This window comes from Odocoileus virginianus, chromosome 22 (genome assembly GCF_023699985.2).
Source record: "Odocoileus virginianus isolate 20LAN1187 ecotype Illinois chromosome 22, Ovbor_1.2, whole genome shotgun sequence".
NCBI lineage: Eukaryota > Metazoa > Chordata > Mammalia > Artiodactyla > Cervidae > Odocoileus > Odocoileus virginianus.
This window is the reverse complement of record NC_069695.1, coordinates 16,469,407-16,613,585: the sequence shown is the minus strand read 5'-3', so window position 1 is coordinate 16,613,585 and position 144,179 is coordinate 16,469,407. Positions and strand designations below refer to the sequence as shown.

General features: G+C 45.3%; 2 protein-coding genes across 2 annotated transcripts; both read left to right on the top strand.

Moving 5' to 3' along the window:
• Nucleotides 1-43,227: 43,227 nt before the first annotated feature.
• On the top strand, nucleotides 43,228-125,165 carry RAB31 (RAB31, member RAS oncogene family). The gene is made up of 7 exons (XM_070452646.1): nucleotides 43,228-43,410; nucleotides 75,223-75,302; nucleotides 79,897-79,978; nucleotides 94,411-94,482; nucleotides 95,387-95,493; nucleotides 114,462-114,571; nucleotides 121,542-125,165. Exons 1-7 carry the CDS (start codon nucleotides 43,372-43,374, stop codon nucleotides 121,637-121,639), a joined length of 588 nt encoding a protein of 195 aa, XP_070308747.1. The 5' UTR covers nucleotides 43,228-43,371; the 3' UTR covers nucleotides 121,640-125,165.
• A 1,528-nt stretch (nucleotides 125,166-126,693) lies between these two features.
• Nucleotides 126,694-130,509, top strand: TXNDC2 (thioredoxin domain containing 2). Its single transcript, XM_020880545.2, has 2 exons — nucleotides 126,694-128,214; nucleotides 128,521-130,509. The coding sequence occupies exons 1-2, from the start codon at nucleotides 128,142-128,144 to the stop codon at nucleotides 130,482-130,484; spliced, it is 2,037 nt and encodes a 678-aa protein (XP_020736204.2). The 5' UTR covers nucleotides 126,694-128,141; the 3' UTR covers nucleotides 130,485-130,509.
• The last annotated feature ends 13,670 nt before the right edge of the window (nucleotides 130,510-144,179 follow it).

Below are 144,179 nucleotides of genomic sequence, written 5' to 3'. Positions count from 1 at the left end.
GCTGGTCCAGGAATCGAACTCATCTCCTGTGCTGCAGGCTGGAAGCCCAATAAAAACTGTACAGATGACCAAGGTACTCTTCAGTTAAATTTGTCCAAACAAACCAGTGATTGGACTTTCCTGGTGGTCCAGCGATTAAGAATCTGCCTTCCAATGTAGGGGACATGGGTTCAATCCCTGGTCCAGGAACATCCTAGGTACCTCGAGGCAACAAAGTGAATGTACCACAGCTACTGAGTCTACACGCCCTAGAGCCCCGTGCTCTACAAAAAGAGGAGCTACCTGCAACAAGGAGTAGCCCCTGCTCACTGAAACTAGAGAGAACGCAAATAGAGCGACGAAGACCCAAAACAGCCAAAAACAAGTACATAAATATATACTTTATATATATATATATATATAAATGGTGATTGAACGTCTCACGTCCCACACCATCTATTTCCACCTCAGCCTTTCCAGGTTTCCAGAAAGGGCATCCGGTGATTTTGTGTGAACTCCTGATCTTAAAAAATGGCCTCTTGGGTGACAGTACCTGGCCTACACCTGTCATCTATTGCTATCTCAGCACCATCCCGCTCTCCTTATAGCACCAGGGCCCCAGTGAAGCTGCACTAGGGCACAACCTCAGAATCCAACAGTCCTGCGCCTTGCTGGTTGCAGGAGACCCTCTGGCAGAGAAGAGAATCCTGAAGCTGGAGCAGAACCAGCTTCTATTTTTCCAGCTTGTTTCACAGATGAGGAAAACAAGGCCTTAGGATGCTAGGTGACTTCAGAAAGACGTATAGAAAGTGGTGTTGGGGTTCAGAACCAGAAGTAGATCTTGAGGGGTAAACAGAGCCTACCTCAGTTTCTTCCCAAATCACCACTCATCACATCTGTAATTCTTTTAGAGGAATACTTGCTTTAGATTCACAGACATACAGAACAGATCTGTGGTTGCCAAGGGGCAGGTGAGGGGTGGGGAGGGATGGATTGGGAGGTTGGGATTAGCTGATGCAAGCTCTTACATATAGGATGGGTAAACAACAAGGTCCTACTATATAGCACAGGGAACTGTATTCAATATGATAAACCACAGTGGAAAAGAATATATTTTTAAAAAAGATGTATATATACATATAACTGAATCACTGTATATACATAAAAGGAGAAATTAACACAACATGGCAAATCAACTGTACTTCAATTTAAGAAAAGAGAACACTTGTTTTTAACAAGAAGGTCAATGTCACTTACAAGTTATGAGACTAGAGCCCCATGATAGTAGAAGAATGAAAGTCCTTTGTTCCAAAAGAGATAAGATGTGGAAACACACTGAAGAAAAGTAACAGTGAAGACAACAGTTAAGCCTGAATTCAGAATAAGCTCCTTTTACACGCTCAGGCCAAGCCTAGGGAGGTGGCACCTTCTCTTAGGAGTTGTCCCAGATGTGAGAGTGGGTCCAAAAGGGGTGTAGCCCTCCCCCCAAGGCAGTGGAAGCATGAGGCCGACAGCACCCAGCCCTGGCAGTCCAGCCTGCTGGCCCACAGGAGCGGGGACACAGGCTGCTCGCGTCCTGCCCACGCCCTTGCTTGTACTGTCTATACTCTCTGATTCATTCACTCATCCATTGGTTCTCAGTAGGGGTGCCTACGCTGAGAGCCAGTGCAGCAGGGATATGAGAGAAAGAAAAGGTGAAGAATTTCCCGGAGCCCAGCGTCCAGGAATGTCGTTCACAGAATTAAACTTTCATACTCCTGAGCTCTGCCACACCCCACAGAGGTAACACGGCCTCGGAAATGCCACAGCTGGAGGTGTCTAAGCACTCAGAAGGTCCTCCCATGGGAAAAGTGCAGAAACAGGTCAGCGCTTGGCCAGGAGCCCGAGAGAGGCCAGGGGCACAGCCTGGTCAGAGGTAGGCACCGTGGTCAGGCCTTCAGAGCAAAGCGAGCATCCGTCATGCTGCCTGGGGCCAGCTCCTTTACCTCGAAAACAATTGTCATTGCTCAATGGACCACATGCAGTCAGTTCATGTCTGTCTTTCTAGTGAGTGGATTCTCCTACTTCTCAGGTGAGCAATCAATGCGTACATATTGATGCCTGGGAGGAATGTGGAGGGTGCCTGTTTGTGTGCTAAGTCGCTTCAGTCGTGTCCGACTCTATGTGACCCTATGGCTGTAGCCCACCAGATTCCTCTGTCCACGGATTCTCCAGGCAAGAATACTGGAGTGAGTGGCCTTGCCCTCCCCTAAGGGATCTTCCAGGCCCAGGAATTGAACTTGTGTCTCTTACATCTCCTGCATTAGCAGGTGTGTTCTTTACCACTATCACCACCTGGGAAACCCCCAGTGGAGGGTGATTCCTTATTTAATAATTCCATTTGTAAATAAACCCAGATCTTAACAAAAGGAAAACAGTGATATACTTTCTCTGTGTCGCTATTGAAGGGACAGTTGATATTACAACTCTTCTCTCTACCTTGTGTATTTTTAACTGTGAGGCATCCTCTTCATTGGGGGCTGGCAGTTTAATTCAACAGTCTTCTGTCAGTTGGTTCCCCATAATCAGACATCTGAGTAAGTCTGTAAAGAGAAATGTCTCCTGTATGGAGGATATTGAAATGATTTCTTTGTCTTAAGTGTATAGAAGTGATATTTAGTCAAACAGTGAATCGTTTTGTGTGTTAAATAATGCAAAATGAATTCTGACAAATGCATGTCAGATTAAAAAAAGATGTAGGTGATTTAATTCAATTTTGCATCATTTAACTTTGCTATTCTAATTCATCGCCACATAGAATGAGCTTTCATGAGAGGGGCTGATTTATCACCATTGCTTTTCTTCCTATTTTCTTTCCTTTTTTATAATACTCCTGAAATAGGACTGGAGAGTTATTTTTTAAAATGGCTCTTTGTGCTTGCCAGATCAATAGCAAAATCATTTAGAATTTTGAATAAAGTACATTTGAGGGTCCTTAAAAACCTCACCATGGAGACCAGAGAGTGAACGGTTACCATGGAGATGTGTGTGAGTCCATAGTGCCACAGAGTTATGATCGCCCACAGCCAGACATGACTGTGAATCAGAAATCGCATGTAAAGCATTTTCAGTTCCTCACTGCAAGCCTGGTGACAAATGAAATGAATATGAAGCAGACTTTAGTACCCTAGAAGTGTGCTCACCCCTGAGATAGGAAGAGGGAATCTTGGCACTCCGACTTCACCCAAATTCCTGACTCAGTTTGGAGAGGAGGCTGAGCAATCATGTCTTAAACAAGCTTCTCCGGAGATTTTGAGAACCAGCCCAGCATGAGAATCTCACAAACCAGAGTTTCTGGGCAGTTAGTCATCAGGTATGGGTTGGCTGTGGTTAAACAGAGTTTTTGCTGATCTTTCAGGGATTTACTTTGATGTTAAAAGTTAATTGCAACAAATTAAAATTTGTAAAAACCTAGTTCTTTCTTAAGTATTGACATCCAATTCACATATGTTACTGTCTTTACTAATTTGACACATTTTAGCCATCATTTTCAGAGGAGCTTTTACAATTTAAATTCCCTTTGTTATGATTGTAGTATACTTGATTTTTAAAAATATACCTAAAACTTTAATGCAACAAAACTGTCTCAAGTTCTTAAATAGCTAATTAAAATGTTAAACTAAACAGATAATCTCTTCAGTATTCTAATAGTGTAAAAGCACAGTGAGATTTCAGTCAAATTATCACAAAGAAAAGTTATATATTTGAAATCTGAATCACTATGCTAACTTCTCTGACTCTAATAACCCAATTATTAAACACTTCGAAAATGTATGAAATGCAAATCCTCAGATTCTGTAACACAAAAATACATTTATTAGACTCTCTGGGTTTAATCTTCTTAAACATTTTTAGACTTAATGAAGGGCAGGGAAACCCACTCCAGTATTCTTGCCTGGAGAATTCCAGGGACAGAGAAGCCTGGTGGGCTAGAGTCTATAGGGTCCAGAGAGTCGGACATGACTGAGCCAATAACACTTTCACTTTCTAAATCTTCTCAGGGAGAACATTTCCTCCTTGCTTATGAAGGAGAGGCTCTGGAAGGGACGTTGACGGAAAGGTTGTGCTAAATGTGAGTTTTCACCACTACGTACGTGCTGGGGTTCGGGGTTTTCACCTGGAGCTCTCAGACGGCAGGTGTGACAATCACCACTGCTGGAGATGGTGACACGCTGTGGGTCACCACCTACTAGTGTGGCTGCATGTCTCAGCCACTGACCTGGGCATCAGAGAGTAGGATGGGGGATTGTGACACGGTCTGTAACGTGGTCTTCCTGCTGAATCCTGCCTGGGGACTGAGATGGGGGAAGTATGAAAAGGGGAGGAAGGGAACTGGACACTAGAGGTCTCACCCAGTCAGTGGATCTTCTAGGGGCAGATAATCCATGGGGTTTCCCTGTAGGGAGAATGGCAGATAGTTTCCAAATAACAGGGGTCTGAGAAGTAGGTCCCCACCTGGATTTGGTGGAAGAGGCTCATAGTCTACATGTCCACCTAGTAGTAATCTGTACTAGTTAGTACAAAGACTAGGCTGCTGTAACAAAGAGCCCTCTATTGGCTGGTTCACTGAACAGCCCTGTGGAAAATGCGCCAGACTGACGGGGAAGCTGTGCTCCTCACAGTGGTTCTGTGATCTAGGTACCTACATGCTGTTGCTTCATTGTCCCCCAGGGCTTCCTAACCTGGGGTTCTCAGACCCCCAGAGAGTCCATGGATAGAGTTCAGAGGCTCCATAAACTTGGCTTGGGAAAAAAATCGCATCTTTATATTAACATTTCCTTCAATTATGAACATAGGAAACAAACCTTGGTACTATTAGCCATACTACTTGTGAATTCATCTCCTATATGAATAATAGATATTTTATATAGGTTTCAGTTGTCTTGATAATTTATATTCATCATTACCTTGAAATTATGGACATGAATTTGAGCAAACTCCAGGAGATGGTGAGGGACAGGGGAACCCGGACTGCGGCGGTCCACGGGGCTGCAGAGGTGGACACGACCTATCGAATGAACCACAGCAACAACACCAGTAATGGTTAAAACTGCTGCTACTTATTATTAGAGAGCTCACTAAAGCGTATATATCACTATATCACAGATTAGTCTTTAAAACATAGACAACATTTTAAGCATATTTCAAAGCAATTTATTTATATTTCAATAATTTTATTTTCTACTTACATGTGAAATCTGCTTTTTCACTGAGTTACAACATATACACAGTGTCTTAAATACACACAAGCGTGAAGCGTCTGGCTAGCTGAAATTATACATTTTAATGGTACCAAAATGTAGAACTTCATCACCAAAGAACATTTCCCTTTGGTTTTTCCCAGTTTTCTTTTGGTGATGCTCTTGCAAAAGTAACTATTATTCAGACTACTGTTACCACTAATTAGTGTTATTTGTTCTTGACATTTAAATGAAATCATATAGTATGTGCACTTTTTTTTAAAGGACAATTGTTTAGAACAGTTTTAGGTTTACAAGAAAACTGAGAGAAAGGCACAGAGAACCACAGACCCTGTTCCCACATGCATAGCTTCCACCTTTATCAGCACCACTCTCCAGAATGCTCCTTCTTTTTTAAACCAACACGGGGGTTTTCCAGGTGGCTCAGCAGTAAAGATTCTACCTCCCAGTGCAGGAGACATAAGAGACATGGGTTCAATCCCTGGATCAGGAAGATTCCCTGGAGTAGGAAATGGCAATCCATTCCAGTATTTTTGTCTGGAGAATTCTATGGACAGAGGAGCCCAGTGGGCTTCAGTCCGTGGGTTGGCAAATAGTCAGACATGATTGAGTACGCACACATGCAGGAACCTACATGGACATGTCATAATCACCCTAAGTGCATAGTTTACCTTAGTGTTCACTCTTGGTGTCGTACATTCTGTGAATTTGGACAAATGTATAAGGATATATCTACCATTATGGTATTGACTGCCCTAAGAATCCTCTGTGCTCTGCGTTTTTCCCTCTCCCTCTGTCATCTGAACATTTTTTTATTAAGATATAACTGACATATCATATTAGCTTCAGGTGTACAAGGTAATGATTTGATATTTATTTGTGTTGTGAAATAGTCACCGCGATACATATGATTAACATCTGGACACGTTCGTGTTGGCTTCCTTCACACAGCATAATGTCTGTGGGGTTCATCCATGATTTTGTCTATGTCAGCAATCCACTCCCTTTCCTGCTATGTAGTGTTTCATTTTATGAATAGAAACAATTTCTCTGTTCTCCTGTTAGACATATGAGTTTTTTCTTGTTTTTGACTGTTAGACATAGAGCTATATCTAAATGTTTTTTAGACTATTGGACATAAAGCTATGTCTAATAGTCAAAAACATTCTTATATATATCTTTGCCAACATATGGACTCGTTTCTCTTGGGTGGGATTGCTGGGTTGCAAGGTGATCACATGTGTGGTTCTTGTAGATTCTACTGAACTATTTTTCAAACTGGTTGAATGAGATTATGCTTTCATTAGGAAGCAATGTTTAAGTGTTCTAGTTGCTCCACATTCTCACAGATATTAGGGATTATCAGTGTTTCAAACTTCAGTCACTCTGCCTGCCTGATAAGTCACGTCTGTTATGTGCTGCTGTTTACAACCCCATGGACTGTTGCCCACCAGGCTTTTCTGTCCATGGGATTCTCCAGGTAAGAATACTGGAGTGGGTTGCCATTCCCTTCTCCAGGGGATCTTCCTAACCCAAGGATCGAACGTGGGTCTCCTGAATTGCAGACAGATTCTTTACTGTCTGAGCCGCCAGGGAAGCCCATTCAGTCAATGTTTTAAGGTGTATTTTATTTCATGCACTTAAACCTGTCTTTCTGAGAAGGGATCCACAGGTACAATCAGACTCTCAGATGGTTTCACGGCATGAAGGGTTTCAAATGCGTGGTGAAAGCTAGGCGATTTGATTTTCTAACTCGAGGGAAGGGCAAGAAGCAGAAGTTCAGGATAAGCAACTTCCTTTCGACAACGAGGAGGAAGTTGCTCATGGCTTTGTCGCTTAGTCACTTGGTCACTCCCAGCCTCAGCAGTGTCTGGGAAAAATAGTCTCTGGTGGAGCAGCCCAATGCTGGGGCTAAGCTCTACTAATATGGAAGACGGGTGTGTGGCAAAGGTAGCAATGTGTGCTCAGTCATGTCCATCTCTAAGACCTCCTGGACTGTAGCCCACCAGGCTTCTCTGTCCAAGGAATTCTCCAGGCAAGAATACTGGAGTGGGTTGCCATTTCCTTCTCCAGGGGATCTTCCTGATCCAGGGATTGAACCTGAGTCTCCTGCACTGGCAGGCGGATTCTTTACCACTGAGCCAAATGTGGAAGAAGAGATGATTAATTATTGGCAGTCTCCCCCAGGATTGACAGTCCTGGTGATTTTTCTGTGGAGTGGACTTTCAGCGTAAATGGACCGGCACCCGGGGTGGGGACACCTAGCTGCCCTATCCTACTTTTCAGGTACATATTAGGGTTTGGGGCACTGGTTTCAGGCCCTCATGTTGAGCTTGCCCCCAGGCAAACAGGTAGGGGGATGAGGTCCATGAGGCCCTCCAGTGGTGGATGTATAAGACACGCTATTTCAGATGTGTCAGTGAGTAAGAGCATGATCCAAGGGGGACTGAAGCAACTTTCTTTGGAGAGAACGCTGAGGGTGTTGGTGTGATGGTGGCTTGAATCATGCCTTCCTCAAGTATAGGACCTACCTGACACTTCACTCTTCAATAGGATTGCCAAAAATATGCTGAGACTTTCCCAGGAAGCTGTCACAGTGTTTCAACCAAGGTCTCTTGGGTCATCCCTGAGTGTGGCTTTTACCCACTATCTGACTGATTACAGCAGCCACTGAAGGACATCTGTGGGCCTTGGGGTTGGCTGCCCTGTTTATTCACTCTACACAGGACAGCAGTTACGGAGGAGAACAGAGAATGAGGCGGGAACAAGTGCCAACGTGTCCATTGAGGAGATGCACAGACAGCATCCAAATGAGGTGGCTGGATGGCTCAGGAGTTAGGGAAGGGTACTCCGGCCTGGCTCCTCCCAGTGCCAAAGTGGTGGATGGGCCTCTGCCACGTCACTTGAGGTCAGAGCAGAACCAACCGTCTTTCTACATAGTGAACTCACACACGTCAGCACTGGTTGACATGGAGATTTGAGTCCATATGGAAACCAAAGAGGACAATGATAGGATGAATTCTTACAGTGATATGTGTGTGTGTGTTGTGTATGTATAGTGTGTGTACCAGGAAACAAGCAAAGAAAAGCAAAAAGTCAAACTATCCGGGATGTGGAGAGCCATGCCAAATCCCTTGCACCCCTTCCCTATCTCATCTTGGGCTCGTGTGTGTGTGTGTGTGTGTGTGTGTGTGAGTCACTCAGTCATGTCCACACTTTGTGACCCCATGGACTGTAGCCCGCCAGGCTTCTCTGTCCATGGAATTCTCCAGATGAGAATACTGGAGTATTGGGTTGCCATTCCCTCCTCCAGGGTATCTTCCCGACCCAGGGATTGAACCTGGGTCTCCTGAATTGCAGGCAGATTATTTACCAAATGAGCCAACAAAGAATATCTTCCCCCTATTTGGCTGGCAGCAGACTCAGGTAGAGATGAGAATAGTTTTGATTTACAACTCCAGGAGGGGACTGGGAAAATTTATAAGATGCCAGAGAAGGTTTGGGATCTGCTAACATCTGGTGTGGGTAGACAGTGCTACTAAGAAATGGAGGAGGGAGGAATTTTGAGAGAAGGAAAGGAATTAAAAAGATGAATGGCATTGAGGGAGGAAAAAGTGTTGCTTGGGAAACAGAGTGTGTTTACCTGATGAACATCTATTAGAGGAGTCTGGACAGAGAGCCTGGGTTTCCAGCAAGACGCAAAGGGACACATTAACGAGGACAGGCCTCCAAATGCTGCACTGTGGGGGTTTGCATGTGGCTGGAGTCGTGTATGATGTGTGTGAAGGCATTGGACGTCCATCCGCCCACTGCCCCAGCCTGGGAACACCGGCGATGTGGTCTGTAGGCCGCACAGGTGTGCACGGTTTTTAAGCGTGCTTTGTGGAGAGCCATACTCTCTGACTATTACAGCTCCTCAATGAGTTACAGGGGTGTTTAGATGGCACCTAAGCTTTGAACCTGTGAATTCCATCCAGACCTGTCCAGAAATTCTACTTTGGGGAAAGTTATAAATAGCATTCTCATGAACTCTTATGAAAAAACACACAAGTGAAAACATACCCACAGGCTAAGGCTGAGCAGACAGACCTGAATAAAAAGTTCTTAGTTGGCACGAAATACACTGGGATCTTTTGAACCAAAGCTCACGCCTGCTTGGCAGAACATGAATGCTGAGTGTGCACCAAATAGGCATATTATCCACACTTGGCAGCAGACAAACCAAGTGTGCTTCCTGGACAACACAGTTCTGATCTTATCACTCTTCTTTCCTCATTTATAATATCTGGTTTAATGAAGAAGGGTAATAGGGAATATTTTCTTGGTAATTTGACAATAAACATAGACATCTGTATTGAATATAAAGTTCCATTTGTTGGAACTCTGCTTAACGTTATGTGCCAGCCTGGATGGGAGGGAGATTTGCGGGAGAATGGATACATGTATATGTATGGCTGAGTCCCTTCACTTTTCACCTGAAACTATCACAACACTGTTAATTGGCCATACCACAATACAAAATGTTTTTGGTGTTAAAAAAAATTAAATTTAATTTAAAAATGGCCCCCAAGTATAAAAAAATAAAATAAAATTCCATTTTGTGTTTGGCGGTGGAGTGACTAGTTCGTTAACGTGTGGGTGAAGTTTCTTGTGGGTGAAGCTCAGGGTTGAGGACCAACCTTTTTCTTAAATGTAGTCATGCTCTGCGCTGTGCTGAGCAGGGGCAGAAGGGGGAGGCTTGCCAAAACTCTTCATGGACTAGGCTTGAAAACTCAGGCATAGGGAGGAAATTGTTGATAGCATCGGAAATCCTTCTCAAGGGTTTTTTCATCAGCAGGCTCCTTTCAGCTGCAGAATATGGTGAGACACAGCCTCCATTTAAAATATAACAGAGGGGAGTGTGGGGTTTTTAACCATGAGCCGCCTGTTCTCCTTGCTCAGCCTTGCAATAAACCTTTCTCTGCTGAAATATATATATATACACATACATATATGTATGTATATGTGTATGTGTATAATATATATATGCATAGGACCTCCCAGGTGGCGCTAGTGGAAAAGAATCTGATTGTCAATGCAAGAGATGCAAGAGATGCAGTTTTGATCCCTGGGTTGGGAAAATCCCCCGAAGTAGGAAATGGCAACCCACTCTAGTACTCTTGCATGGAAAATTCCATGGACAGAGGAGCCTGGTGGGCTACATTCCAAGGAGTTGCAAAGAGTCGGACATGACTAAGCATCGGAGCACATACATGTATATGTGTGTCTGTGTGTGTAAATCAGAGGCTTGAGACTTCCCTGGTGGTCCACTGGCTAAGACTGCAAGCTAGCAATGCAGGGGCCAAGGTTCGACCTCTGGTCAGGGAACTAGATCCCACGTACCACACCTAAGAGTTCACCTGCATGCTGCAACAAAGATTGAAGATTCTGCATGTGGCAGCTAAAACCTGGTGAAGCCAAGTAAATAAATATTACAAAAAAATAAAGTTGGGACTTAAAGGGAAAGGCATTTTTCCTGCCTCCCTGATGGGTTGTGTCTCAAAATAAATAATAGTTGATGGAGAAGGATCAGAGTTAATGATCGTAGGGGAAAGCCAGAATAGAAAGTCATTATGCATCTCTTCTAATAAAGCAATAATAGATGTAGGCAAAGAAGAATGGCCTCTGAAGCCAGCAGGTGCACAGCAGATGGGGACCATTCTGCTGGATGGTCCGGCTGGCCACACCTGAACCACTGATCAATCTTGATGTGACAAAAAGTGAGACAACCAGACCTGAGTGCTCTTCTTCTTGAGACACAGTAGGAAATGCACAGCCCCACCTTTCATGTATTATTGCTCCCAACCAAACTGAACCTGAATATCAACAAACTTTTGGATCTAAGAACCCATTTATAGGAAATATTGGACTATAAAGAAAGCTGAGCTGGGAAGAATTGATGCTTTTGAACTGTGGCGTTGGATAAGACTCTTGAGAGTTCCTTTGACTGCAAGGAGATCCAACCAGTCCACCCTAAAGGAAATCAGTCCTGAATATTCATTGGAAGGACTGATGCTAAAGCTGAAACTCCAATACTTTGGCCACCTGATGGGAAGAGCTGACTCATTTGAAAAGATCCTGATGCTGGTAAAGATTGCAGACAGGAGGAGAAGGGGACGACAGAGGATGAGATGGTTGGATGGCATCACCGACTCAATGGACATGGGTTTGGGTAAGCTCTGGGAGTTGGTGATGGACAGGGAGGCCTGGTGTGCTGCGGTTCATGGGGTTGCAAAGAGTTAGACACGACTGAGCGACTGAATGGAACTGAACTGACTAATACATCAACTTGGCTAAACAGAACTATGTTTTCCAGAATTCTCTTCATAAGAGATTTCTGCTTGGGGTCAGCATGAGAGAACTTTGTGAGAGTTTCTGAAGCAGCTGTGCTCACCCTGAAAGCCAGTGTAGGCTGTCGGAGCTCCAGGACATCTTGTGGGTCTGCCAGTCATCTGTTGGGGTGGGTAGCTTCTCAGTGCTGAGTCCTCCTCTCCTGGAGGATCCTGTTTTTCGGCTTCTCCAAATTCTGGGCCAGATGTGAGAAGAGAGTAGGGGGAAGATGGCTCCCATCTCAAATGCATCTTTCCTTCTGTCTGTGGCCCTATGACTTCAGGCTTAATAAAGGTGCAGAATCAGGAGCCAGATGAGACTGGTTGGCCAGATTCCCAGCTGTGCAAGTTCAGAGCTTTGTATAGAGTCTTTCACTCTATGTCATTTCTAGGGGTTCTGGTTCTTCCACTGATTTATGACTGGTACATATATGTACACACATCATATATATGTATATATACATGACTCTCTCTCTCTCTCTCTATATATATATATATATATATATATATATATATACACACACACACAGACATGCATATGTGTATTTATGCATATAGATAACAATATAGTTTAATCTTTCTTTGTGACTGTTTCTGTACCAAATATTATGTATCGGGTAAAACATCTCTGCTCTATGACTTGAAATACCACTTGTTTCTTACACGAAATTTTCACGTTTATTTGAGTCTGGTCTGGACATCATGATATTCCAGCCCACTGAGGTCTCTATTCACGTGTCAGTTCTACACAGTTTTAATTGCTGTAGGTTTATTTATACACACACACACACACACACACACACATATTCTGTTTCTTTATTATTATATTTATTTATTTTAAATTTTTATTTTTTTTGGCTATGCTTTGGGTGTGTGGAATCCTAGTTAGCTGACCAGAGATTGAACCCAGGCCCCGTGCAGTGGAATTGCAGGATCTTAAACAGTGGACCATCAGGGAAGTCCCTGCTGTAGGTTTCTAATATTTTTTAATATCTAACATGTCCCCTCTTCTTATATTATTTTTTAAAATTTCACATTTCTCCTAGTCATTATTGCTTATCCTTCCTATGAAATTTAGAATCAGTTAACTTTTAAATAATCCTGCTAATATTTTAATTGGTTATATCAGTTTTGATTATTTTTGTTTTCTTAGAAAATTATTCCACACACATTAAAATTGTTTTTCACAGAAACCTCCCGTGTTAACTGTGGTTAGAGTCCCTTATTCTTTCCTAATGAAATGATGTTGAATCATTGCTTCTTTTTTTGTGTACATCTGTCCACAAATTCTTTCTTTCAAAGTTTTGGATCTGTCTATCAAATGTATCATCTTACATTTTAATTTGTTCCTTTTTGCTTTTGACTTTATGATTTTTTCCCTTTGCCTTCCTTAGAGAAAAAGAAATTAGAAGGAAAAGTGATTGTGTATGAAAAATATCTGTTTTTAGTATAAAGGGGAAGTGTTTCTTCCATTCCTTCACTGAATAACATTTAATGCTTGCTATGTTCCAAGTTAGATACTAGACAAGAAGAAAACAAAAGTACCCTTTTTCTAGGGAATAGAAATCACTTCAGCATATAAATACTATCAGATTCACAGGAAAGCTTTTCTGGAAATTCTAAACCTGAACCGGCAGGCCCTGCCTCTTCTCTGGCTCTGTTTATCATCACCTGGATGGCTTCCCCAGGCAGGTCCTCTCTATCTCTAATGGAATGACAGAGTACTTAGAAATGAAGTTACTAATTTACATACATTGGCCTGAAAGGCCTGGGTCATTGCTCCTGCTCTCTCAGTGGCTTCTTCAGATTTGCACCACCTCTGAAGCCATGCCCTTATGCGCTAAGAGGCCTTACAGTCAAAAGGCCATTAGTTTTCTAGCAACCAAGATAAGGCGAGCGGACACTAACAATAGGAACATCTCAGCCAAATGGCACACTCTTGCCTCTATGTACACCCTGTTTTGGCATATACTTCCTCAAACAATTCAACCATTTCTCTTATGTGTAGCAAATGGGTATCAACCAGAAATAAAACTCCCTACCCGAGAAGTTCTTAAGGCAGTAAAAGATGTTCCTTTCATCTCTCAGTTTCCATAGTGCAGGAGGCATCTTTTCACAGCTCCACGTGAGCACGGTGGACGTACAAGGGCCTGTTCGTTTAGAGTCACCACCAACAAAGGTTAGAGGTTAGAAACCACCTAGAGGTTGGTCCAAGCCCTTTGCAAACGCAGAGCCAGTGGACCGTCTGAGGACATGGTGAGCTCAGGGAAGAGGGTGGTCCAGTCCCAGGTCCCTTGGCCTCTGCTCTTCCTATAGTCTCTCATTTCCTCCTCTGAAAGGAGACACTTTCAGACACTGTTATGTGAGTACTAAGGGTTAACACACACAAAACGCTTAGTACAGTAACTGGTGTAGCACAGTTAGTAAGTGTAGGCTCAAATTTTGAAAAGATAACAGACACCTGCATACCTGGAATCTTCAGCATTCCAAAGGTCATGGTGTCCCCAGGTTCCTAGGATTAGATGGGAAAGAAAATAGAGCAGTCTTGGATTACAGAATTTTAGGTACTTTTTATTTCAAAGAACAATAAATATATCATTTGCTCTTTTCCCTTTTTAAAATTTATTTTTAATTAGAGGATAATTGTTTTACAATATTGTGTTGATTTCTGCCATATATCAGCATGAATCAGTCATAGGGATGCATATGTCCCCTCCTTCATGAACCTCCTTCCCACCTCCCACCCCATCTCATCTCTCTAGGTAGTCACAGAACACTGGATTTGAGCTCTTTATGTCATACAGTAAATTTCCACTATCTAATTTTACATATGGTAGTTTATATGTTTCAGACTTCTGAAACCAGTGGGTGGCTGCAGCATTTCCACCTAAGCAATGTTTACAGGTAGCAGTTGGCTGAAATCAGAGAGTATCTCATAGTTAATCCACAGTTGTTACTTAGCTATCATATCTCTTAGCACATCATGAAAATGGCATAGGTTTAATTTTTACAGTATTTTATAGTAATTATATTTCAATATAATATTGAGAAAAGGTTCAATTTTTCCATGCAAAAAATATCATGCTGTGGATTCGCCACTGGGGAGATGCTGTGAAGATGACAGGGCACTGTGAGCCCACCTCAGCTCCTGTCTGTTTCCTCCACTGACCTTAGTTCCCAGACCAGGGACTGAACTCAGGCCTTCAGCAGTAATGAGACAGAGCAGGACCATATGGTCCTTGCCCCACCACCACCCCCCATGTCCTCTGCCTGCCTTTTGCCTGTGGAAAACTTCAGTCAAAGAATAAGTTTAATCGGAGAAGTGAGAAATGCTGAAACAAAGGAAAACAGCCTAAGGAGACTAATCATCATGTAGTCGTTAAGCATAGTCAAGGGCCTTCAGTCCTTTCTCAGGGGCTAGAGACAATATTCTGAGCCGTATCCTGTGAGCTGCCTTATAGATACCAAAGCACCAGGTGGAGATGTTAAATACATGATGACCAGAATGTACTCAGGACTTGAGCTGCCACGATTCTGAGAATTGGCCACAAAGAAATGGGAATAAGTGCACCCCGGAACTGGAGATTAACTGTACCTAATACAACCAAGATAATGCTAGTTAGACCAGTGATGACCAATCTGAAGATGACTGTTAGAGATGACTGCTGTTTCTGCATGTAACCACCCCTATTTTGTCTATAAAAACTCTCACCCCCTGTTTGTCAGGGGCGAGTCGGCCTTGGGACAGATGTCCGCCATCCTCCCCCGCCAGTTGCCCGCATCTGAAATAAAGCAAACTTTCCTTTCCACCAACCTGACCTGTTTACTGGCTTTTGAGTGGCAAGCAGCTGGACTTGCCCACACATACCTTTCGGTAACAGTAAGAGTGCCAAATTCTAACCACTGGACTGCCAGGGGATCCCTTGTGCTTTCTCTTAAAACAATTCGATGCAGCAAACTTATTCTAAACCAAAGCTTTAAGTAAATTACTCCCTGGTCCATTATTTTTTCTTCTCACAACATTTGGTCAATGAGAGAATTTCAGTGTCAAAGTGATAGATTTTTTACCTGAGGGACCTACAGTGACCTTTCAGTATCCATCTGGCAGAAAGCACCTGAAAGCCCCCGATTGGACCACGGATCAGTGGCATTTCTTCTTTAATGGTAACAGATAAGGCCAAGGTGTAATGAAAATACTTGGGGAAAATGGGTTCCATCTGAAAACAGGACTGTTGGATGCCAGAAAAGGAGGGAGCTCCTCTCCTGATGCGATGGGAAGTGGAAGACTGGCCTGGGGGGACTGGAAGTCACTTTCAGCTCCCAATTTCTGCTCTTTGAACTGCCTACCCAGCATGGCTCAGTGTGCTGCTGCTTGAAAAGCCTCTTTTTCCACTTGAATGGAACTCCGAAAGAGATTTCAATGGATGCATAGCCTGATCGGACATGGCCTGTGCCTCTATGTTTGCATTGGATGAATAACTCAACTCAGTAGTTCATATCTGGGTGGGAGGGGTTGGAGTGGGCAGCAGACTTGGCATATACACCCCCAAATAGGAAATCGTCTGCTGTGTCTCCCAGGAATTCTGCGCACATAATACTTCTGTGCTGTCCACACTGCTTCGATTCAGACACGCTGATCACCAAATGTGTGAAGTGTTCTTCCCATACCAAGAAACTCCCTGGCACCCCTGAAACTCCAATACTTTGGGCCGCTGATGTGAAGAACCGACTTATTGGAAAAGACCCTGATACTGGGAAAGATTAAAGTCAGGAGGAGAAGGGGACACGAGAGGATGAGATGGTTGGATGGCATCACTGACTCAATGGACACGAGTTTGAGCAAACTCCAGGAGATGGTGAAGGACAGGGAAGCCTGGCGTGCTGCAGTCCATGGGGTCTCAAAGAGTCGGACACGACTGAGCTACTGAACAACAACAGCAATAAACTGATGTCCCACAGTTTACTCAACTCTGATGCTTATTCACCAGTAGAGAGCACTAGATTCCGGAGGTGAAGGGTTCACAAGGCTGCCTCCAGGTCTGATGACAATCTCAAGTCCAGGAGGTTGCCTGTGCTTCCAACCGACTGGCTACAAATCAGAGGTTCCACCTCCCTTCCTCAGGTTTGGTTTTCTCCTTAGGAAGCTCTCCCTTGCCTGGTGCTCGGTCCCATGAGCTTCCCACCCTGTTCTCCATAAGCCAGGGAGCCCACCAGGTGTTGCCCGTGTTCCCTGCTCTGCACCGCATCCTGGAAGCTCTCGGTTTCCATGGGATGGGGCAATCATAGAGCTCACCTCACTGCTTTCTCATCTCTCAGGGGCTCACTGTTCTTTGTTGCCTATATCCAGGGTCTTAAAATATTTTTTAAAAACCAGTTTCATTTTCTGTGGAGGTGGTGTTTCAGGCAGGTACATAAATCTGGTCTGTTACTTTATCTTGGCCAGGAGCAGAAATCTACAACTCCCTTGTTAATTTTTATATTCCTTTCTGAATCCAGCAAGTGAAACCCTATTAGATCTACATGCTACTAAGAAAATAAAAAAGCATACAGAGTAAGGTTCTTTTATGTATAGACAAGAAAAGCATCTGGACACACACGTTTTTAAAGACATTAAAAAGTAAATGCAATGACTTCACTGATGGTCCAGTGGCTAAAACTCCACGCTCCTAATGCAACAGCCCTGTGTTCGATCCCTGATAAGGGAACTAGATCTCATATACTGCAAGTAAAGATCCCACATATTGCAACTAAGACCTGGCACAGCCAAAGAAAGTTTTTTTAAAAATTCCTATGAAAAAATATTAAATGCAAATAGCTTATCTGGATAAATTCTAACCTCTAGTATTAGGTTGTTCTTTGTGGAAATATCTCCAAAGCCAACGACAGAAAAAGGATATAGTGATCACTTAGAACATTCAAGAAAAACATGCAAAACTGCCTCAGATTTCCTCTTCATTTGTGGTGTGGTCTTTCTCTCTGGTTCTCCTTCCTTTCCTCTGTCTAAAATTGCAGTATCTGAAACTGGCTTTGGAGTAAAAAGGAAGACTCATTGAATTGTTTATGTTAGTAACTGAAAATTTGGTTTTACTTTAAAAGGAACTCTTTACATAAAATAATAATATGAAAAAATAACATAATCAGTATTTCAAAATGTTTCTATTTCAAAACCCAAACAAACGCCTTTGAAAACTCTACTTTTCTAGTTCTGTTTTTTACCAGACATGGAAAACATTGAAACCAAACCAATCCCTCAGAAATGTATTCCTAACCACAACTCCATGTAGGCAGACAAACAGAATTGATGTCAGTTCCTGGAAAAGTCAGACTCGGGAGCCACATTAACTATTTCACCTCCTCTGCTCCTCATTCCTGGTCTGCTCCTATTCAGAGAGAGTGACGGCCAGACGAACGTATTCCTTCTCTTCCTGCCTCTGTTCTGGTTGTGCTTCTGGGTTCTGGAACATCTGCCCTGGATTTCTAGGATGCCTTTTGCTGGTCCCTGGTTCCTTTGTAAGAAACCACCACACTCTCTTCCAAAGTGTGCATGCTCCCTAAGTAGATTTAGTAGCGTCTGACTGTTTGAGACCCCATGGGCTGTAACCTTCCAGGCTTCTCCGTGCATGGAATTCTCCAGGCAAGAATACTGGAGTGGGTTGCTGTTCCCTTCTCCAGGGGATCTTCCTGACCCAGAAATCAAACTGACATCTCTTCTGTCTCCTGCACTGACAGGCAGGTTCTTTATCACTAGCACCACCTGGGAAGCCCCTTCCAAAGTGTACCATTTTGCATTCCCACCAGCAGTGAAGGAGGGATCCTGTTGTCCTACATCCTCATCAGCATTTGTTTTGATTTTGCTTTGAATTTTAGCTGTTCTGATAGATGTGCAGTGATACCTTGTTTTAATTTGCAATTTCCCAGTAATATACAACATTGAGAATCTTTTCATATGTCTGTTTGTCATCTGTGTATCTTATTTGGTGAGGTGTCTGTTCAGGTCTTTTACTCATTTTTAAATTGGGTTGTTCTTTTTTTTTTTTTTTTACTCTTGAGTGTTAAGAATTCTTTGTACATTCCACACTTGCTTTTGTTCAACATCATGTACTAGTACCAACTGAGTGATTGAAGAAGTGAAAGCAAAATGGCAGATAATTCAAGCTGTGGCTAAAGATTAGTTATTGAAATAAAAAGTTTAAGAGTGAGTTGAGAAGAGAATATTAGGACCAAGACTGTGAGGATTTCTCTCATTTAAATGCTGGATAGAAGAAACTCTCCAAATGGATGTTTGGAACATAATGCAACTCGACCTCATTAACCATTAGAAATGCAGATTATAACCACGATGAAATAGTACGACATACCCGCCAGAATGGTTGCAATTCTTGGAAAGGATGGAATTACCAAGTCTGAACATCTGGAATGCTCATACTCTGAGGGAACTGTAAATTCATACAAACAACCTGGAAAACCAGTGGCATCAATTAAAGCTGAATGTAGGGGGGTGGGAGGAGGTTCAAGAGGGAGGGAATATATGTACACTTACAACTGATTCATGTTGTTGTACATTGGAAACTAACACAACATTGTAAAGCAATTATACTCCAATTAAAAGTAAATTAAAATTGTATTTAAGTATTTAAAATATATGATTAAAAATAACAAACATTTAATACTGGGTAGAAAAAAAGCTGAATGTATTTACGTTTTATCACCTAGGAATTCCATGATTAGTTATATAGCCAACTGACTGATATATAGAATTTCATGATTCTATTTATAAAACATTCAAAACCAGGCAAAATGAATTTCTTGCATTAAAAGCCAGGATAGTCATTATTTCTAGAGAAAAGTACTAACTTGCAGGGGGACGGTCAAGGTGAGGATGAGTCTAAGCTGCTGGCATTTCCTGATCTGGGAGTTGGTTTTGTGAGTGTGTTCAGTTCATGATGATTCATCAAGTTATTCACTTTATGGTTTGTGAGCTTGTGTTTACACATTAATTAAAAATGTATTTAAAAAGAAAAATTTGGAATCCTCCAAAAGGAAGTCACAATGCTTTTTTCCATCCCCTCAGTGTCTGAAAAACTGTGAATCTATGAGCCATTATAAGAGCAAAGGAATTTGTTTGTAAAAACTTGTCAACCGTTTTTAGTCTTGATGCTTCAACTTAGAACCTAATACTATTGTCAGGAAGAGACTTACTGGATTGTCATGGAATGATAAAAATATTTGGGAAGTTGTCTAGGATATTTTGGAGAAGGAAATGACACCCACTCCAGTATCCTTGCCTGCAGAATTCCATGGACAAAGGAGCCTGGCGGGTTATATATAGTCCATGGGGTCACAAAGAGTCAGACACGACTGAATGACTATCACTAGGATATTTAATGGGTCAGGAGAGAAAACACGTGGGCCTCCAAATTGCGTTCTGCTATCGGTTCTTATCAACATAAACTTCTTTAGCCAAGACAGTTGTAACACATAAATGAAATGATTTATTGCCGGGATGCTTGCTCTTGGTGTTTGTAAATCCACTGTTGATGAATAGCAGGGTCACGAGGAGCTCTCAGCTGAGCTTTAGGAAATTGCTGAGAAATGCTGCGACAGTTTCCACCTCTAAAATGGGTTGAGCATGGGAGATTGTCCACAGGGCTGGGTGGATTCTCAGCTCTCCTGCTTCCTGGAGAGAGGTGATTGTTAGTGCCTTGAATTGAGGTGACTGGGGTGAAACAGTCAAATTCTAGCAAAACAAAAGTATGCCAGAATTCTGACCAGAAGAAATGGTTTGTGCTCTCATCCTGACACTGGCTATGTGACTGTGGGTCCTCTCTGCACCCTGGGGTCCTCATCTATAACCCAGGAGTGATTCTCCAGCTCCCTGGGTGGGATGATGGCCTCACAGATGTGAAAGCATTTAGCATGTGGTGTTCAATAAACATTCTCCTTGTTCCTTTCGTAACTGAGAAATGAGGGGGGAAAACACGTGTTGTACAGACATAGAGAAGAGACTTGCGGTCGCCAAGAGGGAGGGGATGTGGGAGTAAAGGACGGGGAGTTGGGGATAGCAGATGCAAACTAGTATATATAGAATGAATAAATACCAAGGTTCTACTGTATAGTATGGGGAACTATAGTCAATATCCTGTGGTTAAACCGTAATGGAAAGAATATTTAAAAAAAGAATATCCATATGTGTATAGCTGTGAAAAGAGAAGCAAAAAGCAATGGAGAAAAGGAAAGATATACCCATCTGAATGCAGAGTTCCAAAGCATAGCAAGGAGAGAAAAGAAAGCCTTCCTCAGAGATCAATGCAAAGAAATAGAGGAAAACAATAGAATGGGAAAGACTAGAGATCTCTTCAAAAAAGTAGAGATACCAAGGGAACATTTTAGGCAAAGATGGGCACAATAAAAGACAGAAATGGTATGGACCTAACAGAAGCAGAAGATATTAAGATGAGGTGGCAAGAATACACAGAACTATACAAAAAAGATCTTAGTGACCCAGATAATCATAATGGTGTGATCACTCACCTAGAGCCAGACATCCTGGAGTGTGAAGTCAAGTAGGCCTTAGGAAGCATCACTACAAACAAAGCTAGTGGAGGTGATGGAATTCCAGTTGAGCTATTTCAAATCCTAAAAGATGATTCTATGAAAGGGCTGCACTCAATATGCCAGCAAATTTGGAAAACTCAGCATTGGCCACAGGACTGGAAAAGGTCAGTTTTCATTCTAACTCCAAAAAAAGGCAATGCCAAAGGATGTTCAAACTACTGCACAATTGCACTCATCTCACATGCTACCAAAGTAATGCTCAAAATTATCCAAGCCATGCTTCAACAGTACACGAACCATGAACTTCCAGATGTTCAAGCTGGATTTCGAAAAAGCAGAGGAACCAGAGATCAAATTGCCACCATCTGTTGGATCATTGAAAAAGCAAGAGAGCTCCAGAAAAACATCTACTTCTGCTTTATTGACTATGGCAAAATCTTTGATTGTGTGGATCACAACAAATTGTGAAAAATTCTTCAAGAGATTGGAATACCAGACCACCTGGCCTGCCTCCTGAGAAATATGTATGCAGGTCAGGAAGCAACAGTTAGAACTGGACATGGAAAAACAGACTGGTTCCAAATCAGGAAAGGAGTACGCCAAGGCTGTATGTTGTCACCGTGTTTATTTAACTTATATGCAGAGTACATCATGCGAAATGCTGGACTGGATGAAGCACAAGCTGGAATCAAGATTTCTGGGTGATATATCAATAACCTCAGATACGCAGATGACACTACCCTTATGGCAGAAAGTGAAGAAGAACTGAAGAGCCTCTTGATGAAAGTAAATGAGGAGAGTGAAAATGTTGGCTTAAAACTCAACTTCAGAAAACTAATATCATGGCATCTGGTCCCATCACTTCATGGCCAATAGATGGGGAAACAGTGGAAACAGTGGCTGACTTTATTTTTGGGGACTCCAAAATCAGTGCAGATGGTGACTGAAGCCATGAAATTAAAAGGCGCTTGCTCCTTGAAAGAAAAGCTATGACCAACCTAGTCAGCATATTAAAAAGCAGACTCATTACTTTGCCAACAAAGGCCCATCTAGTCAAAGCTATGGTTTTTCTGGTAGTCATGTATGGATGTGAGAATTGGAGTATAAAGAAAGCTGAGCACCGAAGAATTGATGCTTTTGAACTGTGGTGTTGCAGGAGACTCTTGAGAGTCCCTTGGACAGCAAGGAGATCCCGTCAGTTCATCCTAAAGGAAATCAGTCCTGAATGTTCATTGGAAGGACTGATGTTGAAGCTGAAACTCTGCAATACTTTGGCCACTTGATGCAAAGAACTGACTCACTGGAAAAGACCCTGATGCTGGGAAAGATTGAAGGCAGGAGGAGAAGGGGACAACAGAGGATGAGATGGTTAGATGGCATCACCGACTCAATGGACATGAGTTTGAGTAAACTTGGGGAGTTGGTGATGGACAGGGAGGCCTGGTGTGCTGCAGTCCATAATGTTTCAAGGAGTCAGATACAACTGAGTGACTTAACTGAACCGATATGTATATAACTGAGTCACTTTGCTCTACAACAGAGATTGGCACAACTTTGTAAGTCAACTATACTTCACTAAAAAAAACACACATGTTGTAATCTATATATTTTTCAGTAACATACACTTTTTGTTAGTAGAGTTGTTGAATATATAACTTATCCAACGGCGTAATCTCCTGAAAAGGGCTTCATCCTCAGAAGACCTTGGTTAAGTCCGTCTTGCCATTTGTTAAATATATTACTTCCAGGGTTTCCCAGGTGGCGCTAGTGGTAAAGAACCCACCTGCCAGTGCAAGAGATGCAGGAGACACAGGTTCAATCCCTGGTAAGTTTGATCCCTGGGTCGGGAAGATCACCTGGAGAACGGAACAGCAACCCACTCCAGTATTCTTGCCTGGTGAATTCTGTGGACAGTGGAGCCTGTTGGGCTGTTTTGCAGTCCTTTGGGTTGCAAAAGAGTCAGATCAACTGAGCATCTGAGCACACAAGTTACTTATGGTATGTGTTAAATTTAGTTTTTTTCCCTTATAAAACAGCAAAATGTAACTAGTTTCCCTACAGGCTATTGTGAGGGTGAAGAGTGATGTGCAGACTAGTCAGGGGTATTTGTTTGCAAGTGAAGCCCCCTCCCCTCATCTCAACCACAACAGGGGGTGTACTGGCTCTTGCTGCCAAATTCAGGCCAAGGCAGAGGTGACCTGGTCATGCTGTAACTGCTACTGTGGACCCATGTTGGCACTTCTATTTTTCTGCAACAGACACCAATAAAGAGGTCCATGCTAGGCTCTCCAGGCTTAAAACCAACATCAATGCTGGGACATCCCTGGTGGTCCAGTGACTGAGACTCCACTCTCCCAGGGCAGAGAGCCCAGGTTCCTTTCCTGGTCAGGGAGCTAGAGCCCAGGTATTGCAGCTAAGAGTTCTCAGGCCACAGTTAAGACCTGGCACAGCCAAATAGCTATTAATGACTGAAAAATTAAATATTAAAAAAATAATAAATGCTGTCTCCTTTGAGAGTTTCCTAGCCACCTGCCCATGCTCCCTCACGGTAAAGTCTGTGACCCTTGGCCATTTCCCTTTCTTCCCTGTGGATGTTGGTGGGGTCATCACAGCTCTTCCCCTCCTCTCTGAAATGGGGAGAATTGAAGCAATCTTGAGCTTTCTTGGACTGACTTGGGCATGTCAATTCTTTGTCTCTTAAGGGTGAGTTTTTTTCCAGCAGACACATTGCTGGCAGACTAAAATAAGGGGTGCCTTTAAGGGGGGTCTTGGTGTTGGGGATTGACTTTAACCCCAGTGCACTTCAGTCATGCTCTCCTCCTTATGCATATAAATGCAAATCAACCTGTTCATTTTTCTTTATGTATATGAGAAATAGTATCATATATTTGTATTTTGCATATTTATGTTTTATATTGTTTATAAATATATAGTGAATAGTTTTTCTACAGGCTCACTGAAATCCTTATTAACTGTTACTATTCCTTGAAGTATAGCACAGTATTTAAAAGCATATGCTTTGATCTAGGAAAAAAATGTGACTTTCAATCATGGTTTCATCACTGACTGCTGGTCTTGAATATTTTAGGTTAACCTCTGTTTCAGGCTTGGTTTCCCTACAAAATTATCTCATATGTGGCATAACCAGTGACTCAGAGGTTAAAGCATCTGCCTGCAATGTGGGAGGCCTGGGTTCGACCCCTGGGTTGGGAAGATCCCCTGGAGAAGGAAATGGCAACCCATTCCAGTATTCTTGCCTGGAGAATCCCATGGACAGAGGAGCCTGGTGGGCTACAGTCTACAGGGTCGCAAAGAGTCAGACACGACTGAGCGACTTCACTTTCACTATGCTGAGACATCTGGTCCATATATGCTTGCCTATTATTTTTATTATTTATTTGTATGTTCAGTCAGGCCAGGACCGTAGTCTTCTAAAGAAATGGATGCCTCAGATTCCTATAAGAAACTAACAATATATAAAAGAATAAAGCAAAATGTATCACTCAACTCAGATTGTCACAGCAAAGTACAAGAGGTGGGGGACTTAAACAACAGAAATTAATTTTCTCTCAGTTCTGGAAGTTAGGATCGGATTGGGGTTCAGCCAACTCCGATTTTGGTGAGGGCTCCCTTCCCGGCTTGCAGATGTTGCCTTCTCGCTGCCTTTCTTCCGTATGTTTACAGAGAGAGTGACTCTATGTAAGGACACTAATCGTAACAGATCAGCGCCCGATCCTATGACTTCATTCGATCTTAATTATCTCCAAAAAAAAAAAAAATTACCCTTCCCTGCTGACTCAGTGGTAAAGAATCTGCCTCCAGTGCAGGAGACCAGGGTTCGATCTCTGGGTTGGGAAAATCCTCTAGAGAAGAGAATTGCAAGCTACTCCAGTATTCTTGCCTGGAGAATCCCATGGACAGAGGAGACTGGCGGGCTACAGTCCATGGGATCACAAAGAGTCAGACATGACTGAGGGACTAACACTTTCACTTTTCACCTCCAGGAAAGCCCCATTTCCAAATGCAGTTACACTGGGGATGGGGCTTCAACATATGAATTTGGGAAAGGGACAGAATTTAGTCCATAGTATTAATACAAAAATAACAAAATTAACCTAAAATTGAATAAGCTAGAAACAAACAAAAACTAACTGCACATTAAATAATTACACAGCCACACAGAAGAAATAATTAATTGAATTAACTTTTGAATCAAGCACTCTGATTGTGTACTCTTAGTAGACAGAAGGAAAAAAAAGAACTGCAGAGAAATTGTGAATTTCCTTAGTAGTTTTGTCATTGAAAAGGTATTGATTTAGTGATATTGGAACTATTTTGTATGTATTGAAGGATACATGTGTTATGTGTTGTTGGGAATCATGGGAAAGGGAAATATAATTAAGTCATGAGAAAGAAGAGCTATGGTTGTATTAGTTGTTCACAGGTTTATCTAGGCAAGAATACTGGAGTGGGGTGCCATTTCCTTTTCCAGGGGATCTTTTCGGCCTAGGGGTTGAACCAGCGCCTCCTATGTCTCCTGTGTTGGCAGGTGGATTCTTTACCACTGAGCCACCGGGGAAGCCCTGGTGTCTAAGTACTATTCCCTATTAAAAGGAATCAGGGCTGCTTAGAGAAATAGTTGACTGCAGGTCTGGGGCAGGAAGTATTATAAAAGTGAATCTAAAACCTTTATTGGGTTAGATAACTTATTGAATATAAAGGGAAAAGATGTCTTAAATGGAGAAGTCTGGTGGACACCACCTGCACTGAGTTAGCGTCACTGATAATGGGATAAATTGACATCTGTGTCTCATGCCAGGACGCAGCGGGGAGGACAGAGCATTACCTTTGTAGTTTTCCTGCCAAAACATTTAACCTGAATCTAATTAGGAAGAAAGAAAGATTCATAGCCAGATTGCGGAAGATCTTCTACAGGACAACAAGCTCTTCAAAAATGCCAAAAATCTGAAAGATAGAAGAAGACAGGAAACTGTAGATTATGTAATAGAGGTCAATTAATACAAAGTTAGTTATTATAATTGTTGCCACCTGATATGAAGAGCCAACTCATTGGCAAAAGACTCTGATGCTGGGGAAGATTGAGGGCAGGGGAGAAGGGTATGACAGAGGATGAGATGGTTGGATGGCATCACTGACTCAGTAGACACGAATTTGAGCAAACTCTGTGAGATAGAGAAAGACAGGGAAGCCTGGAGTGCTGCAATCCATGGGGTTGCAAAGAGAAGGACATGACTTAGCGACTGAACAGTAACAACATGTTAACTACCTCTGGAACAATAATATTACTGTAATTTTATATAAGAATGTTTTGTTCTTGGGGAGATACAGACTGAAGTACTTAAAGGATGGTTAATTTACTTTACTTAAATTTATATATATATATATACATATATATATATATATTTCAGTACTTCCAGACTCCTGGATTTCACGGGCCAAAATAAATTTAAAGAAAACAATATACACACACACACATATAAAACAAAATAAACAGGGGAACTGATACAAAGCTGATGTAAACAATTTTAAAAACTCATCTATTATTCCATCTGTTATGTCATTTAAAATGTCATTTTAATGAAATAATGACCTCAAAGAAAAAGGCATTCTATTATCTCAGAGAGAAAAATTTTTAAGCGGGCTGCCTTCGTCCATGTGAACACACACATTGTTCTTGTGCACTGTGGACAAATGAAAATGGTGGCGGCTGGTGTGGCCCCTGGACAGGTGATGGGGGCCTCCTGGCGAGGAATTGCATCACCAACATTCTGGCCGGGCAGCTCTGCTTCCAGCCTCCAGGAGAGAGAGGAGGAAGTGACATCCTTCCTCCGGAACCTACCCCACTGGACAGCTTGGAGAACATGAGTCTTGTGTGGGGAGCTGAAAGCGGCTGCTCAGGGCTCCAGCTCTGCTCCTCTGCTTCCGAATGCAGCACATCAGAATTTAGCCAGTTCAGTTTTCCCCCTTGGATGAGGTAAGATATGAATCCAGAAAGCAGTAAGCTGGGAACCTGTCTTTCCCCCACTTTTATGAATATGCTTGTGACATCTGAAGGCTGTCATGTTTTCCTCAGTCATGTCTAGATCTAACACGCCCATCTTTCAAACATCCTTCTTAAGCTGTGGGTTGGTTACTTGATTTTTTTTTCACTTTTAAGTTTTCTTTATATAGCACTGAGAAGGTATTCCACTCCATCTGTAATTCCTCAAAGTCTAGACTCTGAGATCACTCGAACTATTTATACAGCTCTAGTTAGTGCTTGTTTGTGTGTGTTGTGTGAGTGTTTCTGTGGTTGTGCACATACGTGCTAAGTCACTTCAGTTGTATCCGACTCTTTATGACCCCACAGACTGTAGCCTGCCAGGCTTCTCTGTCCGTGGGGATTCTCCAGGCAAGAGTACTGGGGTGGGTTGTCATGCCCTCTTCCAGGAGGTCTTCCCAAACCAGCGATTGAACCTGCATCTCTTACGTCTCCTACATTGGCAGGGGGGATCTTTACCACTTATGTCACCTGCGATGCGCACATGTATGTTAAAATCATGAGGCTGAAATGCAGGTTTGCTTTCTTTGAAAATGCTTTACATCATGCGTGTTGGAGACCCTCATCTGCTCAGCAGTGGGGTTTCCCTATTTTCCATCTTTCTCTTTCCTAGCTGAGCTCTCTAATCTCTGGCTCCTGAACTATGCAGAAATCAGGTCCTCCTGGCTGTCCCAGAGTGATGCTACCAAACGCCCCTCTGGCAGAGCTTCTCCTGACCCCAGTGTCTTTACAGGCCAAAGGTTCCCAGACAGAGCAGTTAAACAAGGATATCTTATATCTGATGATAGACTTATAAACAACAAGGAAAACAAAAACTAAAAAATCCAAACATCTCCAGTATTACTACTGTCATTCATAAAAGAAAGGATATTTTAATATCCACAGAGTACAGAAGTCATAGTCTTGGGATAACTTAGGAGCCATGCTTTCAGCTGTGACATTGATTGAGGCCACAAGAAAATGCCACACTTGCATTTGGGAGCTCATGCCCAGAACCTCAGCCAGAGACAACCTTCAGTGTCTCCCTGGACAATGTACTTCTTGGGGTTTAGATGAGATACATTACTCAGGTGATGTCTAGTAATGGAAGCACAGCTATGACACAGTGTAAAAAGTGGGAAATCCTCTCAAAAAAGAAGGATGATGTCCAATGGGAGATGAGAGGACAGAGAAAGTAGAAAGGCTCAGGGTGCAGCCTAAGAAAGAGACTTTAAGAAGTAACGCAGTTGAGACCAAAGTTTCTCAAATTTCAGTGTACATCAGCATCACTCACAGGGCTTGTTGAAACATAGAATCTGGGCTATGATTCAGTGATTTGGGAAGGGGCCTGAGAACTTGCATTTAGGATGATTTCCCAGGTGATTCTGGTCTGGGGACCAGAGCATTAGAGATGCAGAGATTGAGGCCTAGGCACAGGTGCAGAAGTAAGAAAGCAGAGTGGGTTGGTGCAGGTAAGACAGTCAGCAGGATTCTGCAGAAGAGCGAATGCCATGTGAAAGAGCTTGAACTTCTCCCAGACAGGCAATGTGGAGCCATGCAAGGTTTCCGAGCCAAAGAGTAGAATTTAAAACAGAAGCGCATAAACAGAAATGAAGTGCTGACACAGGCTACAGCAGGGACAGACTTTGAAAACATTATGCTCAGTGAGAGAAGCCAGTCACCAAAGACCACATATCCTATGATTCCATTTATGTGAAATATCCAGAGTCAGCAAGTCCATGGAGACAGAAAGCAGATTAGTGGGTACTAGGGGCTGGGGAGAGGAGGCGGTGAGGAATGACTGCTTAATGGGAATGAGGTTTCCCTTTTGAGGTGATGAAAATGTTCTGGCATTAGATCCTGGTGACAGTCATAACACTGTGAATGCGCTAAATGTCACCAATGGGAAGTTTTATGTTACGTGCACATTTATCATCATTTAAAAAAAAACACCCAGTGTCATATTTATTAGAAAATTAGGTTATATCACAATGAAATACCCTAGATATAATTTTAACAGTTAAAATATGTAAATTTGCATATAGAGAATAGTTATAAGCATTTCTTTTCTCAGCTCTTTGTAAGGCCTCCTCAGACAACCATTTTCCCTTTTTGCATTTCTTTTTCTTGGGGATGGTCTTGATCACTGCCTCCTGTACAAGGTCATGAACCTCTGTCCTTAGATCTTCAGGCACTCTGTCTATCAGATGTAATCCCTTTAGAATTTATTTGCTTTGAATCTATTTGTTACTTCCCTTGTATAATCACAAAGGATTTGACTTAGGTCATACCTGAATGGTCTAGTGGTTTTCCCTACTTTCTTCAGTTTAAGTCTGAATTTGGCAATAAGGAGTACATGATCTGAGCCACAGTCAGCTCCCAGTCTTGTTTTTGCTGACTGTATAGAGTTTCTCCATCTTTGGCTGCAAAGAATATAATCAATTTGATTTTGGTATTGACCATCTGGTGATGTCCATGTGTAGAGTCTTCTCTTGTGTTGTTGGAAGAGGGTGTTTGCTATGACCAGTGCATTCTCTTGGTGAAACTCTATTAGCTTTTGCCCTGCTTCATTTTGTACTCCAAGGCCAAACTTGCCTGTTACTCCAGGTATCTCTTGACTTCCTACTTTTGCATTCCAGTCCCCTATAATGAAAAGGACATCCTTTTTTTGGGTATCAGTTCTAGAAGTTCTTGTAGGTCTTCGTAGAACTGTTCAACTTCAGCTTCTTCAGCATTACTGGTAGGGGCATAGACTTGGATTACCGTGATATTGAATGGTTTGCCGTGGAAACGAACAGAGATCATTCTGTCATTTTTGAGATTGCACCCAAGTACTGCATTTCAGACTCTTTTGTTGACTATGAGGGCTACTCCATTTCTTCTAAGGGATTCTTGCCCACAGTAGTAGATACAATGGTCATCTGAGTTAAATTCACCCATTCTAGTCCATTTTAATACACTGATTCCTAAAATGTCAATGTTCACTCTTGCCATCTCCTGTTTTACCACTTCCAATTTACCTTGATTCATGGGTCTAATATTCCAGGTTCCTATGAAATATTGTTCTTTACAGCATCAGACTTTACTTCCATCATCAGTCACATCCACAACTGGGAGTGTTTTTGCTTTGGGTCCGTCTCTACATTCACTCTGGAGTTATTTCTCCACTCTTCTCCAGTAGCATATTGGGCACCTATTGACCTGGGGAGTCCATCTTTCAGTGTCATATCTTTTTGCCTTTTCATACTGTTCATGGGGTTCTCAAGGCAAGAATACAGAAGTGGCTTGCCATTCCCTTCTCCAGTGGACCACATTTTGTGAGAACTCTCCACCATGACCTGTCCGTCTTGGGGATGGCTCATAGTTTCATTGAGTTAGACAAGGCTGTGGTCCATGTGATCAGTTTGATTAATTTTCTGTGCCTGTGGTTTTCATTCTGTCTGCCCTCTGACTGATAAGGATAAGAAGATTATGGAAGCTTCCTGATGGGAGAGACTGACTGGGGGCGGTGGGGGGGGGGAGGGTCTTGTTCTGATGGGCTTGGGCCATGCTCAGTGAATCTTTAATCCAATTTCTGTTGAGGTGTGGGGCTGTGTTCCCTCCCTGTTGTTTGACCTGAGACCAAACTATGGTGGAGGTACTGAAGATAATGGTGACTTCCTTCAAAAGGAAAACTAAAGAGCCTCTTGATGAAAGTGAAGGAGGAGAGTGAAAAAGTTGGTTTAAAACTCAACATTCAAAAAACTAAGATCATGGCACCTGGTTCCATCACTTCATGGCAAATAGATGGGGAAACAATGAGAGACTTTATTTTGGGGGGCTCCAAAATTACTGCAGATAGTGACTACAGTCATGAAATTATTATGTTTTTTTTTTCATTTATTTTTATTAGTTGGAAGCTAATTACAATATTGTAGTGGTTTTTGTCATACATTGACATGAATCAGCCATGGATTTACATGTATTCCCCATCCCGATCCCCCCTCTCACCTCCCTCTCTACCCGATCCCTCTGGGTCTTCCCAGTGCACCAGGCCCGAGCGCTTGTCTCATGCATCCAGCCTGGGCTGGTGATCTGTTTCACCATAGATAATATACATGTTTCGATGCTGTTCTCTCGAAACATCCCACCCTCGCCTTCTCCCACAGAGTCCAAAAGTCTGTTCTGTACATCTGTGTCTCTTTTTCTGTTTTGCATATAGGGTTACCATTACCATCTTTCTAAATTCCATATATATGTGTTAGTATACTGTAATGGTCTTTATCTTTCTGGCTTACTTCACTCTGTATAATGGGCTCCAGTTTTATCCATCTCATTAGAACTGATTCAAATGAATTCTTTTTAATGGCTGAGTAATAGTCCATGGTGTATATGTACCACAGCTTCCTTATCCATTCGTCTGCTGATGAGCACCTAGGTTGCTTCCATGTCCTGGCTATTATAAACAGTGCTGTGATGAACACTGGGGTGCACATGTCTCTTTCAGATCTGGTTTCCTCGGTGTGTATGCCCAGAAGTGGTATTGCTGGGTTATATGGCAGTTCTATTTCCAGTTTTTTAAGAAATCTCCACACTGTTCTCCATAGCGGCTGTACTAGTTTGCATTCCCACCAACAGTGTAAGAGGGTTCCCTTTTCTCCACACCCTCTCCAGCATTTATTGCTTGTAGACTTTTGGATAGCAGCTATCCTGTACAGTCAAGAAATTAAAAGACCCTTGCTCCTTGGAAGAAAAGCTATGACCAACCTAGACAGCATATTAAAAAACAGAGACATTACTTTGTCAACAAAGGTCTGTCTAGTCAAAGCTATGGTTTTTCTGGTAGTCATGTATGGATGTGAGAGTTGGATCATAAAGAAAGCTGAGCATTGAAGAAATGATGCTTTTGAATTGTGGTGTTGGAGAAGACTCTTGAGAGTCCCTTGGACTGCAAGGAGATCCAGTCAGTTAATCCTCAAGGAAATCAGTCCTGAATATTCATTGAAAGGACTGATCCTGAAGCTGAAACTCCAATACTTTGACCACCTGATGTGAAGAACTGACTCATTGGAAAAGACCCTGATGCCGGGAAAGATCGAAGGCAGGAGGAGAAGGGGATGACAGCGGATGAGATGTTTGGATGGCATCACCAACTTGATGGACAAGAGTTTGAGCAAGCTCCAGGAGTTGGTGATGGAAAGGGAAGCCTGGCATGCTGCAGTCCATGAGGTCACAAAGAGTCAGACATGATTGAGTGACTGAACTGAACTGATAAGCATTTCAGGATTACAACTTTATATATAGAAAAAATATCAGAAATAACTATGTGAGCATGTGTGTGTATTTTGGATGATGAATGTAATGTGATTTCCCTTGTGTTAAAGTTAAAAAATTTTTTCAATAAATATGCAGATGTGTGTGTGTGTGTACACACTCAGTCCTGTTTAATTCTTTACCACCCCATGGATTGTAGCCCACCAGGGTCCACTGTCCATGGGATTCTCCATGCAAGAATACTAGATTGGGGTGCCATTTCTTCCTCCAGTGGATCTTCCTGACCCAGCGATCAAACCCGAGTCTCTTTTGTGTCCTGCATTGACGGGCAGATTCTTTACCACTGAGTCACCTGGGAAGCCCTATATGCAGATCAGTTTAGTTCAGTCACTTAGCCGTGTCCAACTCTTTGCGACCCCATGGACTGCAGCGTGCCAGGCTCCCCTTTGTTGGCAAAGTAATGTCTTTGCTTTCTAATATGCCGTCTAGGTTGGTCATAGCTTTTCTTATAAGGAGCAAGCGTCTTTTAATTTCATGGCTGCAGTCACCATCTACAGTGATTTTGGAGCCCAAGAAATTAAGTCTGTCACTGTTTCCATTGTTTCCCCATCTATTTGCCATGAAGTGATGGCACTGGATGCCATGACATTAGTTTTCTGAATGTTGAGTTTTAAGTCAGCTTTTTCACTCTCCTCTTTCACTTTCACTGAGAGCCTCTATAATTGCTCTTCACTTTCTGCCATAAGGGTGGTGTCATCTGAGTATTGAAGGTTATTGATATTTCTCCCGGCAATCTTGATTTCAGCTTGTGCTTCATTCAGTCTGGCATATTGCATGATGTACTCTGCATATAAGATAAATAAGCAAGGTGACAGTATACAGCCTTGATGTACTCCTTTCCCAATTTGAAACCAGTCCATTGTTCCATGTCTGGTTCTAACTGTTGCTTCTTGACCTGCATACAGATTTCTCAGGAGGCAGGTAAGATGGTCTGGTATTCCTATCTCCTGAAGAATTTTCCACAATTTATTGTGATCCATACACTTAAAGGCTTTAGCGTAGTCAATGAAGCAGAAGTCGATGTTCTTCTGGAATTCTCTTGCTTTTCCTATGATCCAAAGGATGTTGGCAATTTGATCTCTGGTTTCGCTGCCTTTTCTAAATCCACCTTGAGTATCTGAAAGTTCTCCATTCACGTACTGTTGAAACCTAGCTTGGAGAATTTTGAGCATTACTTTGCTAGTGTGCAAGATGAGTGCAATTGTTCATTAGTTTGAATATTCTTTGGCATTGCCTTACTTTGGGATTGGAATGAAAATTGACCTTTTCCAGTCCTGTGGCCACTGCTGAGTTTTCCAAATTTGCTGGCATATTGAGTACAGCACTTTCACAGTGTCATCTTTTAGGATTTGAAATAGCTTAGCTGGAATTCCATCACCTCCTCTAGTTTTGTTCATAACAATGCTTTCTAAGGCCCACTTGACTTCACACTCCAGGATGTCTGGCTCTAGATGAGTGATCACACCATCATGGTTATCTGAATCATGAAGAACTTTTTGTATGGTTCTTCTGTGTATTCTTGCCACCTCTTTTTAACATTGTCTGCTTCTTTTAGGTCCATATCATTTCTGCCCTATATTGTGCCTATTTTTGCATGAAATGTTCCCTTGGTATCTCTAATTTTCTTGAAGAGATCTCTGGTCTTTCCTATTCTATTGTTTTCTTCTATTTCTTTGCACTGATCACTTAAGAAGGCTTTCTTATCTCTGCTTGCTATTCTTTGGAACTCTGCATTCAGATGGGTATATATTTCCTTTTCTCCTTTGCCTTTGGCTTCTATTCTTTTCTCAGCTATTTTGAAGGCCTTCTCAGAGAACCATTTTTCTTGGGGATAGTATTACTTATATAACTGAAACATATTTTAAAGAAGGAGAAACAGGAGAGTACCAACTCCGGTGTAATCTAACCAAGAATAACTCAGAGGCAGGGGAAAGGGGTTGAGCCTGAGCTTTGGGCCGGGTCTCAGATGTGAGACTCTGGAGGGCACAGGAGTGAGGAGACGAGACATCTTGAACAGAAGTGATGATCACCCACCACCAACCCTCAAGAGGACACACCACGATTTCCCCAGAGACCTCCTCCAGGATATCCCGCCTCCCTCTGGTACTTCTTTGGGTGTTTTCCTCACTGAGGTGTCAGCACGTCCTAGGATTTCATTCATTCATCCATTCATTCAGTTCAGTTCAGTCTCTCAGTTGTGTCTGACTCTTTGCAACCCCATGAATCACAGCACGCCAGACCTCCCTGTCCATCACTAACTCCCGGAGTTTACTCAAACTCATGCCCATCGAGTCGGTGATGCCATCCAGCCATCTCATCCCTTCTCCTCCTGCCCCCAATCCCTCCCAGCATCAGAGTCTTTTCCAATGAGTCAACTCTTCGCATGAGGTGGCCAAAGTATTGGAGTTTCAGCTTCAGCATCAGGCCTTCCAATGAACACCCAGGACTGATCTCCTTTAGGATGGACTGGTTGGATCTCCTTGCAGTCCAAGGGACTCTCAAGAGTCTTCTCCAACACCACAGTTCAAAAGCATCAATTCTTCAGCGCTCAGCTTTCTTCACAGTCCAACTCTCACATCCATACATGACCACTGGAAAAACCATAGCCTTGACTAGACAGACCTTTGTTGGCAAAGTAATCCATTCATTACTCAGCCAGTATTTACTGAGCACCTACTGTGTGCCCCCAGTGCTTCATCCATGGAGTCAATGTGCAAGCATGCAGCTGTGTGAATCCAGCCAGCGGGGCTGGAGTTTTTCAGGGTTTCTCTCTTTCATTTTCTAAAAACAGATTTTTCTCTCTTCCTGGTCTGCGCTGCAGCCCCCTCTCTCAGTTCCCTTGGGTGGGGAGGAAGTATTTTTGCCTTTTTTTGTTTTCACTTCTCTGGATGATACCCCGAGTCAGGCTGGACACTGCAGGCAGGACAGGTTCTGGAGTGATGGTTTTCTATGAAGTGGTGTCGTCTATGAAGTCTCGCTAAGCGGTGACTCCTCCTCCTGGGTCCTTACCCTACGCGGGAGCCTGGTTGTTTACTCTGAGTGACTCTTGAGTGCTGATCCACCTCTGCACCAGCCCTTTCTCTCCAGTTAGGACACTTCCTGGTCTCTGGCTTCAACCTCACAGGCCATGTCTTTCCTGCTCTGGGCCTGGATCTGTTATCTCCCAGTTAATTTTTCTGTCATTATTGCCCGCTCCTCACAACACTGACGTGGCCCAAATGGACATGCATATTCATGGGTTCTCACATTCTGGTATGGCCTTAGAGGTTCAGGGAACAGTCTATTTCTTCAAAGGGTCAAAGCCAGAGGTAAGTCTGGACTGTGGCCTCCTGATTCCAGGGCCTCTTTGGTGACCTTCTGCATCTCTAGCTCCTGGCCTCGTGTCTGGCACACCGTGGGTGCCTGGTTTACACCTGGGGAAACAAGTGTATGTTTCCAGTATGTAGGTACACTGGGTGGCAGACTCAGGGCAAAGAAAAAATCAATTAAGTGTTGTATTAATTGTTGCTGTTCAGTCACTCAGTTGTGTCCGACCCCATGGACTGCACACACCAGGCCTCCCTATCCTTCACTATCTTCCAGAGTTTCCTCAAACTCATGTCCATTGAATTGATGATGCCATCCAACCATCTCATCCTCTGTTCCCACCTTCTCCTTCTGCCCTCAATCTTTCCCAGCATCAGGGTCCTTTCCAATGAGTCGGCTCTTTGCATCAGGTGGCCAAGTATTGGAGCTTCAGCATCAGTCCTTCCAATGAATGTTCAGGGTTGATTTCCTTTAGGATTGACTGGTTTGATCTTCTAGCTGTCCGAGGAGAAACAAAATCAATAAGATGTATAAATACAGAGAGATTTACTCTAAGGAATCTGTAGGGTTGGCCAGTAGGCTGGAGACTTGGGGTGAGTTACAGTTCAAGTCTGAAGACTGTCTGCTGGCAGAATTTCCTCTTCCTTGAGGAGATCAGTCTTTCTCTATTAAGCTCTTCAGCTGACTGGATGAGTTCTGCTCACATAATGGAGGGTTATCTGCTTCACGCACAGCCTACTAATTGAAATCTTCATCTCATCTAAAACTACCTTCACAGAAACATTGAGAATAATTTTTAAATTTATTTTTATTAAGGTAACATAGATTTATAGCATTATATAGGTTTAATGTGTACAACATTATATTTTATACTTCTGTGTACAACTGTAGCATGCTCACCGCTAGAATGATGTTTGACCAAACACCTGGGTACCATGGCCTTGCCAAGTTGACACATATAATTAACCATCTCGAATATTATTGTTGGGTTTGCTGTTTGCTCTTTAGGTAAGAGCACCAGGGCGGTAAGAATAACATGTGAAGTGGAAAATGTTGTGTTTCATAGACATGATCTCATTTGTTCTCCTTGGGAGGGACTTCCCAGCCTTGCAGAGAATTCTAAGACATTCCGTGTGCTTTCTAGTCTCCTTGGCGCTTCCAGTCAACACTCAATGACAGCAAGTATGTAAGCATGCTGCTGACAGCACTGCCTCTCTCATCTTTGAAGCTAATTCTTCTTATTTATTTATTTTGGCAGCATTTCACAGTGTGTGGGATCCTAGTTCCCCGACCAGGGATCGAACTACACCCACCTGCAGTGCCCATCAAAGGTGGAGTCTTAACCAACAGATAGCCAGGGGAGGCCCTGTAGCTAATTCTTGATTCTCTGTGTCAGCCCTGGTATTTCCCTTCCTGCTCTGCTCAGCATGTTCACCCACATGCCCCGTCAAAGGCTCAAACTAAAAACCAAGTACGCCTAAACGCAAGATGTGGCAGTCGAGTCATTAAGTCATGTCTGACTCTCTGCAACCCCATGGACTGTAGCCCACCCGGCTCCTTTCTCCACGGAATTCTCCAGGCAAGAATACTGGAGTGGGTTGCCACTTTTTCTCCAGGGATCTTTCCAAGCCAAAGACTGAACCTGGGTCTCCTGTATTACAGGCAAATTCTTTACCATCTGAGCCACCAGGGAAGCCTGCAGTAGTTAAAGTGCTCGCTGAATAGCCTGTCTGGGCTGGAATCCTAAGCTGGCCGCATGGGCACGGCTTCACAGAGACTATCTGGCTCTGTTGCAAGGTCAATAGCACCTTCTAGGCAGGAGGAAGTGAGATACTGGGCAGGGTTGCACCTGGTACCTAGCTGGCAGTTGACACTCAGTAAGTGTTCGTGCTCATTGTTAAGGGTCATTCTCCCTTCCAGACTTCCACGTTCAAAGGGGAGAATCTCACCAGTGACCCTGACCTAATCTTTCAGGTCCCGTTTCCTCCTCTCCTATCCTCTATATAAAAATGTCATATTTTTAGCAGAGAGCTTTCAGATTTTTTATCCTTCTCCCCTACCAGAATCCAAAACTAAGCTTGATGAGAGTATAAATTTGCTTATGGAGAGTAACAGAGAAAATAAACAAATATTGCTTCAGAGAAACAATGTGTGACACCCCTGTGGCAGAATGACTGTGAGGATACAAGCATGTGTATGTGCCAAATCACTCAGTCATGTCTGACTCTTTGTGACCCTGTGGATTGTAACCTGCCAGGCTCCTCTGTCCATAGGATTCTCCAGGCAAGAGTACTGGAGTGGGTTACCATGCCCTCCTCCAGGGGATCTTCCCTACCCAGGGATTGAACCCGCATCTCCTGCACCTTCTGCATGGCAGGTGGGTTCTTTACTGCTGAGTCACCAGGGAATCCCGGTGAAGATATATAAACATATATAAACAAAAACTATGTAAAGACACGCATACACACATAAAGAAAGAATGTGTGACTCCAAAGGTCAAACAGTGGAATCCAGCCAGTGTGAATGGGCACTGCTCCTTCTGCCCCACTCACTGCAGCATGGAGTTCTAGGTTTTATGATTTGCTGGTTTAATAAGTGGAAAATGATTTCTTGATGCTTTAGTCTGTATTTTTCCTCACTTCCAAAGTTGAATACTTTCTTCATATATTCATTTCCAACTTGTGAATTGCCTGATCATGCCTGTTCATTTTTTTAAGACTTTTTTTTTTTAAGAGCAGTTTTTGGTTCATAGCAGAATTGAGAGGAAAATACAGAGATTTCCCGTATGCCCTCTACACTGACACATGCACAGCTTCACCCTTATAGACATTCCTCAGCAGAGAGTACGCTTGTTACAACTGATAGACTACATTGACACATGATAATCATTCAAAGTCTGTCTCTTTACATTTTACTCTTTGTGTTGTTCATTCTATGGGTTTGGATAAATGTATGACATGTATCCATCATTATAGTTTCATGCAGAGTATTTTCACTGTCCTAAAACTCCTCTGTGCTCTGCCTGTTCATCCCTTCCCCTCAACCCCCAGTGACCTTTTACTGTCTCCATAGCTTTGCCTTTCCTTGAATGTCATAATCATACAAATATACAGTCTTTTCAGATTGGCTTCTTTCACTTAGTAATATGCACTGAAATTAGCTCCATGTCTTTCATGGTTTGATAGCGCATCCCATTTTAGTTTGGAATAATATTCCATTGCCTGGATGGATCACAGTTTATTTTATCCATTTGCCTACTGAAGGACATCTTGGTTGCTTACAAGTTTTGGCAATTACGAACAAAGCTGCTATAAATAACTGTGTACAGATTTTTTTTTGTGGATATGTTTTCAACTCCTTTGGGTAAATACCAACAAGCATGACTGTGAATTGAATGCTAAGAGTATGTTTAACTTTATAAGAAACTGTCAAAATGCCTTCCAAAGTGGCTGCACCATTATGCATTCAGCGATGCAATGACATTCTAGTTGCTCCACACCCTTGTCAGCATTCAGCGTTGTCACTGTCCCCGATTTTGGCTATGCTGACAGGTATGCAATACCAGTACCGCACAATCCAGCAGTCACGTCCCTTAGTGTGAGTTGTAACAAGCTGGTGTGACTTAACTGTTTAATGTGCAGAGCCGATTCTTGCATCATCTTATACTCATGGAAACTTATTTACTGTAAATGTCTTTCTAAATCTACCTCACGTATACATTTTATATATTACCTAAATGACCTATACCATTGCACGTTGTTAAAGACAACTGAGTAAAGATATCCATTTGCTTAATCATTCCCAAATGTGAAGAGATTTCAGTTGTTTCACCCCTTTAATATCATGATGTACGCAGCTGTCCTCTTCCATCTCAGCAGAGATGGCTTTTTGTTTTTCGAAAGTATCTGTTTCTTTGTGTGCATGTCTGTTTGTGCACAGTCAGGCTTCTATTTGCTCACTTTTCTGTGTGTTTTTCTATGTTGTTGTCTGAAAGAGGATTTGCTGGATCAAGGAACATGGTCAGTTTTATGACTGTTACTAACCAGATTTAAAAAAAAGAATGGGGCAATTTTTCCTGTCCCTTGGTAGACTTTTACTAAATCATATTTGTTGGTGAATTGCTCATTTCTTTTAGAAGAAATCCCCACCCAGAACCTTCTGAGGTGAGGTCCAGGGTGAGTATTCAGGTCAGCCTTCCTGTTATGTGGACACATCGGTCCTGGGGTCTCCCAGATCTCCAGACCCACCAAACAGGAGTCTCATTTGAATTACATGAGAGTCCAGAGACCCTGCAGGAAAAAGTCCTACATAGACTGAGGTGAAAAGATTAATTTCTAATCACCTTTCTTTTCTGAGGCATAGCACCATTCTTCCCCCCACCCGCCCCCAGTCTAGTCATTTTCACATCCTGGTGACACAGAGGTGACCCCAGCTTCATCTATAGGCACCTCTCATACAGATAGATAATTCCATTATAAGTTTAGACCCTGACCAGTTGTAAAAGGGCTTTAGTGGCTAATTATGTTTGTCACCAGCAAAGTCCATTAACAATAACTGGGAAATAAAAATAGAATCTGGGTGATGAAATAAAGCCTAACCTTGTTTCTGTGCTGAGTCTAGTCCCCTGGCTCCCAGGGCACTGTGTGCAGAAGCCTGGAGCCAGGCACCTCAGACCAGGGCTCCTGGTGCAAAATGGTGGCGACGCCTCAGTGCAGAAGCTCCACCCCCAACTCTGAGTTGCCGATGGTGGGCGGGCCATGTGCAAAGATGCTGCACAGGGCACTGCCATCTGGAGCGAGGGCAGCAGCTGTGCCTGGGTGCCCGAGAGAACCCCGCTCCCTCCCCCCAAAGCAGCCCAGCCCTGCTGTCAGCAGAGCGGGTGTTCTGGAGCATGACCTCCCATCTCACCATGTTTTGATTGAAGAGTCAAGCCCTCCTTTGCTGCTGAACTGAACCTGGCTTCAGTTCTACTGGCTCCAAGGACACTGGGCAGGACCCTCACGGGGGACTGGAGGGCAAGTGAGCTGCTGAGTCAATGCTAGAGAGCCGTGAGTAGAGCTCGTGCAAGCCCAGGCAGAGACCTCCCTGGGAGGGGCACCTGAGCACGTCTCCGGAGGTTGATGGGTTCTACCAGCAGGCAGAGAAGAGGCTGGTTTTGGCGCAGTGTTATCGCAAGATGTACTTAAGAGTTCAACTGCATCTGCCACCGAGGACTTCACAGCAGCAGAAAAGCATAAATTCAAATTAGCCCACTGACCTTTTGGTTTACAAAGATTTCACGGGACACTTCTGCCTATTCCATCTTTTAAAAATTTGATAAGCCCTCGGTTACATACCATTGGATTTTTATTTCTGTTTAAGTTACATCGGAACCTCTTCGCATTTGCAGAGAATTCCAGAGGAGTCAGGCTGGGCCCTACCAACAGCCATCCTAGACTATGATAAAAACATTCCTAGGGAATATTGTACCTTTAACAAGTGGAGACTTACCCTGGACAGACACTCCCTAAATGCATCCGGGAGCAGCCACCATCTCTCCTGCCTGGGACAGCCTGGTGCATCACTTTGGGGTGGTCCGTGGGACCAGGGTTTCCTCAGGGCCAGTTCTTAAGCCCCCAAGGATGATTTGGCCCAGGAGAGGGTAAAAATCCATGATGGTGGTCCACAAAGTGTAGGCACTTTGTGAAGTGCTTGCCTGGTCAGAATGAGACATGAGTTAGGAGATTTTAATGGGGTGAGTGTGGGGAGAATAAAGCATGTAGGTGATTCTCAGGGGGAAAGCCTTGGGGGGAACCCAGAAACCACACAAGTATGGCAGACACCGAGGCCAGCGCAGAAGCAAGAGGAACGGGAGGAATGAAGGGAGAACAGGGGATCAGATGAGAAATTCTGCCAGCCCACTTGTCTGGGGTGGTCCTGCCCTTAGGGACCTAATGCAGTGTTAATGGAAAAGCCTCCCACCCTGGTTTGGCTAACTTTCAGGAAGTGAGAACTGGTTTGGTCGACTTTGGGGAAGTGAGAAGCAAGGCCAAAGGGAAGCACTAGGACGTGGAGATTCAAGTTGTTCTGCTGGGGATGTGAGGTGGCCTTGCCAGAGCTGTTGGACCACGGCTGCTCTGTGGCTGTGTGGCGCTTATCCTCTGCTCAGCGGATCTGAAGACAGGAGGCCCAGTGCCCAGTGCTGGGAGACTCTGGGCAGGCCTCTTCTCATCCTGTCCTTGCTTTAGATACTAAACCAAGGACAGGTATCGATACAATAATCTCCATGCTGAATAAGACCTGTATTTCATCCATGGCTACTTTTTGAAAAATTTAGTCCTGATTTATGTGAGTGGGTAATCCTCCAAGCCTGCCCAAGCCAGGGGAAGCTACTGCACTGAGGGATTCACTGCCAACTGTCAGGGCTTTTCTTTGAGAGAAGGGCACTATTTTGACTCCAGCTTTTTAGAATTTCTCTCTGGAGGTCGTGATTGGACGTTCCCACGGCATGGGGTCACCTGGGTGGTGGGTAGCTTCAACGTGGCCTCACTGGGAGCAAAACCCAGATAATCAAGGTGGGAGGGTGGTTCACTGGAGAACTGCAAGGTCAGGACAGAGGCCTGAGAGTTTGGTTAGGGGATAAACTTTAAAGAAAGTTGTTTCCAATCTGAAATGCCACACCTAACTCAAGTACCTATGTCCCAAAAGCTGACATTTCTGTAGTGGATGAGGTGCGCGGGCCACTGTGGAGACAAGCCCGCAGACCCCCAAGCCTGCCTTGGAAGGATACAAAAGTTCCGCCAAGCCGCCTGTTTCTAGCTGGGGTCTGAGGCCGGGGGTCTGACCCCGAGTTGCAGCATTTTCTGTGCCCTGCGCATCAGCTTCCTGCCTACAATGCGCTTCCCCTTTCGGAGGCGGACCAGCCTGCTCTGGGGGAAGGAATAGGCCTTTCTTCTAGAATCACTTCCGATGACATATGGAAAAGCGAACTTGGGGCTGAGGCTGGCAAGCGACCTGGGGGTACACTGAAGCCCCTTCCCCACAACACGAGCAGCTGCGGGAGAGGCGGGCTGCATGGTCAGACCCTCCTTCCTTCCGACGGCCTCTGTCCAGTGCGCTTAGGCCTCAAAGTGCTCCCCGCAGATCCCGGTGGACAACATCCCCTTTACCGAGGGGGATGCAGTGGCCAGTCGTGGGCCGCCGCCTCCGCGGGCCGGACTGGTCCTCCCTCCACCCCGTGGCCTGGGAGCCGGGGGTCGGGTGAGCTCTGTTGAGCCGGGTCCGAGGCCGGGCTGGCCGGAAGAAGGAGGCCCGGTGCCAGGACGCCAGGGGCACGCGGGCGGGGGCCCGGGGGCTGACGCCGTCAGGGGCGGTCCTGGGAGCCGGCGGGCGAAGTTCCCCGCACCCCCGGGAGGAGCCGGCGGCGGCCACGTGACCCTCGGCGCGGCCAGAGGCCCAGAAATAGCAGCTGCCGTGGATCCGCCCGCGGGCGGCGCGAGGGAAGGCGGGGACCGCAGGAGCCGGCTGGCGGGGCGCGGAGCGTGTCGGCCCCGGAGGATGCGGAGCCCCTGCCCGGCCCGGCCCCGAGCTCATGATGGCCATCCGAGAGCTCAAAGTGTGTCTTCTTGGGGTGAGTCCTGCGCCCCTGGGGCCGCGTGCCCCCTACCCCCAGCGTCCTCTTAGTCACCCTCCTCCCTGCGCCCTCCTCGTCCCCGCTTCCCCGCGCCCCCTAGTCGTCAACTTCCCCCGCCCCGCCCCCCAACCAGCACCCCCTCCACCACGTCCGTGCGCCCCCGTGTCCCCTGCGCGCACCCCCCTTCGCCGGCCCGCTCCCTGTCCCGGCCCCGCCGGGTCCGGTCCGAGCCTCTCTCGGGCGCTTCCTGGCTCGTCCCCTCGCCGCGCCCGCGTTCCCGGAGCCCTCGTCCTCTCGGGCCGCTCCGGGCCGGGGACCCCTCCGCGGTGACACCAGGCCAGGACCCCGCCTCCGTGGGCTTTCTCCTTCGCCTTTGATAATTTCCTTCCGGCGGAAACTTTAAGTTACTCAGCCAAGGCGCGGAATCCTTTTGCCTCCTGGGGGCAATTAGTTTACTTAAAAACAACAACAACAACAAAGCTCAACTCGGGGTGAAAAAATACGCGAGGGGACGACCTGGTGGGAATGTAGAGGGACAACCACCGTCGAAAACTTTTCGTGCTGCGGATCAGGGCAGGACGACAGAGTCCTCCCCTGTCCCCACTTCCCCTCCCGAAGTGGGTCCTTCTGAGCCCAGAGAAACGTGGAAGAAGCCGGAAACAAAGACAGACACAAACTCCCCAGTGGTGGGGACCTGCCCCCGGGGAGTGCTCAGGGAATTCAGCTGGCCTTTTGGATCGCTCGCTCTTGGGTACCCACACCGCATTCCGGAATTGCTTCCTTGGGAAGAGCTGGTTTTCAGCCCTGGTTTTAGCAGCTTTTGGCACGGACGCCTAGTGTTCTGCCCTTGGCACTTCTGGTCTCCCAAGAAAACAGTTTCCGAAAAAAGCAGCAAAGGTTGGACCGGTTCTGTTTATATCAAAGCAGTGCTAACTGGTCTGTCAAGAGGGCTGTGCAGAAGCAGATAAAGAAGGAATGGTTCCAGGTTAGGGACGGATTGCCCGGGACCCTGAATGCTGGGAAAGACTGAGTGCAGGAGAAGGGAGCAACAGAGGATGAGTTGGTTGGATGGCATCACGGACTCAATGGATATGAGTTTGAGCAAACTCCAGGAGATGGTGAAGGACAGGGAAGCCTGGGGTACTGCAGTCCTTGGGGTCACAAAGAGTGAGTGACTGAACAGCAACAACAGGGGGCTGTCTGGACTCCCTGGAGGCCATTCTGGAACCTGGGGAGGTCTGCCCTCACTGTCCTTTGCTAAAGTCCCATTCACACTAGGTTGTCCGGTTGGCCTTGGTCTCCTGATTCATCCAGGGGCATCAGGCAGAGGCCCTCTCTTCTCTGTGCCTGCCCCCATGTTGGGCCATGGCCTGGATCTGGTGGATGCTGTCCCGGCCTCCCTCAGTTGACCTTTGTCAGAGTTGCAGGGGTAGGTGTCACCAACTGCCAGGCTCTAACATAAGCCAGACACAAATTCCAGGAATCGCGTGTTTTCCTCCTGAGGAGTCATTTCAGCCTCCAGGAAGCGCTTCAAACACTCAGAAGGTCGGGTCCCCAGGAACCAAGAGGCAGCTTTGACTTGTGTTGTGTGTGTTGGGATTGGCTTTGGGAATAAAGAAAGTCAGAAATGATATGCTTGTCCCAGCACATTAATTATGTTCAATTTTTCTGCTTATAGATAAGTCTGTTTCCTTCTACAATCAGGTAGGAAGAGCCCTAATCCAAAGCAGCAAGCCTGGGTTTTTATGCTCTCCTGCTCACTGGCTGTGCGGTTCTGGAAAAGTATCTTGAACACGGCGTCCATTAAATACACGTGATAACATCCTCCCGTTTAAGGCAGAGGACTAGAGCAGGCGATCTCCTAAGATACTCAGCGCCATTTCCTCTTACCCAGGATGATAATTAGCAAGCCTGGGAGATGAGAAAGCTGGGGGAAGCCCCTGCACTTCTTTTTGCCTTATCTCTAAGGATGGAATGCACTTGTTCAGTGACTTCCTGGAGACAATGCCTCTCCTTGTGTGCTGGTCCTTTGCAGAGGCCCAGAGGTAGGAGGCTGGGCTTGAAAGAAAAGAACAGCCCCACAGCCGTTCAGGAAGATAAATCTGAGCAGATGAAGACTTTGAAGTTTCAATCCCATCACCGTGTATCTGTGGTCTTCTCTTTTTGAGAGGCTCTAGGTTTTATTCTTGTTCAGATCAGAAGCCATTTATTTGAAATCTCAGAAAGGGCCATTGCTCTTGTTATCACACTGAGTAATGTGTCTTAAGTCCCCCAGTTTGGCTGGTCCCATCCTGTGTGTGTGACAGCTAGGTTCTCAGCTGCTCCTCAACAGGGCGATGCTCTGGGTGAGATAGTGCTGGTGGTGATGGTGGTTTAGTCGCTAAGTCACGTCTGGCTCTTTTGCGACCCCATGGACTGTAGCCCGCCAGACTCCTCTGTCTATGGGATGTCGCAGGCAAGAATACTGGAGTGGGTTGCCATTTCCTCCTCCAGGGGATCTTCCCTACCCAGGGATTGAACCCAAGTCTCCTGCATGGCAGGCAGATTCTTTTATCGCTGAGCCACGAGAGAAGCCCTGAGATCTCACTGGGTGGGGCCAAAGCCAGTCTAACTGCTGGTTTGCTCTCTTGGCAGATCCACATGAGAGAGAATCCTGTGGATCAGCCCCAGGAAAAGAGATTTGGTGCCAAGCTCATGGTCCTCTCAGAATTTTAACCGGAGCCCTGGTTCCTCTGTTCTTTGTATGGGCGGCCTGTCTTTTGTGGATGAAGTCTTGCATGCAGTCAACACTCAGCTTCCTGTTTTCAGCCACTGCCACACCTTCCTGAAATCTCAGGCCCTTGCAGCCACGCCCGCTGCCAGCATCACTGTCTGTCAGCCCAATTGAGCAGGTGATGGGAGCAGGACCATTTAGCTGCCGCCCTCCTGGCTCACCTGAGAGGCTGAGGGGCTGGTCCTTTAATCACCGAGTGATTATCCCTGTCACTCGGTGATCGCTGGGGGACCTGTTTCCCATTTAAGGCCATGGTTGTGCTCAGCTTGGGTGGTGCAGGCGTACCCCACTCTGAGCTAAAGGTCCTCACGTGGGTGAAGATTCCTGACCTGAGGGTCACTTGCAGCAGGTGATAGCGGGGTGTGCCAGGTGGCATGCACCTGTGCCTTTCAGAACCCTGCTGTTAGGCCCTGGGGTTCAGAACCCTGAGCTCACTTCTCTTGGTGCGTGCTCCCACATGGAACCACAGCCATCTGTGGAGCATTCCCCGAATGCTTTGTGCTCTTGGAAAAATGAAGGACTGAGAGTGTGGGGTTTATTTAGGCTACCTGTTAGAAATTCTTGGCTCTTGTTGTTTCCATTGGAGGACTTGGTCATATTTCTCCCGTGCCTTCGTGAGTTCCCTTCCCTGGGATAAGCCTGGCTGTCTTGGGATTGAGCTGGGCAGCAGACTGTCGGAGTTGGACTCTTAGGACCCATGAGTCTCACTCTTGCCAATTAAAGTGCCAGTCTTCCCGCTTTGTGAATCTCAGCTAGTATTATGAAACACGTAGTTAAAAAACAACTCCATTAAAAACAGCAAAGTATGTTTAAAAAAAAAAACTAACAAAAACAATATTGAGGCAGCAGCTGTTCCAACCCCAAAAGTGGAAAGCGTCCCAGTTTGCGTTTTTAACACACATCACCACGTGGCAAAAAGCAGGAGGGGGGAGAGAGAGAGAGAGAAAGAGGAGGGGAAGGAGGGGTTGGGCCAGGGGATGGGGAGAGGCGCTTTCTTTTCTTTTATTATTTCCTCTGGGTGTGCGCACTTAAAAACTGCTTCCGAATGGAATCCCAAAGAGATTTATATTTGGACTTAGGTTGTCTTGACGACAGTTTAGAGATTTCTGCCACTTCCTCTGCAGCCGTCAGGGGCCTGGTGAGGCCTCTCCTCTGGCCTCTGTTCGAAGAGCAGGCAAGTCCCTGGGATTCGCTGTGACATCTGGGTGGTGAGAACTTCACCAGAGAGGGCTGAGGGGTCCCCGGGGGGAACCAGGACCCACAAGGCTGCTCGTAAGAAGCAGATCAGCCTGACCCGTGGACCCTGGCCTGGCTGCTCTGGGTGAGGGTGAGCACCCATTACTGACAGTATTCTGTAAGGTGGTGTGAACGTGTGGGGTCCTTGAGGAAGGAACACATGCATAGCGTGGGGAGGAACCGCCCAGGCCACCATCAGCGTTGCCTAAGTCTGAGGTTCTGTTGGTGGTGCTGCTGCTAAGCTGTTCAGTCATATCCGGCTTTTTGCGACCCCCGTGGACTGTAGCCTGCCAGGCTGCTCTGTCCATGGGATTCTCCAGGCAAGAATACTGGAGTGGGTTGCCATTCCCTTCTTCAGGGGATCTTCCAGACCAGGGATCAAACCCGGGTCTCCTGCATTTCAGGCAGATTCTTCACCGTCTGAGTCACCAGGGAAACCTACTCCTTAAGGTACCAGGATGTGAGGAGATTTGAGCTCAGGCTTTAGAAAAGGTCTTCAAGTCCAGTTGTGTCTGACAGGTTAGACTAATGTCTAACTAACTCCACTTCCTTTTGTCTGAGTTTGTACAATTTGTCACGTGTGTTAGAAGTTGGAATAGGCTTTCCTTCCCTCGGGGTTCCTTGGTGGCTCAGCTGGTTAAGAATCCACCTGCAATGTGGGAGACCTGGGTTCGATCCCCGGGTTGGGAAGATCCCCTGGAGAAAGGAATAGCTACCCACTCCAGTATTCTGGCCTGGAGAATTCCATGGACTATATAGTCCATGAGGTCTCAAAGATTCAGACACGAATGAGCGACTTTCACTCATTTTCCTTCCCTCAGTTAGATTATCGGCAGCTTCTTTTGTGCCAGGAGCTGAGGGTGGCGGCGGGTCGACAGGACAGCCACGAAAGTCGTTCAGTCGTGTCCGACTCTGAGATCCCATGGACTCTATAGTCAGGGATTGCGTGTTACATTTGCTTCTCACCTTTTTCATCTGAGACAGTCCCTCTCTTTTTTTTCTCACCATGACACTGGCACCTCTGAAGCATCCAGGCCAGTTGTCTTGTACAAAGCCCTGGGATCTCAATGTATCTGTTTTGTTTCCTCGTTGCTTCTTCTGGGTTCAGGTGGAAAGACCATGTAGGTGATGTTGAACGGCCTTATTTTTTTCTGTGCTCATGTATAATGTGGAAACATCTTTCTTGTTTAGCTCTATGGCTCTCTCCCAGTGAACATTCCTGGCCTCTCTGACTGTGCAGTGGTGTGTCTGAACAGCACAAAGGGCCTTGACCTTGTGGGTCTGGCGCTTTAGCAGGGACTGAAGGTGTAGATTGAAATCTACTGGGGGTGAGGGAGATGCCGAGCCCGCCCAGTTCTCCCCTCGGGGCTCTGGGCACGGTCTTTTTCCGTGAGCACTGACCACCTCCTAACAGACCAGATGATTTATTTTCCTCACTTGAGTGCTAAAGCTGTTGAGAGTCACAGGTGTCCTGAGAAGTTTGTTGGCAGAAATACAGAAAAGTGGGATTTAACATCAGGCTCCCCTGGAGAGCTTCTCCCCGCAGAACCTTCGGACTCCAGGAGTCTTTTCTGATCAGTTTCCTTGCTCCTGAGGCCCAGCCTTCTCCCAGTTCTCTGGAGGTCACCACTGTGCCTTCTGCTTACCCTAGATCTAAGCTAGAATGCAGCCCGGGCCACTTTCAGTCTCCTTGGAGGCATCTGGATGACTCGGGCTGGCAGAACCTAGGGGAGGTCACGTCCCCCCTACTTTCTTTCCCTTGAGCAAGATCTGGGGAGCTGGATCCCTTTGTATCAACAGTCTGTTTTTCTGGAAGAAACAGACACCTGAGTTTTCCAGAATAACTTCCTTTCTGCTCTCATGGAGTCGCTAGCCTAATAAGGACACGCAAATGAGATCCTGGTCCTGAAAAGTGCCTCTTCACCAGCCAGCACTGGAAGGGGAGAGGGAAGGAGGGATGGAGGGTGGGGGAGGGTATGGGGAGGAGAAGATATGAGGAAAGACAAATGAGTGAGGGAGGAAGAGGATGAAGACCTAGGCTTACGCACACAGACACACACACAGGGTCACGTAACATTTGCCCTCTGCTGGGAAGAGAAGAGAGCAAAGCCTTCCTTGTTCTCCTCCTTCCCTTTCTTATCAAGCAATTGGCCAGGGCATTTACATTTATAGCAAGCTTACTTAAGAAAGTCTCTTTGTGTGTTTTTGAAGAACATCTCATAGCATCAAAGTTAAATACTTCACAGACCCCTTTCATTTTAGGAGCTAAGATACTTTCTAAACTTTTTCATAACAAACTTCTGAAAAGCTACTTTTTTTTTTTTCATTGTCTGAGTTTGTCTTCATTGAATTTTGAATCTAATGATGAGGTTGGGGAGGGATTGGGGTGAGATGGCAGAGACGGGGTCCTCATCCAGGATGACGCCTTGAACTTGAACGTCTCTTTATTAGGACACGGAACTGTACTGCCTTGCCCGAGTCTTGATGCCTCAGGGTACGATGGAAGTCCCGCAGGCAGCTGCCCTCCTTCATCTCACGGCCACCTCCTGACGGTTCTTCTCTCCCTGTCTTTTATGTTCAGGTGACTCCTTCACTTCATGATCAGCATCCAGCCCGCCGTCCTGCTCCCTGGTTTTCTCTGTGCTTTTCAGCCCCACAGTCTTCCCTCATTGTGCTTCCTTATTCTCTCCACTTCTCGTGGGTGAATCATCAGTCTGTCCTTTAAAGAGACATCAGGGCTGGGCTCTTAGAGGAAAATGTTTCTGACTCTGCTTTCCAACCCTCTGAGCAGGGGGTGTGCTGAGTCCCAGTGAGTGACCTTTTCTTCTGCTGCCAGTATAGACCAGAAACCCGGCCAGCTCACCCTGTGGGGAGTAACGCAGGCATTTCCCGAGGCTTCTTGTTTTAGTTTTAAAAAAGGGATCAGTATAAAGTAAGCGGGGAGTTCACTAATGGGACGAGTGCTGTGGGGTTGAACAGACACCCTTACAGCTGTGTGCGTGTAGGCAGGTATGAGGGCTTGCCACAGAGCTGGGGTGCTGAGGGAGGCTCTGTCCCTGGGTTTCCAGCCCAGCAGGGTCCTTGGGCTGATAGAACTGGAAGGGGGTGGTGAAGTAACAGCACCAGGCGACCCCTGGGATGTCACTTGACATCATGTCACATGATGCTCAATTGCCAGGTAAGGGAGTGGAGCTTGTAGAGCCTTAAAAGGGCCCCAGAAGCACAGTCCAGAGAATATTTTTTTTGAAGAAAGACATTGCTTTAAAAAGATGGAGTGTATTATTTCTAGATCTCCACCTCAGGTTAGGTTAATCTTAGTAAGATAACTAGTGGAATCTTTTTTCAATAAGGATAGAGATATTTTTGAAAGTCTTGCTAGAGTTATAATCGTATAATTTATGATTTGAACATGTTGCTGCTATTGATGTGAATTGCATGATTGTGCATTTTACTCCTGTCAGCCCAGTGCTTGCAATTTGTTAATGGTAATTATTGTGTCACAACTAACCACGTGTACACCCTGAGTCTTGCTCGTGAGCACTGTAGTTACAGACGCTCCGCTGGTGTCTTCTCTGTACGTCCTTGACTCCTTCTTTATTAAAATTATCCATGGGTAGAAAAAAACAGTGATTATAAACTTACAAGCACCATAATAATTTGCAGTTGCCCTCAGCCCTGATCACAACAACAGCGACACCAGTAACAGTTGAGGAAGATTGAACACAGGCCTGGAATTGAAGCCAAAACTTACTCTGTTCTTTCTCAGGCAAGAAAGTGCTTTGAGAGAGTAGCATTGAAATAAACACATTACCCTGTGTAAAGTAGCCAGCTAATGGGAAGTTGCCGTATAACACAGGGAGCTCAGCCTGGCGCTCTATGACAAACCTAGAGGGGTGGGATGGGGTGGGAGGTAGGAGGGACGTTCAAGAGGGAGGGGACACATGTAACCCTGTGGCTGATTCATGCTGTTGTCTGGCAGAAACGAACACAACATTGTAAAGCAATTATCCTCCAATTCAAAATAAATTTAAAAATTAAAAAGAAAAAAAAGGAAAGCACTTCAGAATGCCTTGGATGAAGAGGGATGTCTTGAAATTACTCTAGTTTATGAGTATTTCTGTAGTCAGGACAGCTGACATATACCGAGGGTGACTCACATGCCAGACACCGTGCTGAGTGTTTTGGCTTTCCGTTGCTTTGCACCCCAAGTTGCTTTGCTTAAGCACCCCAAACTGAGTTCCTCCTCACCGACTGCCCTGGGGGCTGACTGGGCTCAGATGGTGGCCGGGGCTGGAGCCGAAGTTGTGGTTGCTTGGGCTGGGCTGGCTGCACCCAGTGGGTGACCAGACATCTGTCTTCACGTGGCTTCTCCATGCCGTCACGTGGACTTCCTCACAGTGTGGAGTCTCAGGGCAGTCAGACTCCCTCCATGGTGGCTGGCCATCTCCAGATCAGGAGTTGTGTTGTGAACTCAAGTTTTCATACATGACACACAGTGAGGCCAAACAAACTGAAATGTCACAGTTTGCAGCAGAGAAAGGGGTATTGCAGGACTGAGCAAGGAGAACAAACAGCTCATGCTCAAAAAAGTCTGCACTCCTCAATGGTTTGGGGGGAAGAGTTTTATAGGAAAATTTGGGGTAAGGGCAGGAAGCAGGTTGTGCTCCAGGAATCTGTGCTCAGCCTGAAGTTAGCATCCTCCACCTGGGTGAGAGGATTTTGAGCATGACCTTGCTAGCATGTGAGATGAGTGGTAGTTTGAACATTCTCTGGCAACACTTTGGCCACCTGATGCAAAGAGCCAACTCATTGGAAAAGACCCTGATGCTGGGAAAGATATAAGGCAAGAGGAGAAGGGGGCGACAGAGGATGAAATGGTTGGATAACATCACTGACTCAGTGGACGTGAGTTTGAGCAAGCTCTAGGAGATGGTGAAGGACAGAGAAGCCTGGTGTGGTGTGGTCCATGGGGTCTCAAAGAGTGGGACACAACTGAGCAACTGAACAGCAACAACAACCTGGGTGGGGCCTTAGTTCCTGCAGAAGAGCTCAGAGTTATTTTCTGGGCATCCCTTGAGGAGGAACCAGGACCCTGCCCCAAGGCTGGACTACTATTTCCTGTGTGCTTTTCCTTTGTTTCTGCATCTCCTCCTTTCCATAATTAGAAACTGCTAGAGTCTGCCCTTTGGAACGCTGGGAAGGTCTAGGAGGCCGAAGCCTTTTTCCTACAAACAAGAAACGGGGGACAAAGAAAGGCTTTTGTGCCCACGAGGGTCCCACAGGGTCCTGCTCGGTTTCTGTTCCATGAGCTTTGGGTGGATGCTAACAGGCTCCTTGCTCATAGATCACAGAATGTCATTTCTGTCACATTTCACTGATCGAGTCGCACGGCCAGCCCAGGAGCAGAGGGAGGATTAGACTCCATCTCTTTTTCAGTCTGTTGGACTGGACGAGCGTTTCACCCGCATCATGCATTAAAGAAAACTGAAGCTTGGGGCCAGATAACAGCACAAAGACTCTCAGCTGATAATAATAATAATAATAATAAGTGAGCTTTCGAGGATTACAAGCAGCTCTGCATGACCCTGGAACCAGCGCACGCAGCCTCTTTGCTGGGCTGCAGACTTTCTCAGTCATAAATTACTTGTTCAGACTGGCATGTGGCACAGTAGAATGGGGTCACAAAAATAAAGAAATAAAACAATTCATCAAATTGAACCAAGTTTGAAGTACTTCCCTGGATAAGAAAGTGAAAGTGTTAGTCGTTCGGTTGGGTCCAACTCTGGGCGACCCTATGGAGTGAGTATCCTCCCTGAAAGAAAAGGGAAATACACTCAACATCAGGGTTCTGGCCAGGGTGGGGGAAGTGAGATGAGTGGCCTGAATGAGCCGTGAAGATGTGAAGTGGCGTCTGCAGGGAGGCCGGGACACGTGCAGGACACCCCGTGCCTGCGACAGTGGCGCCGGCCCGCCCTGGATTCCCTTAGCGCCTCGCAGGGGCAAGCGTGTGGTCTTTTGTTGCGTTCGGTCCTCGGTCAGCCCTGCGTGGCAGCCCCTGCCTGTGCTCTCTGTGGGGTGAGATGAGCTTTGGTAGGTCTCAGGCATCCCGGACGTCACAGGGCTGTGTGTGTTGGGGGACCTTGGGCTCAGCTTTATCCATTGCCCCTTTTCCAGCTCGTGTTCAGGAAGCCCTGGATTCCAGGCCTTTTTTCCTTCACTCCCTCAGGGGATATGTGTTAAGTGCTATAATTGTTTCAGAAAGTGTTGGTTCGCAAACTGTGATCAACCTGCTGGATGGTGGAGTTGAAGGCGTTAGGAGTTTCTAGGGCTGCAGTTCAGCTGTCTTCACAGCTAGATGGGCCTCCTGCCAGCTGAACACAGTGGACCCTGGGTCACCCTCGGGTGGGCGGACGTGGCTTGCTCTGGCTTTGTCACGTCCTAGCTCGATTCCCCTGGGAGATCACATAGCTACTGGCGTCCAGATTCCCACTTTGTAAGATGCTGGCGGTTTTCGCAGACGAGTCCTCTGACCCGGCCTGGCGTGTCATGTTGAAAATTCCTCTTCCGAAAACTATTTTACACCTGATAATCTTGAGGCTTAAGAGAGTCTAAGTAGATTCTTTGCACAAAAGCATCTCCAATTAAGTTTTATTTAATCTGCTTAGCCATGGGATCTGGCAAGGCATAGGTGATAAGTAATAGCTTTTGATTTACTGTGTGATGTTGTAGAACTTCATCCTTTTCATGAATTTGACCTGATTTGTAACATACTCTTTAATTTAAAAAATAAATAAATCTGACATTAACACTGGATAAGTTTAAGGTATGAGCTCAGTCGCTCTGTTGAGTCCAACCCTTTGCAACCCCATGGACTGTAGCCCACCAGGCTTCTCTGTCCATGGGATTTTCCAGGCAAGAATACTGGAGTGGGTTGCCAGTTCCTCTTCCAGGGGATCTTTGTGACCCAGGGACTGAACCCGAGTCTTCTGTGTGTCCTGCCTTGGCAGGCAAATTACCACTGAGTTTAAGATTAGGTGTGTATACACTTTCATGTTGTAATATGATTGCTGATGTAGTCATATTTGTCACATTGCATAATTATAGTACAATTTTTGTCTATTCATCATACTGTGCCTTAAATCTCAATGGCTTATTCACTACTTGTTACAACTTTGTGCCCTTAACAGTAACAGTCTTCCCCGCCCCAACCCCGCTGAACCCCCATCCCCTGGTTACCACCATTTTACTATCTGTTTTTTACAGGTTTAACATATAAGTGGTAGCACCCAGTACTGGTCTTTCTATGACTTATGTCACATAGCATCATGTGCTCAAGGTCCATCCATGTGGTCACGGATGAGAGGATGTCCTCCTTCCTCATGGCTGAATAATACTCTCTTGTCTGTATGTACCACATCCTTTTTAATTCATTCATTCATTCATTTATGAGCATTTGGATTGTTTCCATATCTGGGCTCTTGTGAATAATATTGTGGTTAACATGGGGTACAGATATTTCATTGAAATTCTGTGTTCATTTCCTTCGGGTATAAGCCCAGAAATGGAATTACTAGATCATATGTTAGATCTATTTTTAATTTTTTGAGGAACCTCAATATTATTTTCCATAGCGTTAGACCAATTTACATTCCCTCCACAGAGCACAAGGGTTCCCTTTTCACTACAACCTGTTGTCTCTTGTCTTTTTGGTGATGATCATTCTAACAGGTGTAAGGTGATATCTCATGGTGATATAACATATTCTTTACATTTTTGTATTGAAGTGTCACGTTCTTGCAAAAAAGCTCACAGATCTTATAGTATGCATGGATTTTTACAAATTAAACTGACCTATGTAAATGTCCAGTTCTAAAAGCAGAATATTCCTGGGAATTCCCTGGAGGCCTTATGGCTAGGACTCTGTGCTTCCACTGCCAGAACCCAGGTTCAATCCATGATCAGGAAACTAAGATCTCACAAGCTGTAAGGCATAGCCAAAAAAAATTAAAAACCAGAATATTCCCAGTAAGTGTTTATGAATGATTTTCTGCACCTTTACCAACACTGAATATCATCAAAACTTTTTATCTTTGGAGATGTTATAGATCAAAGATGATAACCTGTTCTGGTTTGATTTCTTTAATTATGGATGATTCTGAGCATCTTTTGATGTTTATTGACTAGCTATATTTCTTGTTACTTACACATTCACATCATTTACCTAATTTTTATTGGGTTATTTTTCTTATTGACTTGTGAGAACTCTTTGTATATTAAGAAACCAAACCCTTTGTCATTTGTATTGCACAAGCCTTTCTTCAATTTGTTGCTCTCTAGTTTACTTTATTTTTACTGAATTGAAAATCATATTAATATTTTAAAATCTTTATTTAGTCAAATATATCAATGTTTTCCTTTATAGTTTTGGTGTTTATGTCTTGCTTAGAAAGTACTTCCATATTCTAATATTGTAAAAATTTTAACCTGTATTTTAATTTTTCTCTTGTTCATTCATAGTGTCTTAAATTTTTTTCAATTAAAAAATATTTTTTTATCATGTGAAATTTATTTTGGTACAAAGAGTCAGGTTGGGATTCAGATTTTTTTTTCTTTACTCCAAATGTCTAGGTAGTTGTTTTAATGCTGTTTATTGATTAGTTCATCATTATTCACTGGTCTGATATGTTATTTTTTTTATCATAAATGAAGTCCCCATATGTATTTGGGTCTGTTTATGGACTCTGTATTGTTCTATTAAAAAATGCACTGATTTCCTGATTCAGGAAAACTTAGAAATCGTGTGAAGGAACCTGCTTTTGGGGACTGAATGGTGCACAGGTCTTGGACATCCAGGGCTGCAAGTACGATCTAGTTGATTGGTTTGCTCATGGAACAAATATTAATATTAATGAGCACAAGCTTTACTAGGTGCTGAATGTATTGCGAGTTTTGTTCATCTGTGCCAATGTTCATCTTACCGAGAATGATAATCTGGAACATTGTATATATGGAATTCATTCAGTGGTTAGTGGAAGATGCTTTAATGAGTGAAAGATTTGAGAGAAGCTAAAGGGAAAGAGTGATATTGTGAGTTGAGCTTTAGTGGGGTGGTACCCATCTCTGAAGTACAGTGGCTTCTGTGTTTGGACCAGTTTTAGAAAAATAAGTAGGCGAAATGATGAGTTAACAGTTTCCACCATCTACAGCACTGGGGTATTTTCCATGCTGTGTTTCTTTATTTTCCCCCCTTCAGTATGAGTGGGATTACTTCTACTGGAGTTAGTCCAGAAAGTGCTATGTCAGTGGGAAAGTTAGTGATACAGTGAGCTTAATGTGTAACACAGTCCATTTAAAATGATCCTGGATCCTGGATCCTTCATCTCCCACAAATAGAGCAGGGCTGGAGTCCTTCTTGTGACAGGCTGAATCTTTCTGATGCCTGTGGTGATGGACTGTAGGGCATACTCTCCGGTCAGTGAAGCAATGACCCCGCGTCACAGCGGGTCCAGCACTGCTTGTTGCCTCTCAGGAGGGGCAGAGGCTACTTTCAGAAGGACACTCTTCAGTATCAAGTGTGAATCCAGAGGCACAGGTTCTTCTTCTTTCTGGAGTCTGATTCCTCCTCTCTGCCAGGAGTCCCAACCTGAACCCCAAGTGTCATCCCATTCTCCTGGGCACCCATCACTTCCAGGAGTCACCCAAGAGGGGTGTGGACAGAGTTCCTGGGGCCATGGGCTGCCACCTGCCTCCCAGCTGGTAACCTCTGCTCCTGCTCTGGGGGCAGATCCATATGTCCTGGGCGCTGTGTCCCAGCCTCTCTGCCGCCGGCCCCTCCTCTGTCTTTAAACTCACCTTCCCTCCCATGAGCCCTCATATGTGAATCCACGCACATGACTGGTGAAATCTCATGGGTGTGAAATGGGCTTATTGCTCTCTGATTGACAGAACTCCCTTTGACTGGAATGTTAACACTTCTGTTGCCCGTAATCCTCAAATATCACGGGATGGAAGACTTCCTTGGGTTAGTTTCCAGTCACATGTAGAGTGGGCAGGATTCTCAGAGCCCTTGCAAAGTGCCCGAGGAAACAGCTGCCTCTACCTGAGAACTAAACTGAGTTTCGTCTGGAGTTGGGTGTGGCGCCCAGTCTGAGTTGTAGAAGCCACTGAATTAGCCGGAACGAGTGTGGTTGGTGTTTGTGTGTTATTTTAGGAAACTCCTTAAAGTCTTAATTTTGGAGGGAAGGAGATCATGCCTCTGAATAGACTCAAAGAGTCCAAGTACCTCTCGGGCAGCTCGGCTGTGGGCAGGTGACCCAGTTTCAACAGCCTGAGGTCTGAGCCCCAGACCTGGCCTGGGAGCCAGGCGACAGTGGGGAGCTGCGCCCGCAGACTCGTGGTTGGCCTGGGGTTGAGGCGTGATTTCGGCTGTGACCACGGCTCTCCAGTTTCCTGAGAATCCCGTGAGTAATCCGTGCGGCTCACCGCGCCCCGCAGTGGTGCTCTTCTGGTCCTGAGGTCTTAACAGAGCTCACGCCTCACGGTGCCAGGTGATGGAACTGGCGGTCTCACATCTGCAGTGTGTGCCGGGAGTCTTGTGTGTGATCTTATTCTCACAAAATCTGTTTCTTCTTTTGAAAAGGGGCACTTTCCCTCACTTGATGTAGAGAGTAAACAGCATCTTCTTTGCCATTAAGATGTTTGAGTCTGGACTTTGGATCTTGAACCCAAATCTGAAGCTGTGGAAGCTGGCTGCCCACTGTTGTCACTGCTGTCTCCCTGTCAGGTCTGCAGGAGGACCGAGCTGGCCCAGGGCCTCCCCATAGGTGGTGCCCTGTGATGCTGGAGGGAGCGGAGCCTTTTCTGTGACTTGAGAGGGAGTTCCTGCTTGCTCATTCATAGTCAGAACTGAAATTTGTTCATTTATAAATTTCTTGACAACTCAGAATACGAAAATAGTGGCATTCAACCTGGGAGCTCTTGGTAAATATTTACTGATTGTGTTAACATGATATCGGGTGTCCAAAGGCAATTCAGCAAATGTTAATAATTAATTAGACTTACCAAAGGCAAAAGAAGTCTCCAGTGGGTCACGCTTTCAGTTTCTAAAAAGCCTTCAGACTCCGGTGGTGATAAATTTGCTTGAAATATATAATCTGTGTTAGAATACACAAATGTATATTAAAAGCAGAGTACTGTTTTATGTGAATTTCCAAGCTTTCCCCTAAGACTAAAAGGCAGTGCTTTGAAGTATTGGATGAGAAGAACCAGAGGTCATTATTTTTGTTTTTAAATCTGTGTGGTCTTCACTTTACTCTTTCAAGTGTCTATTAAAATGTATCACCTATTTGCACTTATGAATGTTTTATATGCCAGTTGTAAAAATGGATCAATGGATTTATGTGTCTAGCAGAAGATCAGTTAATTGGTTTTGAATGGTGTGCCAAGGTGACACAGTCAGTTTTATGATTTCCATAGATGATGGATTTTGCTCCCGTGACAAGGTCAAGCACATAAAAATTCCAATCAAATGCCATAAAAAGCATAGTTCCATATGCCAGTCTGATTCTGTAGGAGTCTTTTTGTGGCAGGGCTGGCAATTCCATCTCTCACAGCTTAAGGTCAGCCCCAGTCCTGTCTCTGTAGCAGGTGATCACACACACAGCTTCCTGATGCACATAATATAGTGAAAATACATGGATAATATGGATTTACATTATAGGTCATTTAAATCTGAGAGCATCTTTATTTTGATTGTAGTCGAGGCTGAGGGGGAGGTGGAGTGTAGTGTAGCTGCCATAATTCAGGAGGGCAAGGGCGGTGTTGGTCTCTCTTGGTGATAGTCTATTTTCCCTCTCCTGCTTGGTATCCCGGGGAGGGTAGATGCTGCTGTTAATTACGTGCTGCTTCTAATGGGCAGATGTCTGTCGTCCCCGACAGCAACTCTTGATCAAAAATGGAGTAGCCAACGCGAATAGCTTGTGTTTATTATTCTGGTCATGGAAGACAGCAGGTGTCACAGCAGATCAATCTCAGATTGGTAATAGGTCGTTGAGAAGGCAGAAAATGGCAGGCTAGGACCAATTGACCCGTACCTGTCATATAATCTCAGGGAACGGCGGTTGGTTGATTATGTGTGCTGCAGCTGAAATATATAGCTTAAGGCATCTACGTCAGGGTCAGGGGGTTCCAGCAGATACCCCACCCCCTTCTGCTTCTTTCAAGGGCCCCTGTTAATGCATGGTCTTAAAAAGAGTTTTGTCTGCCCTAATGGTAACCAACAAGACAGGATTACCAACGACTTGGTCTTGGCAGGCAGCCAGCGTGTAAAGGATGCTTGCTGCCGTGGCAACCCTGCTGGGCCTTATGCGTGGAAATGGATGCAACTGCTGAAGAAGGGACAGAGCTGCCCTGTGGGGCAGAGAGTGCAACCCGGGTCAGATGATGTCCTGCCAGCCCCTGGTGGTGGGAAACTAGGTCTGGGCAGATAGAGCATCTGCCCAATAACTAAATGTGGGTAAGTGGTATTTTCCAAAGAAGGTGTAGTCTAGAAAGAATATGGGTTTAAAGAAATGGTATACTGTCATACTTTTACATAGATATACAAGTAAAGCTTATAAATTTAGATTTGGAAATTGTGAGATTTTAGACACAGGGCCAGAATGAATCTACCTTATAAATGAATGAGGAATAAGCAGATGATGAGGTCTAACAAGCTCTAAGGATAATTCTCAGCCTGTTTAGAGGGATGTGTGGGTTTTTAAATTCCTTAGATGCACTGTGTTGATGAGGATACAGGCTGAGATCCCAAAGTCCAGGGACTTAGGCAGGAGAGAAATAATTTCTTTCTTCTTGGTCAGCTCTGGTAGCTGATTCAGGACTGCTCTGATGGATTTGGGGGTCAATTTATTGCCTCTACTTCTATCCCGTTTGCTGGAACCTAGTCTCCTGACCACCTTGACAAGCAGGGGTGACCTGCTATCTCAGAGCTCTTTTTCCAATGGATGAACGGCAGCAATGATCCTCTCCCATATGCCCCTTTCATGTCTTAACAAGGTCACTGCTGGCATATGAAATTTGAAAACAGCAGGTTTATTACTTGACTGGATCTTTGACATGAGCCATTTCTCAGACTCTGGATTCTAAGGAGAGAGAAGCAAGTGGTAAGCTGCTTTGTGGAGCCTCTTAGACTCAGATCCCTCACTTGTATAATGTTGGTAACAGTGTCTGTTCCAGCGAGTAACAATCACACAGCACAGGTAACTTGAGACCACAGGGGCCCCTGCCTGTCATGTGATAACTTCTCAGTAGAAGGAAGTTCTTCCTCTCCAGGAGGACTGGTAAAGGTCATCTACTTCCCCGATGCTTCTGGAAAAACAAGTTGATTTGCTCAAAAGTTACCTTAGTTTGCCTTATTGCACCAGGATTACACCATGTTACTGTAAAAGTGTTTTTACTTCTCCAAATGCAAATTTAAAAATTCTGTGATGAGTGAACGTTCACCCAGAGGCAATTCATACCATCCAGACACATCTTCTGGCCCCATTGCACCAGTGCTAGAAAGAAGGGACAGTAGAGCAGGTGTCTGGGGCATGAGGCATGCCCTGTGAGCTACAGTCCCCGAGGCAGAGCGGATATTCTCCACCTGGCCTGTAGCCCGGTCCCTGGCTCTCGAGCACAGACCCTGTCAGGCGAGCTGCTGGTCCTGGGCAGGCCCCTGGCAGGTGCTGCTTTGGGGCAGGTGTGATTCCTGCTGGGGAATCTTGTGCTGGAAGTGTGAGATGGCCAGTGGCACCCTGGGACATGGCAGCTCCAGATTTAGGGGGACATCGCTAAGTGATATATCACAGGGACTGAAGTCCTGAGGTCGGAATGGATGAGGCTTTAGTGGGAGGACCCGCCGTTTGGGAAGCCATGTTCTTTCCCATCACTGCCCCTCCTCAGCGGTCCCACGTGTGGGCTCCCAAAGCAGCTCCCCCAGTGCTTTGCTGGCTTCCCTGGGCTGTGCGAGGGGCGTTGCGGAGCTTGGCCTTTAGGCGTGGGCTTCAGTAGTTGCAGCCGCCAGGCTCTGGAGTACAAGCTCAGTAGTTGTGGGACACGAGCTTAACCGCCCCACTGTTTGTAGGATCTCCCCAGATTAAGAAGGGAGCCCATGTCTCCCATGTTGGCAGGCGGGTTCTTTACCACTGAGCCACCAGGGAAGCCCCTGAATTGTTCACTTTAAAATGATTGATTTTGTGTTATGAAAACTGCACCTCAACAAAAGCAACGAGTGTAGACAACTTCCACATGTGATACGGTTTAAACGTGAGTAGTTAGGAGGCAGAGGGTTTAGATCACGGTATTAACATTTTGTTATCAGAGACATGTGACACATAGGATGTCAGCGACGGAGCTGGTTTCCAGAATGTTCCTATAATTCCACCTTTGTTTTGCTAACTCTGATGAGCACAGTCACACGAAGCACACCCCATAGAGGCCAGAATCTGTGACTTGGGTGATGGCTGTTTAAAATTTGGATAACACAAAGGAGTGTGGGGAGAACATGTTAGTGGAAAAAGTTACATTTATACAGAGAAGCTTAAAGAAGAAAACAGAATGTGTATGCTGATTCCTCTACGTAGGAGCACATCTGTTCCTACTTCAAAATAGATCCAAGGAATCCTTTGTGTAGAATTACAAAGTTCAAAGGCTACAAAAAGGCACAGCCTTCCCAATCCTTGTTGTTGTTCAGTGGCGTAGTCTTGTCTGGCTCTTGGCGACCCCATGGACTGCAGCACACCAGGCTTCCCTGTCCTTCTCTATCTCTTGGAATTTGCTTCCAATCTTGGGTGGCCACTGTTAAGGTATCTGTGTGATATTTTTTTTTTAAGGATGTGTTTCAGGCTTGTGCTCACACACCTAGATATTTTTTTAAAATGAAGTCATCACAGATCTGTAAACGGATTTTTTCAATCTGTCGATCTTGGAGCGCTTTCCATACGTAGCAGCTCCTGCAGGCGGACTTCATTCTTTTGAATGGCTGCATGATCGCCGTGATGACAGTTGGCCAGCTCCGTTCTCAGTGCTGTGGATGTATTACCTTATTTAATCTTTGCCACAGTCCTACTTGGCGGGCCCTGCTACTGCTCCTGTTTCATAGAGGAAGGAACAGAAGCACAGAGAACTAGTAAGAACATTAAATCTCGTGTGTCAGACCCCAAACACACACTCTGACCACCCCCAAATTCTGCTCCCTTGAACAGTTAGTTTGTGGGTGGGCGGGGGGCTATCATGAGTTCCGGTTTCCCTACAGGCCACCCCCTGACAGCTATTTTCCTTTCATCCTTTGTCACAGCATCTCCTAGGATGTACGCCCCATGTGTCTCACACGCTGGGTTGTGATCTCTTGGGGTCTCTGTTTCCTTGGAGTTCTCTTCATGTTTTCCTCCAGTTAAAAGAGACAGGGAACAACTCAGAAGAGCAAAACAATTATGATTAAGGTTTACAAAATTATTCCCGAATAGCTATTGGATTCGGATCTTTTAGCCTGGAAAAGAGAGCATGCATAATTTCTGTGGCTTGGTGTGTGCACAGGAAGAAATCTCAGAGACTCATCTCCTGTAGGGGAGGCAGGTCCTGGGTGTCCCCCTGGGATTCCGTCTGGTTGAGAACCACTCTGAGATTTTCTGGGTGCCACTGTCTGCCCTGTCACGTGGTGAGTGGACTCCAGGGTATACAGCGGGGCTGAGGAGTACCCCACCCCAGGTGCCAGGGCCCTTGCTGTTTATTTCTTCTTTTTATTGGCACTGGGTTGTTGTCTACCATGCTGAGCTCCAGACTGAACAGTAGCTGGTAACCCAGCCCATGGATCAGAGGGTAGGACGTCTGGTACTTGGTGACTTCATGGCATTATCAGATGTGGGATGTTGCAGAGAATAGATGTGCACTGGGCATTGGTGTTTCACCTTTTTTAGAGAAGCTAATAAGACACCTGGGACTTCCCAGGTGGCGCAGCGGTCATGAATCTTCCTGCTAACGCAGAAGACTCAGGAGATGTGGTTTGATCCCTGGGTCGGGAAGGTCCCGTGGAGGAGGGCATGGAAACTCACTCCAGTATTCTTGCCTGGAGAATCCCATGGACAGAGGAGCCTGGCGGGCTACAGTCCATGGGGTGACAAAGAGTCGGCCATGACTGAGCAACCGAGCACGCAGGCAAATGGACAGTACAGTGATGCTGGACAGCCTTGTGGCTACTGTTTTGAGGAAGCATGAACATCGAGCTGGTTTGGATCTAGAGTCCAGATTCAACGTCATGAGAAAACTCAAGTTCCAAAATGTTTTCATTCAGTCAGCAGAAGGGCAGAATGCTGCCGCTGTCTGCTTGTCCTGGCTGACTCTGTGTTCCTGGTCGCCAGATACAGTTTGCTGTTTAGACCATTTAGCAGAAAAGGATTCCGTCTTGTGAAAACACAGGCTTGACGTGCGCCGGCACTCAGGAAGCTCAGTTAAATATTCTAATCCTTTTCTGGGATAGAGGCAGGCACAGAAACGGGATCGTGTCACAGATTTACCCGTGTGTTTCTGTACGCGTCAGACCTTGGGCAAATCTCTTTTGTGCTAGATTGGGTAAGGCACCAGATTCGTGGGTAGGAAAGCAAAGTTTGAAATGAGCTGCTTGGGTCATGTGGTCAGGTCACAGTGGAACAGAAGTTTGTGCGCTCAGGTCAGAGAAGGTCTTTAGTCCCATCTATGACCCCTCAAGCTGTCCAAACCACAGAGTGAAGAAACACACTTCCTTTGGTTCGTCTGACCAAATTGTTATCTGGCAACTTCTGGCCTGGTTGCCGCAATCAAACTGCAGTCTTCCTGCCTGCTTGAGAGAAAGTCCAGTGGGGGAGGCGGGGGCAGCGTGGATGGGTCCCCAGAGTCAGAGCCTGAGTGGGCTGAAGGGTCCAAGTTGAAACCTCAATGGTGAGCTCACCCCAGGAACAAGTCATCGTCTTTCCCAGACCATTGCTTTTTCTTCCTTGTTTTGCTTTTTATTTTTTAAATTTTTTTATTTATTTTTTTTTCCTTTTTTTTTTTTTTCCTTTTTTTTTTTTTCCCATTTATTTTTATTAGTTGGAGGCTAATTACTTTACATCATTACAGTAGTTTTTGTCATACATTGAAATGAATTAGCCATGGATTTACATGTATGCCCCATCCCAGTCCCCCCTCCCACCTCCCTCTCCACCCGATCCCTCTGGGTCTTCCCAGTGCACCAGGCCTGAGCACTTGTCTCATGTATCCAACCTGGGCTGGTGATCTGTTTCACCATAGATAATATACATGTTTCAATGCTGTTCTCTTGAAACATCCCACCCTCGCCTTCTCCCAGAGTCCACAAGTCTGTTCTATACATCTGAGTCTCTTTTTCTGTTTTGCATATAGGGTTATCGTTACCATCTTTCTAAAGTCCATATATATGTGTTAGTATACTGTAATGGTCTTTATCTTTCTGGCTTACTTCGCTCTGTATAATGGGCTCCAGTTTCATCCATCTCATTAGAACTGATTCAAATGAATTCTTTTTAATGGCTGAGTAATATTCCATGGTGTATATGTACCACAGCTTCCTCATCCATTCGTCTGCTGATGGGCATCTGGGTTGCTTCCATGTCCTGGCTATTATAAACAGTGCTGCGATGAACATTGGGGTGCACGTGTCTCTTTCAGATCTGGTTTCCTTGGTGTGTATGCCCAGAAGTGGGATTGCTGGGTCATATGGCAGTTCTATTTCCAGCTTTTTAAGAAATCTCCACACTGTTTTCCATAGTGGCTGTACTAATTTGCATTCCCACCAACAGTGTAAGAGGGTTCCCTTTTCTCCACACCCTCTCCAGCATTTATTGCTTGTAGACTTTTGGATAGCAGCCATCCTGACTGGCGTATAATGGTACCTCATTGTGGTTTTGATTTGCATTTCTCTGATAATGAGTGATGTTGAGCATCTTTTCATGTATTTGTTACCATCTGTATGTCTTCCTTGGAGAAATGTCTGTTGAGTTCTTTGGCCCATTTTTGGATTGGGTCATTTATTTTTCTGGAGTTGAGCTGGAGGAGTTGCTTGTATTTTTTGAGATTAATCCTTTGTCTGTTGCTTCGTTTGCTATTATTTTCTCCCAATCTGAGGGCTGTCTTTTCACCTTGCTTATAGTTTCCTTTGTTGTGCAAAAGCTTTTAAGTTTCATTAGGTCCCATTTGTTTATTTTTGCTTTTATTTCTAAAATTCTGAGATGTGGGTCATAGAGGATCCTGCTGTGATTTATGTCGGAGAGTGTTTTGCCTATGTTCTCCTCCAGTTGTGTTTTTGTAAAGCTAGAGTATAGAAACGGACATTCTCGTCCTGTCACTTGGGATTCTGAGTGCATGTGTAGCAATGCCTTTAAGCCATGACTGTGACGTGAGATGCATATGACATATGCCCGAGGTTCGTGAGTGGCTGAGGGGGTGCTCCGGCTGGAGGCAGCCAAACTTTGCTGCTGATCAGGCCCAGACATCAGGAGACATTTTCCAGCCTCCTGTTTAATGGGAGAGCAGCACTTGAAGCTATGGTTTGGTTGTAACTGCCTGCAAAAAACAGTGGGTGTGATGATGTGATGGCCTAGTCCAGGGGTGGGAGGAGTGGGCCTGGAGGTGGTGGGAAGTGACCGGGGTCAGCCGTAAAATCCTTGCAGATGCTTCCTCCTGGGGGTCCAGCTTCGGAAGGGCAGCCTTCTGTTGTGCTTCCCATGGCCAGTGGGGGAGGTTCCAGTGTGCCCCGTGCTAAGTCACTTCAGTCACATCTGATTCTTTGTGACCCCACGGACTATATAGCCCGCCAGGCTCCTTTGTCCATGGGATTTCCCAAGCAGGAATACTGGAGTGGATTGCCATTCCCTTCTCCAGGGGATCTTCTCAAGCCAGGGATCGAACCTGAGTCTCTTGGGTCTCAGGCAGGTTCTTTGCCAGGCAGGTTCTTTGCCACCAGTGCCACCTGTAGCGTCCTGCTGCTTCCCGTGGCCGTCGGGGAGGTTCCACATGCCCTGAAACCCAGTTAAAAAAGAAGAAAGACACAGAGTGTCCCATAGAACCCAGAGTAGGAATGCAGTTGGGCCTCAGGAAGGTACCAGAACCAGCTTTGGGCCACTTGGCTTAACTTCTCTCTGCATAGCTGGTTCCGCTTTCCAACCCAGGGAGTTGAAAGGTGACCACCTCCAGCCTCCCATCCACACGATGTGGTTCTTGCCTCCAGGGGCCTTGTCCCTGTGTTTCCTGGTCTCTATGTGTCAGGGAGGTGGGAGGGGATACTGAGATGGAGTCCTTCCCCCCAGCGCTGGACTGTATTGATTGTAAATCTGTCTGTGACACCCGACGAGGCTATTTGGTTGAACAAAGATGTGAGATCTGGGAGCTGGGGCAGTAGCAGCTTACGCCAGCCTCGGTGTCCAGGGATTTCTGTATTTGGTGGCACAGTATTGAGAAGATCCTAGTAGATCATTCTTTTAAAAATTTCTACTCCTGATTATGTCTTATAGGTAGTCTAATATCTTAGTACAGTGTTGCATGTGTGCAGTTTGTAAATAGATACACACCTATCAGAAGATTCTCACCTCGTTTTCTGCAGTCGGGGATGTGCAGTCAAAGCGGCCTGAGACTCATCCTTTATGAAATGTTCACAGTGCATGGAAGGTGTTTACCCCCAGCGTCTCTGGGAATATTCTTTTCTGGGAATATTCAGTGATTCATACAAGGGATAGTTCCTATCTTGGGAAGCATAAACTACGTATTTTCTTTCTTGACACTAAAATAAACTTCTTAAAGAGTTGTATGTCCACAAATCTTGATTTATCCACAAGGACGACTTCACATTGTTGGTACATGAAGTTCAAACACGTTGATCCCCTCCTATCAGCGTGAAGAGGTGGGGGTTCTCCTGGTAGCCATGATGTGGGCAGCCTTGTGTTTCCTGGTCGAATTTCTGAAACTGAGTGTGCTAGTTTAGCATTTATTCCCGAAGAGCATAGATGGAAAGTGAGGGGGGCAGTATTAATTAGTTTCCCTCCCAGTTGGAAATTCACTGCTGCCTCTCCTGTGTGTTTTGTAAAGTCTCTGAAATGCTCGCAGAGGTGCTGGATGACCAAGGGACCGAGCTGTGAGAAAATCAAGCCGGCGTGATGGCTGCGGGAATGGCTCTCCTTGCGCTCTGCAGGCTCAGCCCCCGCCTTCCGATGCCCAGCCCCCCTCTAATACATCTCCTCCCTTCTGTGACCTCCCCTCCTGAATCTAGCATGGGCATCAAGTCTGGGTGGAATCCAGTTGACCCTCAGACATATGGGATGATTCCTCACCTGTCATGGGTCAAACACTGTCACTGTTTATGGGGAACAGTGACAGTCAGGAAGGTAGGTGAGTTGTGAGCAGAGGCTGGTGTTTCAGCTCATCAGTACCTCGCAGGTATGCTGACTGTTTGCGCCTGTCCAACGAGGGAGCGTGTGTAAGCGCTGCAGTCTAGTGTCATGACTAAGGATCACAGCAGCTAACTTTCTGCATCCCATAGGAACTCGGCTTGGGGTCAGCAAAGTGTTGAGTGTTAACTCAGGCCAGTGAGTGCTCTGAGGACAGCAGCTGTCAGGCTTGTCAGGGTTGGGATATAGGAAGGATTCCATCTGCCCTCCCTGCAGAGCTGAGTGTGAGTGCCTGTCGAGTCTCTATGGAGTCTTACCTCTGACATGATAGACTGGCCACCGTCATCTGTGAAAACACCTGGCACGTAGCAGGTGCTCAGTAAAAATGCAGCAGATGTGTGCAGTCTCCTGAACGCCTCTGTTTCCTGGTTTGGTTTCCTTCTAGTCCTCTTAAAGTTCCGCCTGGGCTGGGTCTCCTTGGTTCCACTGCCCTCGGGACGAAGCCCAGGCTCCAGGGGCTGGAGGGGAGGAGGGCCATGCCTCCTCACCCAAGTCCGAGATCCCTTGGGGTCCACGGCTGTGCTTGCCACTTGAAGGACAAACTCACGGTGTGGCGGTACCAGCTGATCCTAAGGATAGCAGAGCGCCCTGGATGGTCACTGAGTGCTGTGGCTCCGATGCTTCTGTTTCCAGGAGCCCTAGGCCGGGGCAGGCAACCTGGTGAGAAAGGGGACCAAGTCTCAGTGTTCTAAAACCTAACATGGGGGCTGACATCTGTCACTGTCACCATTTTTCTACTTTTTAAGAGCAAGTTGTTAGGTCCAGGCCACATGTCTGTGCTAAGTCACTTCAGTTGTGTCAGACTCTTTGCAACCCCATGGACTGTGACCCACCAGGCTCCTCTGTCCATGGGATTCTCCAGGCAAGAATACTGAAGTGGGCTGCTATGCCCTTCTCCAGGGGAATCTTCCTGACCCAGGGTTCGAACCAGCATCTCTTATGACTCCCGCAATGGCAGGCAGGGTCTTTACCACTGTGCTACGTGGGAAACCCCCTAGCCTACACGCAGGGACCAAATACCAGGTGTCAGGAGTCACTGGGAACCACATTAGAAGCTGCAATTATGATCATTCTGTGTCCTTATTTGCTAGACCTGCAACTTGGGAGGAGTGAATATTGGGTGTTTTGTAAGAACGTTACAGAACAATAAAATCCTGTGTCGGTGCAGGAAGCCTGTGCAGGCCAGTGGGTTCCCCCCTGGGTACAGGGGGCTCGTGTCTCTGCCGTTTGTCCGGAGAACCTGGCTTGCCCAGTTGCCACCCCACACGTGCGCTGCTTGAGTGGAAAGAAGGGTGACAGAAGAGCAGGTGGTTCCTCTGGCAGGAAGTGAGATTAAGTAAAACACCAGATTAGAAAAATTTTTAAACAGTTAAGGTCACACTTTGTAAGACTCAGACACACAGAAATGTCTGCTTGGCTGCACAGAGTCTGTGCATTGGGATGAAGGGCTCTCTGAAAAAGCCGAGAAGCAGTGGGGCTGCTATGTCGGAAGTGGAGGGTGATGGGACTTGCCCTTCTTCCCCTTTTAAGAAGCATCTTCCTTGTTCTTTTCCTTCTTTAACTTGTCTGAGGAGTGAGGCAGAGGGAGGACTTCTTTCAGAGCCGGGCTGGTAGAGGGATGGAGCCCCTGGTGCTCACCTTTTCCCACGCGAAATACTCGACTTCAGTTTCCCTAGATCTCCTAGGACATGCCTTTGCCACATGCAGGATCGAGAAGCCACCACCAGCTCTAGTGCCAGAGCACTTGATGATTGATGGAATGCTCGACTCTGGAATCCACTAGATCTGCCAGTGTTGGAACAACAAGAGGCAGATAAATGTAACGGCAGTAGAACGGGACGGGATTTAAAAATAGCATAAATATTTTACTAGGAACATTTTTTTTGGGGGTGGATGACATCCCAGAATCGAGGCCACCTTTTCTTTTTAAACACCATCCCAGAGTCAGAGAAGACCTGGGGGGGCATCTTGTGCTCGGAGACATATCCCTGGATAGGCTGCTCTAATTCTCTGTTCTTGGGTGATGCTTCCAGGACTTAAACTTGACCAGTGATAGGAGGAGACAGGGCAATTCGGCTGAAAGCTTTTTGACAAATAATAGAAACCAAACTAGAATCTAGATAATATACTTTAAACTGGAAGATCCTTAATGATGCCACGAAGATCCATCATGCTGCAGCTGAGTCCCAGCACAGCCAAATACATAAATAAAAATAAATATTAAAAAATAAAATAATAATATATGCATGTTTATTATGTTCAAGGAAATAGAAATCATAATTTCAGACTTTGGCATGCCATCAAAAATGGTACTGTGAAAATTTTATGGTGGAAAAAATGCAATAACTGATATCAGAAAATCAATAAATGGGTTTATCATCATGTTCAATACATCTTTAAAAAGAACTGGAAGATAGTTCAGAATAATTCCAAACTGAAACTCAGATGAAAAAAAAGATGGAAAATAAAAGAAGATGAAGACGTACATGGTACGGTGAAAAAGTATAGTATTGACACAGCTGGAGTCCCAGAAGGAGAGGAAACAAAGCTTCAGGAAATGATAGTGGACATTTCTCCCTAGAGAATGCCCGGCTGGGTGCCGGGAGCCTTTATGAGCTCAGCTTTTATTATTATCGCTGTGAATGTTTAGTCCGCTCCTGCTCTGAAGAAGGGTTGGGATTATTGGCAATATGCCTGGAGTCCAAATGCAGGAGTCCCCCAAGGTGGCGGGGGGCGGTGACAGAGGATGAGATGGTTGGATAACATCATCAACTCAATGGACTTGAATTTGAGCAAACTCCGGGAGATGGTGAAGGATAGGGAAGCGTGGTGTGCTGCAGTCCATGGGATCGCAAAGAGCTGGACATGACTTAGCAATGGAACATCAAATGTTCCCCAAAGATCTCTTCACTCCTGGGGTGTTCTGCTTGGACTTCAGGCCTGAGAGTCTGGTTGGCACTAGCTGAAATCCCCAGTTTGAAAGTAGAATAAAGCTTCCTAAGGAAATAATATTATAAATAGATGTCGCGGTCTTCATTGCAGAGAGCTATAGTGCAGGGGCAAGCTTGGGAAAGAATCATGGTTTATTTAGAGCATTATGTCAACAGAAAGATGCACGCCTGAGTTTCAAAAGTTTGGAACCTAGCCATCAGCTGTCCTGTTGACGTGTTGGGGTGGCCTGTGCCGCCTTGATCACTCTGACTCTTGACACCCGGTCTGATTCCTTTGAAAGCTTAGGTCTGAATGTGTAAGTGACCTGGGAGCTTCCCAGGTGGTGCTAGTTAGAAAGAACCTGCCTGCCAATGCAGGAGATGTAAGAGACCCTGGTTCGATCCCCGGGTCGGGAAAATCCCCGGAAGGAGGGTATGGCAACCCACTCCAGTATTCTTGCCTGGAGAATCCCATGGACAGAGGAGCCTGGCGGGCTACAGTCCATGGGGTGTCACAGAGTCAGACACGACTGAAGCAGGTTAGCACACAACACAGCACAACCTATTAGGGAAAAGACTCTGACCAAGAATAGATACAGATACAGATGTATGTGTGTGTATGGCTGAGTCTCTGTGCTATACACCTGAGACAACAATGAATGGCATTTTAAATCAACTATACTTCAATAATAATAAAGGGAAGAATTTATGCTGATACTTCCTCAGTAGTTGGTAGTATGTCCCCCTCTTATTTGGGCAAGACCTAGCCCATGTGTCTTTAGGATGGATGACTCTCTTATGGATAGTGAACCTGGAAAGCAGTAGTGAAGGCCTTCCTCGTGGGTTCGAGAAGTGGACTTCTTTTAAGAAGACATTTACATCTGTCGGGAAGTTGATGTACCTGGTGAGAGCCTTTAGGGGTTTCACGGGACTCAGAAAATTGTGCTCTGACCAGCCTGCTGTGTGACCTCAGGGAAGCCACGCAGCCTCCTTCCCTGCAGACTCGGGGCTGGATGGGCTGTGACAATGTCCTGTCATCTCAGGAAGTGGAGCCAGCTTCCTTCCAAGGGCATTAAGTCCCCCGGAAGTCACAGGGCCCAGGAGAAGGGGTGAGCAGCCTGTGCCTCCTGGCCCTCCTCTTGTTCCTCTGATGCCTTTATCCACCCAGGAGTTGCTGCATCAGAGCTTTGCAATTTCCTGTGGGACAGGCATGATCCGGGGCGTTTCCCTCCTGCCTGTGTGTGTGTGTGTGTGTGTGTGTGTGTGTGTGTGTGTGTGCAGGAAAAGGAAGTCACTCAGCCCAGTGATTCATGACAACTGCCCTGCATCCTGCTCTGCCATCCTCTGCCATCTGCGGGCAGGGCCTTCCCCTGGTGGCCGGTGGGGGAATGGCAGGCCCGGGAGCAGACCGTCCCCAAGTTGTCACAAAGCCTCTGACCCTACAAGATGATTTTGTTGTCGTTCAGTCGCTCAGTTGTGTCCAACTCTTTGGGACCCCATGGACTGCAGCACGCCAGGCTTCCCTGTCCTTCACTATCACCCGGAGTTTGCTCGAACTCATGTCCGTTGAATCAATGATGCTATCCAACCATCTCACCCTTTGTTGTCCCCTTCTCCTCCTGCGTTCAGTCTTTCCCAGCATCAGGGTCTTTTCTAATGAGTCGGCTCTTGGTAGCTGGAACCCTTGGGTAGAGCAAGTAGATGGGCTCTGAAACGTGCTCAGTGGAACAGAGTCCTGCCCATGAGAATGCCCCCTCGGGCCAGAGCCCTAGATGCCAGCCTCTCCCTTAGAGGACAAGGGTTCTGCTGCTGGGGGGAAGCTATCAAGGGGCCATTGTCCCAGCTGGGTACGGGGGAGGCCTGGGTGCAGCCCAGTTCTTCCTGTCCAGAGTCACTGGGGCTTCGAGGGCTGCAGGGTGGCAGAGGTCTGCTCTTTCACAGGGACTTTAAGCTCAGCTGAGATGGGAAGGACGGGGCTGTGGTTTGGGGACACTGAGAAGCGTTAGCTGGAGTCTTTCCTGGGGATGCAGCTGGAAATAGCAGTTGCATCGATCTGGAGTCCGAGGGGCTGGTGTTTCTTTTCCGTCATCACCTCTTTGAACTCTGCACATCGACCCAGTGCTGCAAAGATGCAGCATCTGGTGAGGCTTTTTCCCGGAGCTCAGAGCCAGCGCCGGCCACGTGCTCCGGGAGGTGATACCTTCTGGACAGTGACCTTCTGATGAGGATCCCAAGCCTGAGGCCTTCCTGCCCTGGGTTTGCTAGGATTGTCACCTGAATACAGGGGCGAGAGGGGACGCCCATAATTCAGATGCCGATGGTGTTTCAAATCTCATTTCATATTTCATTGTCTGGAGAAAAACACGTTTATCTGAGTTTCAGCATTTTCTCCTTGATCTGTGGGCTTTTAACGTGAAACTTTGAAGAGAAGCTCATCACTGTCTTTTCCTTCTTGGGCTAGGTGTGTCTCTTTCCCCTCTCACTTTTCTGTCTTGAGTCTCCGCGGTCCTCCCAGAGCAGATCTTTCCACGCACCCTGCATCTCCTCACTGTGCGGCCGGTCTCAAAGGGCAGTGGGAGGCAGGAGTTTTGTTCTCCTTCGTCCTGCTTTCTGGGAAATCTCTGGACTTCACCCTGAAACTTTTCCTTTGAAATTTCCATTTCTGTCATCATGTTCTTAGTTTCTGAGGGTCTGTCTTACTTTCTGAATGATCTTTTAAAAATGCATCTTGCACTTTTCTGTGGGTGTAAATCTCTGGTATTTCTTAGATGAGTATTTCTTTTTAAAAGATTAAAATGCATCTCCAGGGACTTCCCTGGTGGTCCAGTGGTTAGGAGTCCACACTTCCAATGCATGGGGCACAGTTTTGGTCCCTGGCCAGGGAAATAAAACCCTGGCATTCTGCATGGCTTGGCCAAAAGAAAAAAATAAATAAAAGGAGAATGTTTAAAAAAATAAAATGCCTCCCCAAAGCTCTGTTTGCACAGGAGCTGGTGGGTGGGGGCACACGTGGCCTCTAGTTGGGGAACTCCACATGTTTTTAGTTGGGTCTGTGGGGGTGGGGGGACACACTTGCCTCTTCCATCTGGGCTCGCATAGGGCGGGGTGGGGTGGGGTGAGTAGCGCCCCCCCCCCCCCCCCGCCCCCACGAGCTGTGTGCAGGGTCGTGGGCCAGCCTATGTCTGACACAGGTTTTCTGGAGTCAGCCTCCAGCATCCTCCAGCTTCCTCCTGGAACATTCCTTCTCTGGTCCTGTGGCTGGGGCACCTAGGTGTGATTCTCTGCAGTGTTGCCTCTGATTCCAATATTCTGATTCCATTATTGCCTCCAGCTCTTGGTACCTTTGGGGAACGTGGGCGGGACTGACTTGCTCTCCCTGCTGCAGGCCCTTAGGCTCCGGCTCCTTCTTTCACAGTGACCTCACCCTCCCTCCCCCAGCTGTTCCTCTCTGTCCTCACTTGTCTGATGGGTTGTCTCTTCTCCCATCTCTTTGACCTGAATGTGTTTTTTTATTCCTTAAGCCATTTGACAAGGGATTTGGAAAGGACTGGAGAAAAATGCACTTGGGACTTCCCAGGTGGCACTAGTGGTAAAGAACCCACCTGCCAATGCAGGAGACTAAGAGATGCGGGTTCGATTCCTGAGTCTGGACAATCCCCTGGAGGAGGAAATAGCAACCACTCCAGTATTCTTGCCTGGAGAATCCCTTGGACAGATGAGCCTGGCCGGCTGCAGTCAGGTCGCAAAGAGTCAGACATGACTGAGCAACTTAGCACGCACACACAGAGAAAAATGCATGTGTCTGTTTCCTGTGTGTGAGTGGACCCCTTTCCTAACAGCTTTACAGAATTATTTAACAGAGAAAGAGCTGAGATGAGACCTTTATACAATTGAGCAAAACTGGAGGTTCTTATGCAGCCGTCAGGTTCTGGAGAGAAAATGATAAACATGCAATAATTAGAATTTATCATTCTTACAGGATGATACCTAGAAAAATAGGTTACGTCTTTTTATTTTATTTATTTTATTTTTATTTTTATTTAGATTAGGTCTTTTTAGAGTGCTAAAGGTTTGAATAAAATCAGTCTCTACCAAAACAAAGTGATGTGTCGCCGTACTTCTTAAACCCCTCCCCAAATTTCCAAATTTCTGGAAAAAATGTATTGGAACATGCCAGTTCTAGGTTAATTATTGTGTATAGATGGCACATGTTTCTGAAACTTACTTTTAGCATACTTCTTTTATGAAGGCAATACAACTTCATTGTCAGAAATTCTGGTATGAAATAGAAAATATCCCACGTCCCCCCAGCTGGAAGTAAGCTCCCCTGTACTGGGTTCTGTTTATACTGGGTCAGAATCCATGCCCATGGATTCATGGCTGTGTTCTTGTCTTCTTTCAGGACACTGGTGTGGGGAAGTCCAGCATCGTGTGTCGATTTGTCCAGGATCACTTTGACCACAACATCAGCCCGACCATTGGGTAAGTTCTCATCTGTTCTTCCGATTCACCTTTCATCCTTTCTAAGTACCCAGAGAGGTCACAGTGTCGGAGCCTTCGGGGGTGTTTATCCCAGCCAGGGATACTCAGTCCCGACTGTGAAGACTTGGATACAACTCAGGGACTTGGGCAGTGTGTCCAGTCCTCCTGTCCCTGCAGTCCCCTTCACCCGGCACCAGCCGCCCTCACTGCCGCCTCAGGTTGTTTCCTTGATCTCTGAGTGCATTACTCTGCAGATCATGCCGACTTTATTTCCAGATGGAAGTTGAGATCTGGGACGAATCCCTGAAGGTCCTGCCTGAACTTGCCTGCCAGGAAACCTGGGAACGCGTCCACTCACAGCAGAGCCGTCTGCACGGCTCCTGGGCAGATTGATTTTCCTTTCCTGGCTTAATTCAGTGTCGGCATCTCTGTTCTGATGCTCGGGAGCGGAGGGGAGGGTTGCCCTCCTACCCCCTGCCCTGCCCAGACCCCAGCCTTGGGACGTAAGAGCACTTCCTGTTCGCTTTCTCCTTGCTATGGATGCCTTCACCAGATGTGCTTCTGCTGTGCTGTTTTGCAGGTGGTTAATTTTTCACCATCTTAGTACTTGGCCCAATGTGTTTTTCTCCATGAAGACAGCATGCACTCTGCAGAGAGCAAGGTTTGGTTTTCCTCAGCGGGGAAACAACGGGTGTATCAATTTGGGGAACTGGGTAGGATGGATGAGGTCAGGGCAACGGCCTCCATCAGCCTTGAGTGGAGAAGATTCACGACAGGGCACACAGCAAGCTTCTGACTCACAGCCATCGAGTCCACTGGGAGTCCACCCACCTCCCACAGTGATCACTGCCTTGGGAAAGACCTCAGGCTGTGAAAGGGCATCGTTTCTGCACCGAAAGTTCATCCTTGTCGCCCAGTGACTCATGAGAAACCCTGACTGCTATTCAAGCAGATTGTCGGCATCATGAACAGACGTGTGCACCTCTCTTTCTAGTTTGACCTTTACAAGGACATCATGTTTCTTCTCTGCCAGATTTCTGCTTCCCGCAGGTAATGAAGCCAGTTCAGCATTGCTCACCCCCACCACTCGGGAAGCGAAGACGCCTGAGAGTCTGAAGTTGAAAGCTAGTAAGGAGGCTGAAAAAAAAACACAAAAAGAACAAAAACCCAACCAAAAGAGCAACGGTTGTCAGTCTTCATTTCAAACAGTAATCTTAGTGGCAGGAAATCAGGAACAAAGAGAGGTGTGTGCATGTGTGCACACGTGTGTGTCTGCACATGTAGGGGTGTGTGTGTGTGTGTGTGTGTGTGTGTGTGTGTGTGTGTGTGTATGCTCAGCCATGTCCGACTCTTTGTGACCTCATGGACTGTAGCCCGCCAGGCTCCTCTGTTCCTGGGATTCTCCAGTCAAGAATCCTGGAGTGTGTTGCCATGCCCTCCTCCAGGGGATCTTCCCGACTCAGGGATCAACCCTCATCTCTAGCATCTCCTGCATTAGCAGGCAGATTCTTTACCAGTTGAGCCAGCAGGGAAGCCCCACATATAGGTGAATACATACATACATATGGTATGATATGCATTGCTACTTTCATTAGAGCTGTTTCTCGCGGGCTCACTGTGTATCGATGGGGACCTCAAAGCTGTCATTTCCTCATTTGACCCTGAAGCAGCCCTTAGGTCACGCAGGGTGGATTTGGGGCCTATTTCACAGATAAGCAAATTGAAGGACTGTGACCCTCATCCCCCAGAGTGGCCGTGGGACTCTGTCTTCTCCCCTGACTGTGCTATCAGATTCTTTCTTGACCAGGGTCAAGGCCGTCTCTACGGTCTCAGGCTTACCTCCGTCTTATCTGTAAAGTGAAAAGCGTAGCCTGGGTATATTTTTTTCCCCTAGCTCATAAAAGTCTAAGATTTTAAAAGCATGAACTTAGTTTTCTAAACCTGAGAACTTTTTCTGAGCAGAGTTGCTGTTATTATTTACCCCATTGCCTAGAATATATTGAAGAATAAATGAAAATCTGATTTGTTGTTTAGTTTCTAAGTGACTTGTTTAGTTGCTAAGTGACTTGTTTAGTTGCTAGGTCGTGTCTGATTTTCTGCGACCCCATGGACTATAGCCTGCCAGGCTCCTCTGTCCTTGGGATTTCCTAGGCAAGAATACTGGAGTGGGTTGCCAGTTCCTTCTCCAGGAGATCTTCCTGACCCAGGATTGAACCTGCATCTCCTGCATTGTGAAGCAGATTCTTTTCTACTTTACCACCGAACTACCTGAAAAAATCTGACTTACATCAATGTAAAAACAAAAATAAGCATCAAGACAAAATGTTGATGTAGCGGTCTACATACAATTTTAAAAAGCATTTTTGGAAAATGTTCCATAAGCCAAGTTAAAGGGCAAAGGTTAAACTGGAAAAAATTTTTTTTAAATATATTGTTACAAAAAGTTGTATAAAATAGTCAAAAAGGACACAAGAAGCGGAATGACCATTCCTGCTTAAAAGTAGGCAAAGGTCATGAACTAAAGATTCACAAAAGGAGAACAACTGAACAGTGAACCCTAAAATGATGTTCAGACACACAGATTTCCTGTGTGTCATCCTGGAGCGGATTCGAAAGGCTCTTGTTTGGGGAAAAAGTCATCTCATACATTTCAGTGGGTGTATAGGTACGTACAAGCTACCATTCGGTGAGCATAGCAATGTGGAGAATATATGCTTCTAAGAAGTCCAAAGAGTAGTTGTATGAGAACACAAAGATTCAGGTACAAGGATATTCACTTAACCATTGTCAGAATAGTGAAAAATAGGTGACCCTGACATGGTGTGTAATATGCAGTCACCAGGTAATGATGCTGTATCTATAGTCACAGAAATAGAAAGATGTCCACGATATATCAAGTGCAGGAGAAACGAAATGGGGATAAAAGTTGTGTCAACACCATTTGAAAGACAATACCAATTTATTAGCAGTGATTATGGCTGGGTAGTGAAATTTTGATTTTTGGAGTATATTTGCTCTGACGAGTAAGCTGGGACGTACAGTTTAAGAACTCTTTAAGAAATGAAATGTCATGCAGCAGATGCGATTTTGATCATGTTAGGTTAAATCACTTAGAATATAAGTGATATTGCTTAGAATATCGCTTAGAATTTCCATCTAATGCAATTGTGTGTTGATAATTAGAGCTCGCTGACTATTCACCTTGGTGTTGAGTCCATTGTGGGGACAGTCATGGGACCTGCAGGGACAAATATCTTCCTCCCTGGAACTTCTGTGGTCTGCCCTTAGTCTCAGGGAAGAGTAGAAATTGAGGAAATTTTACCAGGATGAGCACTGAGTGGTTGCAGGCTTGGACCCTCGCTGGACCGTGAGGGCCCTTGGGGTCCATGAAAGTGAGGGAAGACATCCTGATGCCTTACCCCTGCAAACTCCAGTGTGCATCCTGAGAAGAACAACAGGAAGACACCTTTATTGTCCCTAGAAAGTGAATTTGGTTCAGTGATCATATCTGACATAGAGTCTAAATTTCCATTTTTCCAGTTGTCCTCAAAACGTCTTTGGAGTGCTTTTCCCACTAATCCACGGTTCAGTCAAGGTTCATACAGCGCATTTGGTGGGTTTGTCTCTTTCCTCTCTCTTTATCTAGATTCTAGAACAACCCCCCATCTTTGGTTTTGTTCACTTTTCATGACAGTGACTTACTCCAAGCATTCGGGCCTGTCATCTGGTAGAATGTTCCCTATTCCAGATTCACTGGATTGCGTCCTCTCAGTTAAATTCACATTAAACATTTTTTGGCAGGAACTCTGCACAGGTGAACAGGTGATGCACGTACTGACCACACCACATCAGGAGGCTCCTCGTGTCTGCTTCTCCCACAATCAGAGGCTTGCTGTTGTTTAATGAATGGGAAACTTTATCACACAGGAAAAAAACAAAAACAAAACCAAGGCTACTCAACATTCCTTGTGTTAGACTTTTACATCTTTTCTGAGCACTGAGGAAAAGCTTAAGAGGAACTATGCAAAAAAGAAAGTATCAAGTGTTTCATTATCTACTGAGAGTTTCAAATCCTCCGTTTTTCGTGGAGAAAACAAGTATTTGTTCATCTACCCATCTTTATCCCTGCATTTGCAGAAGCAGGATTGAGAATGAGACACAGTGTTGTAGTGGTTGCTGCCAGTGCTGGGGTCGTAGAGCAAGGAGTATGCACCACTGTTTACACCTCTGCAAGGCCCACACTCTCATGTGCCCGGACACAGCCGCTGTTTTCACTCTTAATTGTGGTGATGATACATTTTTAAAATCTAAGGTTTTCTTTCCTGATTTCAGGCATCTAATGTCTTAGGACTGTTGAAGACAAGTGTTTTGAAACACAGTGTTCTGAATACACTTTTTGCCTCCCCCCACCCAAGCCCCCTGTTGGACTAACAGAAGAGGTGGGATTTCTTCTTTGGGGTAACAGGTCCTCTTTCCTCTCCACGGCCTCTAGAGGAGAGCCGATGGGGTCCTGACAAGGCCCCGCCATCACAGGAGTCTTCGTGAAGGTCGCAGGGGTGATCGGTAATGTGCCAATGTCGCTTCTCTTTTTCAGGGCGTCTTTTATGACCAAAACTGTGCCTTGTGGAAATGAACTTCACAAGTTCCTCATCTGGGACACTGCTGGTCAGGAACGGGTAAGGACACGCTGCTGCTCGCTTCCTGGGGAAATGATGCCAAACAGCACTGGTTTCTTTGTATCTGGCAAGACTTGGTGACTAGTGATAGAAACCCAGCTTCAAATGAGTTAAGCAGGAAAGGAAACGTGCTCTTTAGGCATGAGGAACAGGAAGGGGCCAAATCCCATCCCTGCCAATGTGCCGGCAAAGCTGCACGACTCTATTCCATGTTCTTTGCTTGCTGACCTTGAAATTGACTTCTTTTTAGGCGGACCCCCTGGCCATCAGCACCCCCAGAAATAGAGCAGCTTTTCCCAGGCCTGCCCTGGGGGCTCCTCCTCTACCTGGTCTGAGCTATGTGCCCAGGGGATGTGGCGCCCCTGCTGGCGGGGCCAGGGAGTGCACTTGCCCCTGGCAGTGGCTGCCTCAGTTCCACCCGAGTCCCGTGGCCTGGGAGCTGGACAGGCTTTGTTCCCTGAAGTCTGGGTTCCCATCCTGGGAAACGGGGGAATGGGTACTGGGTTACCAGGAACAATGGACGACGGCTTTCTTATTCCTGTTGTTGTTGTTTAGTCGCTAAGTTGTGTCCAACTCTTTGTGATCCCCCCTGGACTGCAGCATGCCAGGTTTCCCTGTCCTTCACTATCTCCTCCCATCTCTGATTCCTAATTCTTTTTATTTCCTGAAAATGTTTATGGAGACGATAACTCAAGAAGCGCACATCTCTAGATTTTAAAAAGTGAAGTAATGATACCTACAGACTGTCTCAAGCAGGGAATGTGTGTAATAACTAGGGCATATGTTATCAGAGTTGAGAGGAGTGGCCTGGATGGGTGAACACAGGGCTCACCAGTACCTTCTCTTAACCAATCAAAACTGGCTCCAGAGCTGGTTATCGCAGAGTAAGACGGGTTGGACTTGCCCTGGTCTGTTCCCAGCTCAGATGTCACCATCACTGCCCACCCCATTTAGAAGGTTGGCACTTCCTCACTCCCCACCCCAACTCACTCCCTTCTTCTCCACAGCCCTTACTGTGTGTGTTCAGGTGCCCACTTGTCTTTGGGACCCCACAGACTGTAGCCTGTCAGTCTCCTCTGTCCATGGGATTTCCCAGACAAGCATCCTGAAGTGGGTTGCCATTTCCTTCTCCAGAGGATCTTCCCAACCCAGGGACTGAACCCATGTCTCCTGCATTGGCAGGCGAGTTCTTTAACCACTGCACTACCAGGGAAGCCTCTTCACAGCCTTCACCACCCTCTAATATGCGCCTCAGTTCGCTCATAGATTCTGTCAACCGTCTCCCTCTCACAGGAGAATCCAGGACTCAGGATAATCCATCGTTTTCATTATCAGCTCCTCACACAGCAAGTGTGTGTGTATATGAATTTCATTTTCTATAAATCCCCTCTTAAAATGAACATTCCAGTGTTTGTAGATGAAGCTGTCTCAGAGGTTTCCTTTCCTTTAATGAGGATGAATCTTCTGGCCTCAAATGGTACCTACCCTCCGTTAGAACATCTGCTACTTCGCTGTGGAATTGAGAACTCAGATTAGCACACAGGAAGCTGCTACCTGGGGCCCTTCTTTCTCTCTGACCGTGGGCCATACCCACTCCCAAAATTAGGGGGCTGGAGTCCAAGGGAAGTGAGCATAGGAGTCTCTTCTCTATGTCCCTGTATGTTCTCTGTAGCGATTGGCTAGATTTCTGTTTTTGGAGTTGGGGGTTTGTTCCTTAAGCAAAGAGATTTTCTTCTTCCCCATTTTACTTTTGCTCATGAAACAGTTGCTTATGCAGCTGCTTTTTCAAAAAAATTTTTATTTATTTATTTTTGGCTGTGCTGGGTGTTCCTTACTGTGCTCACGGGCTTTTCTCTAGTTGCAGTGAGCAGGGGCTACTCTTTACTTCTGGGGCACTGGCATCTTACTGCAGTGGCTTCTCTTGTGGCAGCTCCTAGGCTTTGGAGCGCAGGCTCGGTAGTTATGGCCCGCAGGCTTAGTTGCTCGGCGGCATGTGGGATCTTCCTGGACCAGGGATCGTAGCTGTGTCTCCTGCATTGGCAGGCAGATTCTTTACCACTGAGCCACCAGGGGAGCCCCTTCGGCGGCTCTTCCCAAGTGTCATAAGTCAGTTTTACACAGAGGCAGCGTTGCGGCTCCTCCTGCCGCTGCATGTCCTCTAGGCTGTGCTCAGGGCCTTCTGTGCACTAATGCGTGTGGCTCACTCATGGCACTCGGCTGGGGACTGTCTATTGCCATTTACAGGCGAGGTCACCCAGACTTAGAGAGGTTGAGTAACCTGATCAAGACCACACAGCTAAGAAGGTATAAAGCAGAAATTTGAATCCAGCAGTCTGGATCCTGTGACTGATAGTTCTGTTTTGATGGGAAAAAATCGCACAAAACCACACAATTAAAATTATCCCAAATCCCACGGCCCAGATATTTCTACTGTTGACATTAGGTGGCCATTCTCCAGGTAGCTCACTCTGTGTGTGTGTGTGTGTGTGTGTATGATTATTTCTTATCGATGGAATCCTGATTCTTTATAACCTGCCGTTTTCACTTGTGTTGAAGTGTCCCTAGAGGGAGATTTCTGTGTGATTGAAGCAGGGCTCTTGATCCTGACTTACCTATTCTAATAGTCATGAGATCAACTACTTTGGGTGAAATTTGGCTCTAACGTGACTATCAGAGTTTGGAGTCTGGCCCACTTAGCATTTCAAAGCAAAATCACCGTAACATTTCTTTCATAGGCCTGTATTTTTAATTATTCTAATTGCTTTTCTAAAATTTATCTCTCAGGTTGTAGATACCTGTGATTATATCACTGTGTCTATAATTTGAAAAGCATAAGCCTCGTATTAGGGATTCTTCTTATACTCCAGGGAAGAGGGCTTGGGTTTGGGTGGTCATTTCAAGTGAATCCAGGTTTGTGGAGCGTGAGTGGACAGAGTCCGCCTGACCTCGTGACTGTGGGTCCCTCTGGCCCTCGACAGCTTGGCGTGTTACCCCCGGGCTGACCTTGTCTTGTCCCTCCATGCAGCCTGCTCTCGCGCCAGTGAGGGCAGTTTCTCAGTCGTTTTGGCAGCTTCGTGCTGGACTTAATGGTGCTTGTAATGACGTTGCCTCATGTTTGAGCTAAAAATAAATTCCCTGCTGTTGCTGGTGCGGATTGCAGTCGGTTCTCTCATTAATCGTTCGAGTCCAGTGCATTTTATTTTCCCTCCTTATCATTGTAGAAATCTACTGCTGTTCTCCTTAGTTTTCACAATGCTAAACCCAATCTCTTTGGATTTATGAGTTGACCGTATCAAGACAGATTTAACTGCTCAGCCCGGTGCTCTGCGTGTGATGATTCCTCAAAATGGGACCACGTCTGCGTCTGCCTGGCACACACAGCAGTCCTGTCAGTGTCCTACTTACTATGGTGCTGAGTCTACATTAGATGTGGCACCGATTCGTACTCTCCAAGGATGAGTTTTCCCTCTGAGCACTGAAGAAGTAAAAGGATCCTGGTCTCCTCTTCTTATAGAAGAGTGCATTCATTCTTTTTTGTTTGTTGTAAATTTTATTGAAGTGTAGTTGATTTACAGTGTTGTGTTAATTTCTGCTGTATAACAACGTGGCTCAGTTATACACACACACATATATATTCTTTCCATTTTCTTTTCCATGATGATTTATCATAGGATATTGAATATAGTTGCCTGTGCTATACAGTAGGACCTTGTTGTTTATCCATCCTGTGTGAAATAGCTTGCATCTGCTAATCCCAGACTCCCAGTCCATCATCCGTCTTCAGCCCTCTGTCCCTCTTGGTAACTGCAAATCTGTGCTCTGTGTCTGTGAGTCTGTTTCATAGATAAGCTCACTTGTGCCATGTTTTAGATTTCACACATAAGTGATAGCACATGATATTTGTCTTTCTCTGTCTGACTTACTTCAGTTAGTATGATAATCTCTAGGTTCATTCGTATAGCTGCAGGTGGCATTGTTTCATTCTTTTTTATGGCCGAGTAATATTCCACAGTATATAACTACTGCATTTTCTTTATCTGTTCCTCTGTTGACGGACACTTAGGTTGTTTCCATGTCTGGGCTGTTGTGAATAGTGATGCTTTGAACATAGGGGTGCATGTTTCTTTTCCAACTAGAGTTTTGTCTATGTATTAGAGCGCATTCATTCTTGACATGTCGTATTTTGCTTTTAGTTCAGTCCTATATGATGGACGTCCTCCGATTCTTTCAGTGGCAAATGGTAATCCATCGAGTGCCTCTGTAAAAGTAATGGTTAAAAAAATGTAAGCATTTCCAGTTGATTGTTGAATCCAATTTTTTAAAAGCTTACTGTTTTGAGATTTGTGAATTGACTGTGCTGCTCCCCAGGGGGGTGTTTCAAGAGAAGAGTGCCCTGTTGGGGCTCGGAGGCGGCTTCTGGGGTGTCCATCCTGTCCTGTTCGCAGGGGTTGTCCTGTTGGTTTCTGCTTCATGCTGACGGGTGAGGAGGGGCAGCGGTAGGTCAGCAGAGCCTCTAGCAGGATGCTCTCAGGGACTGGAGCTCAGAGAGAGCCCCAGGGAGAGAAGGGAATTTATCTGCTGAGCTCTGTGGTCCCAGCTCCCATTGTCAGGATTTGTGAGGGGAAATGAGACTTCTGTGCCAGGGTGTCAACTCATTGCTTCCTCCTGAGTTTCCTGTGATTTCCTCCTTTGTTCTTTCATTTCACCTGGGGACCGATGTATCCTCATTGCTACTGAATATCATAATGTGAGATTTACCTTTCTAGATGTATACTTCCAAATCTTTCTGTGACTGCTTTAAAACACAACCACAATCTATAGAATAACTCTATTAAATATGTCAGCATCCTGGGAAAATGTCAGGCTGCCTTCTCCTGGTCTGATCCATCAGAGCAGCATTATGTTAAGAATCTAACCCAGGGAAAAAATGAACATCATCATATTCTTTTGTTTCATTTGGTTAGAGTCATCATTGTAGTTGTTTATCTTTCCTAGTGGGCTTGTTGTTTAGTTGCTAAGTTGTGTCCTACTCTTTGTGACCCCATGGACTATAGCCCACCAGGCTCCTCTGTCCATGGGATTCTCCAGGCAAGAATACTGGAGTGGGTAGCCATTCTCTTCTCTAGGGGATCTTCCTCACCTGGGGATAGAACCTGAGTCTCCTGCATTGCAGGCGGGTTCTTTACTTGCTGAGCCACCTGGCAAGCCTGCTCATTCCCCTCCTTGGGCTCATTTCCTCCCATCTCCCATAACTTGGAAGCTTAGGTAATGGGGTCATAGATGCTAGGATGCAGCTGAGAAAGCCGTGGCCTCAATATTGGGTCTGAATGGGTCCTTGGGTAGGAAAAGAGAATCGAAGACAGCAAGTTCAAGGTCAAGTTCAGGCTCTTTACAAACATCAAAAGAAACTTCTGCTCTGTTTCCTTCTTTCTTAGGGCCCTGGAGTTCGTGGTCAGGAAAGTGGTTCACTATTCATAGGCTGTGGCTTAAGTCAGAGGAAAGTTTGACTTTCAGGCGTCGTTGAAGAAAGAGGCCTCTTACAAGCTCTGAATGAGCTGCTCTTTGTTTTCTCCCTGGCTTGCCCTACAGCCCCTGGAGAGAGAGGCCAGCTCCCAGCGCTGCTGGAGGGCGAGGGGCTTCACCCTCAGCACCTCCTCACAGACTTCCATGGGGGGGGGGAGGTCTGCCTTCAGTGGGAGGAGGTAGGGTCCATGCAACGCCCCTTCTTAGAGAACAGTGCTTCCACAGTGTGGACTGAGGTCTGAATTAGGGAACTATGCCCTCCCTCCATTGCCCCCCACCCCCGCAAGAAGGCTCTCAGAAAGGAAAAGTGGGTGAAGGTTGTGTGTGAAGCTGATGGCTCAGAGGCCCGCAGATGTGCTGTTAAATGAGAGTAGCAACTGTCGATGGGGCCCAGGAGCCTCAAGTCACCTTTTAGTGAAAAGTCACCCAGAGGGGCAGAGACTCGGCGACAGAAACCGAGGAAGAGTGTGACAGTGGTGTTTGGGCTGGGGCAGAACTAGCTGCTCACTGACCTGGCTGCCAGGGTTTGTTCTGTGTGGGGGTGTTAGCGTCATTTAGGAAAACACGATTTTAGGTGCAGAATTGTCCTGCGGGGTGTCAGAATGTCGCCAACAGGAGAGAGAGAGGAAAGACATGTCCATCTACTGAAAAAAATAAACCCAGTAAGTCCTTCAGGAAACCCTGCAAAGTCTCGGTGGGTGGGATGGGAACGCTGGGAAGGGGGAAGGGGTGGGGAGTGGGGACTCAGGAGCCACGGTGGGGTGGGAGGGTCTCAGCCCTGAGCTGGTCTGAAGGGACCCAGCCCCTTCCTCTGGCATCCTCCCCACCACCACAGACCCTCTGCCCCGCAGAGAGCATCTCCCCCTCCTGGGGACTCATGTGGCTCCTCTGGATGAAGACTCTTGGCTCCTAGGGCTTTCTCTGTGTCTTTAGTCTGGGATGTGATGCCATAAGGTCTTCCCAGGTGGCGCTAGTGGTAAAGAACCCACCTGCCAATGCAGGAGACGTAAGACATGTGGGTTCAATTCCTGGGTCACGAAGATCCCCTGGAGGAGGGCATGGCAACCCACTCAGTATTCTTGCCTGGAGAATCCCATGCACAGAGGAGCCTGGTGGGCTACAGTCCATGAGTCGAACACGACTGAAGCTACTTAGCATGCATCCACATGATGCCATAAGTGACCTCTCATTGTGAGGCAGGGTCTGCACCTCTTGGCTAAAGGCCAGTCTCCTCCTGTGACTCTCAGGGGGCCTGGGGCAGAGAGCCCAGGTGGTGGGGCGGGAGGCAGGACTTTGGGGCCTGGCTGGGGTTGTGCTTGTTAGGAACCTGAGATGCCCTTTACCCGGTTGGCCTTCTCTCCTCCCCTGTTTTCCCTCCTTTCCTTTTACACAGCTGATTTCATACGTCTGGTTAAAATACAAGCGATAATGTCATTCCTGAGAAGGAAGTTAGACAAGGAAGTACAGACTTTGTGTAGCATGGCAAAGCATGTCTGTGAGCCCCTGTAGGTCCTGTTATGGGGACAAAGGCGTGTCCTCTGAGCGGGAGCTTACCCTTCAGAGCAGCCCCTCCCAAGGAGCCACCTCCTCCATCCACTCTGAGGAGAGTGAGTGCCTCTGAAGGACAGGGATTTGTAGTCGTCTTCGCCGTCTCTGTTTCCTGTGGCTGTTGTAACGCACATGTGAAGTGAAGTCGCTCAGTTGTGTCCGACTCTTTGTGACCCCATGGACTGTAGCCTACCACGCTCCTCCGTCCATGGGATTTTCCAGGCAAGAGTACTGGAGTGAGTTGCCTTTTCCTTCTCCAGAGGGTCTTCCTGACCCAGGGATCGAACCCGGGTCTCCCGCATTGCAGGCAGACGCTTTACCGCCTGAGCTACCTGGGAAGTCCTTAACACACATGTAGTGCCTTCTAACAACCTGGGTTCACACCCTCCCAGGTCTGGAGCGTGGGCTGGCAGGTTTATTTTTGGAGGCTCTAAGAAGAGTCAGCCCACAGTCTTTGCCTTGTGGCCCATTCATCCATCTTCAAAGCAGAGCATCTTCAAACTTCTCTGACTCCCCCGCCTCCCTCTTCCATCTGAGAGGACACATGTGGAAGACGCTGCATGATGCCACTGTCCCCACGTGGTAGCCTGGTGTAACCTCCCTTCCCAGGACCAGCTGCCCACCTCTGGCCGCCCTGTGCTGTCACAGGTCACAGGTCCAAGGGTGAAGCTGTGGACATCTTGGAGGACTATTGTCCTATCTGCTGACCCTCTGTCCCCATCGCTTAGAATGGCCCTGTCATGTACCAGATGGGTGTTGAATGAATGAGTAAAGTTAGTGCCAGCCCATGTCTTCATTACACCTGTGAAAGTGATGCTCCATTTCAGAGAAGAAACTGAATAGTGGAAAAAGAGTGGCATTTGGGGTCAGAAGATCTACATTTAAGGACTTTTAAGAGCTGTATGTCTGTGGGCAGTTTGCTTAATCATCCTGAGCCTTGCTTTTCTCATCTGTACAATGGGACACCCCACCACCACCACCATCTAGCCTGCCCATCCACACAGGGTTATTGGCTGTTTCGTTGTTGAAAGTTTGTTGAGTTCCTGCTGCTGCCCAAACAGGGGGTCACAGAAGGTTCTGGGTGGAGTTGGCAGCTGAGAAAAGGTGTGAATGGAGGAGGGGTGAGCTCTGTGGATGTGATTCCTGAATGCTGAGGAAATCCTTTGGCATTGGCACTTTAAAAGAAAAAAAGAAAGCAAAGGGGGAAAAAAATCCCCTTTCATTGCAAAAATAATGTATACAGTTAACATTTTAAAAGAGTTCTTTCAGGAAACGTGAAAAACAGGTGATGGGTTTGCCTGTAATGGCATTATTCAGAAATAGCCATTTTGATAGGTTTTTCTATTCAACTTTATGTATCTATTACTGGGTTTTTAGGACATCTGAGTAGACATATTAAATAGGCCTCTGCTTTCTGTGCAGAGAGAGGGTCTGTGTAAAACTCAGAAACCTTCTGAATGGCACAGAAAGTACATTCAGTGATGATTTTTCCATTCAGCCTCTGCCAGCTGGGAATGTCGGGAATGTCAGGAATGCCCTTCCCCCCCTTCCCCCTTTGTTTGAATCCTGAGGGACCTCGGGACGTGTTCTGGCTTCTGCCCCAGACTGCCCACTGCCCTGGCATTCTGGGGGAGGCGGAGGATTTCTGCTTGTGTGCTGCCCCCGCCCCCACCCCAGGACAGACTGGCGCTGGCCCCTGCTATGTGAAAGCATCTCACAAGGGACCGGCACTCTCTGAGATCCTCAGACAACCAAGCCCTGCAGCTCGCCGGCCCGATGCCAGTGCTCTCAGCTGGGAGGCAGAGCCCAGCTGGGGTTGGTCCTTTTTAGGAAACTTCATGTATTTTCCATCACTGCTCCTTCTTGACATGCAGAACATTGCTGCTGTGGAATTTATGATGCCACAAACCTGCGTGTAAGGAATTTTGCCCGAAGTCGACTGGGTGGTCTAAAGAACTGGGTTTCCTGGAATGGTACTTTCCACTGTGTGCTGACTGTGTGTGTGTGCGTGCACACACAGGATGCTGTGGGATGGGATGAAGGGAGCCTTGTGGTGCAGCTGAGGCAAGAGCAGGGTGAGAGTTCCATCCAGAGTCTGTCTGACCTTGACCATGAGTGTCCTCACAGAGCTGGGAAAACCTTAGCTGTCACCACCCACCCACCCCCACCCCCACCCCAACCCAGACTGGTACTGAGCCAGGTGCAGGTCAGCACCCTGTCTTGAGTCGAGATCTCTTCATCCTGTGCCCCTAAAGTGGTTCTCAGGATACTCACTAGGTCCCTAGATGTTAAGAAATATTACTTGAATAAAGGTAGAAAATAAAGAATTCTGAGTAAAAGCAAAATAAATAAGTTTCTTTACTATAGAAAATTTCAGAGCCTTTCATGTACCAATAATACTTTGTGAACTCCAGGTAAGTCCAGGAATATAACAACATTATAATATGTTGTTGTTCAGTTGCTAAGTTGTGTCCAACTCTTTGCAACCCCATGGACTGCAGCATGCCAGGCTTCCCTGTCCTTCACTGTCTCCTGGAATTTGCTCAAACTCACGGCCATTGAGTCGGTGACGCCATCCAACCATCTCATCCTCTGTTGTCCCTTCTCCTCCTGCCTTCAGTCTTTCCCATCATCAGGGTCTTTTCCAATGAGTCGGCTCTTCACATCAGGTGGCCAAAGAATTGAAGCTCCAGCTTTACCATCAGTCCTTCCAATGAATATTCATGGTTGGTTTCCTTTAGGATTGACTGGTTTGATCTCCTTGCTGTCCAAGGGACTCTCAAGAATCGTCTCCAATACAAGGTTTGAAAGTTTTAGTATGTAGTGGTTCCTGAAACTTACTTGGCCAAGAAACCTTTCTCTCCAAAAAGCACTTCGAGGGCACAGGGTTCTGCAGGACACCCCTCCTTGGGAAATACTGAGCCATCTTGCCTTCTATGCCGTTTCATATTTTTCAGAAACTTGAGTTTAATTGCTGCCCAGTATTCCAGCAGGTAAACCAACTAATTATGGTTTCTTTGAGGCCACCTCTGATCACCCCCTTCAGAAGTGAAACTGTTGAGTCAAAGTGAAGGAATGTTTCAAGACTTTTTTTAAAATTTTAATTTTATTGGAGTTGTTGATTTACAATGCAGTGTTAGTTTTAGGTGTATAGCAACATGATTTAGTTACATTCATTCGTTTTTAGATTCTTTTCTCTTGTAGCTTATCACAGAATACTGAATACTGTTCCTTGTGCTATACAGTAGGTCCTTGTTGGCTATCTATTTTATATATAGTAGTGTGCGTGTGTTTATCCCAAGCTTCTGATTTATCCCTCTCCCTCACATTTACTCTTAGGTAATCGCAGGTTTGTTATTGATATCTATAAGTCTGTTTTGTAAGTCAGTTCATTTGTATCTTTTTAAAAAATTAGATTCCACATATAAGTGATATCATATGGTATTTGTCTTTCTGTGTTTGACCTGCTTCACTCAGTATGATAAAGTCTGGGTCCATCCATGTTGCTGTATTATTTTGTTCTTTTTTTAATAGCTGAGTAATATTCCATTGTGTATCCCAGGGATCAAACCTTCATCCCTTAGTCTCCTGCATTGGCTGGTGGATTCTTTACCACTAGTGCCACTTGGGAAGCCCATATATATACACCACATCTTCTTAATCCATTCCTCTGCCAGTGGACTTGTAGGTAAGCCTTTGCAAATACATTGTCCAGATGCTTTCCAGAAACGCCATGCCCATGTATCCTTCTGCTGGCTGCTGGAAGTGGGCAGCACCTGTGAAAGCTGAGGGTCTAACACACTCAGAGGAGGGCAATCCCTTGCCCTCACCCTATAGACATCCAGCAATTACAACACAGTCACACACACACGGACATAGACAGTCATTTCTTTCGAGCGAACACATTGTCTGTTCGCAGCTCCCTGTGCTTCTTCTAAACGATTAAATGTCACCTGAAAGTTATCTGAACTTTTTAATGTGGCATTCTAGATATAGTTAGGGAGGAAGGGATTTCGAATTGGCCTCTATTGTGCTGATTTTTCAGAGAAGGCAATGGCACCCCACTCCAGTACTCTTGCCTGGAAGATCCCATGGACGGAGGAGCCTGGTAGGCTGCAGTCCATGGGGTCGCGAAGAGTCGGACATGACTGAGCGACTTCACTTTCACTTTTCACTTTTATGCATTGGAGAAGGAAATGGCAACCCACTCCAGTGTTCTTGCCTGGAGAATCCCAGGGACGGGGTCGCACAGAGTCGGACACGACTGAAGTGACTTAACAGCAGTAGCAGCAGTGTTGATTTTTAAATAACCTTTCAAGGTGAGTTGTTTTGATAAGTTTTGTCAACCTCCTGTGATTGTGCACTTTGTTTCTAGAAGAATCTTTTACTCAAGTGTTTCATCAGTCTTAACTCCGACCTCATGGAAATGGAATGATGTCATGTTGAATACTGAGGCTGTTTGTGGTGCTTTTGTTTTATATTTGTGGGGGAAGTATACACGTTGTAGGCAAGAGGTGATTCATCTTTTTGTCCTCCACAAACATCCTTTGGTCAATGCGTTACTGGGTTTTAGAACTGAGACTCGAACTTTAGCTCATTAAAACCCCCAAGTCCCCGGCAATAAAGTTGAAGTGGCTTCACCCCCGGATTTATTTCAAAATGATTCCATTTGGAGGAAGGAAAGAGCAAGTAATGCATTATATAGAAAGCTCTAATCAATAATTCATGAGACCTGTAGACCAGTGATGCTTCCAGATTCACTTCATGGCGTTACTGCTGAGAACTATTTTAGAAGATCCACAGTTTGTGTCTGAGTTTGCAAGTGTCTCGATTTTCGAGATGTACATTTGGGGGACTGCCTCTCCTCCTTCAGGTGTTTAAGTGGACTTTTCTTAGATGGAAGTTGTTTTGGAAAAATGAGCATTTTATGTAATTGGACTGCAGGGACATTTTATTCCTTTCCATTAGCAAAGCAGGAATGTCTAGCAAACACATGGCTTTTTCCTCCTTTATGGCAGGAATTCTGATTTTGGTTTCTGCATCTGGAGTGGGTTGCCAAAAAATGGACTAAAAATAGATGTTTGAGGGCTGACCAGGACAGCCCAGAGCTGGGTAGTCAGTGCTGATGGAAAGCTCTGTCCTCAGTGAGTCATGGTCAGTAGCCAGGGCCCTCCTGCCAGGAACTCCTGTGTCCCTCCTGAGCTCCATGTAACACGTGCCCCCTTCTGAAAACCACATGGGTGCAGGGCAGCTTCTCATGGAATGGAGACTTGCCCGATGGCCAGAGGCTGGGACAGGGACCTGCTTCCTTGTACACTCTGGTGAGGCTATGCTTGCATCCTGCAGTAGAAGGGAACCTCGGGGCTGGACATGCGTCCAGTTTCCAGATAGGATCATTTCAACTTGGCCAGTGTTGGTTCAGTGAAGAGCATTGCACAGGAAGTAAACGAATGATGGTCTTATTGTTTGCCAGGAAAATGTCCGTCCTTCCTCCCCTCCCTGCTACCCCCCACCCCAACTCTAGTAAATATGGCTGCTTTTATTTTTATTATTTTAAATTTGATTTTTATCTCATATTGGAGATTTACAGTGTTATGTTACTTTCGGTGTACAGCAAAGTGATTTTTATACATATATATAAATCCATATAAGAGACATGGGTTTGATCCCTGGGTTGGGAAGATCCCCTGGAGTAGGAGATGGCAACCCACTCCATTATTCTTGCTGGAAAATCCCATGGACAGAGGAACCTGGCAGACTATGGTCCATAGGGTCGAAAAGAGTCAGACATGACTGAAGTGACTTAGCAAGCACATATCCCTCTGAATCCACTGTTTTATGTATAGTAGTGTGTATATGGGGCTTCCCAGGTGGCACTAGTGGTTAGAATCCATCTGCCAATGCAGGAGACACAAGAGATGCAGGTGTGATCTCCGGGTTGGGAAAAGCCCCTGGAGGAGGAAATGGTGACTCACTCCAGTATTCTTGCCTGGAGAATCACATAGACAGGGGGACCCTGGCAAGCTACAGTCCATAGGGTCACAAAGAGTCAGACATGACTGAAGCAACTTAGCATGCATGCACGGTATGTATATGTTAATCCAAAACTCCTAATTTATTCCTCCTAGCTTTCCTCTTTGGTAACCATAAGTTTGTTTTCTATGTCAGTGAGTCAGTTCATGTTTTGTAAAGAAGTTTATTTGTGTTATTTTTTTAGATTTCACATATAAGTGTTATCATAAGATGCTTGCCTTTCTCTGTCTGACTTTCTTTTTATTTTTTTCTCCTTTAAATATTTATTTATTTATTCATTTACTTGGCTGCACTGGGTCTTAGTTGTAGGTTACAGGATTTTCGTTGTGGTGTGCTGGGTCCCTAGCTGTGGCATCTGGGATCTAATTCCCTGACCAGGGCTCAAATCTGGGCCCCCTGAATTGGGAGGGTGAAGTCTTAGCCACTGGGCCACCAGGGAAGTCCCTCGGTAGTCACGTCTTTAAATACATTGCTGTGGATGAGTGAGTGCCTCCCTCCCCAAAGCCATACCAACTCCAGTTATGATGTCTTTTTTAATACTTAATAAATAGCTCATCATTGGTTTTGTTTTAATTTCTTTTATTATCATTGAACATGTTTAAAAATATTTATTTGCAATTTATAAGTCTTCCTCTGTGATTCATCTATCTATATCCTTTGTTCATTTTTCTATTGAGCTGTTATCTTTTTCTCATTGTCTTTCAAAACTCCTCTGTGATGTATTCTTCAAATATATTCAAATATGTTTAAAGGTATATTCTTCACAATAGACATAAAATCTGTGTGTGTCCCCAGGATAAGTATCTATCCTACTTGGGGATAAGTGGTTCTGGTGACCAGCGATGCTGGCTCTGTTCACATTTGGAGCGAAGCTCATCTCTCTCACTGTTGAGAATTTGCAGGAATTGCCCAGTCCCGAGGGCAGAGGCCGTTGTGCCCCAGCTGCGGTGTTCTGCCCTAGAGGCTGGCCCCAGACTGTGTGATCTGTGTCCTTAGTAGACATCTTCTTATTGTTGTATCATCCTAATGAGATTGTCCTGGTTCATCATATCAGATAAACAAAGAGCAGTAAAGAAAAGAAAATTCCTAGGATACCACACTGATAATAACGTTTACTTTTGGTCGGGCCTAAGAGTGAATTTCCTGGTCTGTAAACCACAAGGGTATGATCTGTGGTGGAGGAAAATGTATTATCTGAGTCCTGGGGAGTCCTAGGGGGCGAATCCAGGCATCCTATGGGGCTGATGGAGGACGATAGTTTTATGGTAATGTGGGATTGTATAAAATATGCATACTTTGGCCTAAAACTGTCCCTTGTTCCTCATCAGTTCCATTCACTGGCCCCCATGTACTATCGTGGATCTGCGGCAGCTGTCATAGTGTACGACATTACCAAGCAGGTAGGAACGCCCCCTTTAGAACTCTGGTGCCATTTATGGCCTCTCTCTGTTCTAGAAAGACCGAAGCAGGGACTTCACTGCCTGAGTCCTGCCTGGAGCCTGGGATGAGGTTGCACAGTATGGTGCAATGGTGGTTGCTGGGAATGAACGCTAAATGCTGAGTTTATCTTGTCTATATGCAGCAAGTGGAGGAGATGGGAACCCAAACAAGTATTCTTACCTGGAGAATCCCATGGACAGAAGAGCCTGGTGGGCCACAGTCCATAGGGTCGCAAAGAGTCAGACACGACTGAGCAACTAAACAACAACAATATGTAGCGAAGCCTTTCAAATATATTTGCTAAATTAAAGAACAGTCATCATTCATTTTTAAAATTGATTGTTCGTAGGGGTAAGGTCATGCCTGCTAATACTGTTCTCCAGAATGTTCAATTTTTTTAAGAAAAGGAAAAGTATTTTTCAGTTTTGCATCTTTGGTTATTGTTGTTGTTTAGTCACTAAGTCATGTCCAACTTTTTTGCAAAAAAAAAAAGATATATACATATATGTTTTTGCTTTTCTGATAAATCATGAACAACATTGTTTCAGTCCTGTAGCTTCATCTTATTCTTGTTAAGGAAAGGCTGTAATTTAAAATTAATGTTATTTGTAGAAGGAAATTACTAACATGATTATCTTAACTTCGTCAAGTTTATGTTTTAGAAAAGGAACCTTTTACAGCCTATGTGAGTAAAACTTAGCTAATACTAAATTTTGTGCCAAGATTGGGGTAGTATGTTCATCTCTGTGTGTGTGCCCCCTGAAAATATTTTTCTTCAGTGGATTATATTGGGTTTGTATTTCTATGTGGTTGAGATATTACGTTGATGGGTCTTTCCCAAGGTTGACTACACTTTTGGTTTAGGATTCATTTCATACCTTGAAGAAATGGGTGAAAGAGCTGAAAGAACATGGTCCAGAAAACATCGTGATGGCCATCGCTGGGAATAAGTGCGATCTCTCAGACATCAGGTGAGAGGAATTTAAAAGATGTGTGTGGGGCTCATGTCTTCCACCTTGAATGTCTGTGCTTGAAACGCTGTCATACCCATGTAGTTAAGTCTGTTCTGTCATCATTTAACCCATGTCATCCATTTGTGGTCGTCAAGGTGTTATTTATTCAAGCAGAGTAGAATTGAGAGGAAATAATTGTGAAATGCAAATATGAGGGAGCACTCACTCTTGAATATTGCCATCAAGTCTCCTGTACAGAGCACAGTTACACTCCTGACTCTACATGTCTTTGGGCTAAATGGTTTCATTATTTTTTAAAATAAATAAATTAATTTATTTTACTTGGCCTCACCAAGAGGCTTGCAGGATCTTAGTTCCCCAATGAGGGATGGAACCTGGACCTAGCAGTGGAAGCTCGGGGTCCTAACCTGTGGTCCACCAGGGAATTCCCTTATTATTGTTTATTGTTACCTTTTCTGTTGTTTTTGTCATTATTACTACCATTACTGTTTTAGTAACATTTTCATATGGGAAGGAGTGTTAGAATTCTTAACATTTTCCATACCGTCCTGTTCGTTTTCTTTCTAGACTTTAATTTAAAGGATGTGGCCAGGTCAGTATGAGCTCACTGTTTTGTTCCAAGATCTGAATTTGGTGCCTCATGTGTGAACACTTTGGCTTCCCCCAGAGAGAGTAGAGTGTCTGCCCTGGCTATTTCTGGGCAGTCATTGTGAGTAAAGAACAGATAGGAAAATAGGACCCTAAAGCGTGTGTATGTGTGTGTATACACATATGTTTTTTCTTTTCTGAAAAATCATGAACAACATTGTTTCAGTCCTGTAGCTTCATCTTACTCATATTAAGGCAAGGCTGTAGTTTAAAATTAACGTGATTTGGATATTGAACTTCTGCTGGAGCAAGGTTTGTAGGAGCCTAGACTACGTAGATGAGAGCTATGATGGTGGCTTTATCTAGCCTGATAAGCAAACTATTTTTACTAAATAAAACTGAAATTAAAAAGGAAACGGTGAATTTGCATTGTCTCCCTCCCCTAGTTAATTTAATTCTCAGCAGTGCGAGTACTTGATTTTCATAAAGACCACGACCCACGTTTCAGGTTTTGCTAATCCAGACATGATGAAACCAAAGCGTGATGAATGATGAAAACAGACCTTGTGGAAACCCTGAAGGTAGTCTCTGCCAGGTTGCTCTGTTTCTTTGGGATTTCAAAAGCTTTATATCGCATTGCATCAGGTTGGTTTGTAATCACACCCGTAACCACCACTCAATTGTTTGTTTTTCAGGGTACAAATCTTTAAACTCTCTAGACTTAGTTTAGGTCTCTGCCTTCTTTATTGTAATCCTGAGACAGCCTGATATCTAGAATGCCCAGCCGAATGGCTTTCACTTCTGTGGTTGGAAGGAGGTGGGGTGGGCAGATGGAGGTGGGCTCTGCTGAGAGAAAGCCTCTGTTAGCCGACACCACGGATTGTGGTAAAGGTGTGACTTTCTGTGAACTAAGCCTTGAAGATCGTGGGAGAACTGATGGGTGACAGTTTAAGCAAAACATGATTTAAACGTGAATGAAATTAGGACTCTTGATTACAGAGAATTGAAACCCAATTGAAATTAATTTCAGCAAAGAGTGGAATTTGTTGCAAGGCACTCATGGCTCAGACGGTAAAGAATCCACCTGCAATGCAGGAGACTCGGATTCGAGTCGTGGGTCGGGAAAACCCCCTGGAGGAGGACAGGGCAACCCGATCCAGTATTCTTCTATGGATAATTCCGTGGACAGAAGAGCCTGGTGGGTTATAGTCCATGGGGTTGCAGACAGTTGGATATGACTAAGTGACTAACACTTTCAGTTTTCACTGGTATCCACATAGTGAAAAAACAGAGGTGCCTTTAGCTCTGATATTTGGTTTGTTCCATTTTTGGTCTCTAGAAAGATCCTGGCCTGATGCTCTATCTGTTTCTAAATTGCCGTGGAAGGATTGCCCCACTTCATAACACAGCATTTGTGGCCGAGGAAGAGGATGTGATTGGGACGTGATTTACATGAATATAAAACTCTGGAAGACAGTTGGGCAATCTCTTTTAAAACCAAGCATGAAATCATTGTGTGTTTAGCAATCACACTCTTGGGGCATTTATCCCAGAGAAATGAAAATGTGGGTTCACAGAAAACCAGCATGTGAGTGTTCATAGAAGCCTTGTTAGTGGCAGAATCAGTCCGCCTGTCCTTGAGTGGACACAGCAGGTGAGTCACACTGTGCAATACTTCTCAGCAATGTAAAGAAACAGAACAGATGCAAGCCACCTGGACGAACCTGCAGGGAAATACAGCTGAGTGAGTAAAGCCAGTACCAAGGGTTTCATGGTGTATGATTGGTGTATGATTCTACTTTATAATGTTTGGGGAGTGAAGCCATTTTTGAAACAGAGGGGGATTAGCAGTTATGGTCGGGATGATTGTGGGGGGTGGGGGGAGGAAGGGCCTCATGGACATCCTTGTGATGCTGGAACTGTCTCCTCTCTGTGGGCGGGGGGGACACGCAAACCACACGGGTGACAAAACTGTGTAGAGCTTAATTCATACAGAGGAGCACCAGTAAAACCAGGAGAATCTGAACGAGATGGAGTGTGGGTGTCAGGATTCTGCAAAATGGTGCCGTTTGGGAAAACAGAGCAACGTGTACAAGGACTCTCGGTATTATTTCTTGTAACTACGAGTGAATCCACAACTACTCTAGTAAAAGTTTCAATTCACCAAAAACTAGATTTAGATTTAAAAAAAATTAAATCTTAGGCAGTGGTGTGTGTGTGCATATGTATATGTGCACATACCTGCATATTATATATATTGTATATGATGAACTAAAGCTTTGTAAACACACTGAGCCAAAGAATGAATTTAACCACTCCCTGCCCCCCTCCATGCACACACATGCTGTACAGAACAACAGTGGAACTATATAAAAACTCCCATTTAAGACAGCCTGGAGGGGGAAGCCTGGTGGACGGGTCCTTGCCCGAAGGATAAACTTTCTGCCTCTAGACAGAAATAGTCTGGTAAGTGATAGGCCTGTGAACCTAGCGGGCACCTGCTGTTGATTCCTGTCCATGGCAGCGGAGTCGAGTTCTTGGTCAGCCAGTCCAGCTGCTCCGGATTCCGCCTGCTGGTACGACTTTTCTGGGACATTAGCCAAGTATACACTCGAGACCTTATTTAGAGCTTGACCTTCTTTTACTTTAATCTGAATTACTTGGCTTCTTCTGTAATTGCCAGAGACTACAGTTTGGTTTTCACTGGGAATTGGAGAAGGAGCGTATATAGATTTGGGGTGTGTGTGTGTGTGTGTGTGTGTGTGTAGGGGGGACCAGGCTCACCTAACAGACGAGAGTAAATAGATTTGGGGTGTGTGTGTGTAGGGGGAGCCAGGCTCACCTAACAGATTTTGGTTGGTTGTGTAAGCCTTTTAATCCTTGTGCTGAGCTATGCCTGGCATAGTTTGAAAGTACCCTGGAATTGAATTGGGATCAACTTCCTGACTTGACTCAGCCCACTGGAGGCCCTGTGGGAAGTACATGGAAAGAGAAGAAAGTGTCTCCTTAGAGCTCTTTCCTTTGTTTGGGGAGCCAAGAGGCCCACACGGTGGGAGAGGGGGAAAGTGCCTAGTGAGCAATAAAAACTATGTTAATAAAGTTCCCTGTTCGGGTGCAGGAGGGCAGAGGGATTCGGGAACAGGAAAGCGCACAGTCACGGAGGTGATGGGGAAGGCCTTGGATACCACGTGTCGCACACTGGGCTGTTCAGGAGGAGCGGGTAGGAGGCGATGCCGGGAAGGGAGGACAGTGGACAGAGGCAGGCACGAGGGAGGGCCTTTGACGGGTGTCATGGGGGCCTGTGACAGGCCTGCGCTTGGGAATGGGGAGAAGACGGTGGGTGGTATGGGGACAGTCTGTAAACAGCTTACAAGTGTGTGGAGTGTTTGGGTTGATGTGCGTGGGGTCCTGCCTCCTGCTTGGGTCTCTCATACCCGGGGCTCCATTGTCTATCAATCACGACTCTGTCTTCTCCTGAGCCTCTGTGGCCTCAGCTTCTCAACACAGAGCTTCGTGGAGTCACCAGTAACTAAAGCTGGGGAGCTTACCTGCCAGCCTCGGGGCAGGCATGGGGACCACTGAGGTTCCTGCAGTTCCCTGGGTAACAGCCAGACCGAGAGCCTGGGCTGAGGGCTGGATGGTGCAGGCTCGGCCCCCCATGCAGCTGCCCGAGACACACACCAGCCCCATCAGAAGTCACCAGGCACCAGTGCTTTCAAGTTTGGGGAGAAAGGCAAGGGCTGTAGCAGATGAGAAATATATTTGGAAATACATATTTTTGACTAAGAAAACACAAATTGCTTTCACTGCTTACATGTGACTTTAAAGCTCATTCCAGTCTTCACAGTGGGCCAAAAATGGTCTAAGTGTTTCTTTAAAATTATACAGACCAAATGATAGGACTTTAGATGTTGGGTGGTAAAAATCCAATTTATTCCAAATACCGAAAAGCACAAAAGCCAGTGAACCAGTACAAAACCCAGTACAGTAGTCAAAAACCTCTACTGTACAAGATGTGGAAATATGCCGCAAGTTTTAAAACCCAACCAGGGAATTCCCTGGCAGTCCATTAGTTAAGACTCTGAATTTTCACCACCCTGGGTTCAATCCCTGGTCGGGGAACTAAGATTCCGCAAGCCTCAAGGTGCAATACAAACAAACAAGTAAATGAGTGAATGAATCAACGGACCCAGCATTTTCCTTACGTGAGATAAGGAGGCGTAGAGTCTGCCCTGTTACAGCGTGTGCTGTGAGCCCTGAGATGCACGATTTTCTGTGCTGTGTGGGGGCCAAGCCTGCATCCCTCATCCAAGCAGGAGGAAGGAACTGATGATTGTCCTTCCCAGACAATGGTCTGGGATTGCTTTCCATTTCAGTTATAAAAGTACTCTTAATGAAGAGACGGGAGGAGGGGGCGGCAGAGGAGGAAATGGTTGGATGGCATCACCGACTTGATGGACATGAGTTTGAACAAACTCCGGGAGATAGTGAAGGACGTGGAAGCCTGGCGTGCTGCAGTCCCTGGGGTTGCAGAATCTGACAGCACTTAGAGGCTGAACAACAGCAACAACTTAATGAAGAGTCTATAAAACATTCACGTGTATCTTAAAGGATCATATGAATTTTAAAGAACAAAATGAACAGTTCTGAACCTACGAGTTCTCCAATCACATCCCCTTCTCTCCCTGCAGAAGTCTCTGCTGCTGACTTCTGCGGTAGCCATCGTTTTTTCCTTTGTACTTTGCCGCCCATGTTTGCCCTTCTAAACATTAGGCTGAGGCTTGCCTGCTTTTGAACTTTGCACAAATGAAATAACCTATGTGTCTTAGATGATGTCTTGTTTCTCACCCTGGGAGATGTCCTGACAAAAGTTAACTGTACTTTGCCCGTTTCCAGCACATGGTTCTGTTTGAACTGAGTCCCCATCCTGCAGTGGTGGGTATTTCCGTGATTTCTGGCTTGTTGTTACTATGAACAGTGCTTCTTGAATATTCTTGCACGTCTCTTAGTGCCAAGTGTAAGCACTCCTCTAGGCTCGAGTGTGTGAGGGCCTAATTGCTGAATCATGAGCTCAGTTTTACCGAGGTGACACCAAGGTTTTCCAAAGGGGGCACCGGCTGTGCAGGAGACACCTAGTGCTTTCTGCCCTTAGTGCTGTAAGACGCCAGGGCGAGGAGAGAGAGCTGATAAGAATTTCAGTTTGCTTTTCCCCAGTTACCAGCCAGGTTGGCATGTTATTGTTTATTGGCCATTGAGACTTCTCCTTGTGTGAAGAACCTGTTCAAGTCTTTGCCATTCTTTTCTGTTGGGATGTTTGCCTTAATCTTACTTACTCATAGCATGTGGTGGCTCACCGACCAATCAGAAGACATGGGATCCATTCCTGGGTTGGGAAGATCCCCTGGAGAAGGGAATGGCAACCCACTTCAGTTTTCTTGTCTGGAGAATCTCATGGACAGAGGAGCCGAGGGGACTACAGTCCATGGGGTCGAAAAGACTTGGACACGAGTGTTAACAACATTTGTCTATCTATGTGTTATCTATCTTTGATAGTATATGCTGAAATATCTTCTTTAGGTTTATGTCTTATATTTTCACTGTCTTTATATTTTTACATCATCAGAAGTCTGTAATTCCTACCTAAGAGAATTAATCTTTTTTTTTTTTTCCTTTATACTTTTTTTTGACATGGAGGGTGGAGGGAGGATGAGTCATTTAAGAAATCTTTCCACACCCCTAAGATCAAGAAGATATTCCCTGTGTTGATTATCTTTGAAAAGCTTTGCAGTTTTGTTTTCCCGTCTGTCCTTAAGTCACTTGGCCTTGATTTTGTACATGCTGCTTCGGTTCTCCTATGTAGACGTCCAGGTGTCTCAGGACTGCTGGTTGTAACGTTCGTTCTCTCCCCTCTGCAGTCTCTCCATCTCAGTCCTAGGTCACGTGCCGTGGTGCACAGGTGTGTTTCTAGGGCTCTCGGTTCTGTTTTACCAGCCTGCTTAGTCATCGGCACACCTATACTCCTCTGATTTAATCATCACAGCCTTATCGTGAGTCTTGGACTTCTGATATGGTCTGGAATCTCTGTAACCGATACTTGTTGGCCAAAGGAGGTTTCATGAGAGTGTATGGTGTGACTGTGGATTTGTGTGTTGTGTTCTGCTGGAGATTAGGAGAGAGTTGGGGCCCAAATCTACATGTGTATATTGAGGAGTGGTTATTTTTAGAGCTAATTTTAAACTTAGTAGCGTGTGTGTTCAGTGGTGTCTGACTCTTTGCCACTTCCTGGACTGTATCCTACCAGGCTCCCCTGTCCATAGAATTCTCCAGGCAAGTATACTGGAGTGGGTTGCCATTAACTTCTTCAGGGGATCTTCCTGATCCAAGGATCAAACCCTGGTCTGCCCATTGCAGGCAGATTCTTTACTATCTGAGTCACCAGAGAAGCCCAGTCACCAGGGAAGCCTAAATAAACTTTATTTTAGAATAGTCTTTATTATTACAGAAACATTGCAAAGTTAGTATACAGTTCTCATATACCCCACATCTAGTTTTCCCTATGTAAAAAATATTTGTTTATTTATGACTGCACTGGATCTTCCTTGCTACATGCGGACTTTCTCTAGCTGTAGAGAGCAGGGGTTACTCTCTGGGTGCGGTGCAAGGGCTTCTCAATGCAGTGGCTTCTCTAGGTGCAGATCACAGGCTCAGTAGTTGTGGCACACAGGCTTGGTTGCCACACAGCATGTGGGATCTTCTCAGACCAGGGCTCAAACCAGTGTCCCCTGCATTGGCAGGTGGATTCTTATCCTCTGTGCCACCAGGGAAGCGCCGATTCCCCTACTTTTAACATCTTACAATGATTACTGTGGTACATTTGTCACAACTGAGCAACCTATCAGTTCAGTTCAGTCACTCAGTTGTGTCCGACTCTGTGACCCCATGGACCATAGCACGCCAGGCCTCGCTGTCCATCACCAACTCCCGGAGTTTACCAAAACTCATGTCCATTGAGTTGGTGATGCCATCCAACCATCTCATCCTCTGTCATCCCCTTCTCCTCCTGTCCCCAATCTTTCCCAGCATCAGGATCTTTTCAAATGAGTCAGCTCTTCTCATCAGATGGCCAAAGTATTGGAGTTTCAGCTTCAATATCAGTCCTTCCAATGAACGCTCAGGGCTGATCTCCTTTAGGATGGACTGGTTGGATCTCCTTGCAGTCCAGGGGACTCTCAAGAGTCTTCTCCAACACCACAGTTCAAAAGCATCAATTCTTCAGCACTCAGCTTTCTTTATAGTCCAACTCTCACATCCATACATGACTACCAGAAAAACCATAGGCTGACTAGACGAACCTTTGTTAGCAAAGTAATGTCTCTGCTTTTTAATATGCTGTCTAGGTTGGTCATAACTTTCCTTTTAAGGAGCAAGTGTCTTTTAATTTCATGGCTGCAGTCACCATCTGCAGTGATTTTGGAGTCCAGAAAAGTAAAGTCTGTTTATTTTTTTACTGTTTCCACTGTTTCTCTGTCTATTTGCCATGAAGTGATGGGACTGGATGCCATGATCTTAGTTTTCTAAATGTTGAGCTTTCAGCCAACTTTTTCACTCTCCTCTTTCACTTTCATCAAGAGGCTCTTTAGTTCTTCACTTTCTGCCATAAGGGTGGTATCATCTGCATATGTGAGGTTATTGTTATTTCTCTTGGCAATCTTGATTCCAGCTTGTGCTTCTTCCAGCCCAGCATTTCTCATGATGTACTCTGCATATAAGCTAAATAAGCAGAGTGACAATATACAGCCTTGATGTACTCCTTTCCTAACTTAGAACCAGTCTATTGTTCCATGTCCAGCTCTAACTGTTGCTTCCTGACCTGCATACAGATTTCTCAAGAGGCAAATCAGGTGGTCTGGTATTCTCATCTCTTTAAGAATTTTCCACAATTTATTGTGAGTGAGTCAAAGGCTTTGGTATAGTCAATAAAGCAGAAATAGATGTTTTTCTGGAATTCTCTTGCTTTTTCGGTGATCCAGCACATGTTGGCCATTTGATCTCTGATTCCTCTCCCTTATCTAAATCCAGCTTGAACATCTGGAAGTTCATGGTTCACATATTGCTGAAGCATGGCTTGGAGAATTTTGAGCATTACTTTAACTAGTGTGTGAGATAAGTGCAATTGTGCAGTAGTTTGAGCATTCTTTGGGATTGCCTTTCTTTGGGGTTGGAATGAAAACTGACCTTTTCCAGTCCTGTGGCCACTGCTGAGTTTTCCAAATTTGCTGGCATATTGAGTGCAGCACTTGCACAGCATCATCTTTTAGGATTTGAAGTAGCTCAACTGGAATTCCATCACCTCCACTAGCTTTGTTTGTAGTGATGCTTCCTAAGGCCCACTTGACTTCATATTCCAGGATGTCTGGAGTGATCACACCATCGTGATTATCTGTGTTGTGAAGATCTTTTTTGTACAGTTCTTCCTTGTATTCTTGCCACCTCTTCTTAATATCTTCTGCTTCTCTTAGATACATACCATTTCTGTCCTTTATTGAGCCCATCTTTGCATGAAATGTTCCCTTGGTATCTCTAGTTTTCTTGAAGAGATCTCTAGTCTTTCCCATTCTATTGTTTTCCTCTATTTCTTCGCACTGATCGCTGAGGAAGACTTTCTTATCTCTCCTTGCTATTCTTTGGAACTCTGCATTCAAATGGGTCTATCTTTCCTTTTCTCCTTTTCTTTTCATTTCTCTTCTTTTCACACCTATATTCCTTAGTTATTGATATTTCATTATTGATACTCTTATTAACTTTATTGATTGTATCGATACTTTATTATTAACTACAGTCCATACATTACTGAGATTTCACTACTTTCCCCTTATATCCCTTTTTTATTCTGGGATCCCATCCAGAACACTATATCACCTTCAGTTGCCAGGTCTCTTTAGGATCTTTGGGCTGGGACAGGTTCTCAGACTTCCTTTGTTTTTGATGACCTTGACAGTTTTTAGTACTGGTCACATAGTTTGGAGACTGTCTCTTCTTTGGGGTCTGTCTGCTTGTTTCTCATGTTTGGACTGGGGGCGGGCGTATGTTTAGGGGAAGAAGACCACAGAAGTGAAGTGCTCTTTTCCTGACTTTGTTACCAGTTAAGCAAGGGTTTGTGTTATCAGCATGATAAAATCCCTGGTGAGGTGAACCTTGACCTCCTGGCCGAGGTGGTGACTGTAAAGTTACCCTCCCCCACTCTTTGGAAGGCGGTCCCTGGGCACAGCCCACACTTGAGGGTGGGGATTGTGCCCCACCTCCTTGAGGGAGGAGTCCCGATGTGAGTTATTTGTAATTCTTCTGCAGGTGAAATTCGTCTCCCCTCCCTGATTTTTATATTTAGTCATTTATCTGTATCAGTGTGAACTCACAGATATTTATAAGCTTAAGTTATAGTGCAATATTGTGTTACTTAATTTGTTGCTCAAATTGCTCCAACTTTGGCCACTGGGAGCCCTTTCAGTTGCTCCTGTGTTCCTTTAACAAATTCCTGTCATTTTGGTTCTTGAGCATTTCCTTACTTTTTGGCACAAGGAGATGTTCCCGCCTCATCTTGTGTGTTTTAGGCTACAGCTCTAGACTCAGCCATTTCTGCAAGCAGCTCTTGTTGCTTCTACTGGAAAAGGGTATTTAGAAACCAAAATCTGGGATGAGTGTGCTCATTGCTACTGGAATGTCGTTAAGTCTAGGTAAACAGACCTAGGAAATATGTGTATGGATGCTAACTGGAGTATACACTCACATGTATCTATAATTATTTCTATAATCATTCATTTGTATCTGTATTAAGATAAATGTGAATTTATACTGATGCCTCTGATTCTAATCCAAAACCACAGGACTTTTTCTAACCTTCTTAAGGGGTTGGGGGAGAGATTTTTTAAAAGTCAGCAACTAACACACATTTAAGCAGAGGGACAAGCTTTTGTTCCTGGAGATTTTCTTAGAATATACTAGTCTTTCGTCTTTCACTTTACATATTGCCCAGACCTTTCAGAGCTCAAAATGTAACTTCTGTGAAGATTTATAGCCATGTCAGTGGTTACTTTCAAATGGCACAATATTTACTTAAGTACTGTTCACTTAAATAGTGGACTGAGTCACACTGCTAACCTGAACTGAATGCTTACTGTGTGCCAGAAACTGTTATGAGTAGTTTATCTTAATCTTCACAGCCCTGTCTGTGAGAGTTACCATCATTCTCCCAACTTGCCAATAAGGAAGCAGAGACACAGATTGAGGAGCTTACCCGGATCCTGTGGCTGAGAAGGTGTGGGGTCCAGCTTCAAACCCAGGTATCTGTCCCAGACATCACTTTGCCGACTAAGGTCCGTCTAGTCAAAGCTGTGGTTTTTTCAGCAGTCATGTGTGGATGTGAGAGTTGTACCATGAAGGAGGCTGAGCACTGAAGAATTGATGCTTTTGAACTGTGATGCTGGAGACTTTAGAGTCCCTTGGATAGCAAGGAGATCAAACCAGTTCATCCTAAAGGAAATCCACCCTCAATATCCATAGAAGGACTGATGCTGAAGCTGAAGCTCCAGTACTCTGGCCACCTGATGGGAAGAGTGAACTCTTTGAAAAAGATCCTGATGCTGGAAGATTGAGGGCAGGAGGAGAAGGGGGCGACAGGATGAGACGGTTGGATGGCATCACTGACTTACTGGACATGAGTTTGAGCAAACTCTGGGAGATTCTGAAGGACAGGGAAGCCTGGCGTGCTGCAGTCCATGGGGTCACAAAGAGCTGGACATGACTTAGCGACTGAACAACAACAGCATCTGTCCCAGAGCTGACGTTCATGCTTTATTCATCTCTTAAGAAGTAAGAATAGTATCCAGGAGAGACAGTGATTTCTGAATTACCAAGAGAAAATAAATGGTGACTGATTTGATAGAGAATTTCAAGCTAATGACTTTTTCCAGTGGTTTCCCTGGCCTCTTGGGACTAGCCTGTTTCTGTCTGGAGAAGGCGTGTTAGGAGGTGGAGGAAATGGCCAGGCCCCCCCTTGAGACCCTGTGTTTTCTGCTCAGTCTTCATTCAATTCAAATTGTGACATTTTCATGAGAAAACAGTCCGTCTAAATCTGTGGCAGGAACCCGACACTGGCTTGTTTGAACTTGACACCAGGAATGTGACCTGGTGGATAGCATTTACAGGCACATATTAACGAGCAGGCTTGGCCTCCTGGGAGCAGAAACCCTTCCCAGGGTACACATGCCAAGTGCTTTAACTGTAAGTGCTTAGAATCATTATAAAGAGTTATTGTCCAATCAGATATTTATTGCAAAGGTAGGAATTCTTTTTTTTTTAAATTCATTTAAGTTTTAGTTCCACCTTACAAATAAGTCAATCTGAGAATCTAAAAGTACTGGCATGTTGAGCAGAGATTTTGTGGCTTCACTTATTGCTAAAATGGTTGCCTCTCTGGGTGTTACACAAATATCTTGGATATTTAGATAAAGTACGAGCTGGTGGGAGCACAGTAAGCCTTGATTATTCATTTCAGTGGCTGCTCGAAGGAGCTGGGGAGACGGAGACCACTTCAGGGCACATGACAGCCTTTGCAAACAGCCTGCAACCTGCCTCTGCTGGGTCTTGATGGGATGTTGCGATTTCCATTGCTTTTGGCTAGAATGCCTTAAACACGAGGGAGGTTTTGACAAAAGTAATGCCAGCAGACAGTCGACAGCCTCTCCCACTCATGGTGCCGTGTTGTGTCCTCATGGCCAGCTGAGTTGGTGGTATAAGCTTGACCTTGGAAGGGGGCTATGATTGGAGGAGAGAGTAAACTTACAGGGCAGACATTTTTCAGTGAAATGGTAGCTGTCTTATCCCAAGTGGTTGGCAGAATATCAAATGCTTGCTCAGTGCTGGTATGGTATTTTAGAAATATAATGTACACACTAGAACATACCAGAACCACTTGCTCTTTGGGAATAGCTCAGGAGTCCATTTTTCTTTTATCACTTATAAAACGGTGTCTGATAAATGTATACTTTATTATATCCTGGGTATATAGTCATCATAATATAGATAACCAAACTCTGGACTTCATAGTGTCAGATTATGAATCACATAGACTGCAAAAATATCAAACTCAGGATCTTACCTCTACCTTCTATGAGAGTTGTTCTCAAGCTATCAAAAGTGTAAGAAGATATTCAGAAGTTGCTACAATGCCCATTTCTGAGATGAGCCCACTAAACATTCTGGTTCAGTAGGTCTGGACACAGGGGTCTTCATTTCTAATAAGCCCCAAATTATCATGGAATCGGAGGTCTGTAGAACATACCTGACACTGACGCCCTTCAAGATGCCCGGTGGCATCCTCTGAAGACATCTCGAGAAGCTTCGTGACTATTGTCATGAGACAGGAGAAGAGCAGGAACCTTGGATGTTTGTCATTTTGCTTCTTTGTTTTTGGAAAATCCCATGGATGGAGGAGCCCGGTGGGCTTTAGTCCAAGGGGTCGCAGAGAGTCGGACACGACTGAGTGACTTCACTTCACTTCACTTCTTTGTTTTTAGCATCAAAGTGTTTTGTTTTTTAACATATGTGTTTACTCTTCTGGGAGAATGGAGACTTTGTGCATTTTCTCTAAGACACCTGGGAACGTCTTAGAAGATGTGGTTGGGTTGTTCTGCAGTTACCCACGAACTTTTCGGAATCACATGGTGACGCTGCCTGCAGAGTTTGAGCCTTCCTCTCTCTCACATGCTAACACTACAGATAGTAGTCATTTCATCTTGACCAGTCTGATGTGTGAATAATGTGATCCTCATTTTCATGTGCATTTCTTTCATCGCAAGCAGGATTAGGAAAACTAAGATTATCAACTGAAGAACTATTCTTTACTTATATATAATAAATAATCAATTAGGAAATCAAGCTGAAGTGAAAACACTCTTTAAATAACAATGTATATCTGAGTAATAGACTTTTTTGCTGTGTGTGTCATTTTAAAAATTTGAAATATTGTTAATTCCTAGGAATGAATTTAGCAAGAATTGAGCTAGACCTACATAGATAAATGTTACAGTTCTAGGTAGGATAAAAAAGGTGCTTTTTCCTTGGATAGTAAAACTGAGTAGTATTGTAGAAATGTCAGTTTGTTCTAAATTAAATCTTGAATTCACTGAGATTCCAGGTAAATTACCTCAAATAATTTGAAGTAACACTTTAGAAAGGGTTTTACAAAATTATCCTAAAATTCACCTAGAAAGATAAATAGGCAAAAATAGTTAGTATTGGAAGGACTAATCTCAGCATATATTAAAATATATTTTAATAATTCAGTAATAAAACAATATAGCATGTCACAGAAATGGACAGAAAATCAATAAGCAGACTACAGAATCTAAGACATAGGGTGAAATATGTAGGGGTATTTAGTATACAATAAAGGTGATCTTTAAACAAGTGCAAAAAAGGGGATAGTTCAGTACATGGTTTGGGGATAATTAGGAAAAAATGAGAGAAAATAAATTCAAAACGGATCAAGGATTTAGGTGCCAAGTAACAAACCATAAAAGTTAGAGAAAGCAGTTGAATTTTTAAAAATAACCTTGGAATGAACTATTTAATAATGATACAAAACTCAGAAGACATAGAAGAAAATGATCAGTAAGTCTGATTATATAAAAACTCCTGTATGGAAAAAATGCCACTGACAATATCTAAATACAAATGGTAAGCTGAAAGAAATGCAGAAAATATATTACAAAAGGCTAGGTTCCTTAATATGCAAAGAGCACTTACAAATAAATAAGAAAAATCCAAACAATCCAAACCAAAGTGTGCAGAGAACAAGCACAAGAATTTCATAGAACAAAAAAAAAAAAAAAAGAATTTCATAGAACAAGTATCTGTGGCTTATAAAAAGTTATGTTCCATCTCTGAATAAAAGTTACTCTGAATTAATGTCCGATTTTTCTCATGGAGAAAGAACTTTATAATGTAATTTTACTCTTGGAGTGATTTATGAAAGTTAGTGTATCCAATATTTTGGCCACCTGATGGGAAGAACTGACTCATTGGAAAAGACCCTGATGCTGGGAAAGATTGAGGGCAGCAGGAGAAGGGGACAACAGAGGATGAGATGGTTGGATGGCTTCACCGATTCAATGGACATGAGTTTGAGCCGGCTCCAGGAGTTAGTGATGGACAGCGAGGCCTGGTGTGCTGCAGTCCGTGGGTTTGTAAAGAGTTAAGACACGACTGAGTGACTGAATAACACCAACAAATGTATTTAATGCTGTAGCCTGTGTTCCCTGTTTTTCTGTGGAGTAGTGACGCGTTGCCTGGGAGCCTTTCTGGGTGATTAAACAAGGGTCATGAGTCAGATAAACCTCCTTGGGCTCGGATGTACTTTGGGCCTTCTGTTTGCCTGTTTCCTCCACTTGATTCATTTCCTCAATCTTTGGGACGTTTGCTAAGAAAGTTGTACCATCTTTGTAAAGATTTATTCTGGAAACTTTGGTCTATCTTGTTTGTGTGCCAGGCACTGTTTTGAGCACTTTATGGTATCAACTTATATTTAACATGGAAAAGTGTTCATGCCATCTGGCAGCAAAGGGGGCTTAGACCTGAGCGAGGGAGACGTGAAGAGGCTGGTCACTGAAGGAGAAAATCTCACTCCCGTAAGCAGCAGGCTGGGCTGCCTTTCTGACGTGAGTGCTGTCCCGTGACACATTGTGAACGAGAGTTCAAGGCCAGAGCATTGCACTTCTGCACGGGAGGCCCACGGAGGTCACCGCTCCCTGCTGTCAGGAATGGCACCCAAGGGCGGGGTGCTGGTCTGCCCCGGCCTGCTGACTGGACTCCCCTCCTCACGGGCGGGGCCCCCGGAGTGCCTTCTTGGGGTCCCTGCCCCCCCTCCCCCGCCATCCATGGAGGAGGCTCGCGGGGAATTAAATAACCCCAGACTGGAATGAGTCAGCTGCTGCGTTGCTGGGTTACACCCGCCAACAACAAAACAAGGACCCTCGTTGGGCAGCCCGGCCTGTGGAGACGTCTGGAGCCACAGGAATGTGGGTTCCCGCCCTCCTCCCCCGTGGGGAGCCTCCCAGAACTGGTGGCCTCTGCCTGGATGGCTGGTGCGTGGACCTCCCTGCAGTGTGACCTCTGAGGACTGTTGGAGCTTGGGGCTGGGGGAGATGCCCCCTCTCGTGTGTTTTTCAGCCCTACGTCTCCCTCCTGGCTGGGTGAATCTTCGCTCCTTCCCTGCCCACACTCCCCATACTTCCCCTGAAGGCTGCTTGGACCCCCTTTACCTGAGTTCTCCTCTCTGCTGAAGGCCACTCCCGGTGACGGTCACCCTGACATTCAGCAGGTGCTGACTGATTGCCTCGTAGGTGCCCGGCCCTGTTAGGATTCCTGTGTGTGTCCTCAGGCACTCAGTCATGTCTGATTCTTTGCCACGCCATGGACTGTAGCCCTCCAGGCTCCTGTGGCCATGGGATTCTCCAGGAATACTGGAGTGTGTTGCCATTCCCTTCTCCAGGGGATCTTCCTGACCCTAGATCAAACCTGGGTCTCCTGCATTGCAGGGTGATTTCTTATCATCTCAGCCACCAGGGAAGCCTCCCCAAAACAAACTGTGGTCCTGATCACAAAAATCCACAGCACATTCAGGTGACAAGTCTCACCAGGGCTCTGGGCTCTCAAGGAGGGGATGCTGCGCTGCACTCTCTAGGAGGCCTCGTGTGGACGGTCATCAGGGGGATGCGGAAGGGTGTGTGAGAGCAGAGACCCAGAGACAGACGTGAACTCCGGAAGCACCCAGAATGGCTGTCGCCTGGGCATGAACAGGGAGGTCTAAGGCAGGAAGCCAAGGCAGTGGGTTTTACAGGTTAGAAGACATGGATGAATTCTGTTCACAGGAACATTTGGTGGATTTGTGTGTTGATCCCCTCGGTGGGTCTGGGGGTGATGACTGCAAGAGCTGGAGGACCAGTCAGAGGCACCCACAGGAACTTAGTTGAGGCACAGCATTTTTGGAAGTCCTGCTTTCCTGGATGTAACTTCATCTTGAAAGTCTAAAAGTACTCTTTCTCATCAAAATCGACCTGCTGTGTGCTTATGCCTTGGCTTGGGTGGACTTGCTTCAGTTTCCCTATGGAAAGCCTAACAAAGCACCCAGCCTATGGCAGACACTTGGTAAATGTTTGTTGAAGGAACTGAAGGAAAGTTACGGATGCCGTGGTCTTTTGTGAGGGTGATCGCAGAAGGCCTGTCTCCAAGGTGCCCTCCAACCCCCTCCCCGGGCTGTGCGTGACCTCTCCTGACTCAGCTGAAAGGCTTCCCAAGGCCACCTGTTGGTCGCGCGTCTGCTGGAGGCCCGAGGCAGCACACGCTCACCTTCCCAGGGTCTGCTTTCAGATTGTAGCTGTACTGTTTGTTCCAACAACAGTTCTCCGACACCCATTGGGTGTCCTGCAGTCCAGCTCATTTCTGATGCTAATCTCAGTTCACTGATGAGGGAGAGGGATGCCCCTGGCCCCCCAGGCTCCCAGAGCGGGAACCTGTTCTTCAGGACAGTCCACACTTGGCCCCTGTCCCCAACCCTGCCTGCACCGTGCCTCACTCTGGGGACATTTCTTTGTAAAGACTGAAGGAACAGCCTCAGGAACGTGGGTTCCTATTGGGTGGTTGGATGGGAGCAGTGTGAGCAGAACCTGCTGGGCTGGCCCTGCCTCCTCCCCGAGTCATCACGTCACCTTGGCAGGTCATCTGTTTAACGAGACCTGTTTCTAAACCTGGGGGAAATCGGAGGACACGCTTGTCCTCTCTCCACCTTCCAGGGCCCAGCGTTGTCAGCTGTGAGAGCATCAGCCCTCCTCGAAGTCTTCCCGTCACCCTCAGGGTGGGTGGTTTGGATTTTGTCATGAGTGACTTTGTTCTCACCATAATCCTGGTAGACAGTATTCTATTCCTCTTGGTCACACTGGACACACTGGAGCCTGAACTGACCTTCCCTCCTTTGAGGGGAGGGTTCTCCGCAGCTTCCTTGTGGCCAGAGGGCCCCCCCACCACACACCTGTGAGCACACACAGTCTCCTCTGCTCCACCTTAGGGCAGGGAGGAGCCCCATCCTTTGAGCTTTGGTTTGATAAAGACGGCCAGGAAGAAAAAGAAAAAAAAGTAGAGTAACTTGCCAAACTGAACCTGAAAAAGCCCTCTTCTGGGATATTTCATCTGTAAAATTCATCGCCACCAAAAGACTGAAGAGTTTGGTTTTTTTAAACAACTGAGAGGCCTGGGGGCTTGTCTGTTAGAAACGAGGAAGAGAGTAGATTCAAAAGGGTCGTTTTGCCCGGAGTGTCCTTGGTGAGAATGATAAGGCGAGTGTAGAGTCCAGCCGACATGGCTCAGGGGTCCACGTGGCAGTGGGTCCCACACCACGTGAGGGGTGAGGGCGCACCCCACCTGGGGGACCACTGTCACTGCCCCTGGTGGCCACACTTCAGTGGCCTCCTCTGTGGCACCTGCCCAGGTTCTGTGGATCAGACGCTCAGCTCTCCACCCCTCCACTCCTGAGCACTTACTTTGTTATCTCCGTGTTGCAGGCATTGTAATAGTGTGGCTTAGTGTGTCCATAGCTGTGTGTGTAGGTTCCATAAGGCAGGGACTGCCTACAAGAAAGAGCTGGCATCCAACCGTTCTCTCTAAATATTGGTTGAATCAATGAATAAACTTCTGGAGAATAGGAACTGTGTCTTTTTTAATCTTTCAATCTGTCGCAATATCTTCACCTGAGAAAGTACATCAATAAATGTCTTTTTAGATTATTCATCTGGATTGAGTTCATGTCCTAAACCTTTGCAGTAACAGCCTTTTAAAGGAGAAAGTTCAAATACGCCATTGGAACTGTAAATGTGTTCATTGCCAGTCTTCCAGATCACGTCATGTATTTTCTCTGATTTGTAAAAGGCAATATACAGAAAGTGTTAGAAAAGCACATATGCAAGTGTGTGCACATGTGCAGTTTTTAAAAAACATTGAGTCATTATTATAGGAAAAAAATTTGGAACCCATCCTAACTGAAAGCTGGCCTCACTTGTAATGCCTTTCCTACTGTTCTGCAATTCTCTCCTTTGGTAGGACCAGGGACAGTAGCTTATATATGCATGTCCTGTCTCAATGGATGCCAGAGACTGGGTTTCAAGCTTGAAAAAGCTTCACCCACGTTTCTAATACTTACTAGGCGACTGAGTTGTTATTCTGCAGGCCCATGAGGGAGCTGTTTGCACGTGAGCTGTTTGTTTGCTCTGCTGGGTTATTTATTCTGTACAGATGGGCACTCACCTCTCCTGGTCTGCCCTCTTTTCCAGGGAGGTGCCCTTGAAGGATGCCAGGGAGTATGCGGAGTCCATTGGTGCTGTCGTAGTTGAGACAAGTGCAAAGAACGCGATTAATATCGAAGAGCTCTTTCAAGGAATCAGTAAGTACCTGGTTTGTGTTTTCAGCATAGTTTGCATCTTTATGCTTCTGGAGCTCAGAGGATAAAAGCCACAGAGCTCTGGAGCAGAGCATTTCCTCTGAGTCAATTTATCTGATGCCACAGACGCTAAACCCTGCAGCCTTGCCCAGGTTCCTGCAGACCCACCCGACCCCTCTCTGATTTCTTTCTCCAAGAGTCTGTGCTTTCACCTGTCCAGTCTGTGTTTCACGACTCAGAATGAAGTAACTCCGTTGCAAAATAAAATTTATTTTACTTACAGAATTACGTATTCTATAGCATTTATGTTCCTGTGTTGAGGGGAGGAAAAAGAAAACAGAGAGTGAGAAAGATATGGAAAACCAAAGTCACCCATGAAGCTGAATGACTCTGGGCAAAGGAGACAAGAGTAGCTAGTAGTCATTTTTTGTGTCTGGTGATCATCAACAAGAAACAGTGTCTCCCTCCTACGTGACCTGTGGGTAAAGAGTCGATGTGGAAAGGTTTTCCTCATTTCTGATCTTTTTTTTTTTTTTAATTAGAGTATAGTTGATTTACAATGTCATGTTAGTTTCAGGTGTAGAGCAGTCATTCAGTTATACACGTCTGTGTGTCTATATATGTATTATGTATATATATGTATTCTTTTTCAGATTATTTTCCCTTATAGGCTATTACACGATATTGAGTAGAGTCTTTTTTGTTTATCTGCATCACATACAGTTGTGTGCATCTGTCACCCTGCCCCTGTGTAGCTCCCCGTATTTTCCAGAGCTCTCTCCCAGCATCAGTGCAGCTCTGTGTACCTGAAATTCACCTTGGGATTTCTCCAAGAGCTAGGAAGCCTCCCAAGGTTTATGCAAAGTCATGTTTTCAATAAAAAATGACCTAACGACTTCACAGAAGAAAACAAACCTAAATCCAAGCATTAGTCTCTTCATTCGAAAGATATTCCCTTGCACAGCTCAGCCAGTATAAATCTCTTCATGCATATGAGGTTTTTTTCTTTTCCCTTCCATGTGGCATGTGGGATTTTAGCTTCTCGACTAGGAATTGAAACTGTAACCGCCCCCCCTACCCCCCCGCAGTGGAAGCACAGGGTCTTAACCACTGGGCTGCTAGGAAAGTCCCTTTCTTTTTTTTTCTTCTTTTTTTATATGAGGTCTTTATGGCTTAAAGTGATGGGGACTTTGCATAAGGAATTCCTGAGAGCCTGGCGGTCTACTTCATTTAGGAGAAACAAATGTTTTGCTTATGTAGTGCTTAGTCACTCAGTCGTGTCTGACTGTTTGTGACCCTTTGAACTGTAGCCCGCCAGGCTACTCTGTCCATGGGATTTTTCAGGCATTTTTCTTATACTGGGTAATTACGTCTGAAATAAATAATTGCTTCAATGTTTACTAGCTCATTAATGCCCCGTTTATCTTATGAAATCGTCTCTGTTATCGTCCCTGCTTTACATGAGGACATTGAGGTGTGGAGAGGTTTGCAACTTACTCCCATCACAGGGGGTCAGTCCTGAGAGCAGGACTCCAGAACCCATGCTTTGAGCCGCCAGTCTGTTCACTTCTTATTGCAGATGGCAACTTCTGGTAACGTTATTCATGATGGTGAAAAACAGGAAATGACTTAACTGCCCAAAACTTGGGAAATGATTTTTTAATAATGGTGGAACACCAGTATAAACTAGTGATTAAAAACAAGGATGTAAATTTGTCTTTACTGACATAAAAAGATAAATTGTTGTGTGTGAAACAGAAATTACAGGGCACTTTGTATAATATCCTGATTTTATAAAATGTGAATCATAGACTACATTCCCTGGTGGCTCAGATGGTAAATAATCTGCCTGCATTGAGGGAGACTTGGGTTCCATCCTTGAGTTGGGAAGATGCCCTGGAGGAGGGCATGGCAACCCACTGTAGTATTCTTGCCTGGAGAATCCTTATGGACAGAGGATGCTGGAGGGCTATAGTCCATGGGGTCGAAAAGAGTCAGACATGACTGAGAGACTAAGTACGTAGACTATGTAATTGTAAATATATGCTTTTGGGCAGAGTCAAAGGGAACACACTTGTTAGAATGTTAACAGTGGTTGTTTCTTGGTGTTGAGATTGCAGGGGACTTAAAAAAAAAGACTTTGTTATGGAAAAATGTAAACATATACACCAGTAAACTGAAAAATGTAATGAACATCAGGTACGGTCATCACTTGGTGCCCTTGGAGGATTGCTTCCGGGACCACTGACACCAAATCCGAAGATGCTCAGTCCCTTGTATAAAAGAGCATTGTATTTTTGTATAACCTACGCACATCCTCCCATATACTTTAAATCATCTCTAGATTGCAAATAATACCTAAGACCATAACAATGCTATGCAGTTGTAAATACAGTATAAATGCTATTCAAATAGTTGCCAGTGTGGCAAACTCAAATTTTGCTTTTTGGAACTTTCCAGAATTTTTTTCTTGACTATTTTCAGTCTGAGGTAAGTTGGATCTGAGGATACAGAACCTGCAGATGTATGGGGCATACCATTCTCATAACCAAACTGCCTTCATCCCTACCCCACACTTCCCCCAGCCTGCCCCTCCTCCCACACCTGTATTATTTTGAAGGGAATCCAGGACATCATTTCATCTGTAAATATTTTCAGTATGTAACTTTTTTTTAACAAAGCAATTACATGGTGGCATTCATTGTCATAATGCTATTATATTAATGACATTGAACTTGTGATGTTCAGATTTTTAGTAGCTTATAATTATCAGAAATGATTTGTTTGCATTTAACAGTATGTTTGGGTCAGGATGCAAATAAGCTCCATGTACAGTGATAAAATTAGCTGGTGTACCTTTTAAGCTTCTCCTTCACAGTAGGTTCCCTCCATGCAGTTTCTTTATTTGAGCAATTAGGTCATTTGTCCTGATCCAAGTTTGTTGTTCGGTTGCTAAATTGTGTCTGACTCCTTGTGATCCCATGAATTGCAGCACACCAGGCTCCCCTGCCCTCCACTATCTCCAGAAGTTTGCTCAGACTCCTGTCCATTGAGTTGGTGATGCCATCCAACACCCTCATCCTCTGTTGCCCCCTTTTCCTGCTCTCAGTCTTTCCCAGCATCAGGGTCTTTGCAGTGAGTCAACTCTTCACATCAGGTGGCCAAAGTATTGGAGCTTCAGCTTCAGCATCAGTCCTTCCAATGAATATTCACAGTTGATTTCCTTTAGGATTGACTGGTTTGATCTCCTTGCAGTCCAAGGGACACTTAAGAGTCTCCCATGGCATGCCATAGCATGAGTAAAAATTTGTTAATCCATTCACCTACACATGTGGGTGGTTTTCAGGTTTTAGTGATTACAGGCAAGGCTGTGATAAGATTTCACGCACAAGTTTCTGTGTGGATAAACACCTAGAAGGAGCGTGGCTGGCTCCTCTCATAGGCAGTAGTCCATATTCTAAGGGTCCCCCAGCCTGTGTCCCAAAGTGGTTTTAGCATTTTTCACTCCCACCTCTAATTCCGCAGAGCTCCAGTAGCTCCAGTTCCTTGCCAGCAGGTGGGACGACCAGTTGTTAAATTTCAACCATTCGGATGGGAATGTGATGCTCTCTCTTTGTGGTTTTGACATCCATCTTCTGATGACCGACAGTGTTGAGGGCCTGTTCATCAATCCTTGTGTCTCCTCTGGTGAAGTGTCTGTTCAACTTTTTCCCATTTTGTATGGATTTGCTGTTTTTTTAAAGTATTGATCTCTCTTGACTGTGCTGGGTCTTTGTTGCTGAATGTGGGCTTTTCTCTAGCTCCAGCATTCGGGGGCTCCTTTTCGTTTCAGGGCTCTGGCTTCTCACTGCAGTGATTTCTCTTGTTGTGGAGTGCTGGCTTCCACAGCTACCGCACGTGGGCTTCAGTAGTCTTGGCTTGTGGGATTAGTTGCTCTGCAGCATGCGGGCTCTTCCTGGACCAGGGATCGAACCTGTGTCCTCTGTGTTTGCTGGTGGATTCTTAACCACTGGACCACAAGGCAAGTCCCTTGAGTTGTTTTCTTATTTCTTCACTTAATGATCAGCAGTGGCTCATCAGTTGTAATAAATGGTCCCCACGCATGACAGGTGTTAAGATAGAGGACATTGGGGATGAGGGGGAGGAGTGTATGAAGACTGTCTGAACTTCATGCTTGATTTTTTCTGTAAACCTAGAACTGCCCCTCCCCCCACATATAGTCTCCTCATTTTTTTTAAGAAGGAAAGTGGTGTCTTTGAATAGCAAGGAAGCCTAATGATTTTAAAGGAACGTAAGCCCTTCCACGTTGAAGACGTTTGGTGTTTTGGATTCAAGATCAGTGGTGATCTCGCCCCTTACTTTCTTCTTTGCTGGGGCACCACTGTTTCCACGACTCCTGGACTTGAACTTCAGTTTTCTTCCTCCCTCTCTCACCCTCCTGCCTCCGATCAGTTGTCACGTCTGCCAGGTATCTTCCTGCAGTCCTCCTTCCCTCCCTATTTTCTACTTCTTTCCATGGCACTCTCATTATCCCTGACCAGGATTTCCTGCCAGCATCCTGGCTGAATCCACTTCCTGAATCCTACGCCATGCTCATCCTGCACAGAGTGTTAGCGCCTTCCTAGGTCTAGATGCTAATATTCCAGGTTATCTTGCAGTCCCAATGTTGTCTTCTTGATGGCAGCAAAAGGACAGTTCAGAGGATGACCTCAGGTGTCACAAGTGTGGCGCCAGCCCCATTCTGTATTCCTGGGGCAGGGCCACCTGATCGTGAGCTCTGCAGTGGGTCAGAGAGGACCCCCCCACCCCCCGCACCAAATAGAGAGACTGGGAGATCGTGATTAAGAGCAAATGCTGCTGAGTCCTAGTAAACAAAGTCAGTTTGTTAGTGTGTTAGTCAGTCGTGTCTGACTCTTTGTGACCCCATGGACTGTAGCCCACCAGGCTCCTCTGTCCATGGGATTCTCCAAGCAAGAATATACTGGAGTGGGTTGCCATTTCCTCTACGGGATCTTCCTGACCCAGGGATCTGCTAATTCTCTCTTGCAGGCAGATTGTTTACCATCTAAGCCACTAGGGAAGCAGGTAAGCATAGTCAGTCTACTTCTCTGGATAATTCAGAAAATCAAAATTGAGAAATGGAAGTGACAGGCAGGTACCAGCCCCTCTACCACCCATCCAACCAAAGCGGAGCCTGGTAGATCCTGGGGCCGGAGTGAGCAAGGGAAGCACCCAGACATCAGCTTGGCAGGAAGAAGACACCAAGCCTGTGCAGGAAGCGGCTGGTCCCCAGGACAGCTGCCGCTGAGTGTGCTGTTTTATTTTTGTTGTGTATAAAAGCGTCCCAGCCCCAGTCCAGAGCAACCACGGTTTACAGGCTTGGAATCGGTTTTCTCCCATAACTTTGTTCTTGAGGAATCATTTACAAAACCTGCTTTTTCTCTGGGCTGTCAACTTTCAGGAAGACAGAACTCAAAAAAAAAAAAAAGTCTTTTAACTTTTCCTGAGCAGGATCTTGCACAATCCAAACCTTATTAAAATAAACACCCTGCTGTGGGATTTATCCTCCAGAGGACTTGTGTGGAGACTGTGCTCTCAGAGGACATTTTGTAACAGCACAGACATGCTCGGATGCCCAGAGCCTTTTCAGATGTGTGCGTGTGTATGTTTGCCCTATTCTGTGCCCATGTAATTAATACTGATTCAACAGGGTTCCAAGGTGATCGCCTTGGTACCAAATGCTATGGCATTTTCCGGAACTCTTCTTTTATGTAAGTATGTTTAAGCTTTCAGTAAGTTTCAGGTAACTCAGACCACAGGATCTGAGTTCTCGGTGTCTTTCCACAGTGCTGGTGGCTTCCTGCTCTTTATAAGGGGCTTGCCTTGTTGTTGTTCTGTCGCTTAAGTCAAGTCTGACTCTTTGCAACCCTGTAGACTGCAGCACACCAGGCTTCCCTTCCTTCATTATCTTCTGGAGTTTCCTCAGACTCATGTCCATTGAATTGGTAATGCCATCCAACCATCTCATCCACTGTCACCCCCTTCTCCTCCTGCCTTCAGTCTTTTCCAGCATCAGGGTCTTTTTCAGTGAGTCAGCTCAAGTGACCAAAGTATTGAAGCTTCAGCATCAGTCCTTCCAATGAATGTTCAGGGTTGATTTCCTGTAGGGTTGACAGGTTTGGTCTCCTTGCTGTCCAAGGGACTTTCAAGAGTCTTCTCCAGCACCACAGTTTTATGACTTAAGAAATCATAAGTGTATTGCAGTACTTCCCTGGTGGCTTAGCAGTAAAGAATCCGCCTGCCAATGCAGGAGACTCAGGTTCGATCCCTAGGTCAGGAAGATCCCCTGGAGAAGGGAACGGCAGCCCATTCCAGTATTCTTGCCTGGAGAATCAGTCCCATGGACAGAGGAGCCTGGTGGGCTACAGCCCATGGGGTCACAAGCAGTCAGACAGGACTGAGTGACTAACATTTTGCTCTGCTTGTTTATGGTATTAAGATACTGTTTCCTGTGAAAAATGTCTCTAGAGGCTTTCCCGCTAACGCTCTGAGTGTGTTGGCAGGATGAGGGATGGAAACCCGGTGTTAATACACAGCGTTGCTGGGACCATCGCAGTTCCCCAGCCAGGTCTATTTTAAGAAGCTGAGGCCTCACTGTTGCTGTTGAAACTGAGAGGCGGTCGTTCCAGTGGGCGGATAGGGGAAGGCTGGGAGCGAGCTGGGAGTGTGCTGATGCCTGTGTGGAGAAGGCCGATGCAGAAAGCTGGTTTTACCTTTCCTTTACCATCTATGTTTGACATCACACAGCCCAGGCCGGGGGGTGGCGTGGTGGGGGGACACTGGAGAGGTAGCCTCTCCACTTGGTTGCAGCCCGCAGGTTGTGCACGTGACCTGGGGGTGCGGGAGCAGGCCCCCATCTGCACAGGGGGTCAGCTGGGAACAACAACTCACCCTTGGCCTCCCTTCCTTGCAGGTCGCCAGATTCCACCCCTGGACCCCCATGAAAATGGAAACAGTGGATCCATCAAACTGGGGAAGCCAACCTCGCAGGCCGGCCGGCGGTGCTGCTAAACCGGGGCTGGGTCCCCTGTACTTGAAGAGGCCGGAGCTCCCTCCCTGGGCGCTGCCTCAGGGCCTCCCGCCTCGGTGGTCTGGCCCCTGGCTCAGAGGGAGGAGAGCCCCGCAGAGAACAGGGCAGGAGATGCCCCTGGAAAAGGATTCTGGGAAACTCTGGGAACACCCACCACCCCGCCACAGAGGGGCCTTTGGCGTGTGAAATTCACTCAGAGGGAACGGATTTAGGTATTAAGTAGAGTTGAGTTTTTTTTTTTAAAGCCTTAAAATATTCTTAAATTTGTACAAAAGTTTTATTGGCTTATGTGTGTGAGATTCTAAAGTGGTGTTCCATTCTGATTTCCTGTGTTTCTAATCAAATGTCAGGAAGTTCTTCAGTGCTATTGCTTTAGTTATTCCACCAACCTTTTCTGAAAGGTCCCCTTAATTTTCCTTTCAGTGAGGTGTAATTGGACCATCTGCGGTAGAATTCGAGCTTGTTATGAAAGTGGAGAAAGATGTATTAGGAACTGTTGTCTACATCTCTGACCTTGACTCCATGAACATTTTTCTAAGCCTTGGTCATATAAACCAACTAACTGAACCCGACTACAGTATTTCATGTTGTGCTGGGAGTTGGAGGCCTGGTGTTGGAAATCATTTAGAGTCATTACCGTGTAAGCAGTGACAAATGCAGGATATAAATGTTATTCCAGAGACCACCTGGTTTGCATGACCTGCAGGGTAATAAATCCCCACTCTCTTAGGGAAGTTTCGCACAGAGTGTTATTTTACTAAGAGAGTGTGACATAGTGCCATATCCCTGGAACAAATTACCTGGAGGATGTTTGAATCTAAATTGTAGGGCAAACTTCTCATATTAAACAATATCAATGACTAATTGATTACAGGAAAGCCAGCCAGAAGAAGTACGGGCACAGTAAGATTCTAGACACCCCCCCCACCCCCACCGCCCCCGTGCCTGCCCCTCCTCCCTGCTCTGCCCAAAACTACGAAATCAGAGGGTCTTTAAAAGAGGCCAAGCTTTGTTGGGGTGGGTATTAAGGTTGAACAGAGGTCTACCCCTGGAATGCCTGTTAGCTGCAAACGGGCTCTGATGAACCTTCCCTTTTCAGACTCCCTGTCAGCTCAATGAATTGTTTTGTGCTCAGTCGTAACTGACTCTTTGCGACCCCATGGACTGTAACTCACTCTTTGCGACCCCATGGACAGTAACCCGCCAGGCTCCTCCATCCTTGGGATTCTTCAAGCAAGAATACTGGAGTGGGTTGCCATTTCCTCCTCCAGGGGATCTTCCCGACCCAGGGATCAAACCGACATCTCTTATGTCTCCTGCATTGGCAGGCGGATCCTTTACCACTGAGCCACCTGGGAATCCCAGTGAATATCTTTAATTCTGAATCCAGTGGAAGGGAAGAAAATTATCCCTATTGAAAGTTCACATCCTGTTTTCTTTCTAATTTTCATAAAAACCTGGGATGGACAAGTGGTCGTTTTTCTAGGAAGGCTCAGGATAGGAAGTGAACCTCGGAGGAGATTAAGATTGGTGCCTTTTGTGGGGTAAGATGTGGCTGACCAGGTAGTGTGGTAACAGGACCAGTTGATACCTTCAAGGCTCAACAAACATTCATTGAAGACCTACAATGTAAAAATCGAGAAAGAGATCATGAGCCAATGAAAGACCTTGAACTTTCTGTAACTTGGTGTGAGCCATTCTTGAGCCCTGCCATGCTGGTCCCACCAGCCCTTGATGTTTGGGGATATTGAGTCTACCATCAAAAAACAGTGAGAGTCCTTGTGAGATCAGGGCCCCATTCACACTTCTTCACATGGGCTGCAATGAAGAAAACAGTTTGAAATCTCAGACTTAGGTTTTTTTCAACTTGAGAATATGTTGTCAATTTGATGCTCTTACCACTTCATTCAGCTTGTGAGAATCGTTTGACAATCTTAGGACATGGAAGCTGAAAACACTTTTGGTTCAAGAGCTTAAACTCCAGACGGGTTCCCCTAAAACTGTTGGCAGATTGGAACTTGGACACTTTGGTAGGGCCTTTGCAGGGTTTTAAGGATTTTGTGCACCTTGTCAACATTATGGGCTCCATGATTCTGCTTGCAGGCTGAGCCATTATCTTGCCTCTTAACAAAGTTTAAAAAAATGTGGGTTGCACATTCAAGTGACCTCGTTCCAGGTGGCATGCAGGCTTATTTTAGAATCTTTCATCATCTGGCCGTCCCCAAGGACCAGAGCTTGTCTCTAGACAAGGTTGCCTAGCTAAGGAGGTACATGGCCCGGAGGAGTTTGCAGCTTTGGGCTGGATGTTCAGTGCTCCCATCTTGCATAAAAGAGCTTGTCTTAACCATGCATAGCAGGCTACCCACCTGTGAGCCTATGGCTTAGTTTCAGAAGCCCATGTGGATGGGAGCCACTTGTTTGCCTTTCTGTACAGCCTTAACTTTTCAAGGCATCGGCCAGCCATGTGCCTGTAGTCACTCCTTGGAGCAGTTGTGGAAAGAGAAGACAGCCCTCGGGCACATAGACATTCACAGGAACACGGGGTCTTTTCTGAAGACAGAGGCTCGAGCCTTGTCCACAAGGAGCCTTGCTTATCTTCCCTTATTTTGCCTTGAGATTACTTTCTGACTGTGCTAATCTCTGAACCATCACCGTGTGATGTGATGTAAAGGCCTGGACATCAGTGTTGTTCCAAGTTGTTCAGCAGCGTCCTTCCCCCAGTTTCCCCAGATGTGCTTTTCTGTTTTCCTTCCTCTCCCATGTGGTACATATGCACACGTGTGTCAATACAACTTCAGATTTGTTACAGTGACATGTGATCCATTTCCCTGGCTGAGTGTGGCTCGTGACTCAATCGTGTAAATTGGGCATGGGCTGTCAGGGAGATTGTCTCCCCATGGGAATTCTCCCAGGTGGCAGTGGAATTGTGCCCACGCTGCATGCTCGTAATTGAGCTGCCATCTTTATAGTGGGGAGCGGTGTGTCAGGGGACTTTGGCAGACCAGAGAAGTCTGGAGAGCTGAAGCCAGTCTTTAGCCGAGCAAAGGGCTGGACCCCGTGGAGGACCCAGGGGGGCTCAGGTGACTGAGATGTGCCCCCTGAGGTTGAGTAACATGACCTGTGATAGCCCAATAGGCTACTCTCAGGGCCCTGCTTCTCTCTACTCTGCGACACTCATCACAACTTGAATAACGAGTGAAAGAAAGGGCTCTGAGCCACATTCAGCCCCATTAGGTTCTGGTTTAACCTTCGTTACTAAAACCAGACCCAGAGATCCAGTGTCAGCACTTGATTGTGTACACTGCCCCCTCCTTCGTGTTTTCATAAGGGGCCTGTGTCTGGGCTGGACCCAGTTCTCACGTATAGAAGACACCGCTGCAGACCTTAGGACCTACCTGTCCACCTTGCATTCTGTACTAAAGCACTGCCTTCCACGTCCAATTGTATCTGTTATTTTTGGTTTAACGCACACTGATTCATACTAATAAATATTCTAAGTTTTATGAAGTTTGTCTTTTTCTTACTATAATGTTGGGTTGAATAATTGTAATTTTTTAAGTCAGTTGCTGGCAACGGGTGGAGGGGTTGGAAGACCTATGTCTCTAAGCTTCAGTTTCCTCATAGATAAGATGCAGAGTGTAATTTAAGTGCACCCTTACCATTCCAGAATCTCAAAAGCCTCAGAAGGGACTTTTTTCTGAAGTTTGGTACAGACTCCTCTGGCTGTAAAACCAGAGCTGAACAGATGTGATGTTCTTTGTAGTTATTCATCCCATCAAGGAGAGGGGCAATGTCTGCATGTATTGTTGCAGAAATTCTGCCGTTTGCTCATCGGTTGATCCTTGGCTCTGCTGTATGCTCTATGATAGATACACCAGATTGCTGTCAGAAAACCCAAGCAAGATTCTGAGTTCCCAAAACCCCTGCCCCCAAGATGTCACGCAACGTACGATATCCACCATATTCGTGAGGAACTGTCCATGGGGGCTCTGGGCAACCAGGGGGCCATGTGTACACAGACTTTGACACCCGAGGGGTCTCCTGAGTGGGCTGCACAGGTTTCACTCGACAGAGAACACGTCTTTGAGTCCTGGCACAGAGCCGATGCTCATAAACAAGACACTCAAGTATAGTGACCTGCTTTGCCTCAGCTGCTGCACCAGGTGTTTTATATCACATGACCTTCTGTTTTCACAATCCCTTTATCACTAGATACCACGATTGCATCCATTCTACAAATGAGGAAACCGAAGCTCAGGAAGTTAGTAAGTCACATAAAACCATAGACTAGGAAGAACTGTTGTTGTTTAGTCACTAAATTGTGTCTGACTCTTTTGTGACTCCTTGGATGTAGCCCACCAGGCTCCCCTGTCCTTGGGACTTCCTAGGGTAAGAATACTGGAGTGGGCTATCATTTCCTCTCCTGGGGATCTTCCTGGACCAGGGATCAAGCCCACATCTCCTGCATTGGCAGGCGGATTCTTTACCACTGAGCCACCAAGGAAGCCCAGACTAGGAAGAGAGGAGGAGCCAAATGTTAGCTTCTGTTATATGTTTTTCTTTTTCAATTAAGATTTTTAAAAAACTTTTAAAATGGAGATATAATTAATACATATTAGTTTCAAATGTACGACATAATGATTCTATATTTGTGTATCTTGTGAAATGATCACCATGTAAGTCTAATTAACATCTGTCACCACACATAGTTACAAATTTCTTTTTCTTGTGATGAGAACTTTTAAGATCTCCTCTCAGCAATGTTCCAACATGCAGTGTGGTATTATTAATGATTAATTACATATTAATATATTGATCAATTATAGCTACCATGCTCCTGGGGGATTTCAGCCTAAGGAACACGGTTTTACTCTGGTGACAGCTCTGTCTTCCGATTCCTGCCCTTTTTCCCATAATATGTGGGTATACAGGGCTGTGCGAACTGTGGCTGGTTGTGGGTACACAGGGCTGTATGGACTTGCTGTTCCTGAGCCCCCTGCCTCCTGCTGGTTCCCAGGTGAGGCGGTTGGTCTGGCCTGGTCCTGGAACTGGGAATGGTTAAGGATGAAGAAGGCTGGCTGGGGTTGGGGCCCACTGGTCAAGCCTGTGCCTCTGGTCCTTGCCTCTTGCCACAAATCCCCCTGCACTGTGGCTTCTTTGTTCTTCTTGAGCTTCTCCTGTTTAGAAGAGAAGCTCAAGTCTTAGAACATCACAGCCCCACTTGGAATGTGAGGACCTCTCTGGCTCAGCAATCTGCCCATCGCCCCTGCTGCCATGGGCACATGGAGCCCACATGGCTGTGACATTTCCTAGCCTTCCAGGTGGTGCGGGAGGCAGATGCTCCTTTGCTTCCAGCTTTCCTCTGACCACATCCGACCTGGGTCCTTGCTGAAGCTTCTGCCTGGAGAGGGGAGGCCAGGCTTCTCTGTCGCATGGATGGGGGGCCATGTCCTCACTACTGCCTCTTCTCAGTTAAGGAACTCCTCCATGTCGTAATCTCCCTTCCCAACATCCAAACCGGACATCTGACCAGCAGGTAGGACTTCACAGAAGAGGGTGATGTAGTTGAGAGGAGACCTTGTTGTTGTTGTTTAGTCATTCAGTTGTGTCAGACTCTTTGACCCCAACTGCAGCACACCAGGCTTCCCTGTCCTTCACTATCTCCTGGAGTTTATTCAAAGTTATGTCCATTGAATGAGTGATGCCATCCAACCATCTTATCCTTTGTTGCCCTCTTCTCCTTCTGCCTTCAGTCTTTCCCAGATCAGGGTCTTTTCCAATGAGTTGGCTCTTTGCATCAAGTGGCCAAAGTATTGGAGCTTCAGCTTCAGCATCTGTCCTTCCAATGACTATTCAGGGTTGTTTTCCTTTTACATTGACTATTTTGATCTCCTTGCTGTCCCAGAGACTCTCAAGAGTCTTCTCCTGCACCACAGTTTGAGGAGATCACAGAGGAGACCTTAGTAGATGGTTGTGGTGGCCGAGTTATAAAGAGAAGGCTGGGACTGGGGAGTCCTGGAGGAAGGGGATATCAAAGGTGGTTTCAAGTCATCCCCCTGGATGGGGCACTCGGCAGGCAGCCCAGCCCAGTATCAGGAGTGTGGGCTTGGAACCTGCCCCACAGATGAGCTCTGTGACCTTGAGTGGGTCTCATAACTTCTCTAAGGCTGAGTTTTCTCACTTGTAAGGTGGAGATCACAATGGGACTTACCTCAGTGGTTTGTTGTAGGGAATAATGCCTGTGAATTCATTTCGGGGACTGGGCATGGCCCCACACACAGAGCAGCCCCAAAACCCAGAGTGTCATGAAACTCTCAAATGGGACACTTGTGAAAACAGAGAGGGCAGGCCAGCTGTAGGTTCCACCCCAGTACAGGTTGTTACTCGATGTATGAGTTTGGTTGGAGAAGATTGAAGGGGATGGCCTTGCTGGTGCCATGAGGCACCTGTGAAGTAGGGGTGGGTAGAGACCAGGAACTGGAAATGGAAAGTGATGAAGCTGGGGTCCTGGAGGAACTGGAAATGAGGTCAGACAATCAAGCAGAAACAAATGAAGGTGAGTATAAATGTCAGGAGGAGGGAAGGGGGCTGCTTTGGGGACCTGTGTGCTTAGGGGGTCAGCTGCAGTGTCAAGCTAAGCAGAGAAGTTTGTAGTTAAAGGAAAAACAACCTAGGTGAAGATTACATGTAATCACATGCTGCTTGGTCTTGTGTGGAATATGAGTATGCAAATGACTGTATCAGTTAGAAGACTACCTTCATGCGTTCTAAGAAGGACGCCTGCCCGTCTTCCTTGGAGTAGATGATCAGAATGCTTTTGTTTCTTCTCTGACATTTTTATTTTTTTTACCTTTTTCTTCAGAAAGTCCATTATCACAGGTTATGTCCAGCCATGTGACTCTCCAGGTCCCAGCACACACCCTGGAGGCCTTTGTCCACGAGGTCAACAATGTTCAGTGCACACATGTGGGGGCATCCGAAGCCCTGCAGGCCGTGCACACACTCCCACCTGAGCAGAGTGGTGACACCCCCAGCTCTCCAGCCCAAATTGCCCTGCCCAAGCAAGGGGACTTTCTCAATTCCTCAGCAAAAGCCGTCCCGTCCGAGCAGGCTGACACTCCCAGTTTCCCAGAAAAGACCATCCTATCAAAAAAGAGGGAAATTCTCAATTCCCCCCAGAAGAACATCTTGCCCAAGCAGGCTGCCACCCCCAGTTCCTCAACCCAAACCATTTCACCAAAGCAGGGTGACATTCCCAATTTCCCAGAAAAAACCATCCTGCCAAAAGAGGGTGACATTCTCAACCCCCCCAGTAAAACCACCCTGCACAAGCAGGCCAACACCCCCAATTCTTCAGAAAAACCCACCTCACCCAAGCAGGGTGACACCTCCAAGCCCTCAGCCAAAACCATTTTGCCCAAGAAGGCTGACGCCCCCATCTTCCCAATCCAAACCATTCTGCCCAATCAGTCTCATGCCTCCAAATTCTCAGAAAAAACCATCTCGACAAAAGAGGGTGACATTTTCAACTCCTCAGCCAAAGTCATTCCATCATGGCCGGCTGACTCCCCCAATTTCCCAGCCAAGATCAATCCATCATGGCAGGCTGACTCCCCCAAGTTCCCAATCAAGATCATCTCACCTAAACAGACTGACTCCCCTAACTCCCCAAACCAAATCCTCTCACCCAAGCAGACCGATTCCCCTAATTTCCCAGGCAAGATCATTTCATCACGGCAGGCTGACTCCCCCAAGTTCCCACTCAAAACCATGCTGCTCAATCAGGTGGGCATCCCCACTTCTTCAGAAAAAAGCATCTCACCCAAGCAGGGCAATACCCCCAATTTTCCAGCAAAATTCAGTTTGCCCAAGAAGAGTAAAACCCACAAGTTTACAACCAAAGCCATTCTGTCCAAGCAGGGTGACACCCCAAAATCCTCAGACAAAACCATCCTGCTCAAGGAGAGTGAGACCCCCAAGTCCTCAGCCGAACCCATTCTGCCCAAGGAGGGTGAGACCCCCAAGTCCTCAGCCGAACCCATTCTGCCCAAGGCGGGTGAGATCCCTGAGTCCTCAGCTGAAACCATTCTGCCCAAGGAGGGTGAGACCCCCAAGTCCTCAGCCGAAACCACTCTGCTCAAGGAAGGTCAGACTCCCAAGTCCTCAACCCAAACTATTCTACTCAAGGAGAGTGAGACCCCCAAGTCCTCAGCCAAAACCATTCTGCCCAAGGAGGGTGAGACCCCCAAGTCCTCAGCCGAAACCATTCTGCCCAAGGAGGGTGAGACCCCGAAGTCCTCAGCCGAAACCATTCTGCCCAAGGAGGGTGAGACCCCCAAGTTCTCAGCCGAAACCATTCTGCCCAAGGAGGGTGAGACCCCCAAGTCCTCAACTGAAACCATTCTGCCCAAGGAGGGTGAGACCACCAGGTCCTTAGAGGACATGGTCTGGCCCCCAGGAGGCAATAGCCTGCAGTCAGAGGAAGATGCAGAGTTCCTGGATGAGGACCTGGTGAAGGTGATCCTGAGCAAAGAAGACTTTGAGGTGGCGCTAAAGGAAGCTGGGGAGCGGCTGGTGGCTGTGGACTTCTCGGCCACGTGGTGCCAGCCCTGCAAGACCATCAAGTCCTTCTTCCAGACCCTGTCCCTGAAGTATGAGGATGTGGTGTTTCTGGAAGTGGATGCTGACGAGTGCGAACAACTGGTGAGAGAGTGCAAGGTCGATTGCGTTCCAACCTTTCAGTTTTATAGAAAAGAAGAAAAGGTGGGCCAGTTTTCTGGTGCCCTGCACGAAAAACTTGAGACACTCATTACAGAATTAAAGTGATCATGTGTTCCAAAAGCATTAGAAATAGTTGGCTATTCATAGCTTCTGATCTTATTTATGAAAAAAAATGAGGGGTGATGAAAGTGTGTGTTCGAGTGGCACCTGCTTGTAAATCAGAAACATTAATTCTACCCTTTCTGAAAAGCCCTAATGTCTGTTGTGCCCATGTTCTTGTTGATGGAATGGGTGTGAAATTATAATATCATTTCCTCTGATGTAGATGGGAAGTCCAGCTGTCCTACTTCCCCCCACCTTTTTTTTTTTTTTTTTTTTTGGCCGTACTGCATGGCATGTGGAATCTTAGTTCCCCAATGAAGGATTAAACCTGTACCCCTTGGACTAGAAACCCAAAGTCTTAACTGCTGGACCATCAAGGAAGTCCCTGTCCCCTATTTTTTTAATCTTGACTTTTTTTTTTTCACTCACTCTTGAAAAATTTTTTTCACTCACTTATGTAGTCCTAGTGGCAACATTGGAAATTTAGATAATTCTTTTGTTGTTGTTGTTCAGTAGCTAAGTTGTGTCCAACTCTGCCACCCTATGAACTGCAGTATGCCATCCTTCCCTTCCTTCACTATCTTCCAGAGTTTGCTCAAACTTATGTCCATTGAGTTAGTGATGCCATCCAACCATCTTGTCCTCTGTCGCCCCCTTCTTCTCCTGCCCTGATCTTTCCCAGCGTCAGGGTCTTTTCAAATGAGTCAAACAGGAGATGGCAAGAGTGAACATCAACATTTTAGGAATCAGTGCACTAAAACGGACAGAAATGGGGTAATTTAATTCAGATGACCACTATATCTACTACTGTGGGCAAGAATCCCTGAGAAAGAATGGAGTAGCCCTTATAGTCAACAAAAGAGTCCAAAATGCAATTCTTGATTGCAGTCTCAAAAATGACAGTGTTTTTGGTTTGTTTCCAAGGCAAACCATTCAACATCACAATAATCCAAGTCTATGCCCCAACCTCTAATGCTGAAGAAGCTGAAATTAAATGATTCTATGAAGACCTACAAGACTTCCTAGAACTGACACAAAAAATACTCTTCTGTAGAGGGACATGATTTAATAATGGGTGGGAATTTCTTTTCTGATGTTCATGAACCTTTGGGATTTCTGATAAGATATAAGTAAAGAATTTGAAAGAGTCACGTATCTAACCTCCTTCATGTGTAGGAAGTGCTATGGAGATGTCAGGGAACTTCACAGGCTCTCTAAACCTCTAAAGAGTTCATTGGTGTCAGAGCTGAGATGGAGGACATGGCTCCAGATTTTAAGTTCGGACCTCTTTCTACTGACCCATACTCACACAATCTGAGACAACGCAAAACTTGCAGTTTGCTGCTACCAAAAGCTTTATGATTCAAATTTCAGTTAGTTTGACCCTTGCTGCCATTATGACATCAGCACCCTAGTAGTAAATTCCTGCTTTGTCATTCTGGTAACTGGGTTTCCGACACCTGCTCTCAGGTGTCTCAGAGTATGTGTGTATGTACATATATTCATATGTATGTACTCATATGGGCTTCCCAGGTGGATCAGTGGTAAAGAATCCACCAGCCAATGCAGGAGACACAGGAGATGCAGGTACTGTTCCTGAGTCAGGGAGATCCCCTGGAGGAGGAAATGGCAACCCACTCTAATATTCTTGCCTGGGAAATCTCATGGACAGAGGAACCCAATAGGCTACAGTCCATGGGGTCACAAAGAGTCAGATACAGCTGAGCACACACACACACACACACACACATACATATATGCATGTGTATGCATCTGATGCTGAAGCTGAAACTCCAATACTTTGGTCACCTCATGCGAAGAGTTGACTCATTGGAAAAGACCCTGATGCTGGGAGGGATTGGAGGCAGGGGGAGAAGGGGACGACAGAGGATGAGATGGCTGGAGGGCATCACCGACTCAATGGACATGAGTTTGAGTAAACTCCAGGAGTTGGTGATGGATAGGGAGGCCTGGCGTGCTGCGATCCATGGGGTCGCAAAGAGTCGGACACGACTGAGCGACTGAACTGAACTAAACTGATACATGTAGTTAAGGGAGGGGTACACAACTCTGGGAAGGCAATTCTGGGGGCCTGAGACATGGGGAGCAAATGAGTGGCTCTTGAGGGTCTAGTTTGATCCAGGGAGGAAATCTACACTATAAGAGAATTGGCCCATGCTCCTCAAACCACCTACCTCAGCACCATTCTCTTGACTGGATGATAATCAGACAGTGGCCAGGACAGAGTCACGTTCTCTGTACTCAGAAGACTCAAAAATGGACACTCCATTTTGCTAACTAAGAATCATGTACACTAAAAAAAGAGCCAAGCAGCTGTTGTCACCTCTAATCTTTAGCATGAAGGAGAAATAAGACACACTTCTAATTAGGAGCATGATTCCAGATAATCATCTTGGCTGTGAGTGATGATAAATCTAACCAGAGTCTTTATAAGAATCAATGGAAAACCTGTTTGAGTTGATAAGAGAACTTGACAAAATGGTGGTATTCAGAGAATATCCAGAAGTCAATAGTGTCCTTTTGATTCAGTGATAAGTGATTGGGAATCTTCATAGGAAAATAGTGATGAAAAAATAAAATACCTGGCAACAGTCCTAACTAGAATGGTAAGGATGATTAAGGCTAAATCTATAAGTTTGAAGACATAGTCAACAAGTAGGTCTAAATGAAGTGAGACAAGATATCGATTCTTTCCACTTAATTAGTAGACTATAATTACCAAGCAACATTTCAATAATGAGTCATTGGGAGAACCTGAAAAAATACTTAAAACTCATAGATAGGAACAGACAGGAAAAAGTCTAAAAAGAGAAATAATGAAGAGAAATTTGCCCTATAATTAGTATGCAGTATAATTATATTAATATAATACTAATATACATATAATTAGTATAGTCATTGTGTATAAGTGTGATGATACCAATAGTAGTATAGAGGAAGGAAGAAAAGAGAGCAATGAATCATAATAATAACCAAAAACCAGAATTTGATATGTAAATAGTAATATAGGAAAAAGAAAACATTTCAGTTCAAAGGACCATGACTAGATTATTATATATTTAATTGTATAGCAAAATTCAGATCTTTGGGGAAAAAATCAGTTGACATCCTTATTCCCATGCCAGATACCAAATAAATAAAAATTGGATTAAAAAATTAAAAAATAAAACATGAAATCATTTAAAAATTGAAGATTTAGTTAAATCTTCCACCCATCTGATTCATGTATGGGAAAAGAATTTTTCAAATATAAGTGCAATTAAAGACTTTGAACATGTAAAACATTTAAACATTCCCATGCCAAATTAGAAACACAATAAGAAATAAAAACTGAAAAAATATTTGCCAAATATATGACATAAAATTCAATGTTTTTACTCTACAAAGTACTCCAGCAAATCAGTAAGAAAAATGGAGCACCCCAACAGTAAAGTAAGCCAAAGACACAGTTTATATTAGAGAAAGAACAAATGGGTGATAAACATGGACATTTTTTACTCATAGGAAAATACAAGCAAAAGTCACCAAGACTTTGATAGCACTGGGATGCAGGAAAACAGCCACTCACCAGCTGCCAAGAGTTAAGATTCTGCAAAGCCTTGGGACACAGCAGGATAGCAAAGGTGCAGACCCTTTGTGCACCTGAGCCTGTGCACCCATCTGCTCCAACTGCCATGGCTGCCGGGACACAATCCCACACAGTGTGAGATTAAACAGACATGTCTCTCACAGCCTTAGGGGCTGGAAGTGCGCGGTCAGGGCGTAGTCAGGGTTGGTCTATGCCGAGGCCTCTCCCGGGCTTGAGATTGTTCCTTGTCGCTGTTTCGTCTTCACGCGCAGGCCTGGCATCTGTGTGCCCAAATCTCCTCCTCTTATGACACCAGTCAGATTGGCCTAGGGCCCACCCTAACAGCTTCAGTTTAGTTTAATCAAGTCTTTGAAGAGCTTATCTCCAAACACAGTCGTTTTATGAGGTACGAGGGCTGGGAATTCAATGTGTGGATTTGGGGGAGGACATAATCTAACCCTTAGCAGCTCCAGCTGAGGCTCAGGGTCTGGCCTCTGGGCTGCATCTCAAAAAAATAAAAAAAGGACATTTCCAGGGAGATGTAGGAGCTCACATCTGGACACTCCCAATCAGGGAAGGGGGTGTCCTAAGAAACTCTGCCTCAGGGCCCCATGGAGTCAGCCCAACAGTGCCAGCGGGGGCTTCTCCAAAGGCCTGGGAGGACATGGTGCCAAGTGGTCTGTGGTCCCCCTGGAATGCAGGCCTTGAAGCACAGGCCGAAAGACCATGATGCTGAGGCCACAGGTGCAGTGAGGCCAGTCAGTGTCCATTGCTCCAGACGATTCCCCCACCTTGAGAGAAGCCTCGGGGGCTGGGAGGGCCCATCACCAAGCTCCCATACTGCAGGGCAAAAGGCCTGTGCTGACTTCTTACCCTCAAGCAGGCTGGCCAGGGGGAGGCGGTGTCAGATCCCCTTCTGCTCCCCCTGCAGGAGGGAGGGGAGTGAACTCAGGGTGGTCAGAACCAGGTTAAACCAGCATTTCTCAAACCACCAGTCATAAAACCACATGCAGAGCTGCTAAACACCCAGATGTCCAGGCATCTGTTCTTGAAAAATCAGATCCAGTTATACATCCAATCAGATTTCCCCTGTAACTATAGGCCTTAAAAATAAATAAACTCTATGCTTTATTCAAATGACAAATTATAACTCTCAAGTTTCACGAAAGACAGCACATGGAACACAAATCCAGAGAGAGTAGGAAACGTTTATGAGCTAAGCACTCAGAAACATGCAAAGGATACGAACAGGATGAGAGAGTTTGGGGGTCTGCTTTTCAAAGTGATGCTTTAGAAATGCATTTTTCTCCAAGTGTGAACAATTTAATTTCATGATGGGGATCCACACAGAGGTTGAATTCATAGGGGATTCATCCTGTTCCTCAGATGCTTAACATGTCTGTCTCTTTGAGGCAGAAATGTTCAAATGTTTTAAATAAATTATACTCAGTAAATATGTAAAAGATATTGGTAGATTGTCGCTTAGAGAATCCCATTGTGATTTGGGCAGTTTTTTAAGATCTTGCAAAGGAATTATTAAATGGTACATTCTGTGGAGATAGAAGTTAACTAAAAAACAAAATAAACCAAAAAGTACAAGGAGACAGTGGCTGCAAATTCTAAAATAATAGTGGCACTTTAATCAGGAGCTCCTTTAACACCTGTGGTGAAAAGAGTCAGCCATGGCAACAATGATGAATATAAGGATCAGTGTAGCAAGGAGCCAGGTAAAGCTTCACGGTTCAGGAAGATCAGGATTTTCAGATTCTAGAGCAGAAAAAAATGATTGATTCGAATATATGAAAACATAGAAAGTGGTGAACATGAGGTTAAGGTTGGTAAAGAGAGGCAGTGACTGAAATGAAAGTAGGTGAATTGTTAAAACTGGGAGAAAATGTGATTTTTCTGTTGCCTATCAGTAGGAATTGTGGTGCTTTTATGATCAAATGTTGAGTCAGCTTCTTTTAGGTTAAGATGGTGATTTCAAGCAAGAATGAGAGGTGGCCTGGGAAGATGGGAGAGCAGCAGGGCATTGAGCGTGTCCATGGTCTTGATTGCTTTCCCTAAACATCCGGGGGCCTCTGGCCTCCAGAGACCACTTACTGGTGGGGTTTGAGAGTAGACAGGAGGGCAGCTTGAAAGACAAAGCTAAATGCGGCTCTGCTGACTCATGGATCAATAACTCTCATGGACGTTAAGATGGCTTGGAGGAAGTCGCCAGCCAGCTAATGATTCTCAGAAACGGCAGATGAAGCCAGTCGCCTCCCAGAGGTTTTAAGGAGATTCCTTTAAATCACGCCAGTTAAGGAGGGCCAGGCTGTGGTGTGTTATTACACTCTCACGGACAGCCAAGTAACTGGAATTGGAGAAGCTTCTGGGTGAACCAGTTCTACAGTGGCTTTTGGGGCTCTCCTTCCTATGTTCATCTCCTTAAATAATTTCATCTCTCTCTCTGAGCTCGAAATCACTCCTATGATAAAGGTGATTACTTTCAAATAAACTTTGTTTTTGTATCTGAGATTTTTTTTTAAAAAGCATTTACAAATCTGAACAATAACCTCACTTCATTTTGGATTGCTACTTTCATATATGCATTTAGATGTAAAGATGCTAAAATAAAATTGGGAGTTTTGCACATCGGATAACAGCTGCCATGATTTCTCTTCTTCAAGCCCCACCCGTGGTACTGATTCTTTCCTTACAGGCTTTAAAAAAAGGGCCAAGATTTATTATATATGGTTCAGACACTACATATATTTATTGTTGATATTTGGGTTGAAGGCAGAAAGACGGGTGCATATGTCAGAAATGAGCTCTATACAGAGCCAGTCGAGAAACTGGTTTGAATACAATGAATACTTGGAAATCACAGGCTCTCCTCTGGGAAAACTGTTTAGAGGTTCATAGGACACTGAAAACTCCTCTTTCCAATTAAAATTAATAAATTGATTTGTAATTCTTAGGACTTTTCTATACCTCATTGACTTGCTTAAATGTGAGATCTTGATAACCCTTGTTTATCTCCCGGATGGAGATTCCATGTCTTTGCAACATTTCAAGTGAAATACATCCAAAGGTCCCCTCTGTAGGCAGGAAGAGTTGAGCTGACCAGCAGGGGCATGGGGACTTCCTGCAGGTCAAGGGTGAGTCAGGTCTCTCTCATTTCCAGCAGCAGAGGACACCAATAAGCAGAAAATGAAGCAGTGAAGATGAGACCCAGGAAACTGGGAGGGGTCTGCAGAAGTTGCCAAAGCCACAGGGGTGATCTGTGGTTACAATATGGAACCTGGTTACTGGCCATAGAAATAAGATGAGGTCAGGGGAGATGACGGGGGAAAGGACGAGAAGCGGAGGAGGTGGTCACCTGGGACAAGCAGTGATGAGTGGGGCAGAGGTACAGTGCAGAGCTGGGTCATTCTGGCTTCAAGGCCATAGTCAGGACGGACAAAATCTGCTGCTGCTCTTTTAATACATTTGTTGTTTAGTTGCTCGGTCATGTCTGACTCTTTGCTACTCCATGGACTGTATGTAGCCCACCAGGCTCCTCTGTCCATGGGATTTCCCAGGCAAGACTGCCGTTTCCTCCTCCAGGGGATCTTCCCCACCCAGGGATTGAACCTATGTCTCCTGCATTGCAGGCGGATTCTTTACAGCTGAGCCACTGAGGAAGCCCTGCAACACACTCATGATTTCTTAAATAAATCATTGGGCGACACCAGAAATCTAGAATTGTATTGCTTATGAAAATGTGAGAAACTGGATGGCTGTAAGTAGAGTATATTTACCAGTCTTACTCTAAACTAGGTAATAGCCTGGGTGGCCAAAAATTTGATCTGAAATACAATATGTTTAATCCTGTTATGGTTTGCCATGCCTCATGAAAGACAATACAAAGTTTGCTAATACGTGGGGGAAGGAATGAGCTGGGTCTGAGGCGGCCTTGGGTATTCTGTGTACTTCAACTTCAGATAATTTTCAACCCTATTATTTAAAAAAGAGAGAGACACCTAGATTTGTTTAGTAATCACTGGCGAATTTATACATAACTTAGGGAAATGTTACTTTTCACAATGCCTCAGTTATTTTTATGAGAGAATTAGAAACAGGGAAATAGTTTTCACATCATATAAAACAATCAGTTGATTCAATGTCTTTTATATTTTCAATGAGTAGTAATTATGCCTTTTCCTGTTATTACATTTCTCTACGTTGTGTTATTTGTCAGAGATGATTTTAACCAAATTCTGAAGTTGATGTGAAATTTGTTAGTACGCATAGTAGTAGACTAAACAGTGGCTCCAAAGATATTAGAGCATAACCCCAGGAACCTGCAAATGTTACCTTATTTGGAAAAAGGGTCTTTGCAGATTGTGATTAAATTAAGGGTCTCGAAATGAGAAGATAATCCATAATTATCTGGGTGAATCTTAGAGGTCTTCAGAGAGGAGATATCCAAGAGAGGCAGAAGGTGACTCAAAACACACACTCACACATAGACACACACATGCACAGGAGAAGGCCATGTGAACATGGGGACCAGGTAAGGACTGCCAGCAACCACCAGAAGGTGAAAGGATTAAAGAACAGATTCTTCCCTAGCGTCTCCAGAGGGGTTGCAGCCCTGTTCACACCTTGATTTTGGACTTCTGGCCTCAAGAGCTCTGGGAGAATAAGTATCTGTTGTTTTAAGCAACAGTTAGTGGTAATTTGTTACAGAAGCCACAGGAAACTAATATGCTGCTGCTGCTAAGTCGCTTCAGTCGAGTCTGACTCTGTGCGGCCCCATAGAGGGCAGCCCACCAGGCTCTTCTGTCCCTGGGATTCTCCAGGCAAGAATACTGGAGTGAGTTGCCATTTCCTTCTCCAGGAAACTAATACACTAATGAATAAAACAATTTTACTGTTTGCAGTAGATGCATAAACGTAAAAGAGCAATGAGAGGTTGGTGTTAGGATACACTGAGGATCGATGTGTTCCTGCATCTGAAATAAGCATTTCTAGCATGATGCTTTCTTTAATGGTCTATGAAGTTTGTATTCTGTCCAGTTATAAGAATATTATTCATACACATCTTTTAATTATTTTCATTCATCATAGAGTCAGGTAGAATGGACGTGTTGGCTTTTTTTTCAAAACCCACAAACCATTGCATGCAAAATACAATTGTATGTTTTATTATATTTCTCTTTTTATTTAGCTCCTATGCTAGTTTTCTGAACCAAGAGGATGGTCAATATCACAGGTCGCACATGAAAGATGACCTATGAATATTTTGACAAGGAGATTTTAAATTAAAAAATTTAATTTTATTCAAGTTTTGTTGATTTCTATATATATGTATGTATATTCTTTTCCATGATAGTTTAACACGGAATATTCAATATTGTTCCCTGTGCTGTACAGTAGGAAATGTTTAGCACAGTTTAGGAACTGTTTATCCATCATATATATAATAGTTCGCATCTACTAATTCCAAACTCCTAACCCACCCCTCCTCTAACCCCCCTCCTCCTTGGCAACCACCAGTCTGTTCTCTATGTCCGTGATTCTTTTTTTATTTCATAGATAAGTTCATTTGTATCATATTTTAGATTCCACACAGAAGTGATATCATATGGTGTTTGTTTTTTTCTTTCTGACTTACTTTACTTAGTATGATAATCACTAAGTCCATCCATGTTGCTGCAAATGGCATTATCTTATTCTTTTTCATGGCTGAGTAGTGTTCCATTATATATATGTACCATATCTTTTTTATCCATTCAGGAAGATGGCCTATGAACTTTAGTTAACACATTCATTGGAAGGCAAACAAAACTATAGGAAAACAGTGGTGTTGGAGCAGGAGACATTTCTATGCCTTCCCCCTGGATGGGTGAAAGGGTATGTGCAGGAACGGAGGCCCCAATAGGAAGCCATGTGCCGGTGCTCCGTCCAGGATCCATTGATGGAAGAGATGCTGAGTCCCCAGGAGGAAGGAAGGGAACACTGCAGTGATCCCCTCAGGACTACCCCCAGAGGGACCTCTGGCCTTTAACTCGGGTCACTAGAGGGAGAAGGAAAAATCCAGATTTTCCAGTGTTTTGGGCACAGTCTTAGCTAACATGTATACTGCAGATCAGAAATGCCACCAGACATGTATCCCTCAGCCTGCCCCCTGCTATAGGGTGCTTTACCAGTGGCCCCTTACGGCCACATCACCCACCTGATGGTCGTTTTCTTGGGCCCTGAGGGTAAAATGCGCATCTCAGTGATTTCCTGAGAGAGAATGTACAGTCAGGGACCAAGCACCCTTTACTGCACTGCCAACATGCAGTAGTTTATGTGTAAATATAAATTCTGAAACTTACAAAATCATTTCCAAAATTGCACCATTACTAGGTCATCTAGGTAGGCACACTCTAATTTCAGCTTAATATATTTCTTCTGAAACTGAACCACACTATAAGCTGGATCAGTGATAAACCACACGTTCTCCAGGCTGGACTTTACATGGAACTACAGACTCTTAAAGGACAAGTCATTCACTTTAAAATCCACTGCTAGCATCTGAATTGTGATTTCATTCCCACTCTTTAGCCTGACAATTCTTCAAAATTCATGTTTCTATTGATCTTTGGCCAGATTAAAAATAGGAATGATTATATCTTGGTTGCCACATGCTTGTTTTATTTCTCTGAGCTTGACAGCTCATCCTCCTGGGCAAGGACAAAGGGCAAGAAGCAGTCTGGCAGCTCAGCCTGCTGCTGACTCTGGTCAGGGCGCAATGCGGATAACCCAGGCCACCCTGGAAGGTGAAACTGGCCAGAGGAGGAATCGATGCTGCCGTGGAGCCCGGATGTGTGTGTCACTTGTCTTTGCCAGCAAGCTCCAGCTCTGGGCTCAGTCATTTAAAGAGAGCTGGGAGGCGGTAAACGGCGTGTGAAAAAGATAGGCATGTGTGTGTATTTTCAAGGGTTCCAGGCCTTTTTTTTTTTTTTTTAATCACCTCTGGAAGGAAGTAAAACGTTGAAATCACTGAGGCTAGGATAAATTAAATTTCTCAGTCTTTTTTAAAAAATTGAAGTATAGCTGACTTACAATGTTGTTTTAAATTGTGCTGTCCAGCAAAGTGATTCAGTTATATGTATATCCAATATATTCTTCTTTAAAAATGTTCTTTCCCACTGTAGCTTATCATAGACAGTTGAATATAGTATCCTGTACTTCCCAAGTGGCATGGTAGTAAAGAACCCACCTGTCAATGCAGGAGACATGGGTTCGATCCCTGGGTCAGGAAGGTCCCCTAAAGAAGCAAAGGACAATCCACTCCAGTATTCTTACCTGGAGAATCCCATGGACAGAGGAGACTGGTGAGCTGTAGTCCATGGGGTTGCAAAGAGTAAGACAGGACTGATCATTAAGCCCACTGAATATAGTTCCCTGTGCTATTCAGTAGGACCTTATTTATTCATTCTATATATAATAGTTTGCATCTGTCTAAAAGCCCTTCCCACTCCAGTGTTCTTGCCTGGAGAATCCCAGGGACTGCGGAGCCTGGCGGGCTGCCGTCTATGGGGTCGCACAGAGTCGGACACGACTGAGGCGACTTAGCAGCAGCAGCAGCAAAAGCCCTTTAGTTCCACGGAAGGTCCTCCATCTGAAGAAGCAGCTTGGTGAGTTTCTGTGATACAGCTGTGTGATTGCATTGGAATAAAATTAAATCTACGTACTTGGCTTTGATTTCTATTAAACATATAACAAGTAGACAAGGGCTAAAGCCGCTGTACCAAGTAAAGTGCTGAGGATATTACAGTGTTAATGCCTCCTCTATCAATTCGATGTGCTTCTTTCATCATACAAACCTGCCAAATGAGTTCATGGGGGTCAGGAGGGTCTGGCCACACCTCCGGATCCACTCAAAAGATGGTTGACTCCAGGGTTCCTGCCCACCTCACAGGTGTTCTGGTGGTGGTGTGTGAACTCATGCCATCCACGTTTAGATTTAACTTTCCAGGTTCCTGATTGTAACTGTTCAGGCTCCACAAGGCTGGGTTTCTACTTAACCCTGGGGTCACCCAGCCTTCACTTGGGTCACAGGCTCAACCCACATGAGTACAGACCCCTACTTATCTCCATGCTGAAAAGTGTCCCGCAAATACATTCTTACTCCTGTTTTTTAATGTCATGGTTAGAAACTTACTTAATGTGCTGACAAGATATGTCCAGACTTGGGTGACACACAGGGATCAACAGGAGAATTGGACAGAATTTCTTTGGAAGTAACTATTTGTCAGAGTGTGATGTTGAGTCTCTAGTGGTGACAGCTTCATTTTTTAAATTATTTTTTTCAGATACATTTATGATTCTAAGAAGATAATGCAACTATATAACCTCTAAAAAGGAGCCGAAAATGAATGTTTACCCCTGCCTGAGAATGAGCAATTATAAAGTAAATAACAGCAAAGGTGACATTTACTATCTTACAAGTGCCAGACATTGTACTCAAATGTTTACAAGGCTCCTCTCCTTTAATTTTTTACAACAGTAAATAGTTGTATTATCCCCTTAGAAAGTAAAAGGCCAAGAATTGAACCCAGACTGGAGTAAGCCTAAGCTCAGATCACCAGTATTGCTTTTAAAAGGCCAGGAAAAGTGATGTAAAAAAAAGCCATTGAGAAGGAAGGAGATGGCCAGGGCTCTGTTACAGAAGGACCTGATTAACTGTGTGCACTGAACAAAAGAAACGCTTTCATTCTTTTATTTTATTGTGATAAAATATATCTGACACGAAATTTACCATTTTAACCATTTTTCCAGTGTGCAGTTCTGTGGCAGTTTGTCCCAAACAAGACCTCAAGCAACAACTGAAATCAATGAATTAAAAAAAACACACAAAAAAACCAAGGTTTTATTTTCAGAAAATCCTACAAAATTATCTTCTATTTATGAAGCATCACATTAAGAAGATGACATCTAGTTGTGGATTTAAATGTCTAACAACTTATATACGTGTATGGCTGATATTTCAAAGGAGCTATCAAACTGTGGGATCTATCTTATAACAATCATTTATTAAAAGCTCAGTGTTTGCCAAGTATCACACAGAGCACTTTGTACTCATCGGCGAAAGTAAACAGAAGTTGGAATGTTGCCATATTATAGATAAGGTCATGAATGTAATTGCACAAACAGGGCAAAAAGTGATGGAGCCTAGATTTCAGTATCAGTTCAGTTCAGTTCAGCTGCCCAGTCATGTCTGACTCTTTGCAACCCCATGGACTGTAGCACACCAGGTTTCTCTGTCCATCACCATCTCCCGGAGCTTGGTCAAACTCATGTCCGTCGAGTTGCTGATGCCATCCAACCATCTCATCCTCTGTTGTCCCCTTCTCCTCCCTGAGCACCCCAAGAACAGTATGAAAAGGATTCCAGTATGCTGATAAGCAAGTATGTGCTGTCTGCCCTTGGTCCAGGTTTTGGAAGGCTCTGCAAAGAAGCCTGTGTTCAGAGATCACAAGGAGTCAGATAATATCAAATGTGGATTTATTGTTCATAGGCATCTTTGGATTTCTTCTTGCTTGCTTTCCTTTATGAATAAATGTATCTGGGGACTTCCCTGGTGGTTCAGTGGTTAAGACTCTGTGCTTCCAATACAGGTGGCATGGGATTGACTGCTGGTCAGATAACTAAGATTCCACATGCTGCATGGAGCAGCCAAAAATTATTTTTAAAAAGAATAAATGTATTTGTAGGAGAAAACACATTATTAACTGCAGAGAATTTGGGCTTACAGGGCCTCTGGTCTTACTTTGTAACCTAGAGAAAGAAAATGGAATGAACAGGAGGAGAAGACAGATTCAATTGGAAAGGATGGATTGAGGAAAGTATACAATTTTGGAGGCCAAAACTACTGACCCAAACAATCCAAGGAGACATATATGCCTCTTCTTTAGTCCCTGGTGTGGAGAGGGATCTAGCATTTGGTGAGGCTGGGGGTGTGGTGGGTGGGGGGGAGATGGACGCTCCCCTAAGTCCCTGATTGGAAATGTGAACTGCTACAACCCTTTGGATGAAATGTGTGCCATATGTATCAAAATAGGAAATAGGCTTGATCAAGAGGTTCCCAC

Bases quoted from the DNA above. Each gene is read 5' to 3' on its own strand.
- TXNDC2 (XM_020880545.2), top strand. From the start codon at position 128,142: ATGGAAAGTGATGAAGCTGGGGTCCTGGAGGAACTGGAAATGAGGTCA. The intron at 128,215-128,520 runs GTGAGTATAAAT...CTTTTTCTTCAG, and splicing joins TCAAGCAGAAACAAATGAAG to AAAGTCCATTATCACAGGTT.
- RAB31 (XM_070452646.1), top strand. From the start codon at position 43,372: ATGATGGCCATCCGAGAGCTCAAAGTGTGTCTTCTTGGG. The intron at 79,979-94,410 runs GTAAGGACACGC...GTTCCTCATCAG, and splicing joins ACACTGCTGGTCAGGAACGG to TTCCATTCACTGGCCCCCAT. The intron at 95,494-114,461 runs GTGAGAGGAATT...CCTCTTTTCCAG, and splicing joins TGCGATCTCTCAGACATCAG to GGAGGTGCCCTTGAAGGATG.